Consider the following 144,179-nt stretch of genomic DNA (forward strand, 5'->3'; position numbering starts at 1 on the left):
CTTTGCTTGAAATAGAATCTTCCCCATTCTCATGAGGGCACATGTCCCAGTACCCTGTGCTTCTTTCTCCTTTGTAGTGCTTACCACAATTACAACGGAAAAACAATCATGTACTTCAGTGTTTAATATCTTCTCCTTCACTGGATTTAAAACTCCAATACAGCGACCATGTTGATTTCATCCTGTGCCATCACTACAGGCCCAAGCATGGTACCTGGCCCACAATAGTGTGGCGTTTAAGGAATACACGCAGAATCGGTGACTGACTGACACATTTAATTAGTGAATGTCTACACCTAGAGTGGCACATGCGTAATCAGGATGCAGTAAGAGTCTGTTAGGGGGTCACCTCATGGTAGTTTTCCAGCTATAACCTGTGTCTAAAAGAGGGTACGGACTCTAGTTTATGGAGCTGGTAGAAAGGCGAACCCCGTCTTTAGCCAAACCAAGGATGTGGCCTTTGCATTTAGATGGTCAGAATTTAAAGATTTGCAAATGACTGAAGCTGAAATTTGGAGACTCCTAGAAATGTAAATGCTGCTCAGATTACAAGAGCCAAGTTCAATTGTTGACTCAGATGAGGCAAATTATTTAGTTTATGACTATTTTTTCCTGTTTATGTGCACAACAAACTTGACATCGTACATTCCTTCCTTCTCGCTCCTTCTCCCCTTTCCTTTCTTCCTTTAAATAAATGGGCTTCTAATAGTTTTACCTCCTATTTTATGTGCCAATGAGATCTAGCTATCTCACATATGGAGAATATAGATGAATGTACATATGTGTGTGTATGTTTATCCCTGTCTGTCCATCTATCTGTATATATGTGCCAATGCTGTTTTCTCTAAAATACTTTATCAAATAAGTTTTCCAGATGGGTTGTTTGAATTTCGATGAGGATGAGATTACCTCATTTTTATCACACAACGTTTGGTTCTTTCCTCCTTTTTTGTTCTAAGAAACTGTTGCCCTGCTATCGTTCTTACAGCAGGCTCTGATGTTTTTCGAGTGGCCAAATCTATTCACATTAGTTCATGTCCCCAGAATTCTCATTTTGATTTCTCTGAAAAACAGCAGATTCTGTTGACCTCTGGGCTCTGGACTGAAAATGTACATTTCCTCAAACTATTAGAGTAATCTCTCCTGGGGCGCTGAAGCCACGTTAGGGAGATGGAAGTCAAAAATTCTTTTTTCGTTCTCAAGTTTTAAATAACTTCGCTCTGAAGCTAAAGTCTCCCTTGGCTGGTATATATAGAGCCCTTATAGAACTTAGAGGTTAGTAAAATGTGTCTGTAGGCCCTAATATCCTGTGTCAACTGTTCTCTAAGCTGAAATAGGTAAAGCTGGCAGGAGCATGGATTAATTTCTGCTTCAGCGTCAAATGACTTACATGTTCCTTAAGGGATTTCTCATACTGTCATTGGCTTTCCTGCATGCATTTCATATTATGAGGCCAAGATAATACAGCAAATGCCACATGTGTACTCGGAGGTTTATCTCAGAAATTTTGTGGGGAGGGATTTGTGGCAAACTTTTCTTCTTACTTTTTCAATTTTTATTTCAAGTCTTTCTCCTAGCCCAGACTTAATTTGACTCTCTCAGACAGACGTAATTAAATAGCCAGATTTTATACTTCTCTTGAAAAAAAGAGATGATGCTCTTTGACTTTTTTTATTCCTCTAAACTTTGTGTGCCCATGTGTGTTTCTGTGTGAGATTGTAAAAATAAAAATTATGAAAGGACAAGCCCAGAGGCAAAGTTTTTCCTCCTGGCTCTTCATGTAACTGTGGCTCTTCTTTTTCTCGTCTAGCTATGTAAGATGGGTACTGCCAAAATCTTCTAGATAGTGGCACAGAAGTCTCTAATGAGACTTTGATTACTGTGGTTTCTTTGAAGACACAAAAAGAACCTTTGACTTCTTAGAGCTAGAGCTGTCCAAAGAATATAATTTGACAATGGAAAAGTTATTGGAAAATGTAGATGAATATATATATTTTGATTTGTAAATATATTCACAATATACGATTGAGTGGAAAAGCGTGTTACAACATAGTGTCTAAGGTATGATCTTATTATTATCCAAAGAGAGAGGAGTTATGTGTGTGTGTGCCTGTGTCTGTGCATGTCTTGCTGAACATGCATTTCAGTACTAATACTGGTTATCCCTGGAGATGGTATTTTAGTTTTTGATGTTGTTTTTATTAAGTTTTATAGTAAAAATTGTTAGTAATGGCAGATAGTCTTTCTTGAGTGCTTACTGTGTGTCAGGCATTATGCCCTATCCATTAATTAGATAATTAATGCCATATCTAAACTATTTCACTTCTCACATTATGTAATATACACATTTTAATAAGAAACAAGTCACATTTAGTTAAAACAAAAAAATTAATGTTTCAAAAGAATGCTACCTTAGCCTTTTTCTCATTTGGTCAACTATACTAAAAGTGAAGTGTAAAGGTATCAAATACTTAATTTGAAAATCTGTGGCATTAACATTTCTCTTCATAAAGATTCAAAGTCTTCCTTTTCTATTTCCTTGTAGTTCAAGAAACCTTTTTGTAGATCTGATTTACAGAGGTAAAATAACATGGTTCTTGGTAAAAATGAAGGTGTGGCGTTTAGGATCCTGTCACTTTTTGTCATCTGTGCATCTACCCAAACTATGTCTTCCCCTGAGAGAGATCCCACAGATAATTTCTTCTCTCAAATTAAAGATCAGGTTCTAATATATGATTTTATGTGATCATGAGGATTTAGAATTCAGAAACCATCATGTTTGGCAATTGGCAGCTCTTTGGTATCTGGTGGTCTCCGTTTCATTGGTTCCTGAGGCTAATTAGAAAGCTTCTTAACTAGCTTACTATCCAACTAGAATTAGGAAAACTTTGCCCTCTTTACATATGCAACCTAAATTTTTAAATATTGAATCTAATTTTCTCCTTACAAGCTCATAGATCATTGATCTATTTACACTTGATCTCTTTCCCTAAAAATTTGACTTAACTTGTTGGCAAGAAACCTTGGGAGTTCCCCTGGTGAAATTTGAAACTGGCCCCATATATGGAGGGCAAGGAAAGACTGAACGAAAGAGACAGACCACCCAAGATTGACAGGTGGCAGTTTTAATAAGCAAAGGAACTTACATATGAGGCTTTTCTTGGGCAGTCTCAAGACAAATAGATGTCTGCACTCACTCGCCAGAATCTTCAGTTTATATGGAGGCCTTAACAGGGTTCAGTGACATGTTCAGCTCAGGTGTTCTCAATACCTTACCCTCTCAAGGCTATGTCCTTGAAATGGCTGCTAGCATGGGAATAGTAGACAGAATGTACATTCCAAGGACAGGGAGGGGATAAGGAGCTTCTCCAATTGCCCAGGTCTATCTGTGGGTCAACCAGCGGTCATGTCCTCTTGATGACCTTCTCCAACACAATGCATTCTGGTATGTCGGATAACCTTAATGAACACAGGAATCATCAGTTGAGTAAATGCCATCTCCAAGAAAAACAGCGTACAAATACATTTTCCAATATTCTGATTGTTACTGAGTGTGTGCTCTCAGTGCCAATGGAGAATACTATGCTCTTACTAGAAAAGTAAATGTTTGTACTTTGTGTATATGTCTGTCAGTCAAACCACATGGTAAACTAAGAACCAACTGATAGTTATGGAACATTGTCATTTTCTTCAGAAATTTTATAGTTTCCAGGTTTTTGAATATTAAAGTTATCACTATAAATTAACATTTTGAGTCCTTACTCATACCTTAAGCTACAGATCAAGTTTATAATGAGCAATCTAGTGTAGTATAATGAACAATATCATATGGTATTAATTTTCTAGGGATTATCATTACTAACAGCATGAAAATTAATGAAAGTTAGTTATGTATACTCCCCCCAATATCTAATTGACTATTAGATATATCTGTACCTCGATATTGCACAGCTACTACAAAGCCAACATTTCTAGATTTATCCTCATTAATTCTGCCATCTCAGCTCTTCTGAATGTATCTTCCTCCTGTATTCTCTATTTTAGGCAGTAGTCCACCACTCTTTTCCCTTTTTCCCCAACCAACCCAGAAATCTCAGAGTCATTCTTAGTTCCATTCTTTCACTTGTAACTTCTACATCCAATCAACCACCATTTCTTGTTGATTTTATGCCTACGTACTCTAAGAATCACTTAAAATAGCAGATAATCTGTGAATGCTAGTGGAGTGATTGGTATGTTTTTACTGTAGATAGGCTAGTCATTTAATGTGAATGAGTGTTATAGTCTGTAGTGCAATTGGGAATGGCAGGGATTGTGGCAAATGGACAGTAGCCATGTGGAAGTGCAGACTCCATATTTTCAGACAGTCCAGTATTTTAAGAGAAGCTGGAAATCTGAATCTTTGTGTCAGCTTCTGATTTTTAAATGTAAGCCTCTAATTCAAATAAAAAATATGCCAGGTCAATTAAAAGTCTATGAATCCAGTTTACCCTGTGGGTTGCCAGGTTTAGATCTGTGCCTGTAGATCATGCTGGGTACCATGTTTCATATACATTTAAATTAGTTTTTTTCTTAAGTAGTTATTAAAGAAGTAACTTATTTTTCAGAAATTGGTTTTCTAGATTGCTATTGTGAGAATACAGAAGAGACAAATGTGGAGATATTGTTCTGCCTCATCATATTCTGAAACCATTCTCTGGGACTTCAATAACAAACGTCTATAATCCACATTTAGGGCTCTCCATGTGCTGCTCAGAGCATTTGGATCTTTTCTTTGTCCTTTCCTTTATTAAGGAAGGAGTTTAGTTTCATTCCCAAAATGGAATGGAATATAACTGTGTCCCCATTGAGTTATCTCAGGAAACTCATCATTTTATAATTTCTTGATTACATTTTGCCAAATGGAATAGGCTTCAAAGTCTATTACATTAGGTAACTTTCTATTATTTGAAATATTTTCATTAACTGAAGAATTAGTGCTTTTTATGACTATGAATCCTTCTTAAATGACATTAGGAATCTTTAACTTTTGAATCTTGAGAGATCTTGAACAGTTTTAAGCCTCACTTATCATTCTATTAAAATATTCCTAATATTATGTTCATTGCACAGCATTTGTTGACTGAAATAAATTGTTATATTTAGATACAAGATACTACGAGTTATTTTGTTTGCTGTCTTTTGGACACTCCCAGAAAGCCCTAAGACTGCTAAAGCCTAGGAAAATCATGGCTGAAATTTCAGTGATATCTATGGGAGCATCAAGGAATAGAAAGGCTAGTGACTGGCAGTTTCCATGGCAACAACGGAATTTTCGGGCTAGAAAGATGTGTAGGTTACACCATCAAATGTGCCAGAGATTGGTCTCCATGACGACAGCAATGTGAATGGGGAAATGTATGCTGATGAGATTTTGTTTTAGAAGCCTATTGGGTTATTTTAGAAGAAAATCCTTGTCAAATCAATATCTTTTCTATTATGCTTTACTTTTTTAAAATGCATAGTCAAAATAAGGGATTCCATTTGTTCTAATATTTTTGAGAAAGTAACATTCTTGAATATCTGTGTTATATCAGGGATCATTGACTTACAAATAACTCCTTTGGCAGCATGTCTGAAATAAAGAGCCCAAAGAATGGAGATTTTTCAAATGTATTTTCTTTTAAATTTCAACATTGATTTCAGGGAGCATTTCCTCCAAATGTGAAGATAGCTACAGAGTTATTTAAATTTTCTGATGTTTCTGAACATAAATCAACCACCAGAATGCATAATCTATTAAAGCTTTACTCCTCTGGCATCACAAAAACAGGATTTCTTACAGCAGTCATAAAATAGAAAAATGGTCAAAAGTAATTCCTACTCAAGTTCTTCCTATGTTTTGATTTGAAATAACTTTTGGTGAGTTTCCCTTATTGCTGCTTTTTGACATCTCTAATTTATGTAAGTACTATAGAAATGGACCGTGCCTTAAGTGTGTCATGTGCATAATTAAGGGCGCATATACCAAGTGTTAGTGAAGCATCGATTCAAGCATAGACATAAACACTGGCCTTATGCCTAAGGTTGAAAACACTTCGTGAACACGTTTTGTTTTTGTTTCATGGGCAGATGCTTGTGTAATCAGTTTTTGAGACCTACTTGGTAAGATTGATTTGTTTGTTAGTGAGGAAATGTAAAATTTACAAAACTGAAAACAGGGTTTAGGAAAAGCCAAAAAGGGATGGCATCCTCAGGGCTGGTACTAACTGGGAGCAGGTAGGCTAAATGGGACAAGAGGAAGGAGGTAATCCCAGAACCTGGAGAGAGTGGCCATGGTCGAGAGCCACCTGACAGGAGCTTTGCCTTTTGTAGAGGGACAGAGATAACTAACTTGGAGCAGCCCAACACAACAGGAGCCAAGGGAGGAAACACCCCAACCACTCAACCCTTCTCAGTCTCCTGTTGGTGACTTTCATTGGCTGACCCCTTCAGAAGTCAGATGACAAAGAAGCAAATAGATGAAGCTCCTAAAGGTCAATTTACTAGGGCACAGAACAGGGGAAAAGAAGAGTGGAAAATGGATCTGAAGGGGTAAACACAAGGTATCCAGCAGCACCAGAAATGACACATATTTCAAAGTGTCAAGAATGAAAATTAGTCTGGTTTAAAAATATCATACACGTAGACATGTGTGTGTACATATACACATATACGTGTGTGTATATTAGTTTGGTTGATAGCGATGTAAATATTGATGTAAAATGTTAGAAATAATTCTTTTTATGCTCTATGAAAGAAAAACAATGTTGAATATTATTAATGTGGGATATTGACTAAAGTCTTTTTTTTGATGAGTTCCACTTAATTGTTATTGATAATCATTTATCTAGTATCTATCTACAGTATATAGTATTGTTTGGGGTTTATGAAAAGTATGCTAAGTAATATAGTCCCCTTTTCTAAAGATCAGTATCATAGAGCTAAAAAAATAATGTTTATTCCCTGCTTTCAGACGAGATATTACATAAACTATCTCAGTGAGTGTTTTCTGAGTAAAATGCATATGCTCATTTCTTTTTTTTTTTTAAAGATTGGCACCTGAGCTAACAACTGTTGCCAATCTTCCTTTTTTATTTTCTGCTTTTTCTCTCCAAATCCTCCCAATACACAGTTGTGTATTTTAGTTGTGCGTCCTTCTAGTTGTGGCATGTGGGACACCGCCTCAACATGGCCTGATGAGCGGTGCCATGTCTGCGCCCAGGATCCGAACCGGCGAAACCCTGGGCTGCCAGAGCAGAGTGCGCGAACTTAACCACTCAGCCACGGGCCGGCCCCTGCTCATTTCTGAATAAAGATGAACAAGGAAGTATAAAACATGTTCTGGCCTTTAAAACTAATCATTTAATTGAGAAAGAAGGCTGGATATTCGAGAAACTAAAGGACATTAAAAGCAATATGTGATAAACTGAAAAACCTATGGCTTTACAGATATAGAAGTTCTGTAGCTGTTTTGGGGTTTTGTTCTTGTTGTTGTTTTTTAAGATTTCCAAACAGGAAGAATCTGAATACAGTTGGCCCTCCATTCCGCATCCACGGATTCCACCAAGGCTGGATCGAAAGGCTGTGTCTGCGGTGAATGTGTACAGACTTATTTTTCTTGTCATTATTCCCTAAACAATACAGTATAACAACTATTTACATAGGTTTTACATTATATTAGATATTATAAGTAATCTAGAGATGATTTATAGTATATGGGAGGATGTGCATAGGTTACATGCAAATACTATGCCATTTTATATAACGGACTTCAGCATCCGTGGATTTTGGTGTCCTTTGGGGTCCAGGAACCAATCCCCTGTGGATACCAAGGATGACTGTATCACTCGTTTGACAGTTTGTCTGGTACTTTTGCTGGGTCGACACAAGGCAAGCATTTTCTGTTAGTTTTCTCTCACATAGCTTTGTGTGTGGACCTGTTTTTTGTTTTTGTTTTTTTCTGTTTAAATTCAATTGTAAATAACAGTGTACTTAGAGTCAAAAAATATGAATCAAAATCTTGGATTTACTATTTTCTAGTAGTGTGATTTTGATCTTAACATATTAGTGCCTCAGTTTCCTTATCTGTAAATTGTGAACTTAGAATAAAATAATGAATGGAAAGGTTTTTCACATGCAGTTGGCACACGGTAAATTCTATGAATGACGTGGATCCTGTTCTTTTATTTATCAATTAAACAGTCAGTTAGGTTTTTATGGGGAGTTAGAGAAGTAACCATTTTAAAAGGTTGATTAACTAAAATTCTCATTGAATTTTCCAGTCCGTAACTCATGTCCCCCTAGGTGCAACAAGGAGTTCGTTTCAAGGACTCAGTGTAATAGCTGAATTCTTAGATTGGCTCCATACTTAGCTTCTTGTCAATTGTACAAGGATTTCATGTTCCAAGTCTATAGAAACTCTGCATCGGTTTCCTTGAATTCACTGATTAATGTGCAATAGTACACATTTATGAACAATAAGAAAGGTAGACATTTGTTCCTGTTCAAACTTGTCCTTGTTCCTAGTGGCACAAGAGCACAGGTCTCTGTGTAGACTTTAGACTGCAGAAGACCATGACTTTTCCTACCACCAGCGATGACAACAATTTATTGAATGCTTACTCAATGTCAGACACGGCATTAAGTGTTTGACATACACGATTTCACTGAACTTGAATAGGAACCCAGTAACTCATAGATATTTACGGTTAAATAAACTGAAGTTTTGAGAAATTAAATTACTTGTATCACGCCATGCATCTAATAGATACAAGAAGTGAGATTCAAAATAAAATCAAACTCTAAAGCCATGTTCTTAACCACAACCACAATTTCAAATACTTGTGTTAAATTTCGTCCTTGCATTTATCTATTCCTCCATCCGTTCACTCGACCTTGGCATGTATCACAGAGTATTGTGGTGGTTTACCTTCTTCTTTCTCTCCTGTGAGTCTCTGAGCATTCTGAGGGCGGGACTGTGTAGAGAGGTGGTGCTCAAAAACTGCAGAATCACTCAACATTCACTGAACTGGGGCCCTTCTCCAGGTGCTGGGGACAAATAAGAAGGCTGAGGAACCTAGAGAGAATATTTAATAATTCCCTTGTCCAAAAACTAAAGCCATGCCAAATATTAGAGAAAGCTGTGTAGCATCATGAATTGTATGGGTTCTGAAATAGACATGCCTGTACTCACATCTTACTTTGCTTGTTTGTTGAGTGAATTTAACTTCTCAGAGCCTCCATTTCCTTGTGGTAAGTTGTGGTTAATAGTGTTTATGTATTTATGTTGTTATGGGCATTTGTTGTTATTTGCTGCCAAATATAAACATTCAGTACATGGTCGTTAGTAATAAGAATACACTTTAGTGCCTGGGCCAGCCTGGTGGTGTAGAGGTTACATTCATGTGCTCTGCTTTGGCAGCCTGGGGTTTGCAGATTCAGATCGTGGGTATGGACCTAGCACTGCTCGTCAAACCATGTGGTGGCAGCATCCCACATAAAATAGAGGAAGATTGGCACAGGTATCAGCTCAGGGTCAATCTTCCTCACACACACACACAAAAGATGAATACTTTAGTGCCATCTGTTTTTCAATCCAGCCACAGATTTTTTTTCAGCTTTGAACTTGGCGGTTGCCTGGAGTCCCGCTTAATCACAATTTGAAAGTCTTAATGACACATGGGCCTTACCAAGTCATTGAAATGGCCAGGTTCTGACTTACGCATACTTAGGGAGCCCTTATTTCCCCTGCTTTGTGATTTCCAGGGATGTATTCACCTGCTCTCTTCTACCTCTGTGGTTTTGATTATATTCACCCTATGTCTGGGAGGAATCCTCTTCTCTGTCCCCCTCCATCTGAATGTCACTAGCTCTTTAAGATTTAATTCCTATTTTGATTCTTCCACAAAGCCTTCCCTCTTCTCTAACAATTGTTGATGTCTGAGTGTTCTAGGCTCTACAGCACTGTTTTATATGAGGTCGTCTCATATCATTCCATGTGGGTGAAGCTTACAGCAGTGATTATGTCTTGTATTTCTTAAGTATACTGACGGTTGACCTGACTCTGCATATCTCGGCTTGTATGTATAATGTCCTTCTAGTGCATACGAAGTAGTTCCAGCTCTTCATTCTTTTATCCTCTCCTCCCTACTACATAAGGGCAAGCTGCATAACTTCTTCCCTAGAAAGTTTTAAACAGTTCTGAGTTAAGATACTGACTGCTTCAGGGGTAGTCTTGGCCAGAGATCAGGAAACTGCTTTCTCCCTGTCAGACCTTAAATTCATAAGTAGGTTTTATTTATGATGCAGTGAGTGAAAGATTTGGAGACTCAAGAGATAAAACTCAGAAAAAATGGACTCTTTTCGTAAAGTCACTTTTATTTTCCTTGCAACATAAAATTTAAAAATAATCAGCTATTGCCCATACTGGTTTCTTAGCTCTTTGCTGATGAAGCTTCTTTCCCTGGGAAGAGCCACCTCGCTTAGGACGAGTGCAATAGACAGATTGAACCTTAGTCCAGCCCTGTGGACTTAAGTTGGTTACTACTTCTCCAGGGTCATGATGACCTGCCTCCCTCCTTAGTCAATGAAATGATTGACAGAGATGAAATCAAGTTTAAATTTTTCTGTTCTTTTTTTTTTCCTGAGGAAGATTAACCCTGAGCTAACATCTGTGCCAATCTTCCTTTACTTTGTATGTAGGTGCTGCCACAGTGTGGCTGACAAGTGGTGTAGGTCTGCGCCCAGGATCCGAACCTGTGAACCTGGGCTGACGAAGCAGAGCTTGCCAAACTTAACCACTATGCCATGAGGCCAGCCTCTAGATTTTTCTGTTCTTAATTGTGGCCCTGAAAGTTGGGCTTTCTCATTCTCTCGTTGGTAATATTACAAAATTACAAGCATGTGTAATTTCTCATAACGTAGGGCAAGATTTAAAATGTTTACAGACCATTCCAAGTGTTTGTTCCTTCTTGTGCCTTTGTCTACTATCTTTTGGGATTGGAATGCCCTATGACCTGCTATATCAAGCTCAGGAACATCAATGACATTTTATCAGCCTATCTTCACCTAGAAGGAAGAATTTTCCCAGGCAAATAACCAAGAGCACCGCACATTGAGGAAAAACTAGAGTCCCTTCTAAGATTGGAAATGTTGAACACTAACATTTTAAATCAAGACTTGTACTTCTTGAATCTACACATATTCGTCAATTGGCTATGTTGAAGGATTGTGAAAGCAGTCAAAATTAATGTATGCTTTCACAAACCTGAATAACCATTATCGTGTTCTAGAAAAAGTATGATTTAAAGTATTGTTCCAAAGAGTAGTCTTTAATATTTTATATCCACGTACAACCTGCTGGAACAAGGCAGATCCACTCTGTCATGCATCATAAAGATGGGATTCACCGTTTGTATTTTGTTGTAAATATGCCACTTAATGTTTTACCTTTATCCAAAGTTGGGCACTGTTAAAGTTATATTCTAATGTTTTGATAACTAGAATAGTGACAACACAGAAACATCCCCCAAAGGTTCCAAAGGGCAGCAAGGGGCTGCACGTCAGTGTGCAAATGCAAGGGAGAATGAACTTGGAGGCTTATGTCCTCAGAACCTGGCACGGTGTCTGTGACTTATTAGGTATTCATTATTAGTGTTTGTTAACTGAATAGCACTTCTATTTTGTCAGAACCAGGAAAATGATGGCAAAGATCTTTACTGCCTTGGCATGACTCTAACTGTAGCATTATCAAGTGAGGAATATTACAGATGGCGCTGCTATGAATCTTTTGGCTAAACAGTTTTCTAAAGTGGCTGTGCCAATTTTCAAAGTGGTTATTAGCAATATGGCTGACTTCTAGTTGCTCCACTCTCTTGTCAACACTTGGTATTTTCAGTTTTTTCCACTTCAGCCATTTCACTGTGTGCATAGTGTTATCTTATTGTGTTTTAATTTGTATCACCCTGATGCCTAATGAATTAAGTCCTTTTTAAGATGTTTCACTATTTGCCTATCCTCTTTCTTGAAGTAACTGTTTCAAATGTTAATTTTTGTATACAGCTGTCTTTTTATTCTTGATTTATGAGTTATTTATATTGTTTGGATATGAGTCCTTTAGACATATATAGCAAATACCTTCTCCTGCTGTAGCTTGCTTTTTTATTTTTTGAATAGTGTTGAGTGGCAATCCAAGTGTCCATCAGTAGTACAATGGATAAATAATTTTTGTGATATATTTATGCAGTTAACTACTATATAGCAATGAGGGAAGTGGACTACAGCCACATGAACAACAGAGATGTATCTTACAAACATAATGTTGAATGAACGAAGCCAGATACAAAAAAGCATATATTCTATGAGTCCATTTGTATAACATTCATAAACAGGCAAAAGTAATCTATGGGAGACTAGTGAGGTCCTATTTTTGTATCTAGGTGCTGTTCTCGTGGATGTTGGTCACATTGGTGTGTGTACTTAGTAAAGACATCAAGTTATACACTTACGATTTGTGTACTTTTTTGTACATTTGTATCTTTTTCCGTGTATATGTTATACTTTAATAAAAACGATGTAGACCAACCACACTTATCAAAGACAGAAACTCTAACTGAGGATAAAGAGTAATGGGCTTGGGGATTTATCGTAGATCTCCCTTATGGTGAATTGGATCTGGTCAATGTCCAAAAGGGGTGATTAGGCTCCCATGTGAGGGGATGGGCTATAATTAGTTTTTGGGTGGTGAACATGATGTAATCTACACAGAATTCAAAATATGATGTACATCCGAAAATAAATTTAAAAAACAAAACAAAAAAACAACGTCCATATCAAAATTTTACCTATTGAATGCAAGCAATTTAATGGAGCCAATAATTATATTTCATATGAAGCTTAAACTTGAGATTTGGTTTAAAGAAACTTAGATAAGAACCTCCGTATGATTGATCTTTTCTTCTTGTTAAAAGAGTCAACTGATTGTCTTTGGATTTTGGTTAATTAACCCCATCTCTGAGGTTAGAGGATAATTTCTTAGAAGTTTTTTAATGCCCATAGATCCCAGGTTTATTAAAATAATGTTACCAAAATATCTTTGGTTAACAGGAATTGTTATTGAATGGCTATTATATTTAAATATTTTATCCATATGAGGCAGTATAGCATGGTGGAAAGAAAAAATGATTTGGCATCTCCAAAAAGAGGTTTGAAACTCATTTCTAGCATTGGTCAGTTGTTTGCATTTGTGTAAATTCCTTAATTTTTGAGCCATATTTTTCTTGTGTACTAAGATAGAAATATTCTAATGGCATATAGTAGGTACATGATAATTAGTAGCTATTATTATGCAATTTTTGTAGCCTGTCGAACTTTAAATTCTGTTCGTTGAGAAAATTTTAATTGCAGTAATATAGATGAAAATTAAATTTCATGTATAGCATATAAAATAGAAAATACTTTCAAGTTTAACTTAAATATTAAGCAGAAATATAAATATATTTTACTTTTAATCCATGCTTCACTGTGCCTAATAGAAACACAGAATTTCCAAATTTTCAGTTTTCTTAGTATGTTATTAAATTAGAATAGAATTGAATATAAATCATATTTCCTATTTTTGGTGACTAGAACCTAGAAGTATACATTTAATTTGGAGAAAATGAGTTATGATTCTAATGATCAAGATGATGATTACAATGATGATAGCTAGCAATTATCGAGGTCTTATTGCATGGCAGGCACTGTTTTATTAGTTTTATATGCATTTCCCTATTGAATCCAAATGAAATAGATAAAACAGAACACTTATATTCCTATTATACTGACTAGGAAAGAGAAAGGTTAAGACATCGTTTTAAGTATGCTACAAATATAAAACTCTTGGAAAATTACTTGAGTTATGTAGCCATTCACTGATAATTGTGAAACACGGCGTTGTAGATTTTAAAGCTTATTAAGGGGTTTCATGTAAATCACTTGCAGGGAAAAATTGGGTTTTTTCAAAGTTATAAGAGTTGGCCTTAAAATTCTCAAAGCTGTCTTATATTTCGTCTGATCTCCCTTAATCATAAATGAAAATAATGGGATATAAAAGTGATTTTTTTTTCTAGATTTCTTCTAGGTAACTCAGCAGAGTTTGGAATATCAGCCTCACTCCCTCACTGCCCAATATTAGAAATTACGATCTGGGAGCTCGGGGAAAGAGACTGTAGTCGTGTCAGGAAGTATCTAGGTACATAATTTTAATTTTTCAAAGAATGATTTATTGCAATATAATATACATGCAAATTATAAAATTATAAGTGTAGAAATTGATGAATATTCACAAAGAAACACACCTGTGTAACCATAACCCCAATCAAGGAATTGACCACCCCAACAAGTCAGTAATGCGCCCCTAGCCCCTCCCAGTCACTTTGCCCCTAGATATAGTGCTAGTAGATTGTCTGTCCTCTTTGTTCAGTTTCTCTCAGTTCTGATTTTTCTAGAAAGATGTCCTTTTATATATATTTTCAAGTGTATTGGCATAAAGTCATTGATAATATTTTTTGCATGTTCTCAGAGCAATACTCTAGGTGTATGAGAGTACAGTATATGGGATAGTTTTTAAGTTACCATTTGAGTAAATAAAACTCCTTATTTTAAAAAATGTGATTGGCGTTTATTTGTACTATAATACTGAACTGAAATTGTCTTTAGAATTTCTGATAATTATGCCTTTTTTCTTTTCCTCAGCTTCAAATTGTAAGTATGACTTTTTGTTACAAATTGTTGAAGGGACTTACTAATATGCCTATGCAGGCTGAGTAATAGGCCCAGCAGGGGTTTTTTGGAGGGGAGGAAATTTCTGGAAAAATTAGAGATTCCATTAAAATAATGGAAGGCTTTAGTGAAGTAAAGCGCCTCAGCCTGGACTTAGCGTGTACAAAGCGGAATGCGACCTTTTAACCCTTTTACTGGGTTACTTTTCCAAAACACTCCTTTGGGGTGACCGGCAACTGTGACTTTATTCTGTTGTGTTGTGGTGCATTGGTTTCCTTGTGATGAAATGGCTTCAGTTAGTTGAACTTATGATTTTTAAGCCTCTCTTACTTTTAGATTTTCTTTTAGCTTTAAATTTAAGATCCTGGGAATTAATGGGTTAAAAAAAATTCTGACTACCTTCTTTCTGCTTTTTAAAGGACAGTGGATTATTGGTCAACACTACCTAAGTCTAAAAATATGAAATAAAGAAAAACTTTATTTAGATGAGCTTATGGTTATAAATATGATTATGTCAATTACTGTTCTCTGGCTACTTCTAGATCATGTTCAGTGACTCCTGCAAGCAGGCATTATCTAGATGGTCAGTAAGTAAGCTAACAAATTAACTAGCAAATTTAGCTATTGAAGTCATTATTTTTTCCTTTCAAAAATAAAATCAAAGTGAAAGTGAATCAGAAAAGAAAGAAAAAGAGAGTGAGCCAGTGAAATCAAGAATGTGGGGGGCCAGCCTGTGGCATATAGGTTAAATTCCCATGCTCTGCTTCAGCGGCCTAGGGTATGCTCTGCTTCAGCGGCCTAGGGTTCGCCAGTTCAGATCCCGGGCGCGGACCTACGCACTGCATATCAAGCCATGTTGTGGCAGGCGTCCCACATATAAAGCACAGGAAGATGGGCACAGATGTTAGCTCAGGGCCAATCTTCCTAAAATAAAAAATGTAGTTTTAAGTACACAGGGCCACATGTATAAGTTATTATTTTGTGGCATCTCTTCATGAATATATGCTTATTAATAATGTGGATCATGTCTGTGCTATGCAGTGAAAACACTCACACTCCCCATTGTAGTAGGATATGACAATATGTAATTGATTAATGCTATTAAGCAGGAAACTCCAGGACACACAAAACTTATGGCATGTTGACAATTGTAGGAAACCCTATGATTTATGTCTCTAAACTTTATTGGAACAAGTCATGACATGAATAAACAAATTCATGTGTTGTATCTAAATTACCTTGGAGTAGATATGGGACTCCATAAAATTTCTCTCCCTTCTTTCCTTTTGTTGAATTTTGTTTCTCAGACTGAACTCACGGACTTTGAGGTGCTCTGCGTAGAGTAGAACCTCTCGTTTTTTTTGCAGGTCTATTCATTCATTCATTCATTCATTCAACAAACAATTTTCAGAGCACTCCATTCTATGCTAGCCCTTCTGTTCCCTGCTTGGCCAATGGGACTGAATAAGATAGACAAGGTCCCTGTTCTCAGGGGCTTTCCATCTATTGGGTGGGGCACTGCTCTACTCCTTTGGTACAAAGAAAAATCCAGTGGTGGAAATTTTATTTGTTTTATTCATTTATTTTTTTGGTGAGGAAGATTGTCACTGAGCTAACATCTGTGCCAATCTTCCTCTGTTTTGTATGTGGGATGCAACCAAAGCCTGGCTTGATGAGTGGTGTGTAGGTCTGTGCCTTGGATCTGAACGTGTGAACCCGGGGCTGCCAAAGTGGAGTGCACAGACTTAACCACTACGCCACCAGGTCAGCCCAGGTGGAATTTTTTTTCCCTACAGACCCTGGGATATAAGTTCCCTTGCTGTCACCAGGATTCATGAGGGAGTTCAGGCCTAGAGTTTGGTGAGGTGCTTGAGGATTTTCCAGGCACTCAGTTTAGCAGTAAAAGTTTTAGGGTAGCATAGCTGCCCTGAGCTAATGGATAAACTCTGCAGCTGTGAAACAAGTAATCAGAAGGTCCAAATCAGCTTTGACTATTGTTCTCCCAATCAGAGGGAATAGCGCTGTCGGGAGTCTCACCACGTTTTATCAGAGAAAAAAATTTATTTTAAGGTCACTGTACCACATCTAAAATCTTGGTCGTCTCTTTAACAATTGCAGGTCCGTCCCTGGTTACTGATACTTGTCCAGTGGGTGAACCTAACATACATATGTATATATATATAAAAAATATATGAAGATACTAAGATAGCAAGTTGAAAGACCAGCTATTAAAGACGTTTGAAGTAGGGGAAAATATCTATTAGGAGGATGGGCAGAAAGCAATGTCCGACGATCCTAAGAGTGATTAAACATTTTCTCAGGAGCTGGGCAGAATATGTGCATGAATGCCCATATTCCTCAAGAAAGGTGGTGACTTCCCCATGCGAATTCTGCCACTGCCTTAGCAACAGGGGGAAATTGCTAATTCCTCATGCCTTGCTCTCTTTAGTTTACCGAGCATTTATACCTTTGTCCTTTTATTTAATGGTTTTGATGAGCTTGGATCTGGGCTAGATGTGTGTGGATGAGAAAACAGGCTGGGAGAGAGGGGTGAAGCCATCGCTAGAGCTCGGTTCTTCTTTCTCCTCCTCTCACTGTTCTTTTTCTGTTAACATGATCTTATCCCTAATCAAAAGAACTTCACAGAATGTCAGACTTATAGATTTGTCTTTTACTGTGTAAACCGTAGACGGCTTGGTGAACTTCAGCAAATCTCCATTTCCCTATGTACAAAATGGAGATGTTGATAAAATCTCCCTCACCGAGTTCTCCTGAGGATTAATGGCCTTATCCCCGCCCGGCATCTGGGACAGAGGCAGACACTCCAGGAGGGTCAGCTGTTGTTATGCAAGGCTCTCTCAAATGCTTTCCTGTGCGTGGTGTTTTGATTGTTCAAATGCATTCTTTTCAAATTGCGCTCTTAGCCTGGGGTAAGGCATTGCTAATACCACTAGATTTTTCAAACTATTGTTTTAAGGAAGAAAATTTGATTCTGAGATTGTATTGAATATTTTTCTTAGGATCATTTCGTTTTGTTTATTGTCTTGTTAGAACAAGGCAGTTATAGAAAAATTTTGTAAGAAATTCCGTATTAATTCTATTCATCATATAAAAGTTAGTACCCTCTGTCTGCCTACCACTTTTGAACAGTCAATTAAATAGGCTCATTTGCCTTATGAAAGTCTTCGACTTCTTTCAATGGGGGAATCCCGTCTATAAGAAATCCGTTTGAATTTGTAATGAGCTTTTAAATTTCTGAATGTGCAGATTCATTACTGCCAAATTATTTTTATTGGAGAGTAATCTGCATTGAAGTTACTGAATTTTTTAAATTCATTTTTTTTTTTTTTAAATTGGCACGTGAGCTAATGTCTGCTTCCAATCTTCTTTTTCTCCCCAAAGCCCCCCGGTCCATAGTTGTATATTCTAGTTGTGAGTCCCTTTGGTTGTGCCATGTGGGGACACCACCTCGGCATGGCCCGATGAGCGGTGCCGTGTCCGCACCCAGGATCTGAACTGGGGAAACCCTGGGCTGCCGAAGCAGAGCATGTGAACTTAACCACTCACCCACTGGGCCAACCCCTTAAATTCATTTTTGATAGACATCTCACGTAATAATATGAAAGCATACTTTAAATATCCAAATAGAAAGAAACTCTTTCCATTCCACTGCTCTATGGAATAAATTACTAGTAGGAGAATGCACTCTTGGGGAGATAATATTTTAAGACAGCAACTGAGCATGCGTCCCTAAAATACAAAGATAATGATAGGGGCTCTACAAGGCCAGGTCCTAAGCAAACTGGTCGTGCAGGTTTGGAGACCCATGTTTCCTTCTCTCGTCCCCAGACTGCCTCAAAATTTCTTTACGCTCCTGCCGTGAGACTCCAGGCTGTCTGCTGGGCTGCTTAGAAGCTATCATGGCCCTTCCCTTCCTCAGCCAATGTGTGTCCCAAGCCTCATACATGCCCCCTGCTCCTCTCCCAGTTGCCACCACAAAGTGTCATTCATTTAGGCTCTCTAACTCCATGTCTCCTGTTTTCCAAGGAAACAGTAAGAGGATAAAGCTGTGCATGGTAAGGTGCTTGTGGATGCTGTTGTACGGGTACTAACACTTTTGTATTTTAATAAGTTAGGTCTTAAAGATAGAAAAGAAATGAACTCAAATTTTTAAGTTACGCTATCTGTGGTGTTTGAGTGCTTACTTGGTGCTAAGTGTCAACTATATTAGGTCTTTTATTTATAAGTTGTTAAGGATGGCCAGTTTTTGAAAAGCTCTTTTAACAGCCATCACCTCATTTTCTTTCTGTTTCGGCTCAAGTGTAACCTCTGAAAGGCCGTCCTGTCTCCCGTGGTACCCATCCCCATCGCTCCTTCTCCCTTTTACCATTTCATGTCATTTATCACATTGGCATTATATCCAATATTTAGTGGTATGTTTGTTTATATTCTGTCACATCACCTAAAATGGTAGCCCCGTGAAAGCATGACTTTTGTTGTGTTTGTCACTGTATCCCCCATATTTAGCACAATAGGTGCTACATACATAGTTGTTTAATGAAATTGGGCTTTCTTTCCATTTCCATAGTTGAGGAAACTGAGCTCAGAAAAACTGAGTAATGAGCTCAAAGTCACATTGATAGAAAGTGGTGGAAATGGGTCAGGACCCAGGCTCCAGATCCTTCATCTCTCATGGCATCATGGTGCAATTTTCCCCACCCCCATATAACAAAGAGGGATCCTAATTAAAGAGATGCCAGATGACAGAAGAGCTCTTCAAGAGAGAGTTCTTTGCTAAGTCACACCCTTCAGAATCCCTAAAGTCATAATCCATCGGTTGCCATCTGTTCTACCGTTGCAGCTAGCCTGGTTAATGTTTATTTCTGGGGAAGTTTCAGAATCTAAGGTAAAGTGATGCCCTGAATGAAATCAAGTGAAAAGGAACATTATTATAGGATGAGAGAAATAATATGAAGATCAGTCCAATATGCCACCTGAGGATTGGAAAATAGTAGGAAAAAAATGGAGAAATAATTCTTATGATTTTTAAATAGGGTCTGGGGTTGCTTAACAGGAACACAAAACTCAATAAAAACCATGCTATTATGTGAGTTCATGTAAAAAAGCAGTTCATTATGAACCAGTGGAATGTTTGTGGGTAGACTCTGTTTGCTCATTTATTCCAGAGACCCAGGGTCATGAAACAGAGGAGGAGGGGTCTTTACCTGTTGTCTACAATGACATGTCTACACTGCCTGTTGCCTACATTGACCTTAAGGAAAAATGAGCTCTACTGCTCTTAAGTCCTTTGTTAGTTAGCTTATTTTGTTCTGCACCTTCTCTTTCTTTCTTTTGTTTTTTCCTTTCTGACCTGGTGTCGCTAAAACCAGGTATTTCTTTCTGTTTGTAGTGCTACATTGTTAAAATGAGCAGATTCCAGTGGGAAACAAGATTGTATCTTATTTCCTTTCTGAAAAATAGGTTCTTTTCCCCCAGGTAAATGCTTATGAACTTTCATATGATTATTCAGTTAAAAAGAAAAGGGATGTATTCTTGTGTCTGAGTAAATCTTAAGTGATTCACAGTTCATGGTTTTCTTAATTGTAGAATTCTCTGTCGTCATTTTCAGTGCCCTGGGTCAGTAACTTCAGTCACCCGGGATGATAAAAGACCTTTTATTTAATGAGACACACTACTGTCAAGCTGAAGGTATAAATATTCTTTTATTGTTTCATCCATAGGATCCTTACCATCTCCCCTCTCTTAGGATTTGTAAAGATTTTAAAATCACTTCTTTGTTCCAATTTAGCTCTGAACCTCACGTTAAACTCTAAGAGGATTTATAATCCTTTACAGTCATTTGGAATAACCAGTTGGGTTCTGCGATAGGCAAATAAATTAGCCAGTCTTCCTCTTGACTCTCCCTTCCTCCCTGACACTGCTGAAGGCAGATGTGTTAAGGTAATCTGCCTGCCACATGTTTTATCCCGACCAATTAGTGGCTGAAAATGTCCAGAAGAATATCCCCTTTAATTAGGCATAGACAAACGATGACTGCATGTGTCTCCTATTATCTTTGACTGCTCAAGTTCCCTTAAATGGGGCAAGAATTAGTTTTCAATATCGTTTTGGAATTGATATATCTGAATAGTAGTGAATAAAAATATTAAGGCTGCCCCAGGAGTGACAGTGCTGTCTTTCTACATGGGGGCCCAACACTGGTATTTTTGGTCTTACTTCACATGCTCTGCTCCTTACTATTCTTTCTTTTTTTTGTTTGCATAGAAATGTCTCATCATCCTGTTGCAAGACAGCCCTAGATCTTTTTTTCAGTCTTATTTTTCCTGGTTGGCATTAACAAACAGCTTTTAAGATCCAAATGAACTTAAATACCACAAGTTTAGCATATTATTTTATCCATTTATTTCTTAAATATTTTTGTATGTTTATTATGTGCTGGGTCTGAGGTCACAGTGGGATCTAAGCCATGCTCAGGATCTGTCCTCATGGAACTTACAGACCAGTGGAGTGACAGCTTCAGCAAGAACTGAAATCGAGCACGATGCTTTGGTGGAGCACGGGAACTGTGGGAACACGAGTCAGGGGCCTCCTGTTCAGGGAGCAGGAAAGAATTCCTGGAGGAAGTGTGGTGTAAGCTGAGACGTGATGGGTGAGAATGAGCTAGCTTAGAAAAACATTTTACAAAGCATGTTTTTACTCTTTTTTGTGCTTATGAGCTTCTACTTCTGGAAAATGTATTTTATGTAGGTGACTAGGGCCAGAAGAGTTGTTTCAAACAAAAAGCAACTCATTCAGTTGAAAAAACTAAAACAATATATAATTACACCATATGAGGCAGCATAGAGAGATGAAAATGAATGACATGGAAATGATGGGGGCTTGGGTTCAGATCCCACCTCTGTTGTTTACTGATTGTGTGTCCCTGGGCACATTATATAACCATGCCAACCTTCGGTTTTCTCTACTCTACCTAGGTTTTGTTTAGATTAAATGAGGTATAACGTATCAGCATAGAGTAGCTCCTGTCTAAATGGCATCATTTTGTTATGGATTCAGGACTCTTGGACAGCATCTGAAAGCCATCTACCACAAGAAACGTTTGCAATAGGCTGAGCAAGTTAGCCTACTGATAGGCATTTGAATTGAGTGACGAATTTTGCTCCCTTTTTCATGACATGGTCTGGGTACCATTTTCAGAATCAAATTAGCCCATGCTAGGGAAGATGGTGATGATCATTGCCATTTTCTTGCAATTAGCAGTGAATCCAAATGAAGTCCGTTTTACAAACAAAGTGAATTCTCTATGTTCTTCATGGGCTCAGGATCCTATGCCAACATTTTGGAGTACTCCATTACGGTGCGGTTTTCTGGAGCAGAGCTTTGGAGTTCTATGTTTTATTCCTTTAATTTGAAATGATGAATTTGATGGAACTAAGAGTGTTTCTTTAACAACCTCTCAATCCAGATTCTGTGGAAAGCACTTCCATGGCACATCACGTGTACACAGCACATGTGGGCATCTGCATGGGAGGCAGTCACGGTAGAGGTTGTGGACTTAGATTTCAGAGTTACTCTGACCGTGTTCTAGTTCTGGCTCGCTACGTATTAGCCTGTACAAGTTAATATCACCAAGCCCCTATTTCCCCATCTCTACAATAATAATTGTAATTAGTACAATAATAATTAGCCACCTGACAGTGATTTCAGGGTCACTTAAGATAATGAATATAAAGCATATACTACATGCTTAGAATAGAGAAAGAGTTCACTTCATGGTAACTATAATCTCTCAATTTGATTTAGATCATTTAAAACACAATTCCAGGGCTGTTGCTAGGTAGACTACTTATTTGTCTAGGATAGGCAGGACTTAAGACAAAATTAGTAATTCCATGATCACACCAGGAAATGATGGTAGAAAAGTGTTATTAACCTGGGAGTAATAGCAGGTATCCTCTTATCTAGCTGGGTGTTTCTCTTAATATACTCTTAACTCTCCAATAGTAATTTCTTGGGTTCCAGTGGAGCCCACATGCAGAATCTTATCATATGAAAATTTTGTCAGAATGGTCCCTCAGGGGTAGTACAGGTGGTAAAATGACTAAAGTTAACATTCCTGATTCCTCAGTCTTACCTTTAGCTAGGGCTTCTTGTTTTCAAAGTATTGCTCTGAAGACGATTTGGCTTCTTTAGTTTGTTAGCTTAATTTAAATGAAAGAATCGCTGTTTATGTTCTCCAGCAATACCAATGAAATGCCAGTATGCTTTCCCAAACCCATGCCTCCTCAGCTTAATTTGTAAGATGGTTATTATTATTTTTATCTTTACAAGTTCTGGACTGAATTTCATGCAATCATTATCTAGAGCTGTAGTCTGTGTCCCAAGTCACTCAGCTTGAGTAGGAGCAGGTACTGTTTAATTTGAAACTTTAAATCTAATTCATTATGTTAGAAGAAAATGTATTTTTTTCTGAAACAATGATTAGATTTTATTAATTAAAAGATTAGAACTAAGATACATCTAAAGAAAATGGCACCAAAATACATAGACATATCTTACTGATTAAATATGAATCCTACACATGGACACTATATTCTGGTTCTTTTAACTCTTTCCTTTTTTAAAAAATTTTTAAAAAATTTTTTAAATTTTTAAATTTTTTTGGAATTTCTTCTTATTATTATTATTTATTTTCCGGATGTACATCATATTTCGAATTCTGTGTACATTACATCATGTTCACCACCCAGAAACTAATTATAGTCCGTCCCCTCACATGTGAGCCTAATCACCCCCTTTGCCCTCCCCCCTCCCCCCCGTCCCCAATGGTAACCACCAATCCAATCTCCAATGCTATGTGTTTGTTTGTCGTTGTTTTTATCTTCTACTTATGAGTGAGATCATATGGTATTTGACTTTCTCCCTCTGAATTATTTCACTCAGCATAAGACCCTCAAGGTCCATCCATGTTGTTACAAATGGCGGATTTCGTCATTTCTTATGGCTGAGTAGTAGTCCATCGTGTATAAATACCATATCTTCTTTATCAATTCGTCCTTTGATGGGCACCTAGGTTGCTTCCATGTCTTGGCTATTGTGTATAATGCTGCAATGAACATAGGGGTGCAAGTATCTTTAGGCCTTTGTGTTTTCAAGTTCTTTGGATAAATACCCAGTGGTGGAATAGCTGGATCATACAGTAGATCTATCCTTAATTTTCTGAGGATACTCCATATTGCTGGAAGAAAATGTATTTAATGACAAGTTATAAGAATTGTTATTATGTTCAGAAGGTTTACCTGTAGTCATAGAGACAGGCAGTAATATTAAACAGAAAGGATCATTCTGAATGTTGGTAGTTTGAAACTGTAATTTCAACTCATATTTTTAGAGTGTGTGAGTACGAGGCTACCCTTGCTGAAATTTGCTTTAACCAGATAAGAGTAACAGTGTACTGTCCTGCAGGGCCAGCCACAGGGGAAATAGTCAAGTAGGCAGTTTTTCTCTGATTCAGTCATAGCTTATGGTACCACAACTGTCCTCTCTGTTCTGAAGAAGGTCCTGAGGTGAGCATCTTTGACTTCCTATTCACTGGACCCTGCCCTCCCCAAGGTCAGTATCCTTTGTTCTGGGCCTTTAATGCTTCTCCTCGAGGGGAATTAGTTTTGTAATTAATTATTCCTGAGTAAGGAAATCTTAAGAAGTTTCTGCCATCTGGGATGGTCAGGTCATGTGAACAGACCTAGATGAGCGATAGAAGAATGCTGCCTGAAATTCCTCCACTCATCTGTGTAAACAGGTGGTGTGGCCTTATCTGTGGCCATGATTAATGCAACAGAGAGAGCGTTAGCTGGGAATCAGCAGCCTGAGGCCCCATCCCAACGTGGCATGAAGTAAGGTGTAATGATCTTAAGCAAATCACCCACTAGCTGAGCCTTGGATCTCTTGCCTGCAAAATGAGGAGGCTTCAACTCGAACATTCTGTGATTCTATAATCTCTTTCATCTCTTTTTGTACACTTGCTTCCAACGGATGGCAGATAAAAAGTGGCAAGGTTTTAGTTTTCAAATATATTTGAAACTGATCAGGGAGAAATGACTAGTTTTCCAACTCTGGAATAAATCCAGTTTAATTAGTGTCAACTTTTTGGTAGAAGTTGTTGTGTAGTCTAGACTTTGAAAAGTCTAGAAGAATTTCATACAGAATAATTCATAGGCACTAGAAACAATGAAAGTCATTTTTATGTGCCAAGAGTGTTTTTCCATTGCTATGGCAGTGCCATGGGGACACCACCCATAAATATGCAGTCTGGTCAAAACAGTGAGCTTGCATACAAACACAGAGGTAAGAGAAGAAAACTTGCTCTCTCTTCCAGCCAGCTTACCATCCCTGAGCCCCTCATATGTAAAACTCCTGTAGCTATCATGGTCTAATAGACAATTTTGGTTATGGACAGCCTCAAGGACTACACATGAACCAGTCTCTGCCATAAATACTTTTGCCTTAGGGAAGTAGCGTTTTTGGATAAATTATTCTAGTCCCTCTTGCTTCATCTGTCTCTACTTTGTCCCTTTCATTTTCATGGAGATCTTTGAAATTTATTATGCTGTGGTCTCTCAAAACATCATATGGGCATTTAGTGTCCTGATATATTTATTAGTTTTTGGAAATGCAGAGCCCATTTCAAAGTTAGATGATAGTTAAGATTTGTCAATGTCTAATTAAAAAATAACTATGAAAAATTTCCAATATATACAAAAAGAGAGAATGACATGATGAACCCCAACATATCTATCATCCAGCTTCCACAATTTTCAACATTTTAGCAATCTTTCTTCTTGATTATTTTTCTGGAGCATTTTTCTGCAAGTTCTATTGTTATAGTTAACAAAAATGATGATATGGTGCTGTCTTCTGGCTATTAAATCTTCTACATTAGAAATTCTTCTAAATTAGAAAAATTCAGTTGAATGTACAGAAAACTACAAATAGGCTGTCTTGTCTGATTCCAAAGAGAGTTGATGCTCCAGTGATGCTTTGCAATCAGAGACAGTCTCTCAGATTTGGTATATGATAGTGTCATCTACAAGTCGTCTGCCAGAATGCAAGCTTGTGCGAGCAGCTTTTTTAAAAAAGTGAGTTCGCTTAATATTTGGATTGTGGTTTTCAGTTTAGAGATTAGAATATTGGAAATTGAGTGAGTCTTTGTTACCCTTTTACGCCCAGCTATAACACCTAATCCAACACCTTATGGTGAAATGTCTGACTTATTTTTAAGCTGATTTCAGTGAAATTAATATATCCTTTTGAAATTCTTAACATTTTTATCCATTGTTTAGATCTCATGATCTTTGTGCTCGGAAATGTTAGTAACAAAACTATGTTATTTATCATACCATTCTATCAGTTCATTCATTATCAAATGGTGGAGACTTATCCAAGGTTAAATAATTGTATGTGGTTGACTTTGCACTGGACGCCAGGACATTTACCACATCTCATAGTGCTTTCTCAAATCCGCTGGAATATAAGAGATTAAATAACTACCTTACAGTCATGCAACTGGGAAGTAAAGATTAGGATAAATATGATAAGAACGTTGATGAAAATAATAACAGCTAACAATTACGGCAATTATGTGCCAGCCTCTTTTCTACTAGCATTCTTCATTCTTTCTCCTTTATTTAATGTTTATTGAATTCCTACTAAGTGCCCAGTACTGTCCTAGGTCCTGAGATGTGGTAATGAGCAAAACCCCAAATCCCTGTCTCATGCACTTATCTTGTCCTAGTGTTCTACATAGATCACCCTATTATTTGAATTTACACAACAGCTTTATGGATAGCTACTCTTCTTATCCCCATTTTATTGTTGATGAAGAGGAAATTGAGTCACAGAGAGTTGAAGTGCCTTAAAACCAAGGTCACACATGTAGGATGTGACACCTAGAATTTGAACAGATAGTCTGATTTCAGAAACCACATCATAAGCACCATGCTATGCTGTTTCCATATTGAACTCTAAAGTCTTTATTTATGACCACTCTGCTATGTTGCACTTCTTATTCTACATTTCTTACTGAGGTTCTTGGCTTTGTCGTTAAAAGTGAAGCCATGGATGGCAAAATAGGTTATAAGACAAAATGGGTTATAGATCCATATGATTGAGCCTGTTTCAGGGAACTTATGTTGGAGGCAAAGGGACAGTTTTATCCCCACACTCGTTTAGTCATTGGTGTGTTAGTTAAGACCCTCATATGTGATAAGGATTTTTCTAACGGCAGCACACAGAGTACCAGCTTGTGCCTTGGGATCATTCTTGGAGCTGCCCAGCTGAGATGCCCTATCATCAAAAGAAGTGTGACTGAATTCTTAAACAAAGTGTCAATAGTTATTTGAGTTTATTTTGATGCACAAAAGTCATATTATTTTTAGAAAAATTTAAAAAGCCTTGAAGTATGTGACCATTACTGGCAAAAAATTTGGGAATTATAGGCTAGACCTGTTCATCCCTTTGGCAATAGCATTTGTGTGGTTTTGCAAGGGCTGATAATCCAAAAATTTATGCAATTCCCATAAAGCTTAATATATAAATTATTCTCTTAAAGACTAATGCTTTGTGGGTCCATTTGAAGAAATCTTTCTGATCCTGAGGTCAGAAATATATTCTCCTACATTTTCTTCTAATAGTTTTACGATTTTTTCTTCCCTTCCATATTTATGTTTTTGATCTATTTGACTTAACTTTTGAATATGATATGTAGTATCAATCTACTTTTCTATTCTTCTGCATATAGAGCTAATTTTGCCAACTCTATTTATTAAATAATTCATTCTTTCCAAATTGACATATTGTAAATTCCCATGTATATGCTCCATTTCTATATTCTCTACCTTGTCTCTTTGTTCTCTTTATCTATTATTGTTCCAGAACTGTGCTGTTGTAAATTCTATGGATTTGTTATATGGCTTAGCCTATAATAGGAAAAGTCTTCCCTTTTTGCTTTTCTTTGAAAAATCATATTCTCTCTATATTAAACTTTGTTCTTCCATGAGGAAAAAAATTCTGGATCTTTCACTTTTACCTGCTTCCCTATGATCAGATACGTGGTAGAAGTGAGATGTCACATCCTAGCTTTAAACTTCTTCTGACTTCCCCTTTCACCTTGCCTTGTTGTCGGCCTTTCCTGGTCTTCTGGCTACACCCTGTTTTCTATTCTTTTTTTTCTTTCCAGCACTTTTATATTTAGAATTTGAAATGTGAAATGTCTTGTTATTAGAGGGATTGTCAATAGATCGTGAAGCATTTAAGCTCATGGTCCATTTAAGTAGAAGAGAACAGAATGCTTGAGCCAATGGATATGCTTACAACCCTTGATTTTGGAGATTATGTTCTAATCCACAACCACTAGGGTATATTTCTTTAGTTGTTTCTCCAGTATGGGTGATGGGTTGTGTTCATCTAGCCATATATCTTCCTTGGCCCTGCCCGACAAATATCGTGCATTTTCTAAAAGTTTGTCTAAGGCTTAAGAAAGTGATGTACAGTTAACGGATCCATGTGAGGATCGAGCCCATAACCTTGGCCTCCTTAAATCCTATCAATAAATGAATTGTTTACAGATAAAGCCAAGAGGAGAAAGAGAAAAACAACAACAACGAGATTGTTGGAAATAGTGATGTTTGATAACAAAGTAAGCTGACATTCTGGTAATTACTGAACTTTCAGACTACTTTATCAAAAGTGAGATTTCAACCTGAGCTTATCGAATTGATTGACGATAAAAAGCCTGTTTTCTTCTTGTCAGTAATTAGGTTCTGTTGAGGAAGTATTGTATTATTTTAAAATGCAATAAATATTTTATTTCCACCATATCATTCATTTATTTCTGCACTTTTCCTACTCCCAAGGCCCCTGTTGCATTAAGATCTGGGGCAGAAATGTACAATGAGTAATCTAGTCCATTTTGGCAAAGTGATAGTTGTTTGCAACATAGAATATCATCTTTCATGTTCCTCTCCAAGTGCTTCTGGGATCACTTTCCTTCATCACCGATTCGTAGGAAAAGCTTTACAACAGACTAGGTGTTTCACTCTGGATCTCTCTATGTAATGATTAAACAAGAAAAAAAGGTGCATTTCTTTCAAGGACAGCTTATCTCTTGAGTATGAAGCAGTTAGGCCTGCTTTGAGCCTGGTCTCAGTGAACTGAAGGCATAATCTGTATTTCAGAGAAGGCCAGTTAATTTTGGTGTGTGACATCACCACAGACAGTGTTCCTAATTCCAGCAAAACCTTTGGCAAATGCATGCTGTTGTTAATTAGAAACTAGACCAGTAAATGATGATGGATGCAAAAGCATGCCAAAGTGAGGGGACAGTAGTACAATCTTTGTATGCAATAGAATTGCTGTGAATTTCAGTACAGTAAAACATGTCTGCGTCTCCTTGTATTTGGAACTCCTGTGCTTTGGTTCATTGTCAGGTTACATGTCTCTCACTGTTTGAGCTGATGGCACTTGAAGAAAGTGAATATGCTTTTTATGAAATATTACCCCTTTGGTTTGAAGATAAATGACATGAAATTGTATCTTTACGTGTGCATTTGTGTCTTTAGAAATAACAGTCTACACTGAAAATATTTGTACTGCAGCAAGACGGAAAGTTTGCAGTGTTTGAAAATGTGTCAAAGAAGTCAATTTTAACTGAGTAGTATGTTCGTTTTTTAAAAATGATTTTCCCCCTAGCAAACCTAGTGTCGTGGAACCCTAAATGCAGTAGTTTGCTAGAGGGCAGGCTCTCTGTTCACATACATCCTGCTGTCCTTTTTCACTGTTTTGTTTTTCATGGTGCCATCAAGCCATCAAGCTCATGGTTTCTAAGAGCTGCTCTTGGAGAATTTTCTTGTCCCTATCTGGTCTAACCATGTTGTTCCTGCTCTTCCACTAGCCTCTCTCCTTGGGGCTCAGGGCTGCGATACAGAAGGGAGTAGGAAAGATTCAGAACTAAATAATGCATAATAAGCAGAAAATGGTAAAATGGAAAAGTCTCTGGCTTTTGTGCTACCATGTCAAAAAGGTACATTGTTCATAATAACAATTGCTGGCATTGAGAACTTACTATGTGCTAGACACTGACACAAGTGGTTCCCATGGATTATCTCATTTAATTTCCATAGCAACCTAATGAAATTAGTATCCCCATTTTATAGTTGTGAAATGAGACCTAGTCAAATGAAGTAACATGTTCATAAAGGTGGGAAGGAGCTGACATTTGAATTCAAGCCCATCCTAATGACTCCCTAGTCTACCATCCTGTAGTATAGAGACATTAACTTTTGAGTTTCCTGGGTCACAAACCTCACACAAAAAGTTTAGTTAAAAGTACACGGTATTCTAGGCCACAGTCAGTGTAGCTGTTTCCATTGGCTGAATGGTAGTCACCTACTTGGCCTGATTTCAAGTGTGGCAGAGAGACCCACCTGCTGGTTATTGCCTGAAATTTCACAATTAGGGATTTCCTCCAGGAATGAGAACACAGTGAAGCCTAATCAGCCACTAGCTAGCAGATTTTGTTTTTCCTACAGTGTGCTTTTTCTAAGTGTCATGATTTAGGTCATTTGGACTTTAATGTAAGATTTAGTTGTCTACTAAAAGTCTTAAAAAATCTTTTCAGTGTATTCTGTCCTTTCAAGGGATATAATAGTTATAGTTCCTGGAAAACCCAGGTATGGGTTATGCTATAGTAAAAATATCCTAAATTTCACTGGTTTGCAACAACAAAGCTTTTGTTCCAGCTCATGCTATGTGTCCATGTTTATTGTAAGTTATTAGGGACCCAGGCCAAGAGAGAAGGAGAGATTGTGGTGGGTCTCACATCAGCAGTGAATTGCTTTTGCCCTAAGTGATATATGTACTCTCTTATAGGGTATTGGACAGAAATAGTCACATAGCCCCAAATTGCCACAAGGGGACTGTATTAGTTTCCTAGGGCAGCCATAACAAATTGCCACAAACTGGGTGGCTTTAAAACAAAAATTTATTCTTTCACAGATTTGGGCTGGAAGTCTGAGATCCAGATGTTGGTAGGATTGATTTCTTCTGAAGGTCTGAGTGAGCATCTGTTTCACGCCTCTCTCCTAGCTTCCGGTGCTGGCCAACAATCCTTGGCATTTCTTGGCTTGTAGAAACAGCATTCCACTCACTCTGTCTTCACGTGGTGTTCTTCCCTGTGTGGGTCCATGTCTCTGTTCAAATTTCCTTTGTCTTATAAAGACACCAGTCATCTGATTAGTGCCTACCCTAATCCAGTATAGCCTCATCTTAATTGCATGTGCAGAGACCCTTTTTCCAAATAAAGTCACATTCACAGGTACTAGGGATTAAGATTTGAACCTATCTTTTGGGGGGACAAATTCAACCCACAACAGAGACCACGAAGTACAATTGGACCATGAGGTTGGAAAGGAAGAGACATGGAACTATATGGCAAAGGGCATCAGTGACAACTACATTCTCCTTTGAAATCTGAAACTGAGAAACTTCCTTTCAGAAGTTGCTAGGAGTTTAAGAAAGAGCAGCTCAAAGACCTAAGACAGACTTGGCCATGGATGTAAACCAAATAGCCTGACTAGCTAAGAATGTTTGAATAACGCAGAGATACCACCTGGGGAAGGAGCCACAAGGATATTTATAGTATCTGTGGTTTAAGGTCTCTGCATATCTTCTTATCTCTGCCACCTCATGGAAGGAAGTGAATCAGAGCTTTTGTGAACAAAGGGATGGAAATAAAACCAAGTCCTTTTACCTAACTGGAGCATTTTGTGTAGGATATGAGTATTCTTTTGCTGGTGATTATGACAGAAGATAACTTAGAGATGAGTAAGATAAGACATTTTGGTGCCAGGGCTGTCTCAAGGTTGAGGATCTGCTACAGAGAACCTAATTTGATTATAAACAATGATTTTGCAAAAATTGGTGGAAAAATTCAGGATTCATTGAAAAGTTGACAAGATGTATCTTTGGTTAATCATTACTCACGTATCTTTTAAAATAAAATTGCTTTGTGTTTAAATTCTGCAGTTTAAGGATGAATTATATTTGAACAAATAAACTGTGGGAAATCCATGGTAATAAATGTCTCTGGGGTTGAGAAGCAGTCTCCAACAGAAGTTTGTTTAAAGCATCCATGAGTCAAATCCATGGAGTTTGGGTCATGAGTCTAGCGTAAAGGATGATGCTGAATCCATAAATCAAAGTGGCAGCAACATCACAAGAATACCGTGTACCTAACTAATATGTGGGTGGTTGGGATGTGGGCAGCATGCTTGACATCTGCCGAGTGGCAAAATAGAGTCATTAAGATCAGGGTCTCTGAAAACAACCTTTATCTTGGGCCATCTCCTGTTACAGGATGAATCTTCTTGTGGGTGGACCCTTGTCTATGGCCTTCTGCAGCTTGATTGCATATCTCCCTATTGCCTATCTCTCACAGTTTTAGGGGGTTGGGGTTGGTGGTGATGAGACCTTTTATCATCAGAATCTCAAATGTCAGCAGAAAATGACAATGTAGTATTTCAGGAGTGGGGAGGATGGAGCATGTGGAAATAATGGAAAAGAGCTACAGCTATGGCATATGGTGAGTGGCCTAGATCTTAAGGAGTCAGCAGATCATCAAAATAAGAGGCTACGAGATGGAGTACAATGACTGGGAGACAGAAGAGCTAGATTCTAGGCCAAGCTTTATCGCCAACCACTTATGGCTTAGGCAAGTTGTTTATCTTTTTTAAAATTGAAACAGAAATTTCCTAAGCTCCTTTCTAGCTGGAAACTATTACGATTAAGGACATTTGAAACTTTCTGTTCATCAATATATGTGGTTGAATATGTGTGGTCATGGAGAATAGGTAGTCCCCAACATCAGGGGACAGCTTTATTTCGTAAAACTACCAAATGTTTATAAAGGAGGGATATCTCAGGTTTGGCATTAGAACTGCATAGAGAGAACAAAAGAAAAAAATAATAAATATGTATTGAGTATAATAATAAATACTTATTGACAGACACCGTTCTAAGTGTTTTCTCTGCAATCAATCTTTATACAATCCTAAAGCAGGAAATGGAACCACAGAAGGTTGAAATAACTTGCCCAAAGTAACACAACTAGTGTAAGGTGGCCTGACTATTGAGCCTTTGTCCTAACCCCTTCCTCATACTGCTTGCCATGGATAAATACATGGACATTAGCTGGTGAAAAAAAGTCAGGACTCCATAATGGCCTTGGAACTCACTTAAATTTATGTGTTCACTCATTTACTCAGCATTGCTTCACTGTGCACTTACTGAGTGCCAGTCACTGTTCTAGACTCTAAGGATATAATTGTGCTCAAGAGAAGCCCAATTCCTGCCTTCACGGTGTTTTCAGTGTAATTGAGGAAAATAGGGAATTAGACAGCACTTAGAATACAGTGTGAGAAATGCTGATACAGGTGGATACAATTAATGATGTGTGTGTGTGTGTGTGTGTGTGTAGGGAGGTCATCCTAGAAGAAGTAACATTCAAGCTGTAACTTAAAGGATGTATACCAAGTGAAGGGAGAAGGGAGTTGGTGAAGAAAGAAGAATATTTCTAGCAGAGAGAACGAGTGTGAAGAATCTAGAGCTAGCTCTTAAACTTGGACCGGTGCTGGCCTGGCTACTTCAGCATCACTCGAGATTCTGATTCGGTAGGTGCAGGATGGGGCCTGAGCATTTATATTGTGAACAAAGTGGTTTGAATGCCAGGCTGGTTTGTGAAGCCTAAATTTTATACTGTTTTGCATCCAGGAGTCACACATGTAGGCAGGGTGGGTCAGAGGCCCCAATTGGAGGTTCAGAATCATTTTGGAAGAGGGCAGGAAAAGAACCTGAGAAGATATGAAAGATTGCAGCCTCTGAGGGAGCTTCCTGCTCTGGGTGAATTTGAGTGGTATCTGAGACAGACAAAAGCTGGACTTCCTGAGAACAGTCTGAGAGTGGCTTGGGCCAGCCGGGGGGTCATAAGTTGGAGGAGATGCTGAAGTGACATAACAGGACCTCTTTCCTTCTTGTTTGAAAAACTGTATTTTGGGAAGTGTCTAATTCTCAAAGACACATGACAGAGTTACGTCATGGGATGAGTAATGTTCATTTAGATGCCTCTTTCTCATGTGAACCACGTGACAAGTGTCTGTTAGTATTGTGACAACAACTGTAGATATTTTGCGTTGACTTCATAGGCCAAGTGCTGCGAGAGCATATCCCATTTTTACCAATAAATAACCCTAAAGGGGGTGTAAATGAGATAATCATTTTTGATGGTCTCAGTGACATCTCTGTGCTATTCTTTCTAGAAATCAAGAAAGTTCGTTGTTTAATCTAGTGAAAAATATATCTGAAGTTGTATTTGAGTTACTTTCAGAGCACTCATGGGAAAAATTCATTTAAAAATTTATCAGTTTGTTTCTTTTGCATTATGGAACTTTTTTAATATATAAAAGAGTGGAAAGTATAATGAACATCTATATGTACTCTACTTACTTTAAAAATGTTTCACTTCCATTTCCTTCTCTCTTCTTTTTATCACCAAACCCCCTCCCGTAACACTTTTTATTGAACCTGGCATTCAATTTCCTTTGTGTTCCATTTAAATAATGTTTTAAAATATCCAAATTACTGTATCTTTTAGGGTTATACACTTACAAGAAAAGAATAACATTTAGGGCATTTAAAATATTTTTCTATGTAAGTGAATGACCCTAAAAATATATAGTAATTTGGACATTTAAAAATATTGTTTAGGGGCCTGCCCGGTGGCACATAGGTTACCTGCGCATGTTCCGCTTCTCGGCAGCCCAGGGTTTGCAGGTCCTGGGTGGGGACATGGCACCGCTTGGCACGCCATGCTGTGGTAGGTGTCCCACATATAAAGTAGAGGAAGATGGCCATGGATGTTAGCTCAGGGCCAGGCTTCCTCAGCAAAAAGAGGAGGACTGGCAGTAGTTACCTCAGGGCTAATCTTCCTCAAAAAAAAAAAAAGATTATTTAAATCATAGCTTCCTGTGCATATCTTTCTGCAACATTTTTTTTGCCCAACGTTATATTTTGAAGATCTATCACTGTTGATATATATTGCTACTTCACTCATTTTCATTGGTTTATAGTATTTCTCTGTCTAAAAAGACCATGATTTACGTATTCATTGTCCAATTGATAGGCATTTAAATTGGAAACAATCTAAATGTCAAGTTTGTTGACTGATCATACAAATCATTTATTCAATCTTTACCATTTATAGGTGCCTCTTTCCTCCATTTTCAATCATCATCTAAGGTATACAACCATTATTTCGGCAAGAAGATTAAAGAAAACCAGAGACAGCATTGCAATAACAACTAAGTTTGTGTGAATCCAATTACAGCTTGAACACTGTGTGCCTAAGCTTACAATTGGAACTAATGATGACTTTCTAAGTGGAGAGTAGCCAGTGAGCCATAATAAAGCTGCAGCTTGGGTCATATTCCATAACCCAATATTTTCTAGCTCCAGGGAGTTTCTTAAAGGGGCCAAATAAATTGGTAGCTATCTACAGGAAAATATTTTCATATCAACTTCTTCAGGACAGCCCAGCAGGTTCACATTTAAAAGAATTAGTGTAAGAACAGGTCACCCAATCAGATTCTGTCACACTCTTGGCCTTTTCCGTCTCAAATTCTGAATTTATGAAAGCTCTTGTTTTCAGTCATTCCTAATTTCCAAAAGGTTTTGGAAATATGTATTTCATGAGCGTGGAGGTAGATATCAATATGGCCTGATCTCCAGGGTGGATGTGGGATTATCATCCTCTCCCCAAAATATCTTCCATGTCAGTTATCGCTGAAGTTTCAAATGTTTTTACCAAAAGGCACCCCCTTTCTGCCATATGACTAAAGATAATGCTTGTTTAATGTAGGTGCCATAAAGCTTGGCAGATAACTTGTGAGTTAGATGACAGATCTGGGAACTTCAAATATTTAAAGGAGAAACTCAAATCCACAAAATAGAATTGAACTGGAATGAATGGAAAAATTCAAAGAATCAATGAAAAAGCATTAGACTGGGCCAAGTATATTTGGCAATGCTTCATGTGAAAAACATCTGAGGATTTTAGGTGACGATAATCTTAATGTGAGTCAACAGTTCAATTATTCTTGAAACTGAGAATGCAAACTGAAGGCTCTATTAATAAAAGTATAATTCCACAATCAAGAGAGGTAATCAGCCTATTCTACTCAGGGATTAGTCAGACAACATCTGGTGACATGTTTGAAGTTCTAGAATGGGCATTTTCATTGACAAATTGATAAAGTAGAAGTCTGGAAACTGACCAGAGTAGTGAAAGTTTTTGAAATAGTGGCATTGAAGAAGGGTTTTTGTGGAAACTAGTTTCTTTGTAATTACTCACAGATCTAGTGTCATGGTCAACCTGTTGTTGACATAGAATACATTTGACAAATTGAACTGGAACAGTGTATAAATGGTGACTTTTTAAATACAATATATAAGCTATTTGGTCGTTTATTTGGGGGTATATCTCATCATGACTTCTCTAGAAAGGATAAATTATAGATAGGAAGATGAAAAATGGATAAATTTCATATAATCTCCAGCCTGTTGATAGGGAGGAAGTATTTATTAATATCTGGAGGAAAACTGCAATTCAGGTACATACACTTTGAAAACTGAAAAATCCCTTCCACGAAGTTTATTTTTGAGGGTCATATATAAGACTACAATGTGAAAACAATGTTAGGACGGAGTGATGGACCCCAGGTTTCTACCCTATCGCTTTTCTTCTCTCCTCTCAGTGATAAACAGCAGAGTGGAGATGAATGTGTCCTCGTTCTGCAGCAGAGTGTAAGAATCGTGTTGGGGAAAAAATTCCACAACACAGGTGAAATTACTTTTGAGGCTCCCCTTCAAATACGTTTTAACAAAGAAAATTGATCACAAGAAAAACATTTAAATAATTGTTGATCGTAATCATATGTTCAAATGCACATATGAAAGAGCATTCATTAACTTTAAAAGTAGAATTTGGGGGGCAAACTTACAAAGGCAATATATTATAGTGAAGTATAATGTCTTGAGATTTGAAAAACCTAAAGTCAGTCTCTATTTAAGGAAACCATTCACTGAATGTTATGCTGAAGTCTCTTTAATAGGATTTTTCTTCACTGGTTTTCTGGAACGGGAACTGCTCTCTGAGCCCTAATCTATTCAATTTGGTGAGGCCTCTAAAAACGTACATTTTGTTGTGCTTCCAGATGGGGGTACCCTCCCTTTATGCCAGACAACCTCTATTCTATTGAGCTTTCAAAAGAGTACAAGGTCCTGATATTGAAAACAAATAGTTTTATAATTTTCCTCAATTGGAAATGTTGGTATGAATTTTATTTTCTAGGACAGTAGAGAGAGGTAATTTCAAAGCTATCGTAATACGTAAGATACATTTCTGGATTTATATTATTTCCGCCTCTCTTTCTAATCTGAAGCCCTGTTGGAGCAGGTGATCTTCAGAAGAATGAAAGCCTTTTCTGGCCCTAATATAAAGCCAGTTCATACTTTCAAAATATTTTGTACCTGAAGCCCAGGAAGGTAGATTTAAAGCACATGATGTTTTATTTACTTTTGATTTCACTTGTCGGCTGACCTAACTGACCTTCAATAGCTTTATTTAGGAAATAGCATGAAAACTGATTCAGTGGCCACTTCAGGAATAACATATTCCTTATTCAATCAGAAATAATAAAAATTGTTTTCAGAAAGGTCAACCATCAAACTGTCAAAATGACTAGATGAACTGAAGAATTTTTGAAGCAGTTTCTCTATCTGCAAAAAATGGGAAAGGTAATGCTTTTCTTCCTGGATTATTTTGAGGATTAAATGGTCTATAATGTTTGTGAAAGTGCTGAGCATAGTCACTAGTACCCAGGAGAAAGTAGCGAAGTAAGAATTTTGCTGCTCTAAGACATTCAATCACAAATAACAGAACTTGTCTGTCTAATGGATGTAGAAACTGTTAATAAAATGTGGTAATGATTTATAAATAAGCCACAAAACGTTTTCTGGGTAATTACTGAAGAATCATTAACATTTATTTAAGTTATTACCGCTGTTACTCTTTGAAGTATGTGTGTTTGTAACTTTAAATTTTTACCATTAGGGCAAAAACAAGCAAAAAGTAATTTTTCTTTTCTGGGGCTTTAAACTTTAAACTCCTTGTCAGGAATCAGAACAAATGATTTTTTTAATTTTATCTTTCTCTCAGTCACTTGACATTTTTGTAGAAAATAAAATATTTCTTAAGTTTATGAGAGTTGTTCATTTTGACTTTTTCCTCAACAAAAAGGAAGCAAAGCATTTTTTAGTAAAAATGCAAATAAATGAGCTCTGTTTCCAGGGACTACATAATATCTTTTCAACTTTTCAAGAAATGAGCAATCAACAGCATGATCGTTAAATATAAACTGCTAAAAACTAATACATTTAATTTTTAATTTAAAATTCTTTTAATCTTATTAATTTCTTTTAAATTTCATGTTAAACTATAGATAATGAATATATTGTCTGGTGGGCAAAATACTAAGCTATTTAATCAAAAATGTATATTTTGTGAATTTAAAACTATATAACCACAGTATCCATATAAAAGTTTTTATTTTAAAATCAACCATTCTCTCCCAAGCATGATAATAGTGCATATCAATATAGTTAAGTAAATTAACTGGAAAATTGAACAGACCTAAGTAAAATCTATGAACAAAGACCCTCTATGCCTACACAGAAAATGCCTACGCAGAAAACAAAATAAGAAAACCTCAACTCCCTGGGGGAAAAAATGCAAGTGCCTCTGAGGGATTTAATGAGGAAAAAGAGAGTTCCAGAGACAGTAACAGGAACGGACACTAACTAAATACCTACTATGTATCTGGTACTTCTGCATTTGTTATCGTGGTTAATCTTCCTCACAACATTATTCTTGGATGACCATATAATTTATTGTCCAAACAGGATACCTTTCAAATAAAATGCTAAAACAGGCTTGATATTGGAAGAAAAGGAGTGAATCGGAACTGTTTCACAGAAGGCGGAGCGTACAGTCACTGCATAGTGTCCACCTGTTTCATGACAGGGAATCCTTTCTTTAGGGATTTCCTTAATGACCAGTCTTCCCAACATGCTGGAAGCATCAGAGTTTCTATTATTAGAGTTCACTCATGGTTTGTGCCACGTTTCTTTGCCAAATGAGGTGAAATATGTTATATTCTAGCCACTCAGGCCCGGAAAACAAAAATAGAAAACAGATTCTATATCTTGACCTCCCCACTCCATCAATGCAGTTTTTCCTAAAGCCAACAGGTATTTCCACCCCATTTTTCCCTCTTCTGTACACAACTGGTGATTGTCTCTGCTTTTTTTGTTTCAACCCAAGCAATGAGATGGAGATGTGTTTGTCAACTCATCTTAATTTTTATATCTTCTATCACTACTTCATCTGAAGCCAACCCCTCTTTCATATCATCTCCTCTCTGCTTCCTATGGTTCATGGACCAATGGCTTTTCTCTTTCTCAGAAGGCACTCTTCCTAATTTCTTAAACGAATTATGTTTCTTATTTTTCTGGTTTGCAATAACTGATAGTGACCCTGGCTCCCTTTGCAAAGAGTTTGGACTCCCTGTAGATGAGGTCTCAGAAATGAGTTTACCATGAAGCTAAGGGAGCTTAATTAGGTCCTGTGCCTAATTTTGCACTTGTAATATTGTATTCCTTTTCTTAAAGTAACCCCCTAAAACTGTAGAAGCAACAGACAAACCCTTAAAACCTGGACCTGCCCTTGGTAAAAATTTATAGATCAGGGGAGACAGAGATGCAAGGAGTAAAAGTAAAAAAGCTCATAATAGGAAGAGGGCAGGGTTTGCTGTAAATTGTTTTTAATTGAGGTTTAATTTGCATGCAATAAAATGCACAGATTTTAAGTGTACAGTATGGTAAATTTTGATAACTGCAGGCATCTGTGTACCACCACCCCAATCAAGATAGCTAAGATTTCCATCACCCGGCAAGTTCCCTTCTCCCTTCACAGACAACCGTTGTTCTAATTTGCATCCCTTTAGCTTAATTTTGCCTCTTCTCAAACTTCATATGAATGGAATCATACAGTAAGTACTCTTTTGTGTCAGTTTTCTTTCATTTAGCCTGATGCTTTGGAGATTTGTCTTTGTTTTACGTATCAGTAATTCATTCCTTTTTATTGCTGACTAGTATTTCATCATATGAATATATCATATAATTTGTGTATCCATTCACCTCTTAAAAGCCATTGTTGTCTCTAATTTTGGGATACTATGAGTAAAACTGCTATGAATATTCCTGCACAGCTCTTTTTAGGGCTATGACTTCATTTATGTTGGGAAAATACTAAGTGTGCAATTGTTAAGTCTTTTGATAAATGAGTGTGTAACTTTTAAAGAAAAATGTGTTGAACAATTTTCTAAAGTGTAACATACAACTGGCAAAGTTAAGAGTTCCAGTTGTTCCACATTCTTGTCAATATTTTGTTTTATCAGTCTTTTCAATGTGGGTCATTCCACTGTGTATATGGTGCTATTTGTGACTTTAATTTGCATTTCCCTGATGGCTAATAATGTTCAGCATATTCTTATATGATTATTAAAGATTCATATCTTTTGTGTTGTGTCTATGCAAATCTTTGGCCATTTATTAATTTGAGTGCTTGTCTGCTTGTTATTGAACTGTAGGATTTCTTTATATATTCTGGTTGTAAGTCATTCATCAGATATGTTTATGGTGAATATTCTTTTCCGTCTGTGGCTTGCCTTTTCGTTTTCTTAACAGTGTCTTATGATGAGCAGCAGTTCTTAATTTTGATGAAATCCAGTTTACAATTTTTTTAAGTTAGTGAATTTTGGGTCCTATAAAAGAAATCTGTCAACCTCAGTGGTTTGAGATGTCACCTTTATCATCTGCTAAATTTCCATAGGTTGTTAGGTCTATTTTAGGGCTTTCTCTTCTATCCCATTGGTTTGTCTTTCTGTTCACACACCAGTACTCACACTGCTGTATTAAGGAAGCTTTGTAGAATGTTTAAATATCAGGTAGAGTTTCCTTCTAGCTCTTCTTCATCACTGTTTTCCTAGCTATTTTTGCATATCTATTTTTCTATTTGAAGTGTAGTATCAAACTTGTCTAGCTCCAGGAAAAAGGATTTTTATTATGATCACATTAAATTTATCAATCAACCGAGAGAACTTACATATTGATGATATTAAGACTTTAAAATTAATGAAAAGGGATGTTTTCCATTTACACAGGTCTCCATTTATATCTCTTATGGGTGTTTTTATAATTTACTTCATAAAAGTTTTGAGGTTAACTGGCTAAATTAATTTCTGAATATTTATCTTTACTGTTGCTATTGTGAATTGAGTTTTCTCTTCCATTTTATCTTCTAACTTGTTATTAGTTATATAAAGAATACCGATTTTACATGCTAATTTTAAATCTGCTACCTTGTCTAATTCTTTTATCATTTGAATTAGTTTTATCGTTGATTCTCTAGTTTCTTGGTATAGTGTCATGTTCTCTACAAAGAGTTTTATTTCTTCCTTTTTCATTTCTGTACCTCCAGTACAATGTTAAATAGTATTGGAGATAGAGAGTATTAGAGTTCTAGAGTTCTTGCCTTGTTCTTGACCTTAATAGAAATGTTTATACTGTTTCCCCATTAAGCCAGATGCTGACTCTAAGACTGAGGTAGGAGTGTGAGTGTGTATAAGGAAGTATCCATCCATTCCTCTTTATCAAGAGTTTTATTAAAAATAGCTGTTAAATTTTGGCTAAGGCTTTTTCACAACAAATTAAATACTTTATTTCAGAGATGGATTTTTTCCATTCTAGAATTTCCATTGGTTTCTTTGATAGTTTGCATATTTCCCCTGAAATCTCCATCTCTTTATTCAGAAATTCATCCTTTCTTATTGTTTAAGATTGATGATAGCTTCTATTTGGCTTTTTTAAAATCTTGTATGCCAATTCCAAAATCTGTCTTGTCAGTGGGTCTGTTTTTATTGATTTTTCTCTTGACTGAGTCACATTTTCATGTTTCTCATTATGTATGACACACTGAGGGCACTTCGGAGTCTGTCATGTTCCTCTGAAGAGGGTTGAGTGTTGTTCTCGTGGACACTTTAATCTCTGGCAGATCACCTTGATCTTCTGGGGGCTTGGTTTCAGGTTTTGATGGAGTTGTCCTATATCTGGTTTGCCCTTAATCTAAGGAACGTCTCCTGGTCATGGAATGTTAGTTTTACTCCTCAAGTGACTGAGGGCTTCAGTGGAATGACTGAGGTGTTTGCCAGGCCCCTCTGATGTGGTGTGGCGGGCAGCTGCGAAGTTTCTGGTCAGCCCCTTCAGCCTTCTATGTGTTGTTTTTCCCCTGGGCTGTTTGGAGTCTTGCCGTGAACACGTGCAGCTAGGAGGCATCCAAACATCTTGAGAAAATTTTATGCCGATTTTGGGACTCCCTCCTGTGTGGCGTCTCCTTTCAAGGAGTTTCCTCCCGGATTTACAGCTTTTCTGAAACCCCAGACTCTGATATCTGATTCCTCAGTTGTTGAGATGACCATTTTCTGCTTGAGTTTGAGCCCTTGCTCTGGAAAGAATGGACGGAGCTCTTAGAGGAATAGCTGTATACATGTGGCTCTCATTCAGTGTTGTTTCCTTCTTCCCAGTTCCTGTCTACTTTTGCTCACACTCCGATACTTCCAAACACACTTAAAAAAATATTTTGCCTAGGATTTTTTTGTTATTATTAGCAGGAGACCATATAGTCTGATACAAACGACAGTACCATTACTTGAACCCAGGAGTCTAGAACCAAGACTAATCCCAGCGGAATTAATTCCAAAGTATGTGCTAGTTCCTTTTTACCACATTACCTTAGCTACTTGATTGGTACTTCCTAGGTGTGAGAAATGAGTTTTATCTTCTGGTCGTTTTCCAAAGCTAGATTGCCAGAAGATACATGGTAGTCCTCTTGGAGTGTGGTAATAAGCTAATAGTTTGACTGATTTTAATGAATTGATTGGTTTTGGATAGAATAGTTTGGAGGTGCAACCACTTTGAATATTTTCTCCCGGACTGATCAGTCTCACTTACCCCATGGTGGTTTTCCTTACTTTGGTAAACTTGCTTGCTGCTTTTATGCTGTTTATGTACAGAATCTGAAGCCAAAGAATACCATATCTTCCCACGTCTAAAAGGGTTTAAGATACTTACTATTGAAGCCCCAAGCTAGTTTCTAAATATTCGATTCTAATGGATTCTACTTGATACTAGACCTTGCCGAGATATTCCTCATGTTTATAAATTAATTTGAAGGTTTGGAAAGTATATGATAAATCTATAAGAGAAAAACTTACTTACAAAAAGATTATTTGCTTATTCTTTCAAATAACCCAGTTTATGGGTCCCAGGGGCATAATATCAGACTAATTTATGATTTCTTTCTCATATTATTTCGAATGGAATAATGGTGTATTCAATTTTGGCAATTGTCTTCAGAGTTGTCTCATATCAGTGATGAGGAGGCAGTTTTATCTGCAGCTTCATCAAGTTATAAACTGTTTGGTATGAGTCATATAATGGGAAGATTGCAAAGGTGTGTTCTATTTTAAGAGTACCCAGTACACGAGAATTTAACTACTAGTTGTTAACGCTTAAGAACGGCTACTCAATTTATGAAGCATTATCTTAATATTGATTTTATCAAAGTGGTGTTCTGATATATTGAAATAAAAGGTAATCTAAAAGAGTTTGATTTGCCAAACTTCTATCCCAGGTTTCAGGGGAGGGCCTGGGTTTACTGCATCTGTGATCACCAATCCATGCTAAATAGCAAATCTTGCCAAGGAGGAGAGCTGACCCCAGGTTCCCAGTGAGCCATAACCATGTCTCATGTCTGCAAACTTATTAATATACTTTTAGGTCATTAAAATTTATTAAAGTTGCTTTTATCCATAATTTTTGAGCATCCATAATCTCTTTCCTAATATCTCCTATAGTTCACTTCATTCCTAATGGCAGTTAAAAGTTCATGGTGATTGTGTTTTGTATTGTGGGGCAAAATTCTATCATATTATCACCAACAATTGATTTTTTATTCAGTAATATTTTAAGGAGCTCAGTATTGGTATGGATGTAGAGTATAAATTAATAGTGGGTGAATGGTTGGAAAGAAAAAGATGCATAGAAAAAATATAGTAATTAGGGTGTTAGTTGGTGAGAGCTTGAACCAATGTTATTCTTGTAGAAATATAAAGGAAGTAACATTTAAGATAATTAAGTTAAATTAGAGAAATAACATTAAATAATATCTAATCAGATTTGGTAACTGAATGAAAATTGCTATGGTGGAGTGGCGCAGGGGGAGTCAATTTGGGGAGAAAGATGACTGTTGAATAAGAAGAGGATAGCAAAGAGAAAATTCAATTTGAGATAAAGGAATGTAGTTTAGGGATGTGGCCGGGGATAGAAATGCATATTTGGGATTCATTTTCAGAGAAGTGACAGATGAAATGTTGAGAGTGTATAAAATGGGATTAACCGTCATCTGTAATAGAGCAAATGAGGTTATGGTAATTCTGTGGCACAAATTTATAGAAACATTTTGTCTTAAAATATTTTAGTATGACTTATATCCCGGGTATATTTCTGTATTAGAAATTGGCCTCTTTTTTCCAGAAGTTAGCAACTCATGTATATTAACCACAGTATAGTTTTCAAATTTAAAAAGGAAAAAATAATCCCTTGGGTTCACTCTGCTCCTTGCTTATTACCATTCGGTGGAGACACATGAGGAAAATGTTAAGCAGATTTAATATTAGAGCTTTGATTGATTCAAGGTCTCTCTTCAGTGAATTGCTCAGTTATGACTTTTTTCCTTTAATTTTATTACTGATTGTCATGCGTACTTGCAACAGTAACTTTTTACCTTTCAAGATACCATTTCTGTTGTCACAGTATGCTCTATGACTACAAAAAAAATAGTTTTGTTTTGTTTTATTTTATTTTAGAGGACTTTTTCCTCATTCCACATGTTTATGAATGCATGTTCCCTTTGGATCACATTCTCTGTCATTTCCTTGGTTAGTGTATCAGTGAGAAACTGGAAATTTGTAACCTCTTTTAGCCGTCAGATGTGTTATTTCCCTCTATGCTATGTATTTATGTATTGAATGAATTGGTTTTCAACTTTAAAAAGTTAGGAGATTTAACACACATAAATTTGGATTTCTAGCTGCTTTGAAAAAAATGGAAAATCTAATGATGCTCTGCATTTGCCATCTACTCCTTAAAACAGTGATATTTGTTATCTCAATTTCTGTGGGCCAGGAATCCAGGTGCAGCTTAACCAGAGGTCCTCTGACTCGGGGTCTGTCCCAAAGCTGCACTTGAGGTGTCTGTGGGGATGCTGTCATCAACTGGTAGAGGATCATCCAAGCTCGCTGCTGGGTTGTTGGAAGGATTCACTTCCTCTGGGGGATGGGAACTAAGGGGAAAGGCTTCTATTGGTTCCTTCGCACGTGGGCCTCTCCATAGGGCAGCTCATCACATGGCAATTTGCTTCACCAGAGAGAAAATGAGAAGAGCCAGAGAAAGTGCTAGCAGGACCAAAGTCACAATCTTCTGTAACCTAATCTTGGAAATGCCATCCTGACTTCTATTGTGTTTTTTGTCATTGGAAGTCTCGCTAGTCCAGCCCACACTCCTGGGGAGATTACCCAAGGACGTGAATGCTACGGGGAGGCATTTTCATCTGTTGCTCATGGTTCCTGAGTTTTCACTGCGCGGCCGCCGTATGAGTTCTGACTGGCTCCCAAAAGTAGGTCAGGAACTTTCTGGTCTAAAGCCGACCTCCTTCAATCCCTTAACCTGTTTATGTTCTCTCCTGAGATTCTACATGCGATCGAGTTTGTGATCCCAGTTATGTCGTTGTCACTATCTGTTTTGTAGAGATGTTTGTTCCACATTCTTCCCTTCTCTGCCCTGTGGAGACAAAAGAACCACATGGAGTCAGAATAGTAGATTTAAAAAAGACCAGATTTAATATTGACTAGTTGGTTAACATATACTGCTTAGTTTTTCAGAAGTTCTTTAGGAATTCTCCAAATTTTGGTTCAAAACTTTATTAACATAGACGTTTCAATTATTTAGAAACTGTTGAAGAAAAACTACTAGAATGTGTTCTGTAAAAGTTGTCACGCTTAGAAACCAGCAAAGCTTAATTTTTGTATTTCTGGGTAAAGCTTCCACTTTGCACATGCATTTTAAGTTCTTCTAAATGTGTTATTAATTAGAAGCTTGTGGCACTGTGTTGGTCTTTTAAAAAATTCTATAAGATTCTACATGAATGCTCAATGGTATGAAGCAAATTTATGAAATTTTGCAACAAAAATGAAATATATGATTAAATTGATAATGAAGTAGACATAACACCTTAACTTTTCTTTATATCCCCTGATTTCACATTTTTTGGTTCATCAGAACAGAACGCATTCTCATTGACTGACTTTATAATAAGTAAATTTTTAAAAGCATGCACTTATTTATGTTAATAAAAGGCCACTTTTAGCTCAATTGCAGCATTGTGTAAGAATTCACTTGAGCAGAGGGTTTCAGCGCTACAAGACAAACAAATAACATTGAAAATCACTGAGAAAAACTAGTTTTCCTTTGGGTTAGATAAAGAGACTTTAGCAAGAGCTATTTCCAATAAAAGCTTTATTATTCCTAACCCAAATGATAAAATAGCCAGTTAGAATAAAAGCTTGCTTTTCTGTAATAGCTAGAAATATTATTTAAAATACAAACTCTGAGGTACAGCAATATTTGGAAGTCTCTTTTTTAATCACTCAAGATTTGAATATACCTAGTGTAGTTTTCATGGTAAAGAGACTATCAGTTATCCAGGTGTATTGGTTGCTATTTAACAACTATATTCAATTAAGCAGAGTTTTTTATTCCCTGACCATACCATGTTACAGAGAATTTACTTTATAAAAACTATGTCTGCACAATAACCCATGTAAATGTTTACCATGATTAATTGTCACTATTTTTAGGATATAACTTCAGTGATAAATGGTAAAAAGCATCCTTTGTATCCACAGGGATTCCTTTTGTTTTAGCCATTTTTCCCTCTATGTAGAATTTAGTAGAGAATTGTGGCAGCTATGGGTAGTAACAATGTTAGCTAGTCAAATATTACTCATATTTCTTATAAGTCTCCATTATAACCTGGATTAAAGATTTTTATCACTTATGATGCAAAATAAATATCTGGCTAGTTTATCTTATCTGACCATTAATGAAAAGATTCTTATTTTAAGAGCTCACAATCTAACTTTTTTGATGTGAATTTCAGTTGTGCAATATTTGTTTTGAAAAGAAATTTCATAAATTTATCTGAAATTTTACCTAATCTAGAATTATTTTTATTGAAGTATAATTGACAGTCATTTAGGATTATTTTTGAAATAATCTTCCAAACAATTTATTAACATTCCGTAAAATCAAGTTACATGACCTTATACCCGCTACTTGGAGTTCTAATTTGTCCTCTTAATTTTATAGGAGAAAAACTGAGGTCCCGGGCATCTAAGCAATTTGCCCAAGGTCTCATAGCTGTTTAAAGATAGACACATTTTTTCCTGATTCTCAGACATGTCCTTTAAGAAAAATGGAGACTTATTTAGGCCAAGTCTACACCTCTTGTCAGCTCCTGCCACACCTGAGGCTATAGGGTCCCTTCCAGGAAAGACTGTCTCCCTTCTGACTATAGAAATTCTTGTAGGCTCTGTGCCCCCATCATCTGCTTGAATCCTCCTCACTGTCATCTGGTATCCTTGTATCTTATCCTGCTGCTGCTTCATACTCAAATTCCAACTGTCTCATTCAGGACAGACACTTAGGCCTTACAGGCTATGTTCTGCATCCTTCCAGGGGGTGCCATTCACAAAGACTACCACATGAATGGTGTCCTCCGACAGTGTGCGGAGTTCAGCCTGCACGGCGGATCATCCTTTAGCCTGCTTGGGTGGACCAGTTGTTTGGATGATTTTCCTTCCTCTCATGCTTCTCCTTCACATCCTTGTCTCCACTGCAACCTTTAGCACATGGCTAGTGTTAGCCTTTGAGATGCCCATCACCTTTGTTCCTGCTTCTCTGAGATGGAGATGTCAGAAATGTATTCTGTGCTCTTTCTAATTCACCATCCTGAGAATTTATTTCCTCAGTACTAGAAAAATATTGGCAAAATAAATTCTAACCTTTCAGGGAGATTGTGATCATTAGTAGTATAATACCTAGGAAGTGGTTGGTATTCAATAAATAATGCTCATTATCCTTCTTTTAGTACAACTAATTAGTATAAAACTCTGAATTGTGGCAATGCCATTTATGTATGAATTAATACAATGATTATAAAAATGTTTATCTCTCCTTAAAGCAGGTCCACACTGAACTGAAAATGTTTTGTTAGCCTAATTGAGTTACTGTGTGTTCTTAAAAGTAATTAAAGTACATAACATAAAAAAAATCTGTAATTTAGTTTTTCAAATTCAGACTGCAATTACTGCTTTAATTAGCCAACATTGAGATGTTCCTATGTGTGCCTGATAGACATGAGAATTGCCTGCGTGAAGGGTGGACCAGGATTGTTCATAAAGAAAATATTTTTTTGGTTCTATGTTGAGAACTATACTACAGCTGCTACCAGGCTCTGTTTTCTTGGGAATTGGCTTTCTTCTATTGTCTTTCTAAATTTGGGTCCTTTTCTCCTCGCTCATTATTTCTGGTCTGCCAACTTACATCCCACAACTCCTTCAAATTAAAACTCAGAATATGATGCTTCCAAGAAATTTTCTATATTTATTTGTACCCAGGTTCATGAGTACTTGTGTCTGAGTTATTGGATGCTCAACACACAGAAGTGCTCAGGAATGCTCCTTTAATAGAATTCAGGAACCATAAAAACATGTTTTCACCTTCTTATAGGGAGATGGGACCCACCAAATTCTGGGGTCATGCACATGTCTCTTTTCCTCAGCATAACCAATGCAGGAAGAGTATAGAGGAAGACCACTTTAGAATTTATAGACAATAAGTGGTTTGATGCAAGGCACATGCTGATTTGTCTTCATAGTTGCATACCATTTTGATTATCCATAGCAATGGTTTCTAACCCCTCTTTTATCCTCTCCCCTTTTTTCCTAACTTCAATTTCATTCAGATCTCCAATTTATAAAACATATAAGGTAGAGCTCCTGTAGTTGAATCTTCATTTTCTTGGCTGCTTTGAGCCCTTTGCTGCATCCCTGAGGCTCAGCTCACCTGTATGGCTTTGGGATACTCCATACCCAACTCTCTTGATCAACTGAAATATTGAAGAATCATCAGATAATTAAAACTGTATTTTATTCTGTCCACTGTATGCTCAGAATCACATTAGATACTGTACAAAATACAGAAAATTCTAAGACCTAGTCACTTCTCTCCAGGTGCTAATTTAAGAGACAAGATAAACACACATGAAATGAGAGTGAACCATCAAGGCAGTAGATAATTAAGTATAACTACATTGCTGTTCTAGGGGTTGTTCCTATTGATACGCCTCATGTTTGCTGCAAAAGCCAAGTTAACAAGGTGCAGCTAACATTTATTCAGTGGTATCAGGCACTTTTCTTGCCCTATCCTATTTCATCTGGACAACAGCGCTGTTGTTACGTCTCTTTTACAGATAAGGAAACTGCAGCTCAGAAAGGTTAAGTGCCTTGTCCATATGCACCAGAGCTGGGTTTCAAAACCTGCTCGGTCCATACTCTTGATTGCTGCTTTGCTACCATTCACGATTGTCCACATGTGAGTGTGGAAGGTCTTAGCCTCTGGGGTATGATGATAGGGATGCATTTCTTCATATGACAGTAGCAGTTAAAATACGAATGAGATCTGTGCTGTAATGTAACGCATTAGATATAATAAAAATAGTAGATCAACTGAATAACCTTTTGTATTTTGAAAGTAGCTTCATATACATTATCATAGATAATGATGGAATAGAATTTATCATGACAGGCTATAGTGTTGTAACAGCTATTGCTATGCTCATTGGAATGATGAAGAAATCTGCCAGAAAACTTGAATGACTGGTCATAGGCTACAGGGCTAGGGATAGAGCTTGGAATGGAAGTCAGTATCCCAGACTCCTTTCTACCAAGTTATTCTTCAGAATTGGGAGACCGAGTAAAAAATAGACATTTTTGTGGGCTGCCCCAGTATTTTTATTAATAGCAATTTTTAAATCTATCACAATGATCCATGCTTGTCAAAGAAGTATTGGATGACAATTTAACATTGATTACTTAGACATAGAGACTTGATTGATATTTATTTTTTATTTTTTAGTAATCTTTCAAATGTCCCTGAATTACACTGGAACTCCTTAGTTGTTTGATTATATTCTGCTCCAAATAGCAATTGTGGGGGAATTCAAACCTGCTTGCATGAAACCTAGTGGCAGTCAACTAGACAGTTGTAGTAACAGGCAGTCTTTAGACTGCAGTCAATTAGTTCTTGGGTGTTAGTAAGTTAGTTAAAATAATTTTCCCCATTGGCTTAAAATTTCAAAGAGAGCCCACCTCAATCACGTGTTGAGCTCTTGGTCATTCACCCATGGCCTGATGGAAGGGAGAGGATGAGGGAATGATAAGGACAGAAATAGGAGGTATCCTAGCAGGGCATCCTAATGACAAACCCAGGGCAGATTGACCTTCTGGGGAGGGAGCAAAGATGAAAGAGAAGTCAGAGAATATAGACAGCGGACTTGGGGACATTTTGGCTTCTTTACTCTGGTCACTTTGGTATTTTTTTTCTCAGAAAATTGCTGTATCTTTTCTTTGGCTGATGCCATCTGTAGTCATCCCACTCTTTTAAATATCCAGAGACTCTCCATCATTTCCCAAATGAATCCAGCACAGCTTCAGGACAGGAAAACTGGCCGCTTGAAGTGTTGCATTCCTGTTGTGCTACTTAATGTGAAACACCACACATAGCTGACACTCATGAAACTATTCCCCTTACATCCTTTTTGGAAGCAGGCAAGGCTTATGATTAATACATTACAACATTTTTAAAACATTGATAGAACCTCTCAGGAAGATGCTAGTATGTGTACATTGTTTCAGAAGCAAAGCTAACTTTTGAAGGGAATTCAGAGGTGTTGGAGACATGAAAGAAGGGTTGAGGGAAAATAAGAACAGTGTGTGTTTTCTTCCAAAACACAGCGTTAAAAACCAAGCTATGTTATTTAAGCCTTTTGAAACGTTAGTTCATTCATTGTATAGTTTTCGGTTTGAAAATCAGTAGGTGATATGTTCTCTGCTGTTCCATCTGCTTGTAGCATTAGTCTCATATTTTGTATTTACCTAGTGAATTTTGTCTCAAAATCCATCATTGTGACTCATATTGTAGATAAAATCCTTCTGTATTCCTGGGAAGTCTCTGCTGGAGGGGACATTAGCTGGGGAGGCAAAGAGCGTGTGGTGTGGCCGATCAATCAGCCTGTTCCAGCGTGCTGGGTTCTTAGGCAGCCCAGCAGTACTAGCAGTGGATGGTGGTCCATTGCTCTCCACAGCTCACCTCTTTTCAGTAATCTTTGGCCCTTATAACGTTTGAGCAAAATCCTAACTTGATATCAAATCTTCAGTATCTCTTTAACAAAAGCTAAGACATTCAGCCTCAATTCCATAAGAAAGCAGATGCTGTGGTCCAAGGAAAATGGCAAAGCAGCATAATTCCAAACAGCAGGTCCTAACAACCAGTCCAAGGGTAAACTCCTGAATCTGTACCTGAAGGGAGTTTTCTGTAGGAATAGAGGCTCTGCAAAAGCCTATGCGGTTGGTCAGTCCATGTAGGCTTGTCTAGAGACGCAGCCCTGATGTCATCATGCTGGGTGAATTCATAACAAGTGTGTTGTGCGCCTGGAGTGAGAGAGTGTGGGACCAGGGCTTGGGAGCTGCACCAGGAACACGGGCTGTTTCTTGTCTGCTGAGTCAGAGGAGGACGTGAGAAGGGACCTTCATCCATCACCAGGGTTGCTAAGGATGGAAAGATATTTCTGGGCCTGGGGAAGCTCCAGCTGTCTCCTATCTCTTCTGTTTATTTTCCCTGTCACAAGAGTGTTCTTGGGCTGCTTTAATCAGGAACACTCAATGGCAGTATCAATCATGGTAAAGATTGCATTAAAACAGCAACATATACTTCTTTGCTTTTGTTATAAATCATGCTTGGGAGTCAGAGTTGCATTTTATGAATTCTTTACTCATTCAAACAACACTTACAGCATACACATGCTGAACTATGTAAGTTGTTGGGTGCTGTGGATACAAAGACGAGTGAAATCCATATTCCCTGCCCTCCAAGAGCTCATAGTCCTCTAAAGAAATAGTTGTGATACAAAGAGCACCTGATAAGGATTGCTAATCTGCTGGTCACATGGGAAAGGTTTAGTTTCCTCATCTGTAAAATGGAAATATTGTATGAAATGGTTTCTTGGCTCTTTTCCCAGTCTTAAGTTCCAGGATTTCTTCTGACTTATTATCAATAAGTGTCATGGTTCTTAGAAATGTAGAATATTTTCTTTGATATGAGATAACATCATTTTGTCGGTTCAAACCCTACGTATGCCCACAGTTATCAATCACTTGATCAGCAGGCTTATGGTAAGTATGCTCAATGCCTGTGTTTTAAGGCTTTTAAACCTAAGAAGTTGCCCAAGCTTGCCACAAATGTGTAAAACCTCTAGGTGAATCTACTGATGATTAGCAATTAAAAATATGTTGTTATAAGCAGAGTGAGAAAAATAAAGTCCCAATGGAAAATCATCATCAAATTACCATTCCCATTTAATGAAGTATGTGGCAGTTCCTGCATCACTCTGGGGTGTGTGTGTGTGTGTGTGTGTGTGAGAGAGAGAGAGAGAGAGAGAGAGAGAGAGACAAAGAGAGAGAGAGAGACAGAGAGACAGAGAAAGAAGCAGAGAGAGGGAGAAGAGAGAAAATATCTAGCCCCTATAAGAGTAAAGGAAAGGAAATTGTATCTTTATTGATTTGGTTGTTGCTCTGATTCTTTGTCTCTGCCTAAGCAATTCTTTCATTCATTAACAAATTTACTTACCTGTCATGTGAAAGGCTGTTCTGTAAAATGCATCTTGTCTGCTCTCATGGGCAAAAGTCGATTTGAAGTTACCTGACAATCCCTTCAATTCCTACTTTTAAAACTTACAATCTCTGTGACTCTAGACTTGGCATTTGGTCTCTCAGAGCCTCAATGTCCTCACCTATGAAATGGGGGGAACACTTCCCCCACAAGCTTGTTGTGAGGATTTAACAAGCATATATGTGAAAAAAGGTCACAGCAGACTTCAAAGATGACAGGTGATGATACATTGATGCTTGAAGACATGTCAGCACCTTTTCTTGCTTATTAACATTGGCTCCAAGTGTAGAACTGGCTTTTGTTGACTTTAGTCCTGTTTCACAGTCATGTGGAAGCCTGTTTTAAAAATTTGTGCTAGAGAAGCTCTGCTTTTTTGGTTTGGGTTGCAGAAAATACTGATAATTTTGGATCACATGTTCAAGAGAACTATGATTTCCAAGACTCTTTCCATTTATAAATTTTCCCTAATTATTGTTATTTTCCTAATTATTTATATACAACAATTCTATTATATTTATAAATAAAACGACAATAAATCTATATCTCTCTCTAAATAGAGAGAATAGAAAGTTCTACCAGTGAGCTCATTCTGATACTCACTCTATTTAAAGTATCAAATGAAAGGATTCTGTAAGGAAGAGAAAATTCATGTTTTGTGCACGACAAAGAGCATTGGGAGTAAAGTCCGGAGCATGATGATGAAGTCAGATCGCTACCTCTGTGTTTTAGTCAAGGCAGTTTTGGTTGTGACAGAGCCCAGTCAGGCTGGCTTAAGCAAAGGGATTTATTATAAGTCTGCAGTAGTCAATTTCATTGTCATCTAAGATCAGGAAGTAAAGTACAGCCAGACCTGGTGAGGATCAGAATTGGAAAGCCAGGTATGAGATCCCTTTCTTTCTTTCTTCTAGGCTGAATGGTTCCCTTCATGTCATCTTCTCTCTGGTCTTAGTGTGTCAACTTCATTTTATTTTCTTAACCACTTTCTTTTGCTTGCCCATATTGGTCATGGCTTAACAAAGTCATTTCTTGGTCCCACAGACTACAGTGTAGCCTTTCATTTCCAATGCCTACATCCAACTGACAACAGTTCCATTGGTTCAAATTCTCAAGACAGTCTCATGGGTTGTTGGTTGATTTGGGGTCAAATATCCATGCCTGATCCATTTAGTAGTTTTTGCTTGGAAGGGTACAGACAACAAACCAAATCTAGTCAAACCCTTGCTTGTTTGGTAAGCTTGTATAAGATTCAGATACATTTTGTCATCTGAAGAAAATGTAGATAACACTACTTTTTTCAAATTATAACATAAGAATCAAATAAAATAACGTGATATTGTTAGGTAAAGTATAAAGAGTTTTGTAGCAAGAAAGACTACTCTTGGGGTTAGTGGTTAACCACTAGGCAAGTTGGAGTGTTTGGCAGATGCTATTCCTGAGACTACAAGTATTCCTCTTTAAATTCATTCCAACTCATTTTAAGGACTTAGCCCCAATCATGCTCTAAGATATGACGGCTGATGAAATGGTTTCTCTGAAGAATGAACAGAGACTACACTGTATTTAAATTGTTAGGTTATGAAAACAGAACAAATTAGTTTGAACTGTATAGGAGAAAAAAGATAAAGCTGTTTGTGTTCCCTACTGTTGAAACATGTAATGTGCCATCCAATCTTGACATTCAGAACGTATTACTTTTTTACTACAAAGGGCAAAAAAACTTAGAAATATCTCAAAAAGGTGAATGAAAGTGACTGATCTTTTTGTCAGTAAACACTTTATTAGCTGAACTATTACCTTTAACTTGAACTAAGCACTTCTTTTTATCAAGTCAGTGTACTTAATTTATAGTTTGCCTTAAAAAAAAACTACTCTAATTTTTACATTGGAAATGATGGGATCTGGGGAGAATTGCTTAACTATGCAATTCGTCATTTTGAAAATATATAAGAACTTAGACATCAGCCAAAAAAATAATTTAACTAGTTGTTATGTTGCTTTTACATGAAATCCTGGGCTAAATGTCTCTCAAATGTAGTTTATTTCTTTAATGATCTCTATTGACCCCATAAAATATAAATTGGAATAAGCTGAGTCATCACTGCTCTCAGAGTGTTGTTCATGAGATGGGAGTTGACATTTTTCTTGTAACTGCCTCATTCACACAGAACATGCTGGCATAGTCTAACTCTGCTGTAACCTGAGGCAATATGACTGGCTGAGATGTCATTTCTGGAATGATATAGCAGGTTGGATAGCTAGTTATATGTGAAGATGCTTAATGAATTTTCATTTCAGAAAATGTACTGCAATCTTGCAAGAAATATTTTAAATAACAATATTTTATCCCAACAACTATAAAATCATCATCTAATTGGATGAATCATTTGGATAGTTTGTCTATATGTAAATGATCTGTGCAAAATTCCCCCATCAAAGTTCATTTAGCACACCACTGGGGTCTCTCCCTACCCTCTCATATGGCTTATAGTCAGATAAAAGACAACTGATTTTAATGATCTAAAATATTTAGAGAGTTAAGACCACTGCTAACATATAATGGAATCTCAAACAGGTGAAATATTATGGCATACCACTATTCCTCACCTTCACAAAAAACCCAAGTTGTCTATACAACCAAAAATTATTTGAGAAAAGCTTCCGTAAGTCAAAGTTCCTGCCCCAGCACATAGGCTACTTTATCTACAACTTTTTATTAAACGTTTAGTTCTACTTCTGCTTTTTTCCTACAAAGCGTTTATGTACCTATTAATCTCTATTTCCTCACCTCATTTTTCTTCCTTCTGTGATATCTTCCAGTTGCCTGCTTTTAAACTTCTTCTCATATATGAGTGACATCTCCTCAAGTATGTTATGGGCACCTGAGAGTAAGGACCACTTTGTACACGTCTGTATGTGCTAAAAGTTGCTTACCAAATTAAGGTGCATGTACTAGCTGCTTAATAAACATTTTCTAAAAATAATTAAGAACATTTCTCTTTGTAGACAATAGCTGCAGCTTGGACCCCTCAGCAGCTTGTAGGAACTTTTAATCTCCCACGTCTAATAGATTGTATTTACCAGGAAGTTCTTTCACAGTAACTATTGTCATTTAGTTGATGAAACCTATATGTAATACACTTTGCATCTTGTTAGCAAATGCATAAAATTTTGACTCTGTTTATTTTTGTGTTCCTTGTGTCTTACGACCTATTCTAGGACTGGAAAGTTTCATATATAAATGCTTTATATAAGATGAAAGTGATATGTATATTCGTAGTTTCATGTTACTGATTTTTCTATTTGTATGATTTCAACTAAGTAGTTTAACAAGAGAGAGAGATAATCCTTTGCTTCAGGACAATCAATTTAACTGCACTTGTAAAGGAGGTTAGAGAGGCAAAGACTGAAGGTGGAGAGACCAGTTTCAAAGTAGTTGGTATAATCTAGGCAAGAGATATGATAGGTCCAGGTCTAGTTTAGTGACGTTGGGTTGGAGAAAGGTGGATAGAGTCAAGAGATATTTAGTAGGGAGAATAAAAAATGGTGGTGGTTATATTTCAGATATGCTGAGGAGAAAGGGGGAATGGTTTGTGTTTTGAAAGGTCTTTTTGGCTGCATTGCAGAGAATGAATAGAGGAGGCTGGAAGAGGTGTGGATTGACTTGCTAGGGAGTTATTGCAGTTCTCAATGAAGGCAACTTGGACTCAGACAAAATCAGTGGAAATGGGTAGAAGCAGACTAATTTGAGAGAGATACTGTGTTTAGAAGGTAAAAAAATGAGAATTGATGATGGCTTAGATAGGGAGAGGTGTCAACAAGGGGCCCTATGTGTGGGTAGCTGGATGAATCACTCACTGAGATAGGGAATTATGGAAGAAGATTTTGTTTGGGAAGAAGATTAAAAGTTTATTTTTTGCCTGTCGATTTTGAGATGGCTTTGGAACAGGCAAGAGGATTTTTCAAGTAGGTGAGTCGATATGTCCGTCTAGAGCTCTGAGGGGAGGTCTGGGCTGGAGATACACAATGTGAGTCCTTGTGTATAGGTGGCAATTAAAGGCGTAGGAGTGGATGAAATTGTCAGAGAGAAAGAAGGCTGACTGTTGAGCTGAGAAAAACTTCAGCATTTATACACTGGGTCTAGGAAGTTAAACCTGCAAAGGAGACAGAGGAGGAGTAGCCAGTGTTGGATACTACGGGGCAGGAGCAAAGAAAAGACAAGTGAGTGATGAAAAGTATGCAGGATATTGATAAAAGAGAATCCTCTCTTGTCTCTGACCAACATTGCTATTTCCTTATTTGCACCCTAATCTATGTTGGGCTGATGCATTCTTGGAGACTTTCCTGATGAGCAGGGAACTGTTTCATGAGCAGTTGTTCACTGCTTAGACTGTAGAAAAATATTTGCTTTTCTTTTAAATCAATATTTCAAGTACGTTTGCAATACCGGAATCGCAGAAAATATAACTCTAGGATTAGCTTTGCTGTATCCTGCTGCTCTTTTTAATAGACCTTTCGCACCTTAGAGGAGACAAAGAGTATCTTCTGGGATGACTGTGGCTTGGAAGACACACCACCTCTTACTCAGATCCCTATCCTTCTACTAGAAGCCTTATTGGAAGTTGTGTTTTAATGCTCCTTGCTCATATGTTCAGATCATAACAGTACAATCCTTAAAATAACAAAGTACCAAAATATAAAGTCTTCTCATATTTGGGATTTTGTAACTCCTCCATTTCAGGCATCTCGGGGATCAGCAATGATGGCACAAGGAAGTTTGTTTTCCTCCCCTCTCAAAATTTCTTTCCCATTTTATGCAGTAATAGCCCCAGCCTAACTGACCCCTAAGGGCCATTTGCTTGTTGCCAAAGTAGTGGAATGTCTGAGGCTGATGTTAAAATTTTTTACTAGTAATATTATATTAACTTAGTAAGAATATTATCTTGTAAACTGCATGTATCATTTTCCATAGAAATAACTAGGAATCCCAACTCTTATTTTACCCACTGAGAGTTCATCATGTGGACAAAAAATGTAAAATAAAATAACTGTAGGAATACTGCTCAGAAATAAAAAGGGAAAACAAAGCAATTCAGTGGTTGTTGGAGTTGGGGGTTTGGGAGTGGGGGTGGAGTGGCTAGGATGGGTGACCATGGGACAGGAGGAAACTTTAGAAGGTAATGTTCGTTATCTTAATTGTGGTGATGATTTCAAATGTCAAAACTAATCAAATTGTAGATTTTAGATAAGTAAAGCTTACTCTGCTTCAATTATACTTCAATAAATTGTTTTAAAAAAACCTAAGTAACTCAAGAAGAAAAAAAATCTATTTTAACGTTCCGTCCGATTCTTGCTTTCTATGATTCTCTTATTTTAGAGATAAGAGGACTGAAGGCAAAGGATAGTGTGTCTTATAAAAGTTATTTTTGTGCTTAGCACTAGGACTAGTTGGTTATGATTACCAATTGCTAGTTCTCAGCAACTGCCGTTCTAACGGAGCATCTCCTCCTTCTCTTATCGGGTGGGAGAAAGATGCTCTGAAGTATTAACATACTTGTTGGTTGAAGGAGAGCTGTATATGTTGTGAATGCAGTATTGAAATATAAAGCTCTTTACTTACCATTCAGATGTCCTTCAATTATATGCAACAAACCTCATTATTAATGTGGAGTTGTGGAAGTCCTGTCCAAATTTGTAACAAGTCAAAATTTTAGATTTTTAAAGAACATCATTTTAGATGTCAAAGATAGTGATGTATTACTGGAATATGACTATATTTTGAGTTAAGCCTCTGTTACATAATGTCTCATATTTTAAAGACCCTGATTTTGACTGCTTTTCAATAACTTGGAATTCAATAATGATCAAACACATTTCTGAATTATCACAAAATCTGTATTAACAGACATTGCTGACAAAGCATCACCTTGTCCCAGTCCATTTTGAGTGTTGAAGCCCAACATTCTGCCTGCAGTTTTTCCAGGTTGTATGTACAAGATACTCTTTTATTTGTGTTTCAAGCATTTGGTCAGAGATGGGCTAAAATTTAATGAACATGATTAATGCTGTTTTTGAGAAGTTTTGAATATTTTCTTAAAAAGTATTTTGTTAGGTGAAAGAATGAATGAGAAGAACAGCAGTTCAAAGTCCTGTAAATGAGTGGTTTGAAGGACCAAAGATGTAAGTAGAATTAAAATGAAAGGGGTTTTTGCTGTTCTATATTTTGAATAATTTATCTTCTTGACCCTAAGAAAACACGAAGTTGTTTTTATTTATCAATCTTAACTTTTTACTTCACAGGACATTGTTAACATTCTGGCCCAAATATTTATGATTTCTTTTCCACTAGAAAGATTTGATTAATCTTTTTTTCATGCATTCATTGTGGGAGGCTTTAATCTCGGCATTCACATGAGTGCTGCAATGCAGATGTAATATGACAGGTGAGAATTATGTCCTGGTTGTAACAGTGCATCGTTGACATCTTCTGGGGGAGAGAGCAAAATAGAATGATAGAAACCAAACAGTAGCACAGGGAATATGGTTTATGTAAAAACCTCAAAATCTTCTGTGCCTCAAAAAGTTGATTCATTTGTATAAATTATCTTTTATAGAAAAAATACTTTAGAAGTGATATTGTAGAGTTGTGAATGATGTTGCTTATCTGAAAAGCATAGTAGTCAGTTGGCTCACAAGATATTTTTTTCTTTACAGTGTGATTCATTCTTGTGGGTTGTATCAGTTTTCTGTTGGTTCTGTAAGAAATACCCACAACTTAGTGGCTTAGAACAATGAAAATTTACTATCTTAGGATTCTGTAGGTCAGAAGTCTGACATGGGTCTCACTGGGCTAAAATCAAGATGTGAGCAGCAGGGCTGTATTCCCTTCTGGAGGTTCTGGGGGAGGATCCATGTCCTTGCCATTTCCATCTTCTAGAGGGCTGCCCTGCATTCTTTGGCTCATGCTCTCCTTCTTCCATCTTCAAAGATGGTAAGGTTGCATCTCTCTGTGACCTCTTTCTGACTCTTACCTCAGCCAGAAAGTTTCCCTTAAGGACTCATGTGATTAAGTTGGGCCCACCTGCATAATTCAGACTAATCTCCCTTTCTCAAGATTCTCAGCTTTGATCACATCTGCAAAGTCCCCTTTGTAATGAAGGGTAACACACTCACATCTTCCAAGGATTAGGGCGTAGACATCTCTGGAAGGCCATTATTCTGCCTTCCTTATGGATGAAATACTAGAATAGCTAGAAACTAAATCAAACATTTATGTGAATTACTTGAAAACTATTAAGGAAAAATAGAACTAGGTTAATAGACAGTTTTTAAACCTCTAGCTTCTTGCTTAGGGTATGTTTAGAATCTGCAGGAAAATGACAATAACTATAGACCAAATAACTAGAGACCAAACATCTTCTCAGCAAGATGTTTTTGACTTGAAGAGATGAAGCTGTGATATGTGAACATCAATAGAAAGGCAAGATTTAGTTCTAGCTTTTAAATTAGCAAAATAAAAAATTCCACCTTTCACAAAGCTTAGTTGATAAGGAAAGGCAGATCTTTGAAAAACATTGCTGGATAATATCCTCTTTGTTTTAGTTAATTAAAAGCCTTTAATTCCTTATAGAATCTTTTTAAACTGTATTTTTCTCACTTAAATTGATTTTAATGAGCTAGATAAAGTTAATACTCAGGCGAACCTAATACACAGCTGCAAGTACAGCTGGAATTGATTGTCTTAAAATTAATTGTAGTTTGAAATTCGGAGCTCAAGCTAGAAAATCAGTGACAGGTGAATAAAGCAGAGATCCAGACAGAGTGGGAATATATTCACATGTCCTGGGGAATTCCTCAGCTTCATATGTATGGAAAGTTTGCAAAATGCCTTCCTCCCTACGCTGATCCTTATAAAGGCAATAGCCGGTTTTACATACAATGAATAGCTGAATTATGCAATGGAATTGTTTGGTCTATTTCTAAAAGTTAACTCATATGTGATTGTAATTAACATCAGATTTGTATAATTCTCTTATTCCGCCACCTGGAGTGGTTGGACAAGCTAGAAAGAATCCAGAGTCCCATTGATCTCACTCTTCCTGGAATGTATGGAGAAAAGGGAAGGATCACGGGAAGCAGAGGTGGTCTGGTGGCAAGGAAGAGAATGAATGCTTATTAAACACCTACCCTGTCCCAGGTACGCTGCTTCATGCTTTGCACACATTGCCACAACTTTTTGAGTCAGTTACTATCCAGGAGAGATCATTGAGACTTGGAGTGGCTAAGAACTTTGTGCAAGGTCAAACACCCCCTCAGCAGTATAGCCTGACTTCAACTCACATAGACTTGACTCCAAAGCTTTGTCTTTCTCATCACCTCCATGCTGCTTCCTGAACCTTGCGACCCATTTTTCTGCTGCCTCTCCTTAAATAGAAGTTACTGTGTGCCTTAAAAAAAAACAAGTTGAGTCCCTCAAAACCTCTGACACTGACAGGTTTACAGGATTCCCCAAAGCATCCCAGGGCCCCCAAATCAGAAAAGCCTTCAAATCATGGAGGTTTCCTTCTTCTAGTTGTGTGATTCGTTCACTCCCGTAACCTAAGGCCTCACTCCCAGTTAGGAATCTCCTCTGGGAACAGATGGACTGTGAAGTCTGGCAGGCCCTCTGCACATGATGGGGCGTAGTTGTACTTCAGATCTTCCCCTTCTTATCAACCCGCTCTTGGAGCGCTCCTGCTTCTGTATCTATTTCTCCCTTCCTTATACCCATCAGGGGTTATTGGGGTAGAATGTGGGGCCAGAATCATTTTTCCTGATATTAAGAGAACTTCTTCAATAATGTGGACTTTGCTGAAACTAGAGGGTGAAAGGAATTATCATACAGCCTACTGAAAGGAGAAGAAAACGCTTACTTATTGAGGAGCAAGGAAGATAGGAATATGTGGAAAATATGTTTGATGAAAACAATAGAGATCTATGTGATAAAGAATAATAGGATAATTGTATTCGTGGTATGTTTATCATAGGTTATACTTGAATTATCCTTAAGGCCAATATGGTATGATTTAGAAACCACCTATGGGGGTACTGAAGATGCAGGCAGGCTTTACTTGAAAAGTTGTTCTTTGCAACTGCATAATGCCCAACAACAGGAATATGGTTAAACAAATTGTTGTATCTCAATGTGATGTCCTCAGTCTTTAACAGTTTATAAAGAATTTATAACGATATGACAAAAAACTTCACAAAAATATTTTAAAAACAAAATGTGAAGTTAGGGATATGATATTTTTTTAAATTATGAAAGTGCATGAAAATTCTAAACAAAACTGCTAAAATGTTGATAGCGGTTGCCTAGGGAGTTCTGGTTTCTTGCTGATATTTTTTTCTGCTTCATTATCTTCTCCCAATATTTACAACTGGAAAAACAAATAAGGTTCTGTGACGAAAAAGAAAAGCAGAAGATTTTATGAGTGTTTTCAAGTGACCAGGGAGGAAACAAGAGATCCTTCTGGCCAGATGGGACTTACCATTGTTGCAAGTTAATTGATGTGGTAATCCTTCTGTTTAAAGCCAGTGAAGATCACATAGTGACTGTAGAACTCAATATCATGTTATCTTAGCAACAGGAAAAATAATTAGAGAAGTTATGCAACAGAAATTTATTAACTGTGATAAATCAAGAAAAGGAATGTCAAGAATCATATAAAGCATATGTTTTAGGCATTAAAAATGTTATATATTTGTCAAAACAATCATAAGTTAATGTCATAATTTTAAGTAAAATATGAATAGCATCTTAATGAATTTGCTATGTTCTACTTTTGTAATTTCTTTGCTATAAAATTACCTGTTTGAAGAACCACACAGGTCATCCAGAAATTTAGAAACCAGCTATCAAGTATCAGTTCATCCTTTTTAAAGCTATTAAAGTAGTAGATTTGCGTATTCATATCAGTAAGCAATGACTGAGATTATGTACATTCATAAAGATATTACTTTTTAAATTTTTAGTGTTTAATTTCTTTTAAACAGATTTTTAAAGAGCAGTTTTAGGTTTACAGCAAAACTGAACAGAATGTGCTGAAAGTTCCCCTATTTCTGTGTACCTCCTGTCCGCACACATGCCCTGCCTCCCCACTATCAACATCCCCCACCAGAGTGGTACATTTGTTACAATGAACAAACGTTGATACATTATTATCACCCAAAGTGCATAGCTTATGTTTGAGTTCAGTCTTGGTGTTGTATATTCTATGCGGTTGGGTAGTTATACAATAATATATATCTACCATAATAGTATCATGCAGAATAGTTTCGCTGCCCTAAAAATATCTCTGTTCTGCCAATTTCTCTCTCTCTTTCTCTTCCTCCTGGCAACCACTGATCCTTTTGTTGTATCCATAGTTTTGCCTTCTTCAGAATGTCATATAGTTGGAATCATATGGTATCTAGCCTTTTAAATTGGCTTCTTTCATTTAATAACATGCATTTTAGTTTCCTCCATGTCTTTTCATGGCTTGATAGTTCATTTCTTTTCGGCACTGAGTAGTATTCCATTGTCTGGCTATACCACAATTTATTTATCCATTCACCTACTGAAAGTGATCTTGGTTGCTTCCAGGTTTTGGCAATTACGACTAAGTCTGCTTCAAATGTTTGCAGGCTTTTGTGTGGACATAAATTTTCAAATTCTTTGGGTAAATACTGAGAAACATGATTGCTGGATTGTATGGAAAGAGTATATTTGGTTTTATAAGAAACCGCCAAACTGTCTTCCAAAGAGGGTGCACCATTTTGCATTCCCACCAGCAATGAATGAGAGTTCCTGTTGCTCCACACCCTCACCAACATTTGATGTTGTCTGTTTTTTGGATTTTGACCTTTCTAATAGGTGTATATCTCATTGTTTTAATTAAGTTAAGCTAAATTGTTTTACCTTCCCTATTGTCATGTGAACCGTAACATCTTTTCAGACACTTATTTGTCATCTAGATATCTTCTTTGACAAAGTATCTGTTTAGGTCTTTGGCCCATTTTTAAATCAGGTTGTTTGTTTTCTTGTTGAATTTTAAAAGTTCTTATATTTTGCACAATAGTTGTTTATCAGATGTGTCTTTTGCTAATATTTTCTCCAGGCCTGTGGCTTGTCTTCTCATTATCTTGACAGTGACCTTTACATAACAGAAGTTTTTAATTTCAATGAAGCCTGGTTCATCAATTTTTTTTTCTGTGGATCATGCCTTTGATATTCTATCTAAAAGGTGATCGCCATACTCAAGGTCATCTACATTCCCTTCTATGTTATTTTCTAGGAATTTTATAGTTTTGCATTTTACATTTAGGTCTGTGATCACATTGAGTTGACTTTTGCGTAAAGTATAAGGTCTGTGTCTAGATTCATTTTATTGTGTACGGATGTCTGGTTGTTCTGGCGCCATTTGTTGAAAAGACTATTTTCTCCATTGTGTTGCTGGTTCTCTTTTGTCAAAGATCAGTTGATTATATTTATGCAAGTCTATTTCCGTGCTCTCTATTCTGTTCCATTGATTTCTTTATCTATTTTTTCACCAGTACTACAGTGTCTTGAAGAAATATTACTTTCGAAACTGATAGGAGGTAGAGTTCTTTCTACCTGTGATACATATTTTCTACAAAATAATTGTTTTCTTGTGGAGTATGTCTCTCTAATGTTGAATTTAGCCCTCATATCCTAAAGAGCTTAAAGTGTTGAAAAAGAAGATGAATTTACAAAAAAATATACTTTCTTAGTGACAATTTGATTTCACTATATCTATTTGTGTACAAGTTTTAAACTATTCATTTTTGCAAGAATAGACATAAAATAAATTATTAGAATGATATTAGATTACATTTTCTTTTTTATGTGTTTTGTCTTTACAGTCACTCTGAAAAAATATGTAAGGAAAAAGAGAAAGAAAAATGTAACGTTATGATTTCTGTTCACTACAATTCTAGAGTAATCCAACAATTTTTAGTAGGAAGTCTATTCAAGAATAAAACTCAGTTGAGGAACAGATCGAGAAACTAGCAAATCAGTATCAGATTAGAAACTATTTTAATTCTTATAATTTTTTTAATTATGTCTCTTATTTCATCTCTTCTTTGACTAGCTCCGTGGTAAAGATAAATACGTCAAGCTCTTTCAGGTTGATCCTTCTTTGTGCCTCCAATCTGGGTAAAAGGTGTTCTTCAGCATGTTGTCCTATGCTTGAAATCTCAAAACATGTCTGGTCAACTGGAAGTGATACAGCTTGAAAGACTGATTCATATTAGCCAAAATCATGAGAGACTGATTTGTAAGTCTTAATGCCCACTCATTAGTTTACAGTGGGACCTACACTTAGTATGATAACTGGATCAGTTAACTGAACAAGACACTCCCTTTGGGTGAGTAGAAGTACTCTGGTGGCCAAATTATAGATAGGAAGTTTGCTTAGAGTCTATGAAATTAGAGCAATGGGAATTGAATATTAACAGATATTTCTTTCCAGCTAGGGGAGCCTAATAATTTACCCTTTGTCCCTCCAGGGATTTTTCTGTTATAACTAGAGATGTTGCCCAGATCTACCCTGAAATTTTTTTGCCCTACCACTCCTTTCTCTAGATTGTTTAAGGTTGTTGTGACATACTATCATTAAATCATCCTTTATGAAATGTTGGTTTCCAGTTCAGATTTGTTTCATTTTACTATGGGTTTGTTCTGCAGACTCTTAGTTTATTTTTAGAGCAAGATCTCTCTCTGGAAATAATAATGTAAGACAGGTTAAAATGAATTCCAGCTATTGTGTGTTGATTCTTACCTCATTTAATTTCATAGATTGTCACACTTTGACTTAGGGTTCTGTCCTATTCCTTTGGTTTGTTGTTTTCTTTCCCTATAGCATATTGAATGATAGGCTACCTAAAATCTGAATTTTAATTTTATGTTTTATTTTGACAGTTTACAAATATCAGTAGTTTAGCATTTTTGCTATCCACCTTAGCATGTTACACTCTTTCTTTTATGAAAGATAAGTTCTTTCTAACGGTTTGTTTTCCACTATAAAGTTCTTTCATAATTTGGTATATGGGCTGAATGGTAACGATAAAAAGCCTTCATTCAATTTTGAATCCCACAAATCACTTTTAGAAAGAAAGAAAGAAAAAAGCATGTTAGGGGAATCGTTTTGGTGTCATTTTTATCAATTCTGCCATGATATTTTGATGAAAATGAATGTGTGTGCATTTCGTTTGTAAATTAGCATGTCGACATTTAGGTCATAGGGAGTATGTCATTCTGAGAAAATGGAAATAATGAATTAAATATTTAAGTTGTGTTTTTCCCTGAAGTGTTTATCAAATACAGTGTGTGATTCATGTGTGCATTATTTCAGAATTTCACCAAAATTGTAAGATCAAGAAAATAAGTGAAGATCCAGCATTGGACAAAAGCAGTTGTGCTGGATCTTGCCAAGTGGCTTTGAGTGATATGAGGTTATAGTGATGGCTGGGATCTTCTGCTTATATCTACTAAGTAATTAAAATGAGTTTGCCTTTCCTAGTCTGTATTAGGACATGTCCACTTTGCATGCATTAAAAATGAAACTATAGGGCCAGCCTGGTGGCGTAGTGGTTAAGTTTGCGTGCTCTGCTTCAGTAGCCCAGGGTTCACAGGGTCGGATCCGGGGTGCCATGTAGCACTGCTTGTGAAGCCATGCTGTGGTGCAATCCCAAATAAAGTAGAGGAAGATTGGCACAGATGCTAGCTCAGGGCCAAGCTTCCTCTCAAGAAAAAAAAAAAAAAAAAGGAAACTACTACATTGTATCTTTCTGGAAAAAAATATGAGAAATGTGTGTTTTTTATATTACTCTGAGCCTATTTTTATTAAGAATATCCGTGAAACAAATGAAAATTTTTCTATAAATAGAACACAAAATCAGAATATTTATGAAACACAGCAGAAAGTTTGTGTCCAAAACACTATAGCTGTAAGGAAATGGGCAATAGACAAGACTGTTGTGAGTCAGTTTGAAAAGGAATAAATAATCTGGAGAAGCTACACTGTTTAATGCACATTAAAAGATTAAAAGTAAGTTTCAAATGGTAATATGTTTATATCTCTCACACTAAGGCCTGTTTCTGTGGGTACCTCCCATGATGCTTTGGAACACATGGCAGCACCTTTAAATATTGATCAGATGAGGGCAGGGTCCTACCCAGTGGAAAACTCTGATAGCCGATGAAAGTCCCAGTCAATCCCATGTGATGATGTGCCTGGTGCAAGAACCATATGATCTCTGATAACCTTGAAGAGTGACTTTAAGGGAAGAGTACAATTTAAGGCCAGTGCAAGATCCCGACGCATTAGAACTGGCTTCCCAATCTTATGTTTCTAAAGACTGGGAATCAGTCAGAAGCACCATTGGTCTATATTTTCTTTCATTGAAAGTTTACCTTGGTTTCCTGTTTCTGTGGTTTCATGGTCTGTCTTTGAGCTTCAATTACAGAGCACAGCAGTACTGTTTATGTCAAAGGCCCCCATTACTTTGTTTGCTGAAGTGTAAAATAATTTTCACTTCGAGCCAGGACAAGTCCTACCTAATCTCCAACTAGTCCGGAAAAGAAGACACTTCGATCCTTTAATTTAAGGGTGTTAAATACTACCTTTGGGATAGGCATTTTAATGAAGTGATAACTGATCATTAAATGGTTATGACAACTACGTTCTGCCTGACTTGCTAATAAGATGAGATAAATGCAGTAATCACAAACTGATGTTTAAATTAGATGTATAAACAACCTTATCAATCTTCCCCTTAGTTCTCCTGGATTCGTGCTGAGAAAATCTGAAATAACCCTCTATCCTTAGGCAGTGACAATGTGTGAAAACAAGTGGAGTAATTTTTTTTAAAAAAGATAAGCATTTCTCAATTATCATAAATACCTTCATATAGACTGTAAATATAATTTATTTTTATTGATTTTGGGGGGCAAGGATATTAGAATATATTGAAACTTACATAAACCTTAAACACTTAATTATTGAAATATGAGTAAAAGTCTTAGATAAAAAATATTTTCAAGGGGAAATCACACAAAGCATATAAAACTCTAACCGTAAAGCATGATAACTATTGCCACTTTGGGAGACATAAAAATCTCAAGTAGGAAAGTTAGATTAAACAACATGGTAAAATTCATTAATGGAAGAGGCCCAAATTGAAAATTAGTGGAAACCAATAGATTTGTGTTAATAGATGAGGAAAAGGCATCTAATAAACATTAACACAGATTTATAAAGCACTCAAAATATAAATATAAAGATACTTCCATAGTTAACATATGTATTCCAAAGCAATATGTAATTCTGCCTAGTTAAAAATATTTCTATCTATATAAAATGCAAAACATGTTTGCCATGATTATTTTAGCATATTATTATTTTTCATGTTTTGAGTGGTTTGACAAATGCAATATAATATTGGCCTCTAAGTATCAGTATTATAACCAGGAAAATTCATAGTAATTAATTAAAAATAACATCTAATGAAAGGCTCCAGTAAAGTAGATGAATACAAGGTAAATAATTAAACAACAAAAAAATGCCTTATTGGAAATAGTCATTTAGAAACGATAATGAAAAAAATCAATTCATAATAGCAGCAGTTATTGAAATTATATGAAATATCTAAAAAATAGTCTGGAAAGGGAATTTGCGTTTCTTATGAAACTTTACTGAGATAATAAAAAATAAATGTGACTAGACATACTTTTAGAGGGAAAACTAAAGTTCACAAATATTTCAGTGCATCCAAAATTGATCTTTAAAATGGTGCTTTTATCCAAGAAAAGATGTAAGTTCTTAGAAAAGAATAGGTAACTACTGAATAAATCTAGTTATAATACATATATACTGCCCCCACAAAAAAAGGGGAGAAAGATGAACTATTTAAAATAAATTGCTTTAAATAAATGGCTGGCAGTTTGGGGGACAAATTTAGTTAGATGCACATTTTATACAATTTACAACAATTTCCAAAGAATTAAATTACAATAAATAAATATGTAAATAAATATGTAAACATACAAGAAAATAAAAGTTAATATTTATCAGCTCTTAGATGAAAAAATAATCTAAATTTAAAAGTACCAGAAGTCTAAAAGGAAAAAGATCAACAAATTTAATTATCTAAAAATTTTTTTGAAAGGTAGGCACTCAAAGAACCAAAATAATTAGGTAACTAAGTACAATACTTGAAAAACATTAAGAGCAAATATAATTTTTCTAAACACAATATATTTACATTAATAATATATTTACTGTATAATATTAAATATATAATATAATATAGAATAAAAATTATTTGTATAGGACATATTGATAAATATATTTATTATGTGCATATGTAATTTGATAAGAAAAGCATTTGCTTAAGTAGATAAAAGGCCAAGTCAAACATAAAATTCACAAAAGAGGAGCCATATTGGTAAATAAACATAAAATAGAGAAAGATCAAAGTACGTGTTGTACTAGGAAAAAATTAAAAGAAAGAACAAAGGAAACAGAAATAAAAATAAAAAGTAAGAGAGAAGAAAATGGCTTATCCGGTGAGGTTGCCATGAAACCCCTAGTCACGCCTGTCCACAGACAGTCCACAGAAAGCGAACTTCAAAGACTATCAGAATTCACACAGGTGTTCATAGCCTTTGACCCAGTAATCCTACTCTGGCATTCCAGACTAATCCAAATGGAGAAAAGCTAAAATCATTAGGCTTATAGAAGCATAAAATGTTTAGCACAGCAGTATTTCTAGTAAAAGACTGGAAGCAAACTAAAGGGGGAACAATATACGCTGTGTTCAATTCTGTTTCAAAGTAATGTCAAAGGAATATTTTATAGGCAGTAACAATGATACAATAAGGAGAATATAGAAATAACCTTGAACGGAGACTTCAAGTTTTTTAACTATATATTTAAAAAGGAATATACAGAAGGTTTATAGATATTAGAATGGTGGATTTAATATATAACCTACTCTGTTTTCCAAACTTATTTGATTTTTTAATATAAAAAGGATAAACTTAAACTGAGAAATAAAGGGAAACTTTCTATATTGACTAAGTCTGTCTATTACTTATGAAAATATGAAACCGAGAGAAGGAAATGAAAAGATAAAACGTCTGTGGGGATGCTCCTCACACAAGGCAAGCAGGATTTCTCTGCTGAGGGTGCTGGTTACAAAAGGAGGATCTGGAAGCCAATCTAAGTCGCTTGCTCTGTGGCTTGCAAGAACTAGTGTAAGAGGGGAGGGAAGATCCAGTCCTATTATAGAAAGTTAACAAATCTGCAGGGGTTTCCTCTTCGGTCCAGGATTTAGACTGTGGGATTATGATTTGATCTCAGTAGCCAAAATGTTTCTTTCCCACCTTCTAAATTGTAACCAACCAAATAAGCCTATGGTAACAGTTAGCAAGTACCAGAGCAAGGCCTTCTAACCCTCTGCATTTCTGCTTGAGGCTACACTTAAAACAACACGTGTATGTGTGACAATCAAACATCCTTTTTATTCACGGAAACCATCAAACCCTACAAGAGGATTAAACTATCAACTTGAAATGCAGAGTGGGAAAATTTAGTGTACATGAGCCACCTTTTTTAGATCTTCTCTTTGCAATTAGAGAAAATTGCATAAAAGCACCCTGATCAGGAATAAGCTATGATTGCGTAAGGAAATTTCTGAAAGAAAGAATTCTGGCACACGTGCAAGGTAAATCCTGGTTATAAGAAGATGTAACTGTGAAGAACAGGCGCCGTGACCTAAAGAAAGAAAATCGGGCAACGCTAGCTCTTTTCCCTCTTCTGAGGCTCATATTTTGCATGCATCCTTCTCAGAGGAATCCTGTAGAATGATTCTCAACCCTGGCGGCACATTAGCATCACCTTAGAGTACTTGCAAATGCCTGACATCTGGCCCTGACAGAAAACAATTAAAATAGAATCTGGGGGTGGGCCCAGGCGTCAGTATTTTTAGGTCTCCCTAAGAGGTACCAATATGCAGCCCATGTTGAGAACCAATGCCTTAGCGAAGTATCTATGGCTTAAGAGAGTTGTTTCATAAAATACGGGTTGCAAATAAAGATATTTATGGGTCCTGAGAGGTAGTACAGATGAGTGGCCAGATTTTTTCATAATAATGTTCTCAGTGGCATTCAGTCAAAGCAAAAACTTTGCTTACACATTAAACGTGTAGGAATAGTTTGTACTTCTACGAAAGAATACATTTACTTGCATTTTTCTTAAAACATGTGCCCATTTGGGCTTATCTTTTGTTTGCACAGTTTTGACAGAGATGCGGGCACGAGAAATATTTCACTTTCTGCTTTACTGTATGAAAGCGTAGCACTAGGGTGACAATTCCTGTTAGCGGGCTACACCCATTGGCAGCTGCTCTTCAGCCTTGTCCTATGGTTATCATGCAGGAATGCAGACTGAATCATTGACAAATTTTCTGATATTTCAGATGAAGGCAGAGATTCAGATTTGCATGTGAGGTCACTAATATTTAAATATTGATAATTAATTTGATATTTTTAAAATCTCAGTGTATATGAATATTGCAGCCAAAGAACATATGTGTGGGCTTTTTGTGCTCACAGACTAAATCTGGCTGGCAGGGTGGCAGTTCATATTCTTTGGTCTAAGGTAAATTTATTGAGGCCCCGTAATGACCTTACTACATCATTTGAGACAGAATCAGTCATTGCCTGAAAAGAAACATGATGGAGATTCACTGACGAAAGATACCTGGTCTCAAAAATAAGGTCAATGTACATGGTCAGTGGTAGACTATTGGCCAAAGAGACCTGATAATGAGTGACCCTAAATAGTAACATGAAATTGTCTCTTCCCAAGGGTGGAGTAGGTTCTATAGACTCTGGCGGGGCTTAAAGAATACATGAGCCACCATCAGCCAAGTCTGAGGCCTTGAAACAGATCTTTACATTGTTGACTCCTGCATGGCTTGTTGGTGTGGAAACGACATCTGCCTCTTGTTAGCAACATGACCTAAGCAGCTCACTTAATCTATGATATGACTTTTCAACAGATTGGTTCTTGGGGAGAAAAAAATGTTCTTTGGCTGGCTAGACAAAAGATAGAATGTCACATCTACAGAAGTGGTTCTCAAACTTCAGTGCACATTAGAATCACCTGGCAGATTTGTTAAAGCAGAGATTGCTGCCCACACCCTCCACTCCCACCGCAGCCTCTGATCCATCGATGTGGAATGGGACCTGAGAATTTGCATTTCTAACAAGTTCCTGGGTGGTGCTGATTGCTGGGAACCACATTTTGAATGCTCAAGTATTGGATCTTTAATTGTCATTTCCCTCCTGACCTGTTTTTGTACCCTTTGTCTCTGAATTACTGGGAAATGGTATTTCAGTGTGTTTGTTAGTGTTCCTCTTAGAATAAAATAAAATATAAATGCTGCATAGAAATTATAAGGTTTTTCTTTATAGGACCAGCACTGATCTTTGGGTTCTATTAATTAGCAATTTTAGGAACCACTTGGAATCCTTTTCCTTGAGATCTAAGTTTTCCATGGCCATCAAAGGAAGCTGTTTGTGCACTTCTGAATTTCTTGGCACGTTGGCAGGGATGACGACTGGTGAACCCCAGAGCCCACACCTCATGCAGTCCAAACGGGTGTGGTTGGATTGTTTGGTTGCAAGTTTGGTGTCTGTCTTTTCTTTATGTCTTTCTATATCCGATGCTATTTTCTGAGGTCATTGAATCATGAGGCGAATCCTGGATGCTATTTATGATTTCCTTGTGATTTTGATGTTTGTTACCGGAGTTGCCATTTGTCAAGGATTGACCTCATTGTTGAACTCTCTGCAGAGTTACTGAGAGACAGAAAGCATTATTATATTCAATTCAGCCGGATATTTTTTCTGTATTGTTTTCTGGAAGGGATACTATGTATATTAGTATCATTTGGAACAAATCCTAAAACAAATAGGCTAGTGGTTCTGAACTCTGGCTGAGACATTTGAATCTCCTAGGCAACTTGGTGGGGCAGGGGACAATGCCTGGATGCCACCCTAGACTAATAAAATCTGTTGTTCCAGGGGTGGAGCCTGGCACAGTTATAATTTAAAATCTCCCTAGATCAGTGTTTCTCAAAATTTGGCCTGTGTCAGAACCAGCTGGAAAGCTTTTGGAGATGGCCGGGTCCCACCCCTAGAGTTCATGATTGAGTAGGACTGCATTGGGGACATAAGAATTGGCATTTCTAGTAAGCTCCCGGGTGATGTTGATGTTGCTGGTCCTGGGACCACACTTTGAAGACCAGTGCTTTTGATGATTACAGTATGCAACTCCAGATAGCATGGCTTCTGTAGGCAGAGGTTGCCTTTTCTCTGAGCTCAACTGTTCATCACTTCATTAACCCTGGCTTCCCTAGCAGGCCAAATAATAAGCCTTAAATCCACCGTGAACCTTTCTTTACAGACTAGAGTATTTTCGAGAGTTGTGCTCTTGGTTACATAGGAGTCCATTAAATTATATTGCAATTTAATTTTGTATAAATAAAACTATAATATCTGTATCAAAATTTGTCACTTTAGCCACTTCTAGCTGTGTCAATCAGCTTCGAAGAGCTCCAACTTTGCTATTTTTCACTACGTTTTCCTGTAATTTTATTTACCAGACCCTTAAATTGGAGAAAAATAGCAACCACAGCATCAGCAGGCCTAAAATAAATTAGATCTTTGTGGGCAGTTTTCTGCATTATGCTCCCCTGGTATGATAAATTCAGTCATCATTTTATGTGGCTTCCCGTTCCTGGAAGGATTATTTTTACCAAAATGTCTACAGATCATCCTCCAGCTCAGTGAATCCTTGCAGTTTCCAAGTTTTGGTTCTTGGGCTTCCTCTGATCTGGCAGAATTCTAAAGGTATTTTAATTATAATTAAAGCTTTTAAAATATATATGTAGATTGCTTTCTCGCTGTACCAAGTGTCTGTGCCTCTCTTGCTAGTGTCATGAGAAGTGTAAGGCCATCGCAACTACAGCCATATCTGTATTCTCATCACTAGCTGAGTAGATTTGGGCAAATTTCTTGGTCTCTCCCAGCCTCAGTTTTCTTATCTGTAAAAAGGGAGAATAATCCCTGTCTCACAAGGATATTGCAAGGATCAAATGAGGTAAGGAAGGCCAAGTCCCCAGCATAGTGCCTCATGGAAGGTGGGAGCAATTTTCATGGTGATGATGGCGTCTAAGAAGTTTTTGGAATCCTATTTGTGGGGAGAGGAAACAGATCAAAACAAGAGATTCTCGCAAGCCACAGAACCAAACCAAACAAATCATGTGTAACTCCGTTCTGTCCCCACACGGATTTACTACACGTCTACCTTACTTTTGTTCTTCATTCTGAAGTATTAAGTATGCCTCAAAAGAGAACATCGCAGGCTAGATCCCTGCTCTAGAAAGTAACTATTGCAAATACAATTGCTGACCTAATTTTTAGTACTATATTTCATATTTCCATGGTGGCATGACATATCTATTAGGTACCGTTTTTTTGGTGTGTTTTTTTTTTAAAGATTTTATTTTTTTCCTTTTTCTCCCCAAAGCCCCCTGGTACATAGTTATATATTCTTTGTTGTGGGTCCTTCTAGTTGTGGCATGTAGGACGCTGCCTCAATGTGGTTTGATGAGCAGTGCCATGTCCGCGCCCAGGATCCGAACCAACGAAACACTGGGCAGCCTGCAGCGGAACGTGCGAACTTAACCACTCGGCCACTGGGCCAGCCCCTAGGTACCGTTTTTAATATGGAGTCTTGGGAAAAATTTAGGTTTAACTACAAATGGAACTTGATTTAATTAAAGGATTACCTCCACAATAAAAACTGGGTTGAATTTCTTTGAAGTTTGTAAATCTTTATTCTAATAATGCTGCTGATGCCCTGTGAGATTATGCTTATTTACAGCTGAAGTCAGTCCTTGCAATACAGACTTCTCATCTCACTGACCTGGTTTTGGAACTTTACCCTCCATGGAATGAGCTGGCCACATGCAGGAGGCTATGCAGCTTGTCAAGCCTGGCACTAGTTTGGTAGAAATAAAGTCCATGTGGAAAAAAAAAAAAATTAAAACCATACCTGGAGAACTCTAATTAGTCTTATCTTGGTGTAATTTAACAAAGTTACCATATTACTGTATAACTATATAATATCATTATGCAACTATATGTATGTCTGTGCAGACAATTTATTCTTAGTACATTAAGCTCGATTTGTTGCATCAATTATGTATGCAGTTTCTTCAAGTTAGGAATTTTCTACCGTGGTCCCCAAGATATGTGTGTCTCAGTGTTCACAGCTGTGTTTGTACATGTGTTTTTGTATAGGTCTGAAAGCATTTTTGGTTTTTATAATTCACAGAAACAAACCTTGAATAATCATTACAATATAATGAACATAGAGCATAGCTTTATTTTCCTTAAGTATTTCTGTTAAAACTCCATTTAAAATAACATAAAAACCATTATCATCTACCTTTTCTCTTGAGGTCTTAATAATAGAATTTAATTTTCTGTGTCTTTATATTTTAATAAGCTAGTGAAACAAACTAGGCTCTTCGATTTCATTTTGCTCAACTCGAGGTAAGGGCTGAATTTTCTTCTCTAGGATTGCTGGTTCCCCTTCTCTCCCCCTCACAGAGCTCATCTCTTCTTGCCAGTGAGCTAAAAACTTAAAAGCAGTGACAGGCCAAGCAGTGCATGGGATTATGACTGTCCATATGAGGATGGCCCACATATCTTTTATCTAGGTCCACTCTGATTTCTTGCCAGTTCTCTACTTCTCTGTCTTAAGATTCCTATTGAGTATTTCTGCTTCTCTTTTTTCTCAGTGTTCAAAAGCTAACATCTAGAAAAATACTGTAATATATTAGAATTTACACCGTAGGATGCAGACATACAGAAATTTGACTTTGTTTTCTTTAATCGCACACAATTTGGTCATGGGTTTCCATTTCTATTGATGGTGAGGGAAAATAAGCTTTATCTTACTTTTCCAAAGTAATTTGTTTTCTTCCTTTATACAGTTTAGTCTTATATAAGGCGATGAGTCCAGGATCACTTTGTACCATCCTCCTTCCCTTTCTTTCTTTTGGGAAAGAGGCTGCTGAGGTGGAATGGGATAGAATGTTCAGGATATGGTCTAGGCTCCCTCTGGCCCAGATGGGTGAGGAAACTAGATTTACTCAAAGTTCAGGCACTCTGTACACATTATTTCCACTTCACTGTGGCCGCCAGGTATCCTCTTCTCAGAGTTCGGGATATGAGCTAGGGCACAGGCCCCTCAAGGAGTATAGACTAAGGGTTAGCAAGAAATAAAAAATAAAACTATATCAAACATTTCAGAATCGTTTGATGTTATAACTTCAAATAAGCTTATGTGTTGCAGATCTTGCGTAATGCATTTGTCCAGTATTGTTCCATGGAATACTTTGGTGGTATTTGGGCTTTCATATCAACTAGATAGCCCTACTTACTCAAGTAATCTGTTGGCCTTTGAATTTGTTTATAAAATAGTAAATATTTTATTCATTCTCATTACCTACTAATATTTGTGGGTAAATTTCTCTGATCTCAGACATATGAAAGAGTATCTGCAATGACCTTTATTCTAACTGTGTGATTTAAATAACTACAGTTTATTTTTTAACCGTGTAGATTTCTAAAACGATAGTTACATAGAAAGCAGTTTAAAAAACTACCATGTAGGAGTTGATTTGTGACACTAAATTGTACATTTTTGTTTGTTTTATATAGACATTTGGAGTTTATTATTCTCAAAGGTATGGCAGTTATCTAAAGGCTCAGAAAGCGGGGCATAAACACAAAAGCTATTTCAATAAAGTTCATTCAATGCAGCATTGGTAGGGAAAATAATTCATCAGATTTCCTAACTATTGAGAAAACACCCTGAGGGCAAATCCATGTTTCCACAGAAACATACAGGAGATTAGTGTTTATGAAGCATCTATTGTATGCCACGTCCTACACGACTAGCTCATATGTATAGGATTCATTTAGTCCCTATGAGGTAGTTCTTATTATAATGAAGCGCTTTATAGTGAAGCAGTTGGCATGTGGCCAAGCTGGCATTAAAAACTAGATCTCTGCTCTACACCCCAATGCCAAACACAAAACTCACCTTTTTATAATCTTTCCCTCCATCCGATGAACAGCAGGTGACACTTGAATAAGGTAATATTTTTAAAAGCTAGTCATTCATAGAAAAAATTTAACCATATAATCAGAAGGTGATTAAGAGAATATTTTTATAGCATATTTTTCCATAAAATGTAAACATTTAGTCTGACTCTTCTTATATATTGGCTCAGTATATAACTTTGAAACTGACTATAAATAAGTGATTTTGAGGACAATTGAACACAATAGTTTGGCACAAATTCAGTGACTCTTGGGAGTTGGGAATAACAGTAATCCACATATAATCCACATTAGTTTTCCCTCCTAGGAATTATTTTAGAAATAGAAAGATTTCCTTTCTTATGCTTCGTCCTATCCATAAGGTGAAAAGTTACTCATCGTACCATTCAGGTCCCCAGACATTACTTGGGTGCCTATGGGCGGGGCGCAACACCACTTGCTCAGGAGACAAAGATGAATCAGACCTGATCTTTTACATGTCATCAGATGTCAACCCTAAACTAAAACGTTTCTTGGCACATGTTGCCCTGAGACAGTTCCCCGAGGGCAGGTGTGCTGTTGTCCTATATTTCTTTTAATACTTTAAGTGTTGTATATGTAGGAAGTGCCCTTTACATATTCATTTGATGATGATGGAATGAAAGCTTGGTAAAATGGAGCCTCCCAGTGTAGTGGCGTAGAATTTAGTACATATTAGCTATTGACTATGTATTAATCATGTAAAGTTGAATTTTAAGTTGCTATTTAACACTTTATGGAGGGTCCCATCTGGTCGTGAGAACACGAGGCAGTAGCAGGTATCCTTCGAAGCTCTGATATCCCACATATCTTTTGGGGACATCATTGACTTTAGCTTCTTTTCTGTTTTTTTCCATTTCATAAGAAAAAGATGATCCTTGAACTATATCACCTAGGAATTAATTATGCAATTTGGAAAAAACTGTCAGGGCTTTTCTTATTAATAAACTTCTATATTGTAAAGACTGATCTTGAGTTAAGGATTATAAATTGGGAACTGTGAGAAAATTCCTGACTTAGAATTCTATTTAAGCTTTTAAACCAGTATCATCTTTAAAAACAAACGTATATATTAAAAAAAAAAGACTTGCTATGTTCATCATTCAAGCAGTCCTTGTGACAAGTGTCCTGAGTTGAAAAGGTCGAATATCATTAAGTTGTGGTTAAGGATGTAAGTCTTATACTTACATCCTCACACTACATTTTGAGGAAATAGAATCTTAGGAAGGCACTAAGAGACCTACGAAATGCATAGACTTTACAACTAAATGGAGAAAGGATCCAATTAAATAATTTTCTAGCCTGTCAACAGGCAGGCATCCAAGTTCTGGGCTTCCATGCCAATGTGTGAAAACCAGCTTGCAGCTTCATGCACTTTGAAAGTGTGTTTTGACCACCAGTGAGAATATACTTAAATTTTTATAAAGTTTACATTTAAATCACTGTTCCTTTGGTTGCCTATGTTTAATAATATTTCACCATTATGAAGTTCCTTTTATCTTTAAGAGCCATGAAATGAAAGACAGTGCCCACGATGGCCTGCTTGTTTATAGTTCCAAGCACAGAGAGAGATAATTTTCAATTAGAAATTCCATTTCCTCTGTACATATGGGAAATAGCACATGGAGGCAGATGAGACAGCTGCCTCGCTGATTTTATTAGACTTTCCTAGAAAGACTTCTCCTAGTGAACGTCTCCCGTATAAACGTGCCCTTCTTGTGGATTTTTATCCCAGTTTCCCTCTCTGTTACATTGCAATCTGATACATCTATTTAAATTCAGATAATCTTTGCCCCCTTATCTAGAATTTGCTCCCCCTCCCCAAAAGGGATCATTTTATGTTCTATAATTTGCTTTTTTAAAAAATTTCACAATTTACTGAGTACATTTTCCAGATCAGTATATATAAAGTTATCAAATTCTTTTTTAACTTCTGCATATATAGTATGGATTTCCCATATTAATTAAACCTATACCCTATAGATGCATATTCAGCTTATTTTAACTTTTAGATACTTTAAAAATGCTGTAGTGAACAATCTTGCATATTCATCTTTATAAATGTCCTATTATCTCTTTAGTAGATGCCTTGCAATGTTATTGCCGAATCAACAGCCGTTCTTGTTTAATATTTTGATCTGTGTAGTTCACTGTCCTGCAGTTCCGTTCCCCTTCAGGCCTGTACAAGCTGCTGCTACTTGTATTTTTATACTGTCTAACCTTCTGGGTGGAGACTTGTATGTCCTTGTTGTTTTTATTTGGATTTCTTTTTTTAAAAAATTATTTTATTGAGGTCATATTGGCTTACAGTTTGCTTCTTGATAGTTATGTTTTTTTCACAAATTTCTTTTCAGTTTCTATGTTGATAAATATGTGCAAGACCGTTTTAGGGGAAGGTACGCAGTCTTAGTCACCCAATAGAAAAGAACATATGGATGAGGTTTGTTTGCCAACTGCAACAACTTTCTAGATGGAAAGTGTTTTTGATTTTTTTCTGAGAACTGGGAGGCAAAAATTTCACACTAAAACTCATAGTTGAACAATGATATAGTTGCAAATTGAAACAGTATCTCCATTATTCTAATCCAGCCATCTTTCCTTCCTTCCTTCCTTTTTCTTTCTTTTTATCTTTTCTCTCCCTTCTCCTACCTTTCTACTTCTTCTCTTTCCTTCCCCTTCCCTTCCTCTTTATTTTTATATCATTTAAAATTCTTTTTTTAAGTTTTGTTTATTTTTTTTGAGGAAGATTAGCCCCGAGCTAACATCTGCTGCCAATCTTCCTCTTTCTGCTGAAGAAGCCTGGCCCTGAGCTAACGTCCGTGCCCATCTTCGTCTACTTTATATGTGGGACACCTACCACAGTATGGCTTACCAAGTGGTGCCACGTCCGCACCCGGGATCCGAACTGGCGAACCCCGGGCTGCCGAAGCGGAACGTGCGCACTTAACCATTGCGTCACTGGGCTGGCCCCTATATCATTTTTACTATTGTACTTTTTACATTTTTATTTCAATATAATTTTAGATTTATAGGTGAGTTGTAAAGATAGTGTAAAGAATTTCTATATACCCTTCTTCTAGCTTCTCCCAGAATTAACATCTTACATAACAATGGTGCATTTATCAAAACTCTTGCTTTTGTATTTCTCATCTACCCCAACCCTCTGTTCCAACAACTGTTAAGCACTACTAGGTAACAGGAATGGTTTATATCAAAGGAAAAAATGCATATTTCACAAGGATACAATGCAATTACCTCAGACCACATCCTCTTTTTACCCTCCACCCACCCTTATTTACATTCTGATGGTATATTTTTGTGAGGGACTTTTTTCTTAAAATTTTTCTTATTAAAGGTAACAATCTCATTAAAGAAGCTGTTTTCAGAGCATTACAGTGGCTTAATATCACACAAAATTTACTCCTGGAACATTGATGCCATTTCTAAACTGTTCCCATTGTCCTCAGTCTTGGCACCTCCATCCTTTCTTCTGCCAGCTGCCAGCGTGATCTTTTTAGAATGTACATCTGAATCATGTCATTCTCCTCTTTCAAATTTTTCCATGATTTCTCATTGGCTAGAGCTGTGGTCCCCAAGCTGTGCGCTAAGATGCCCAGGCACTGCAGTGAACTCACATGGGTACCACAGGATATTTTAAACGTTTGGTGGAAAAAAAACAATACGTTTGTTGAGCATCCTGTGTACCAGCTCAAAGTAGTTCAATTTCAACATTAGATTGGCTACATTTCTTTCCATGATGTCTTATTTTGAGAAGCTAGGTTTTCAGTGGTCGCCATGATAAAAAGCAAGTATTGCATGAAAAACATTGTAAAACAGGAAAAGCATGTGAAAGTGTCCAAGATGACTCCAAAGTCTGTGAGGATATATAGGGCCCAAGCAAGCATATCCCGTTGGTAAGTAAGGTGGCTACCTAAGGATGAAATTAAAATGTTAGCTTTTCTTTCAATTTATATATATTTTTCAAATGATTACTAAGGTTTTTAGGACATAAATATTTTTTGAGTTTTTAAAGACATAACTACTTAAAGAGAACTGTTATTTAGGTATTTCTTTTGTCCTGAAGTCTCAGTGAAAAAATTGATGAGACCTTGAGTACTGCAAACAAAGAAAGTTTGTGGATATCTGCTCTATGGAATAAAATTCAAATTCCATGGCAAGGTATGGCTTGCAAAGTCCTTCAAAATCAGTTTTCTCATCTCAAAATGTGGAAATCATACCATTCATGTAATATTTCTGGGTGTCAATTTCCTTACCTACAAGATTGAGATAATATTAATACATAATATATTAAGAGAGTTGTTGAAATGAAATTAGCAAATGGTTCTTAGCATAGTCCTGGGCATGTAGGGAACTGTTCAGTCAATTTTTGGTGATTAAATTAAACACATGATTTTTGCTCTTAAAATTAACATAATGTTGGGACCGGCCCCACCGCCAAGTGGTGAAGTTTGCACACTCCACTTTGGCGGCCCAGGGTTTCGTCAGTTTGGATCCTGGGCGCAGACCTAGCACTGCTCATCAAGCCATGCTTGGGCGGTGTCCCACATAGCAGAACTAGAAGGACCTACAGCTAGAATATACAACTATTTACTGGGGGGCTTTGGGGAGAAGAAGAAAAAAAGATTGACAGCAGATGTTAGCTCAGGGCCAGTCTTTAAAAAAAAATATTAACCCAACCTCAGTCAGAATGCACGCAGACTTAGAATCTGAGTGCCCTCATAGAGTTAAGCATCCTGGTGTTTGTTGACTTGCTTAGGTATTTCAGGTAGGTAATGGCAACATGAGAACTCAGAGTTGGACTTCTTGGCTCTGTCTCAGGAGCCTTTCCTCTACTCTGCAAGCAGCATCAGTGGTTTTCATCCCTCAGAAGTTGGGCATTAGGAAATATGAGTCTCGAGCAGAAAAAACTTTTCTGGTTCAAGGAGGACATTAAGAAATCAAATGCAGTAATTTATTTCTTATTTTTTATTTTCCTTTGGACAAACATTTGTCTGGTATCACAATTGTGGAAATGGGAAGAATAAAATACTGAGTTGTTTGCTTTACCTGGAGAAGTAGGACAATGTGGCTATAATTTGAGTTGGTTCTTATTCCCATATTGCTTTTTTGATTCTGTGTCTTCTTTTTCCTTAAAAGAGAGGGTTCTATAAAAATACTCAGATTTATTCTGCCACTGAAAGCACATTTGCCTAGTGACGCAAGTACTCTGAAGGAGGCCTGTTTTGAGCTCGGGAGAGGTAGAGAGAGATGGTAGAGGTGACATTAGAATGTCTTCCCTGTGTTGCTACCTGCAGTTTGGTCTTGGGCCCTGGCCAAGCAGTGATGGGGCATCTGTTTAGGCTCTGAATTCCTAACGTTGAGAGAAACAGAGCTAAAAAGATGGAGTAGATGATGGTCTCAGGATTAGTGAAGTGCCACGTTAAGCATATATTGCTGCTGAACCAACTGTGCCCCCTGATTTCCTCATCCATGTAAGAGAAAAGCTCAGGTTATTTCTGAAGTTCTTTCTTGTCCATGGTACTTTGGGGGATCAAATTTTACTGTCAGTAGGACCATAAACTCATATTCTAGCCCTGGGGCTTAGACAAGTCACTTATCTCAGTGCATCAGCTTCCTGATTACTTGGATTGATCCAGCTGGGTCTATAGATTATGGTTCCTGATGTCAACTAAGCAACAAAAGCAAACTCGAAGGATTTCTAGATCAAATAAGTTCAGCATATAATACACCCTGTATTCCTTTTAGAGATTCATAATACACATTATTATATTAAAGACTCAAGATATTCTTCAGTAAAGATAGATTTACTTGACTCAGTTTCCTAAAGGAACTTTTTTTTGGTAACACAGTTCATTGGCCTATCATGGACCAACCACTCTGAACTAGAGTGGCTCTAAATTCCAACTGTAGACATTTCGATGCTATGTTTCCAAAAAATCATTTAAGAGACCAGAGGAGTTGGTAGTCAGCTCTCTAAGTCTGCTGAGCTATACCACTCACCTTTTGTTATATACGAGGGTCAATTGCATTTTGGGTGTGCTAAGTAAACCATGAAATTGAGCAGTCAAGTGGTCAAGGGTAAAGATAATGGAACCAGACTGCCTGGATTCAAAAGTCAAACCTTGCTTCTGCCACTTACTAGCCTTGCAACCTAGGGGAAGTTAAGCACTTCGTTTTCTCTCATCAGTTAAATGGACATGATGATAGTACCTATATCTTAGGGTTCAGATCAGGAACAGGGCCTGGTACATAATAAGTTCTCAACAGATGTTACTAGTATGACAATGATGATGATGATGATGATGACGATGACTACAGGAAGCTGCACACTTCTCTCCTGGAGATATTGAGAAGAAACGGAAAGATTCTCATCCCGTGTTCATGCATTGTTCAATTTTCATCTCCTTAAAGCTTCTCTCTCCACAGTGTTTCCCATCTCAGTAAATGGCATTACCCTTCAGCCAGTAGTTTAGGCCCAAAACTTAGAGGACAAAAAACTTCCTCATTGGGCTCCTATCTTCAAAATATCCTTCAAAACCAGTTCTTTTGAGATATTTATTGCTACTATCCCAGTACAGGCCACCACCATCTCTTCCCTGGGATCCTGCAGTAACCATCCAATGGTTTATGGTCCCCCACAGTCCTTTCATCAGGACAGCTAGAGGGCTAATTTAAAACATACATCAGATCGTTTATCTAGGACCCCAGTGCATTAGAATAAATTCCGAACGCCTAACCATGACCTTCAAAGTCCTCGCCTGCCTCCCGTATATCATTCTCTTCATTCATGGTGCTTTGATCAGCTTAGCCAAACACACAAATTTGTTCTCTCCTTGGATTTTTTTATTTGATCTTCCTTTTGCCTGTGATATTCCTTCCCCAGATTTTTATAAGCCTGGTTCCTTATCTTTCTTCTGGTCTGAATCAAATGTTACCCTCTCAAAAAGACAATTCTCCATCACCTTAGGTAAAAGTAGCCCTCAACATACACTATCTGAATTTTTTACTTATTTAGATGTCTATTTTTCCATCCTCCAACAAGAATTGAAAGCTTCATGGGGGTAGGGACCATGCAAGTCTTGTTTACAGGCATATCGCATAACTATTATTATTTCCATTTCAATATATATTTAGTGACTCATTGCAGTTTTGCTTAAGGGCGTAATAGTACACATCTCACAGGCTTGTTTTAAATGTTAAATAAGAAACTATATGTAAAGCAGCCAAGTCCAGGGCATAGCACATGGAAGCTGCTGAGAATCTGTCCTTAGCGTTTCTTAGTATTTTTATGCCATGTCCACATTCTTTGGTTTTAACATCTGAAAGGTCCTGAGAAAGTGGCTCAAGAGACTCCCCTAATATCTGGAGGATACAAAGAAGCTGAGTCAAGACTGGAGCCTGGGTCTTAGGGCCTTTGGTCCAGGATTTCTCTCACTATATCACTCCCCTTCTATGGTAGAAATATATCAGCATTTAAGTTTTCAGAGACATTAGATGTGTTTTCAAACTCCATAAGAAAAAATTACAATCCTTTTAAAAAAATAGGGAAACCACAGCAACAGATTTTGAACCCATGGTGGAGTTAATTCACTCTCCTATAATCATTTAAAATAAATCTTTTTTTATAGCTGATCATCTATATTTTTTTCACCTCTAAGATTCAACATTTCATATGAGTTCTCATTCTATAGTAGTGTACTCAATCTACTTCACTTCCTAATATAATTAAAAATTTTAATTTTCAGGGGCTAGCCCCGTGGCAGAGTGGTTAAGTTCATGCACTCTGCTTCGGTGGCCCAGGGTTTTGCCGGTTTGGATCCTGGGCTCGGACATAGCACCGCTCATCAGGCCACGGTGAGGCAGCGTCCCACATAGCACAACCAGAAGGACCACAACTACAATATACAACTATGTACTGGGGGGCTTCAGGGAGAAGAAGAAGAAAAAAAGAAAAGATTGGCAACAGATGTTAGCTCAGGTGTCAATCTTTGGGGGAAAAAAAATTTTTTTTCATTTCCAAACTTTGAAAGTACTGACCATCATTATTTCTCATTTTCCATGTTTAACCCCCGTTCCTCCCTTCTGAGCTTCATGTCATTTGCCTAATGAATTAGCAAGATTCGCATTCAGGTACTTTTATTTCTGATACAATTGTGTATATTGAAAAGTATTTTGAGATATATCATGAACAAAAGTGTGTGTAAAATGAGTATATATATATATAGTTTAAGGAATAAAAATTAAATGAGCATCTGTATTTTCACCATCCAGGTTATAAAAATAGCACATGATCAGTACCAATGATATTCCCTGTGTGCCCCCCTCCCCTTACAGAGAGGATTGCATCTGAATTTGGTAATAATCATTCCCTTGCTTTTCTTTATATCTCTAAACAATGTAAGTTTAGTTTTGTCTACTTTTGTTCATTTCATTCAAATGGAATCATACTATAAATATATATATACATATATCTCGCTTGGTGACTTGCTTTTGCACTTTGTTATATGTTTGAGATTCATCCATGTCAATGAATATAACTGTGATTCAGTCACGCTCACTTCAGAATTCCATTGCATGAATAAATCACGATTTATTTCTTTATCATCTTTTGATGTTCGAACTGTTTACAGGTTTTTGCTATAATGAGTGATGTTGCTGTGGACGATTTCTTATGCCTGCTGGTGCACATATGCAAGAATTTTTCTAAGGTTTATGCCTAGAATTGGTATTAGTCAGTCATAGGATGCTCTGATATTCAACTCCAATATGCAATGCCAACTTGTTCTCCAAAGTGATTATTTCAAATTACATTTCCCTCCAGTGGTACATGAAAATTCATGGGGCTGTATATCCTCCTGAACATTGTCAAGAAGATTGTCAGGCTTTTTAAGTTTTCCCAGTCTGGCAGTTGTGAAATGGTATCTCCTTGAGATCCAAATTTGCATTTCCTTGCTTACTAAAAAGACTGAGCGTGTTTTCATGTATTTATTTGACATTCCCATATTCTCTTCTGGGAAATGTTTGTGTTTTTTCTTATTGGGTTGTTTGAGTTTGTCTTATTGATTTATAGGAGTTCTTTTTACATATTCTAGATACTATTTTGTCTGTCATGTGTGCAGCAAACGATTTTCCCCAGGTTTTGGATTGTAATTCTGTGGTTCCTCTTGATGAACATAAGTTTTAAATTTTAACATTGTTGACTTTATCAATATTTTCCTCCTTTTTGAATTGTTACATGAAACATTCTCCATCTTGATAGCATAGAGATATTCTCCTGCATACTCTCAAATGCCCTAAATATTTAACTCTTCACATTAAAGTCCTTGAATAGATTTTTGTATATATTCCAAGGAAGGAATCAATTTGTATTACTTTCTATGTGAGTTTGTGATTATCTAACGTCATTTGTTGAAAATGTATCCATTCCCTACAGATGTGCAATACCAGATATCAAGTCTCCATATGTGCACGAGTCTGTTTCTGAGCTCTCATTCTCTTGCTTCAGTAGCCTATTGTCTACCCCTGGAACAATACCATAATTTTTAAACTGCTCTAGTTTTATAATAAGTCGTAATAACTGGCAGGGAAAATGTTTTCATGATTTTATTAGCCTTTTACTCCTATATAAAATATTTAGAATCATTCTGTCAAGTTTATGAAAAATTGCATTGAAAGTTTAGATCAATTTGGGGGAGGAGATTGATATCTTTACAATATCGGGTGTTTATATCCATGAACATACTATATCTCTCAGTTTATTTAGCTATCCTTTAGGGTCTTTCGATTAAATTTTGTACTTTCTACATCAAGGATTTACCCATCTTTACATTAGAATTTTTCCTAAGTACCTTTTCTTTGGGATTTGTAAATGGTACATTTTAAAATTGCATTTTCTAATTTGTTCTGTTGAAAAGCAATGCACTTTTATTAATTTTAATATTTTGGAAATGTTTAAGTTTTCTACACGTACAATAATGGTATCCATGAGTAGTGGAAGTTTTATTTCTTCACTTACAACCATTTTTCTTTTTTCCTGACTTAGTGCTCTGATTCAAAGATCAAAGGTAATGTTGAATAGAGGCAATAGTGGGCATTTTTTTGGTGTAAATTCAAAGGGAATAATTTTAACATTTCATCATTGAATAAGATGTTTGTTTTAAGTTTTCTGTAGATAACCTCTTCAAGATAAAAATAAAGTTGTCTTTGATTCCTGGTGATGCTGAATTTTGTAGAATGCTTTTACCAAATAAATTGAGATGAGCTTGTATGTTTTTTCCCTTTGAACTGTTAATACGATGAATTACATCTCTGATTTCTAATGTTCAACCAACTTTACATTCTAAAGATAAACTCAATGTGGTCATAATATACTTAGTTCTTCTACACATTACTGTGTTTGGTGTGCTATTTTAGTTGACTAATTTTACATATTTTTTTTGAATAGGATTGGCCTGTTATTTTTCTTTCCTGCTGTGCGGAATTAATGTCAAAGGTTAGACTTACAAAATTATTTGGAGTGTGTTTGCTCCCTTTCTATTCCCAAAGATTGATAGTAATATATTGAGGTTATTGATTCTTGCAGATTTGTAGAACTTGCTTGTAAAATGCTCTGGGTATTTAAAATTATTAGGATTATTCAAATTTTCTATCTCTTCTTAAGTCAGTGTTAATAATTCATACATTTCTGTGACTGTCCATTCCATCTTGTTTTCATATTAATTGTATTTTGAATATTCTCTTTTAAGTTGTTACTTTTATCCTTAATATTGTTTGTGCCTTTTTTCTTTTTCTTTTACTGAGGAAGATTCACCCTGAGCTAACATCTGTTGCCAATCACCCTCTTTTTGTATGTGAGCCACCACCACAGCATGGCCACTGACAGATGAGCAGTATAGGTCCACACCTGGGAACCAAACCCAGGCCGCCTAAGCAGAGCGAGCCAAATGCCCAATTTGTGCCTTTTAAAAAAAAATTCTTCTTTTTTTTCTGGAGATGACTCAATTTTCTTAGCCATTAAAACAATGATTTTTACTTCATTAATCCTCTCTACTATATCCTTGTTTTCTATTTTCCATTTTTTGTCTGCTATTTCTGCTTTTAATTATTCTGTTTTCCTCTACCAGATTTTTTAAAACTGACATTCTTTTTTTCACCTCTTTAAACTGATTCCTTAGTCTGTGTGTGTGTATGCATTCTACACTTTTCCTTCTAAGTGTACTTTTGCTGTTAGTTTTGATATATTGTATTTTTATCATCATTCTTTGAATTTTAAGCATTTTTCTTTCTTTTGTTATGCTGTATTTTATACATGTACTGTTTAGAAGCGTGTTTCTTTAATTTCTATTTTTTCCATCTTCCTCCTCCTTATTCTGCCTGCTCTTCTTGTCTCCTCCTCTTTTTATCTCTTTTATTTCTTGTTTCTAACTTGTTTGTAGTAAGAGAATATGATCCATATGACTTTCTGATTCTCTGAAATATGGTGAGATTTGCTTTATGTCCTAAATTGTGATCACTGGTCCTAAATGCCCCTTGTAAAGTTGAGAAAAATAGGTATTCTTCAATTATTGAGTGCAGGATTCTGTTTGTTCATCAGATCAAACTTCTAATTATGTTATTCAAATCTTTGCTATTTCACCAATTTGCAATCTTTCACCAAAGTTTTTATTGCTTTGTACTTATCAGTTATTGAGTGAAGTATGTCAGAACCTCCCACTATCATGGCAGATTTGTCACTTTTTCTTATAGTTGCACAAATTTTTCCTTTGTGTATTTTTGAGGTTATGCTATTAGGAGCATAGAAATTTGGAATTGTTAAATATTCTTGGTAAATTAAACAATTTATCCATAGATAGTGACATACTTTTACTTCTGCTAAGATTTTGCCTTAGAGTCTATTTTGATTTACTTTAGCTTGGTTCAGGTAGTATGTGACTAATATATCGTTTATTACCCTTTTTCTCTTAATTTTTTGTAAATAGTATATATTTGGATTTTATCTTTTTTGGATCAAATCTGATGATCTTTATTCTTAATTGGAGAGTTTAGTCCGCTTACATTGAATATTTCTGACGTATTTGTCTTCATTTCTGACATATTGTGTTTTCTGTTTTGTTTCCTTTTCTTGCCTTTTTAGAAGAAATGTTCCTCATTCCATTGTTCTCCTCTATGAGTTTACAATTTATAATGCTATATCTATTCTTTTAGGCAAAGTGCATTTTAAAATGCATATTTTAACTTATCAAAGTCTAATCTTAATCCATATTTTACCATTCTCTCAAATTATATAAGGATTTTAGAATGACTTAACATGTATTACTTTCTTCCTGACTTGAATAATTGTCCTGGATTTTAGCTGTATCTTGATTCTTTTAACTCCAGAAATAAGACATGTATTATGGTTCTGTACAGTTTCACTCATATATTTGTGAATTTCCCTTGAATCTATATATTTCTTTTGAGATAATTTTTTGAAAATATATATCCCTTAAAAGGACCTTTAGAGAGAATCTCTTGATTCTAAACTCTGTTTCTATTGATTGATCTAAAAATATGTTTGTTCTACCCTCATTCCATTGGACATAGAATTCTTGATTGACTTTTTCTTTCTCAGTATTTTGAAAGTGTTATTCCAACTAGTGGTTTCCACTACTGCAGGTAAAAATCATCATTCAATATAGTTCTCTTTCATTTTAAATCATTTTTGCCATTTTCAGTATCTTTTCTTTGTTTGGAGTATTCTGAAGTTTCACCATGATACATTTAAGTATGGGTTTCTCTTTATTTATTCACGGGATATGTTGAACTACTTAGCTGTATAAGTCAGTGATTTATCAGTTCTGAGAAACACTATGTCATCATATCTTCAAATGTTGCCTCTGCCCCATTTTGTCTTTCCTCTCTTTTGTGAACTAGGAATAGGTCTGAGCTGCACTTTCTCGCTGTTTTCTGGCCTTTTAGCCACTCTCTTATATTTTGCCTCTCAGTGCTACATTAGAGTAATTTCTTCAGATATATCTTTTAAGGGCAAAACTTTTTCTTCAGTGTGCCTAGTATCCTGTTAAACTCATTCCTTAACGTTCTTATTTCTATTACAGGTTTTATCTCTAGAGGTTTTATTCCTTTCTTTGTCAGAACTTTGTGGTCAATTTTTGATGTTCTCTTTTCATTGGTATCATCAGTGTCATCTTTTATTTATTGCATTAAAGCATTTCTAGATACTGAACATTTGTGAGTTTTGCAGCACTGCTCCTGTAGTTTGCCTTTTAGTCTGACTCAACTTACTGTTTCCTTACATACTTGTGCGTTTTTTTCTTAAGAGTTTCTGTTCCTTGGAACTTGACTGTGGAAGTTCTTTCAGGTCTGGTTTTACAGTGTCCAGACAGGATTTGAGTTTGTGTTTTGTATGTGGTGCTGGAGATAGAACTCACCCTTTAGCTCTCTAAAATAAATTTGTGCATTAGGGAATTTTGAGCCACTCAGGCTGTGCAAATTGTGCTCTCCTAAAACACAGTTGGGCTTGGGGTTTGAAATCTCTGGGGAAAGTTTCTCCCCATTCCCACCTAGAGTCCAGATCAAGAAGGCATGATGCCCACTGTCGCCCTCTGCAGGAAGTTTTATTTTTCTGGCTCAAATACTTGAGGGATTCCAGGTTCATTTATGCAGGTCTTCTGTCTGATAGCCCATCTACTTGGACACTAAGCTTTGTCCCCCTGTTTTTTGCCCATGAAACCTTCAACAAAGCACCCTCTGGGTAACGATGGACTGGCCAATGCTCTCAGAGTAAATGCTGGCTTTGGCACTGTTCACCTCTTTGGAGTCATCCTTTCTTGTCATTTCTGTCCTCAGGGAATTCTCTTCATTTCTCCACTAGCTCAGCCCTGCATTAAAATTATTTTTTTTTAAATCCATCATTTTTAGTTCTGTATTACAGAATTGTATGTGCGTGTGAGCTTAAAACCAGTCTGCCACACTATTGGAAGCCAAATGTGCATATTTTTCACTACAGAATTCTGTTATATTCAGATGAGCCTTATTTTTATGGCCTGTGTGTTTATTTTTCTCTCTGTGTATATGTGAACGTGTGTATGTATATATGTACATATATACAAATATACGTGAAACGTAATTTAATGCCATGGATAAATAGTATCATTAAATTTTAATTTTGCTAACAATTGAGCAATTTCAGCTCTACATATAGAAAACAGCATATACTGTGGACCACGTTAATGATTTAGAACTTATTCCTGCACTAACATGTCTTCTTCTATTCCCAAGATACCTCTTTTTTTAATGTCATAATTTAAATAAAATACAAGGGATTTAGAATGAGGAATAATAGGAAAAAAAGACTCCTTCACTTTAAGGAAGCAGCAAATGTTATAAAATTTCCATGCAGCCAACAAAGAAAAAGCCACCTTAGCACAAACACTTAGGATTGAAGTCAGTCACAGAAAAGAGACAGTTAATGTAGGCTTCCATCTTCTAGGAAGTTCCAGTTCAGGGCAGTCGTTACCTGTCTTTGGCAGTATGTGTAAATGTCTGGGCAAACTGGCCGAGGGTTTCTCAGAAATGTGACCTTGCCTGCAGTGTCCACTTCTGGAGTTCACATCCCAGCTCTTATTACATATGCAACGTCGGGCACCTTGCTTAATCTTTCCAACCAGGCTTTTCCCATTTATTAAATGGGTTTAATGAAAGTAATAAATGTATCTATCTCATATAACCAGTGTGAGAAATAAGAGCTTATTCAGTTGTCTACACAATGCATGGCTAGAATAAAGCATTAATCGGCCAGGTCTTATTTTTCTGGACAAATGACAACATGTTCTATGATTTTGAAATCTTAGTCTTTTGCACACTGAAGTCCAGCAGCTGAATTTTGAAGGCCATCCTCCCTACCCTCCAAATTGGGAAGCTGCACTGCTCATGTTTCCGCTTTTCTGAAGGTGCTCAGCATTCATAAAACCTCTTGTCTATTACCAAAGGCACATGTAGATTTTTGCACCTAGATTAAGGTTTTTTCTATACCCCACATAAGGTGGAATTTGTGTGCCAACCCTCTAGTGATTGCCAGCATAAAAATCTATTTGATATGCAGCCACAAATGCACTTTGGTATATATTCTGAGATCCCTGAGACTCAGGAAGAAAAACCAAGTGATTGCTTCTTCCCTGAATGCCTGTAATTCTTCCTTTGGGCATTTGTGCAATGCATCCAAGTATTGTTTTTCTTACACACTGTATTTCTCAAATTAGATGGTAAATACGCAGGAGATGGGTATCCTGATAGAGTTTTCTTGTGTTAATTATTCAATATATATTACTAAGTTTTTGAGAATAATCATATCCCTCATTCATTCATTCATTTATTTAACAAGTGTTCACCGAGTACCTAAAAGAAAAGTTCTAGGCTCTAGGGTGTGCATATCTTGTAGGCAGTGGTGTGCCATGAACCAGAGATACCAGAGATGCCCTGCTCTCACGAAATTTACATCGGCTTAAGGGAGACAGGAAAATAAACAAGAAAATAAGAAGGCTCATAAATGGTGGTGAGTGCTATGGAGCCATCAGGGATGTGGAATGGGGAGAACCCCTTTGGCTACGGTGGTCAGAGAAGGCCTCTGTGAGAGGTGATATTTGAGCTTTGAATTAAACAAGGAAGAGAAGCCAGGCATGTGAGGACACGAGCGATGAGTGTGGGCAGGGGAAAGAGGTTGGCATTTTGAAAAACAGGCAGAAGGCCAGTATAGCTGGAACAAAACAAACAAGGCATAGAGTAGTGGTACGAGGTGAAATCTGAGAAGCAGACCAGGACTAGGTCATTTCCTAGGTGAATTTATGAACAGCATTCTGGGTGAAACTGAATAGGATTTACCATTTTGACTTCTCTTTCCTTTTGTCTCTTCCCCCTGTAAACTTGTTCCTATTCCCTTTGCTTAAACTATTCATGCCAGTGAAAGCCTCTTTTCTTATTCCACACTCATCATAGCTCTTTTGAGCTCAAATGACTGACAATACTAGTTTGATTAGTGTTAAAGAATAAATGTATTAATGGTCTGGACTCTCTGGGAAGAGATTTTCCCTCTACGGAAGACAGATTCTGCAGTGAGCTTTGCACATGAAGGGCACATCACAGCAAGATTCTGGCTCCTTGCAATAAACAGCTTGCAAATCTGAATAAATTACATGCCCTCCCCTGGCTTAGCTTAATTTGAATTACTATTGTCTAATATGAGTTTCCTGAACTGTTAATCATGATTTATCAACAAGTTGATTGGGAAGCTATAAAATGACTGTCTCTGATCTGCTGACACAGAATTTCATTACAGAATTTCAGTGGTTACTACACCTTTCTACCCCCTAGGAGGGGCTTGTGAAAGGAAATTCTTGTGATCTTAGGGGACGTTGTTAAGCCTTCTCGTAACCTGCTCATGGATGTGGGGCCCTTGATCTTGTGGCTTATAGGGCTCTGGAAATGTTGACACAGGGCCACACTTTTCTAAAAATTACGTGGATTTTTGCGTTGGAGGAAATAAGCATTAGAAGAAATAAGGATTTGGAGGACAGTGACAAGCAAATGTGAATAATTTTGTGCTGGGGCATTATAAATCATCAGCTTTTGTAAAAATGGATGTGTTGCTGTTTTGAAGTTAGGGGGCGTAATGGGTTAATTTGCACCTGCAGGGTGATTGTCAAAGGGAGTCTAGGTGGCAGTCCTCTGAGGCCTGATTTTGAAATTTGGTACAAACCCCAGCTGAGAAGTTAGACTACAGAGAGCAGGGAGAGCAAGCCAAATGTGTGTAGAAAATGGTGGTGTTGGCACTTGTTCTCAGCAAAGAAAGCCTTGTATGATGTCTGAGGACTTGAGTGGCTTGGACCAAACAGCTTAGGCATCATTGGATTTTGACTAAGTAGCCCTGGGACGAAATGTCCTTTCATTCAACTTTGTTAACCGTAAGGGCATGCTGGGCCTTGCTTCACTCTGAGTTTGCCAAGTGAAGGGTTGGCAGCTGTGGAACAGAGCAAGACATTTCTGCCACATCAGTCTCTTGATGGCAGCAGTTTGAGCTAGTAGGCAGCTTTTCAACTCGGGGAGTAATACTGTTTGCTCAGTATTTCCTTGCTTGTCTGCGTACACAAAAACAAATAGACTAAGGGTCGGAGCGTCTCTTACGCAATGTAGCTAGGGCCCTCTAGTGGACGATGGTAAGTATGCAGGTAATTTGAACAGAAAATCTGGAAAAATTGGATTCTTTCTAAACCTCAGATAAATGATGCATTCCCAGGCAGGATGGGATATGGGTTTAGTGGGGCCTAAAGCTTATACAATAAGAGGGGCCCCTTTTAGAACAACAATACAAAACATCTTACTGAAGTTTAACAAAAATGTGCAAATTTGTAAACACAACTAGGGTGCCTCCCTTTTCACCTAGGCCTCATGAACTCCATGGTATGTTCACCTCTGGATTTACCAATGCTGTTTGCTGATTTTCAATAAAATTGAAATTATGGAGAATGTATTTTTAAGAAGAGTTTGGGTATTTCAGCTATTTAGTCTATAAAATGTATTTTGGGCAAAATTATACTTTTAAAGTGCAATGCAAAATTTAGAATTAATTTGCAATTCTTCATTTCTTGGGAGTAGTTAATCTATCTTTCATAGTATTTCCCAGGGTGAATATTCTGTTTTATTCTCCAACTGAGTTCAGAACTGTATGCACTAAGTAATGTATAGCACATTAGTCTTCAACCTATAAAATCTTACTAGAGTATGTTAAACTACAAAGTTAGTAAAGGTTAGTAAATAACTTTGCTCTCATCACCCTGAAGAGAGTATTGGAGTGATCTGCATGTTTGGTTTTACTTATTTATTGGTAACTATAGAAATAGATGAGACTCATAATGAGAAATGTTGGAATTTACAAATTGGCCTGCAGATCTGCAAAATGGGAGACAGCCTGCCGAGTAGAATAAGATTGCTTCAGCCTCGAAGTGTAAAAGCATTAACTGGAAGACATTGTTCTCTCAAAACTAGGGCATGAAAAAGTCAACTTTTGAAACAAAATAAGCAATCAATTTTTAACTGTTTCCTTGTATTAAAGGGGATGTGATTTTGTTCTCAATTACAAGCTTTTTCTCAAAAATTAGAGTTCTAAGTAAAGTTACTTAACTCACAGAATTTTCTATACTAAAAAGATCCTAAATAATGATTTATAGGTGTTTCCTTTTTCAAATAGTTTAATTTGTAAATGGGTTTTTAACATGTGTTTCTTTATTACTTATTTTATTGAGGTTATATTGGTTTATAACATGTAAATTTCAGGTGTACTTCATTGTATTTCAGTTTCTGTATAGACTACATCGTGTTCACCACCAATAGTCTAGTTTTTATCCATCACCATACATATGTGTCCCTTTACCCCTTTCACCCTCCCCTCACCCCCTTCCCCTCTGGTAACCACTGATCTGTTCTCTTTATCCATGTGTTTGTTTATCTTCCACGTATGAGTGAAATCATAGGTGTTTGTCTTTCTCTGCCTGGCTTATTTCGCTTAGCATAATACCCTCAAGGTCCATCCATGTCATTGCGAATGGCATGATTTTGTCTTTTTTATGGCTGAGTGATATTCCATTGTATGTATATACTATATCTTCTTTATCCATTCATCTGTCAATGGGTGCTTGGGTTGCTTCCATGTCTTTGCTATTGTGAATAATGCTGTAATGAACATAGGGGTGCAGATATCTCTTTGAATTGTTGATTTCACGTTCTTTGGATAAATACCCAGTAGTGGGATAGCTGGATCATATGTATTTCTATTTTTAATTTTTGAGAAGTTTCCGTACTGTTTTCCATAGTGGCTGCACTAGTTTGTATTCCCACCAGCTGTATATGAGGGTTCCTTTTTTTTCATGTGCTCTCCAACATTTGTTATTTCTTGTCTTGTTAATTATAGCCATTCTGATAGGTATAAGGTGATATCTCTTTGTAGTTTTGATTTGCATTTCCCTAATAGTTAGTGGTATTAAATGTCTTTTCATGTGCCTGTTGGCCATCTGTATATCTGCTTTGGAAAAATGTCCATTCATACCCTCTGCCCATTTTTTGATTGAGTTTTTTTGTTGTTGTTGAGTTGTATAAGTTCTTTGTATATTTTGGAAATTGACCCCTTGTTGGATATATGATTTGCAAATATTTTCTCCTAGTTAGTAGGTCATCTTTTCATTTTGTTCATGGTTTCCTTTGCCTCTCGGAAGCCTTTTAGTGTGATGTAGTCCCATTTGTTTATTTTTTCTTTTGTTTCCCTTGCCTGAGTAGACATGGTGTTTGAAAAGATGCTGCTAAGACCAATGTCAGAGTATATTTTCTTCTAGGAGTTTTATGGTTTCAGGTATCACTTCAAGTCTTTAATCCATTTTGAGTTAATTTGTAAGATAATGGTCTACTTTCATTCTTTTGCATGTGGCTGTCCAGTTTTCCCAGCACTGCTTATTGAAGAGTCTTTCGTTTCTCCATTGTATGTTCTTGGCTCCTTTGTCAAAGATTAGCTGTCCACAGATAAGTGGTTTTATTTCTGGGCTCTCAGTTCTGTTCCATTGATCTGTGTGTCTGTTTTTCTGCCAGTAGATGTTTTGATTACTATAGCTTTGTAGTATATTTTGAATTCAGGGACTGTGATACCTCCAGCTTTGTTCTTTTTTCTCAGGATTGCTTTGGCTATTCGAAGTCTTTCATTGGTTCAAGGGGTTGATTTCCAAACTATAATGGATTTCTTTTTAATTTTTGATTGCAGTAACATTGGATTATAACATTATATAGCTTTCAGATGTACATCATAATATATTTCAAATTCTGTGTAGATTACATCATGTTCACCACCCAAAAACTAGTTATAGTGCATCCCCTCACATGTGAGCCTAATCACCCCTTTTGCCCTCCCCCCTCCTGCCTTTCCCTATGGTAACCACCAATCCAATCTCTGTTGCTATGTGTTTGTTTGTCGTTGTTTTTGCCTTCTACTTATGAGTGAGATCATACGGTATTTGACTTTCTCCCTCTGACTTATTTCACTTAGCATAATACCCTCAAGGTTCATCCATGTTGTCACAAATGGCCATATTTCATCATTTCTTATGGCTGAATAGTATTCCATTATGCATATATACCACATCTTCTTTATCCTATAATGGATTTCTTTATCATCAGAAATGTGCAGTCTCATCAAGTCTTCTAGACTCAAAGGAATCATAAACTAATATAATAGTACAGAGTTTATTAGAATCAGTTTTGGAGAGACAAAAGCCAAAAGACAACTTGTAAGGCCGCCTGGGTCTAGTTTCCTCTGTCATTAGACAGGCCAAGAGCTGTGTTCTCCATGTTTCCTTCACATATAAGGATGGCTGATTTTAAAGAAAAGCTTACATTGGAGTTCTTGATTTCCGTGAACATTGAGTCAAGCTACCTGAAGTATTAAAAGCCCTAGACTATTAACCTGAATCACTAGCTATTTTTATACAGAAATATAAGTTGACTTTATTTTTGAAAAGATACTTTATTTTGATTTAAACTTTAAGGTAATAATAGCTAGCTTTTTTGTTTGGTTTTACAGTATATTAGGCATTGGTCCATGCATCATCACAGTGCTTATACTTCTTGTGTATTATTTTCTTTTATCCTTAAAACAACCCATTAAGGCTGGTACTGCAGATGAGAATAAGGGTCACAAAGGTTAAATAAATTGCCTGAAGTCATCTAGCTAGCAAGCACAGCACAGGTTCATACCCGGGTGGTCTGGCTCCCTGGTATATTGCCTACCTATGAGAAGGCCACTGGGGATTGGGCATGTGACAGGTTAATATGCTAAGAAAGAAGGAAGGTAGATTCAATTATAAAACACAAACATCCGAAGACAATAAATGTGCTCACATAGATGTTGGTGTACTAAAAGTACACTCAGCTTGGAATCTTAGACTTCTGAATAGTGGTAGGGGTTAAAAATATGGGAGTAGATACAATTTCCAAGAAAGGAATTATAGCTAAAAGAGGAGGAGTCAGAATATGGGAGCTTGGGGAACACCAGAGGAGAAAAAGATGGGCTGAAATGAGACGGAGAAAGGAGGTCAGTGAGGTGGGACAGCTACCGTCAGCAGGACCCTGAGAGTAGGAAAAGATATTCTTATGAGATGCGGGTAGCTGGCAGTGCTGCTGGTCCAACATGCTCACACACACAGACTCCTTAAATAAGAACACCTGATATTGACCTACAGGTATCTGGTCACATCAGCCACATTTAGAGTCTGGTTATATTCCAAAAAGCAAGTAAATGAGTTACTTCACAAGGGATGGGGAATGGGGGTGGTAATATTCCTAAAGAACACTGATCCAATGGTTTTAAGTTCTCCTGCTGTTGGATCTCAAACAAGAAAGAGCATGCCGTTAATTTTGATTCTGAATTCTTGTACAGATGGTGCTAACAGATGTTTCCAAACAAGAGACTTCTGAAAATCACTCTCTACTTGAAGTTTCAATAACAAATATGCAGACTTAGTGGCACTTTGGCGTACCTCTTGTGTTAAAAATAGAACCACACTCTCAACCACTTGGGGGGAGTGAACCTCTATAATTACCATTTTCACATTTAGAGGTACCCTACTGTTGTTGCGAATGTTCATGTACACTTGAATGTGGCTTTCTCCCATCTTTTTAATGACTTTAATAAGAAATAAATAATATGATGGCTCAGAGATCCAGCAAATTCTAAAATCATATGAAAATCGCACTCCCCCAGTTTAGAAAAGTATAACCAAAGAGATGTAGATAATAATAAAAGTGACAATTAAAAAAGATTTTTCTCTAAGCCCTGACTAGCATAATCATTTAATTATTAAATATTTGAGTGCGTACTATATACCAGACTCTATATGTGGGGTGACAGCAATAGAAGAATACTTTCCCATGGCGCCTTATTCTAGAAAATAAAACAGGTGCGTAAAATGGATAGTATGTTAGATAGAGGAATGTGTTTTGGAGATATAAGGTGACTTGAGTTTGTCCCTGATTCCTTACGTGTCTCGGGGTACTTATATGCTCTTTTTAAAGGTCACTCAGATTCTGTCGCTGTCCCTGCTGAAGTTTCCCTCTTTTCTATCCCTCGTATCCTGAGTCGCTGCTGCTCCATGATGTAGGTTAACCTTACAAGGTTCCAACAAGCCAGGATAGGTCTTTATCACATGGATACGCCTTTCAACTTCACTTTTGGGGTCCTGTTTTAGTGTATGGCGGTGCCTCTTGCTCCAGTGTATTCATTGGTCATTTCAACAAATATTTATTGAGAATGTATGTGTCGGGCACTGTGCCAGGTGTGGGGGACAGAGTGGTGAATAAGGCAGACATGGTCCTTGCCTGCATGGAGGTTGGTGTCTACATAGGGAAAAAAGCAATAAAAACACGTAAACTTTCAAGTGAATCTGATAAGTGCTATGAAGGAAGCAAACAGGATGCTTAAACAGAAAATAATAAGGGGACAACTTTAAATGGTCGAGAAATTCCTCCTTGAAATGTACCATTTAAGCTGAGATCAGAAGAAAGAAAGGAATCGGCCTTTTTAATTACATATTTGTCTATGTAAGTATTTGTGTGAGGGGACGGTTGCCTTTCAGGCCATGAGAACACCATGTGCAAAGACCCTTAGCCAAGGGGAATGAAGATCTGGCACCTTCAAGGGTGTGCGCAGAGGCTTTTGGGGCACTGAGGTGGAATTGGAATAGTGGGTGGCCTGAATCTGTTTCTTAAAGCTGGTGTTAAAGCCTTATTTGACTCCCTTGTTCAATTTTTTTCCCCACACGTCTCTCTCTCTCAAGAACCTGGGGATCATTTCCATCCGTGACAAGTGTTGGTGCATTTGACAAATGATGAGTCAGCATTGTTCCCCAATTCATCTCTCCCTGTCGACATCGAGTCCCACCACCTAGACTCCTTTCTCAGAGATTGTTCTCAGAATATCCAGGAGGACCAGTTCTTTCAAGAGTTCCCACCGCTGTTCTCCCTAGGATGCCATACTCTTCCCTGTCAGGCCCCCATGTCATAGCAGACCTCTTCAACGGCTTGACACCCTTCTGAGACCCTTATCACCAACACACAAGCTTGGCAAAAAAGACACAATTTCAATTTTTTTCCACTTAGATAAAAATGTTTTTCTTTTAAGTCTAGATTTAGTTTCTCTTTTAAAAATACTTTATTTTTTGAAAGTGCCAGATGGACAAATATTTAACTACACTCTCTATTGTCTTGATGAATCTCAGTCAGCCAACATACCCTTGAGCTCTGTTGTGTAACTATCCATATTTGGGAGTTTTTTTTATAGTATATTTTTTACCCAGTGGGTATCACTCCAGCTGTAGATACTTTCACAGGAAGGGGTTACCCTCCTCTGCCTGTGTGAACATTTTGGGCTCAGTATCTGGGCCAAAGGAAATATTTGTGTGTAAAGGACAAGCTGTTAAAGAAACCAAGTTACTTCCTTTCATTTCCACTATGGGGTATTCTTCAGCAATTTGACTGGAAGAAAATATATAAGCAAAATGGTCATTGGGTTGTTTTTTTGTGCCTAAGCTGGATAAGTTTGGTGAGGAGAGAACTTGAGAAATAAATGTAATCTTTGCCAATCTGATGACCAAAAATAGTATCTTATTATTGCTTTAACTTGCATTTCTTTGATTACCATTGGGATGGGCTATTTCTGGTTATGCTCGTGGACCATTGGCATTTCCTTTGTGCCTTCTTCTTCTTGTCTCTTATCTGTTTTTCCTTCAAGATTTGACTTTTCTCATTGATAGGTAAGATTTCTATGTATGTTGCAAATGGATATATTAATATATAATTATTAACCCTCTGTCACCTATGTTTCCAGGTTCTTATTTCTGGTCAAATTATTCTACATTTACATTTTTGCCAACCTTGTGGGCCTGAATTGTATCTCATTATGATTTTAATTTATACTTCTTTGATTACTAAAAAGACTAATATCTTTTAATATGCTTTGAAGTCATTTGTTTCTTCTCTTTGATGAAATTTGTGTTCATTCCTTTTTTTCCGTTTTTCAGTGGTGTCGTCTACTGATCCATAGAATTCTTTATATATACTGCATAGTGACCCTTTGATTGTGTTGTATCTTACCCACATTTATAGCTTGTATTTTTACTCCATCATGGCTTTTGAAGATAGAAGTTCTTATTTTTTATGTAATTGCTCTCACCACTTTTTCCCTTCATTATTTGTCCATTTTGTATCTTGTTTAAGAAAGAATTTTTTACTCCTTAAAGTAAAAAAGTTTCCCTAAATTGCTTCAAAAATCTTGTCTTTCACAGTTAAGTGCTTATTAATTCATCAGTAACTGATTTATATATATTGTTGAGAAAGGGTTTTTCCCCCACATATGTAGTCAGTTGCCCCAGTACAATTTATTTTGAAATGTTCATCCTTTCTCCACGGATCTGCATTATAAACTCAGTAATATATTGTGTCTATACAGTCATCATTCTATTTCTGGGCTCTTTATTTTGTGAATTGCTCTATTTGTCACCGTCTGCTCCAATACCTCACTATCTTTATCAATATGGCTTTATAATAAGGTTCAGTAATCAAGTCCCATGATGCTATTCCTCTTCATCATCAGCATATTGGCAGTTATTGGAAATTTTAAATTCTCTCTATATTTTAGAATCAGTTTGTCAAGCATCACATATAAAATACAGACATACATACACACAGAGTTGGAATTTTGGTTGAAATTGAATTTATAGATCAATTTGTGATCAAATAGCATTTTTGCACTATTGAGTATTCTAATCCATTAGTTAGTATTTCCACTGATTAAATTATTCTTTCATGTCTGTCAGTAAAGTAATATAGTTTTGCCATAGAGATTTGTATATGACTTTTTTTTGGTGAGGAAGATTGTCACTGAGCTAACATCTGTGCCAATCTTCCTCTGTTTTGTATGTGGGAAGCCACCACAGCATGGCTTGATGAGCAGTATGTAGACCCACACCAGGGATCGGATCCGGACCTGTCAACTCCAGGCCACCAAAGCAGAGTGCACAAACTTGACTACTGGGCTGGCCCTGCCTGCATACGATTTTTTATATTACTCTAACGTGTCTTTTTATGTAAGTTTTCATTTTAAAAAAAATGATTTTTGTGTGCTGATTTTTATACCGAATAGCTTTGCTAATTGTATTAATAGTCATAATAACATGTTGGCAGGTTCTTTTTTTATTATCTACAAACATAATCATATCCTGGTAAATGAAGATAATTTTGTCTTTCTTTTCCAGTCCTTATACTTTTATTTTTTTTCTTGCCTTACTGTATTGCCTAGGAACTCCAAAACAAGGATGAATAGAAGGGCACAAATAGTTTGCCTTTCTCTGCAAACTCAGAAGAGGTACTTTCAATATTTCAGTATTGAGAATCAGATGGGATGCCCCATCTGCTAGGTCTTAATATTATGCAAGCCCCTAAGAGCTGAGATAAATCACTGAGAGAAAAGAGAGGATGCCAACTTAAGGTTATGTTTCTATCACAAAGCATATTAGGAGCTTAAAGTAAAAATTAATTTCCAGTATAGAAAAAAAAATGATGTTTCTTATATAGCTAAGTTTGTAAACTAAGGCACATGCCCACTACATAGTGAATAGATTCAAGAAAATGATACCTATTCCAGTGCAGAAAACTGTGGCAGATTTTCACATGAACGTTTTCTGGCTCTCTCTGTAGTCCATCTCTGAAGGAATTCTTTTGTAAAAAATGCTCCCTGTTAAAGTGCAATGCATTGGCTGACAGATTATCTAGTCTTTGCAGCATTTCCTGGAGGAAGGGAAGGTGGCAGGGTGTCTGCAGGGCCCCTTAACTGTCCCTGTAGGTGTATGAGGAACATGATGTTCTCTTTCACCAGTACCTTACTGGGTAAGTGCAATGATGGGGGAAAAAAAAACAGGACAATAGTACTGTCCAGCCATCCCATTCTAAAAGAAATCAGCACCTTAAGTCTCAGTAAAACTACTCAGTTTCATTACAAATAAAAACAGAGGGGCCGGCCCAGTGGCACAGCGGTTAAGTGCGCACATTCCGCTTCTCGGTGGCCCGGGGTTCGCTGGTTTGGATCCTAGATGCAGACATGGCACCACTTGGCAAAAAGCCATGCTGTGGTAGGCATCCCACATATAAAGTAGAGGAAGACGGGCATGGATTTAGCTCAGGGCCAGTCTTCCCCAGCAAAAAGAGGAGGATTGACAGTAGTTAGCTCAGGGCTGATCTTCCTCAAAAATAAATAAATAAATAAAAATTTAAAAAAAAATTAAGAAAACAGAATTCTCAGGCACTGGCACAGTGGCATAGTGGTTGAGTTCGCACGCTCTGCTTCAGTGGCCCAGGTTCACGGGTTCGGATCCCAGTCACAGACCTAGCACTGCTTGTCAGGCCGTGCTGTGATGGCATCATCCCACATAAAGTAGAAGAAGATTGGCACGGATTTTAGCTCAGTGACAATCTTCCTCAAGCAAAAAGAGGAAGATTGTAGACAGGTGTTAGCTCAGGGCCAATCCTCCTCACACACACAAAACAAAATTCTCATTGCTGCCCTGGCATAAAGAAGGCTTTCTGTGTAGTAGATGTTTGTCCTCCTGAAATCTATTTGGAGACTTTAGAAGTCAAACCCCAGGCATAATAAATCTAGGAGCGCCCCTGGCTGGCACACCCCTATTGCAAGGAAGGTGGGTTGAGTCCCTGGAGCAGCCTGGAATGTGGGTGAACTAACGGACAAGGGAGATGGTTTATTTACAGCTCTAGGGGAGGAGGGAATGAACGTTATATAGACATTGATAACAGAAGAAGAAATGCATGAATTTTATGCATGGATGTATGTTATTCATAAATGATTGCTCAGAGACAAGAGATGGCGTATCCTGTATTATTGTCAGGAAATGGAGTTGAGAGACATAGGTTAACTCAGGGAGGGGAGTCTTGAGGAACAGCGTGGAGGATATAACTGGGCTGTTGTGAAGCTACTAACATGGAGATCATGGTTGGCCTAGAAAACACATTTCATCATGCCTAGCGGACGTGTGTCTGGGGGAGAGTAAGCCAGGTTTTGCCCCAGGTGCAAACATTAAAAATGTGCAGACACTTGAGATGATTTTGAGAGATTCATTGTCTCCCGCAAGAGTTCCGAAGTCTTTATGGGGTCCACATGCTTAATTGGCACTTTGGAGAGTGGATTAGTATATATTGTAAAGTTCCCAGAATCACATAAAGCCTTCCTTTTGATATTATAATCTTAATGTATAACCTTACTGACACTTTAACAGGGAAAAATACAGGGCATAATGACACTTTATCACGTTGTCACTTATTGGTATCAACTTGGACTGCCAATGCTATCTCCCTGTTCCTATGTCAAGAGATGAAAGAGAATAGAAAACAGGAAAACAAGATTGGCCGTGAGATGTCAGGTGTCAGGCTCATCTGTTTCTTTCTTCAAACATTGTCATGTTTCTTGTCAGTACCACAATGCAGAAATTATGGCTTTGCTGTAGTAATCACTGTTGAAAAATTATGTAGATGGAACTGAACATGTGAAGGGGGACATAGAACAAGTCAAATTTTGATTTCCGTTTTTAACTTCAGGATTCTGGTCATGTAAAATTATTGTTAGAGAATTGACTATACTTCAATATAACTTCTGTATTATAATTTCATGTGCATTTTTAGATCCTGGCTCCTGATCTGCCTTACTAGAATCATACATCTGAGCTCTTTACATAAAGCATAATTATGCATAAATAATGTAACACTACAATAAGTATATTAACATATAAAATGACAAAATATATAATATGGAAATTTATAAATAATTTCCATGGTTTCTATCACAAGAAAGCTAATTTCACAGCATCAGACTCCAGGAATAAACTATGTACTGGCTTGTGAGCCTGTTCTAGTGGATACAGCTGCGTTTCACCTTTTCATCTTAGATTATAAACCTCTGAGTCTGTTTCATCTTTGTATCTCCCAAGCTCCTTAAGTACTTATGAAATGAATAAATATATGGATGAGTGAATAAATTAATAAAGAGCCAATGCATTAGTGCAAAAATGTATACATGCCTGGTATGTCTCCAGGAAAAGTGGTTGGTACATATTGGCTTATTGGGGCTTTGTGAAATATATTGCCAAATAGACTATCACTTTTTAAATATCCTTTACATGAATGTACAAGTTTCTGTATTTTTAACTTTTTAAAACTTATTTTTGTTATTGTTTAGAATCTAGCTTGTGAAACTGTAATCACCTGTTAAAACTATCAGTTTTTTCCTATGCCACTTCTATTTTTTTGATGTCTTAATCATTGCAAATGAAAAAAAGATGAGAAAAAAATCAAACGCTTTCCTTCCATACCCAGGCACTGTGTGAATACGATGCTCTCTCACTTCGCTTTACTACCTGCCGGGTTCATTTGCCAAGACTCCTTTGAAGCACAGCACATACGTTTCTAGGTTTTGAATTAAAAAGTATCTTCTCTCTTACCCAGAATTATGTCTCAGACTATCCAGCTGGCCAAATAAGGCTGGAGTAAGTGGTTCTGATCTGCTCTTCACAAGAGTGAGGATGAGAGCCACTAGTCTGGCCTCCCAGGGGTAGAGAATGAATAGATCTTTATCCTTTTCTCCTCCCATCACACTCCTGTCCACCCTTTCCTTTATGTCTTTTGATTCAATGAGACAGCTTCTGTTACTGTTCATCAAGTGGAAAAATGACCGGGCTCCATTGTTTGGGACTTTGTCTCCAGGGCTGCTGGGGGCGACAGTGACACCTTCCACTGAGCAGTCTGTGGAGGTGTGTTGGCCAGTCTGGTCATTATCCAAATCAAACCAAGCCCCTCTGGGAGCCGTTTGTGGCTCTTTTATTATTATTTTTCCTTCAACCGGACACTCTTGTTCCATAAGAAGAATTTATGTTCCTCACTTAGCATGATCTTTCAGAAGCACGCTCATCTCTTTTCCATATTGTAAGAGCAATCTCCATCTCCTTTATTGATGGACCTGGTGAGCTGGTGCTGAATTTGCATCCACAGTGGAAAAATCCAGAAAATACACTAAAAGATATGAGACCCTTTCCAAACGTGATTCTCTGAATTAAGTTTTGGAACTAAAATAGGCTTAACACTTTTGAAAGTAGGGAAATTATTTGTCAGTTTTGATTTCAGGGTAGGAAAAAATATTCTCTTTCATGTTTGTCAACTGGGACTCATTTTATTATTAGTACTCATTGAAAATTACAGGGTCGATATGCTTATTCAAACCTCTGATAGCTCAATTCCATACAAAATTTATCTTTTAACTGCATGGAAAATATTCCCCACGTCAAATTTAGGAGAGCTGTATTTTATTTCCTTTAATAATTTTGATTGGAAGTCAACACATGGAATGGTTTGTGTTTCTGTAGACGTGTGGAAACCAGTGTGCTTCCCATTGAAGGTGTGTGGAAAGTCACACACACAGGAACGCACTACAAGTATGTGAGTGTGTGGGGGCATAATGTTGCTTCCTTATTGAGAGTTGTGATTAAACAGACACTTTCTGCAGCTGTGACTTTGTATAGATGGCAGGACCTAAGCCAGTGGGGCTGAAAGGGATTTCTGAAATGAAGCCAAGAAACAAATACATTTTTCCACACCAAATCTTTGGAAGAAATCACATGAAAATACACACCGGATGTGTGTAGATCTTTTGTCCCTCTTTGTGGTCATGGAATTGTATATGCTATACCTGCTATATGCTTGTGAAATCTGAAACCTTGTACCTCTGTAGAACTTTAAAAAACATATGTTTCATTTAACAGAGAAAATGGCTGGATTTAGAACAGTTTTCCCTCTCTTGGCTCTTAAAACTACTTTGTACAACTCAGGTGCAAATCTTTTAAATGGTCTGAAGATAATTGGAATATTGCCTCTAATAGATTTGTTTGAATTGTTTTTCCATCTCATTATAATATTTTTTCCTCCTATTTTTCTGGTGATTCTCTCTTCTACTGTAACTCTGATCCTCTAATATTTCCCCAATTTGTTCTTGCTAAAAAAATTCTTCTCTACAGCATGTACATTTCTACGAGATGGCCATATTCTCTGCCCTACAGTCCTCCCTAAGCAGTGGTTATCACTCAGACAAAAACAAAACAAAACAAAACTTTACTCCTTCTGCTGTTCAGAACATGGAGTTTGGCTGAGGGTTAACTGAGACCCCTGGTTCCTCTTCTTTGCTGGGTACAAATCCGTCCTTACTCTTGCATGGACTCTGAGGCTGGTGAGCCAACATACAGGCTGGGAGAGGGGTTCAACTAATCAACCTCCAGTACACCTTGGAGAAATAAGTGAAATGGAATCTTCACAGAGTGTTAAGTTATTCTTTCAACAGGTATTTATTGCTCATCTACTCCAGATGAGCCAATTCTGGGCATAAATATTAATGAATCAAGCAGACAAAGTTTCTGCCTTCAAGGAGCTTTCATTCTAGTAGGGGGAGGCAGGCAATAAACAAAAAATGAAAAATAATGAACAAGATAACAAGCTATGGATAAATATGAGAAAGAAAATAAAATGGAATAATTTTATAAAATGTGACAGGCGTAGGGCCTTCTAAGATTGGGTGTCAAAGGAGACCTATATGGGGAGGTATAATAGTTATTATTGCCATGTAACAAATTGCCGCAAACCTAAGAGCTTAAAAAAGCCCAGACATTTATTCTGTCACACGATTTATATCAGAAAAGAATTCAGTAATAACTTAGCTGTGTTGTTCCATCTCAGGGTCTCTTAGGAGACTGCAGCCATCTGAAAGCTTGACTGGGGCTGGAAAACCTGCTTCCAAGATGTCTCATGCCCACGACAAATGGGCAGGATACCTCAGTTCCTTCCCACACGGATCTTTCCATAAGGGCCGTACATGAGTCCCCATGACATGTTGACCATTTTCCCCCAACAATCAAAATAAATGATTCAAGAGAACAAAGCAGAGGAGCAATATATTTTATTTCTTAGCCTTGGAACTCACCTGATGTCACTTGCTATTCTATTCTGCTGGTCACACAGATTAATTCTGATGCCCTGTGGGAGGGGACTGCTTACAAGGGTGTGAATGCCAGAAGGCGAGAATCCTCAGGGGATATCTTGGTGCCAGCTATCACAGGAAGGAATAGTTGAACTGGGGCTGGAATGATTAGAAGAATCTGTTAAGGGAATACCTAGAGCATTCTAGTTGGAGGTGGAACAGCCGCTCCTATGACGCTGAGGTGGGGAAAACTTGGTGATTTCACGGAATAGACAACAGGCTAGGTTGAGTAAGTGGGAGAGTTATTATACAAGATGAGTCCAATGAGCAAGGGCCAGACTGCATAGGACCTTATCAGGATTTGGAATATATTCTGAGTATGAGGAGAAATTGGTGGAAGGTTTTAGCAGAGGAGTAACGAAAACTGCATGACTACATGTTGAACAGAAGTTCACTTCTAAGAACTGACTTGGACCTGAAAAATTGTAATACTAAAGAAAATGAGTTAAACTAAGAATCTGGGTGTTTGCCCTTGATGGTTATACTGTGCAAACTCATATAAAGATGAGGTGCACAAATATTTATTCTACTCTGTTGAGTAATAGAACAAAAGTGACCCAGGGATTTAAATATGAAGTGTGAGCTTCTCTGAATCAGCCCTAATGTCCTGTTCTCCCATCATAAAAGAGGCTCCACTTTTGACCCTATTTATGGGAACTAAAATCCGTAGGGAATTTCAAGCCAGCATATACGTCTGAGGTATTTTATAAATATTTCAAGGGCCAAGTTGCATTTCTGCTCCCGCAGTTAGTTGCTCTCCCTGTTATTTGCCATATAAAGCATCACTCACTCCAGTTTCTCCAGTTCCTTTTCATGCAATTAAAGGCAGGCTTTAATTTGTTTTTTAAAAATTCCCTTCAGATCTAAAAGAATAGCTCTTTCTTCTTTTGACCCCATGTCCCACCCTCCCAGCTCACTGGCCAATGACGAGTCTTGCCCTTCATAAGGTGATTCCAACCTCCAGAGAAAATGCAGCCTTTTGTTTCAAATGAGATTATTCTGCTCTGTTGCTCTGTGCAGATGCTGTGCTTCTAGCCATGGTTCACTGACTTGGAGGAGGAATGTATTCAGCTTTTCTCTTAAATACCTGCCATGCCCCTCAAAACATTTCAACGATAATAGAATGTAGCACATAAAAATGTTCACAGTCCCTGATCCCAATCGTGTACGCAGAATTAACCTTTTCTCCAGGTCTAATGGTTTGATATGACATTCTTATCTCTTCACTGCTTACATTTCTTTCTTTTCACTTAGGAACAGGAATACTTGTGCTTTTTAGAGCCTTGCGTATAAATGTATTAGCTCTTTGAAAATGTGTCTTTATTATTCAAGGTATTTCTAATAGTTGGAATGTACCTCCATTGTAGAATTCAAAACCTATGTCTTAGTTGACTCTCCACCTGTGCTCACATCCTCCACCTCTGCTGCTATTCACCGATAAATATTCCATGTACTCTCCTGTCTTCATTCCTTTGCACATGTGCTGTGCTCTGCCTAAGATGTCTTCTAACCTTCTCTCATGAATTTATATTTCTCTTTCAAAGCTCAATGCAAATATCACTTCCCCTAAGAAGGCTTCTCTGATCCCTATGAGCACATCTAGCTGCTAGTCCCACCGCAAACTCATGCTAGGACATTCAGGCCTCCAGAGAGCACTTAGATCTAAGGACCGTAATTGCTTGATGACATAAGTTGATTCATAGTCTCTGATATATCATAAATTCAATAAATGTTTATCTTAACCAGTCAACCAAAAACCAGATTAAATAATCAATGTAAAGTATTTCAATGTTTCCCAGCAAATTTGCTCCTGTGTCGTTTGCTCATCAGAAGCTTGTAGCATCTTCAAGGACAGGAACAACTCCATTGATCTTAAGGCATTGTAAATGCCTTGAGATGGAAGGTGATTCTCATCTTCTCTTATATGCCCTAGAAGCTGTGGTAACAACAGTCAGGAAGATCTGAGGTTCATTTTATTTATGTAATGATTGTTCTCATCACTTACCGCCTGCTGAGAGTATTAGCAAAAATAATACTCACAAATCTATCTATTGTCATGTCTGTTTAGAGTATGTGGCACCAAAATATCCATTGCATCTCTGGGCATTCTAAAAAGCAAATATAACTAATAATCAGACCAAAAGAGTGAGTCTTGGCACTTAACATGAGGCAGGCTGTGGAGTTTTTGGTCCTCTGACTGGGGCGAATCACAGAGATGATGAATACAGTCTGAGTAAAGAGCCTCCCTGGGACTTCCAAATCTCTCTGTGGCCTAGGGGGTGGCAGGGTGGAGCTGCAGTACAAAATACTTAGGAAAATTATCATTCATCTATTTATCGGTGCGTTTGTTTATTCATTCATTCATCAGCCGCCTACTGAGTTCTCCCTGTAGGCAGCCACTGTGCTGGGTGTCAGAGGTTCAGTGATGAATAAAACAGAAACAGATCTTGCCCTCATGGCGCTTCCAGTCTAGAAGGGAAGACAAACATGATTACATGAATAATTTTTTTACTATATTTTTGATAAGTGCCATAAAACAATATTCTGGGGTGTTGGAGCATATAATTATGGATGAGAGTGTTGACTTAGTTGGGGCTTTTAGAAGGCTTTTCTGAGGAGGTGACATTTGAGTCTTAAAGAATAAGGTGGTCAGGCAAAGAGGATGGGACATGAGGAAGAGAAAGAGGGAGGAGATGGCAAAGGGAGATCAAATGCTCCAGGTGGATAGAGTAACTCCTATGGCCCTCTCCATGAATTTGCCATAAGTGACTAACAGGGTTACCTTTCTTGCTTTTTACTTTTTATTTTTTAAGTTTGAGTTGTGTGAAATAAAAATTAACCTTTGCCATTTGGCACGACTCTTTTGGGGGAGAGGAGAAGGGTATGGCGTTCAAAGGATTAAAATTTTGTTCCTTAATACACACAGAACACACTAAAACTATTTTTATTTATGCTTCTGTGCTCATTTCGCCACTTATGGAGAGAGTTAGGACGGGAGAAAAAGACAGACAGGGAGATAAAAGGAAGGAGAGGATTCCCAGAAGGAATTACTAGAGGGACAAAGGCACAGAAAGAGAAAATAGAATAATTGTAAATATAGTGATGCCCTGTATGTACCAACTATTAAAAATATGGTTTTGTCCTTTCTTGCTGGAGCATCAAGGTTCAGACTGTTATGTTTTATCATTCCCTCATGATATAAAAATTACTAGGTTAGTCCATGCCCATAGCTCTCAACTTTTCATTATTTTGACATCTTTAAATAAATTATTCTCCAGGTTTCAGTGCCCAGAATTATATAATCCTGGATAAAATGAAGACAAGGGCCCAGACAAGCTTCGGTTCACTAGTACTGTGCACTAGATTATCCAGGGGTGAGCTAGAATATGAAAATAGCCAGGAAATAGCAAACATCTTAGGATTCTGGGTTTGGCTGCAGTGGAATCCTCAGGTTTGAGAGGTCTGACAGGCCTCAGTCACTCATGGTGTTGGAACTGGTAGTGGGCATCAATTCCCTTTCTCTAGCCAGAGAGGGGACAAGGAGAGCAAGTTGGTTCACACTCAATGGGAAGATTGAGTTACTTATCCTCAGAGGGAAATCAGGGTGCAACATCAGTTGATAATAGCCATGAGAGTTTTGGATTTCAATTGAGTGGGTCACTTGAATTTAGAATATGGGAGAAAAAGAGGTAAGAGAGAGAGAGAGAATAGTCACTAGCTAGGCAAGATAACAGTGTGAGGAAAGAGCTACAACAATTAACCTGGCCAGTCCATCAATTAACCCAGCCAGCTGTTGGATGTTAGAAAGGGGAATGTGAATACACAAAAGTTGTTGCTGTTGTTAATATCAAGGGGATTTGTCCATGATGCTGGAGCATTATTATGAGGTAAATCATAACAGACTTATGAATAGTCTTAGGCTACTTATCATGGAGGAGTGAAAACAATTAAAAGAGGCTTGAGCATCTTTTGGAAACAGATGTTTGAAAACAAATGATGTAGGTAAAGAAGCATTGGAAATAAAGTTGGTGAGACTGTAATCACAGATGTCTTGAAGTTTGGTTAACTTGATGTATAGAATCAGATGGGACAATAAAGCAATAGCTATTTAGCACATGCGTTCGCTTACACATCCCCAAATGTCTCCCTTTTCAAAGAAGCTTTTCAAAAATCAGTCTAATTTATGGTTCCATTTCTTATCCAAATGATTCTCTCTTCTAAAGGATGTGGTGAAAACAAATTTAATAAGCTGCATGAGGAATTTAAGTTATGTCAGAAAGATAACCTAGATGGATAGTCCATGTGACTACTGTAGGACGTCTTGGTATTTTTATGTTCAAAGAAAATTTAAAATCACAAAATAATAATTTTTGTATTTGAAAAATGTATATTTTGAAAATAATATGAGTGGCCTTATTAATCTTTATATCTTTTCTTTGTGTCATAAAAGTTCTAATTCATCTTTTCCCTTAATTCATATTAAAATATTAAAGATCCCACACTTGGATTTAAGAGAACTAAGTGTTTCAGATTTATAAAAATATCTTTCTTTGCTATCATCCAAGTTAAATGTATTTCTTTGTTAAGACACCTTGTGGTAAGATTTAAACATTCTTTCTTAAGTATTAATGAGAAGTGATATGCCCACATGCGACCAACATGCTTCTAAGAATTTTTTAAATTTGGCATTAAGTAGGTTTTCAAAATCTGTCTTTGCTTTGGGACATAGAGGATGGGAGATGGACTGCTTTTGTAATGTGGGAAGAAAGGAAGGCAGAAATGAAGCTTAGACCTCTTAGGGTGTGTGGGCAGCTCTGGAGTAAGCTTGTCTGCATTCTTACTCAGGCTCTGTTCAAGGGCAGCCTTGAGCAACTCACCCAAACTTTCCTTGCCTCGGTTTCCTCATATACAAAGTGAGTGATAGTGGTTCCCACCTCACAGGGGTTTTGTAGGGTTCGGATAAGTGAATATATGTAAAGCTCATAGAGACTGCACATGGTGCAGCCTCATCTCTTATTAGCCTCGTCTTTTATATTCTTCTAAGAGGAGGCTATGCCTATTCTGATGTGGGGACTTTTCTTTGGATCACTTAATGTGATGCATGAAAAATCATTCACGTTTGTTGCCTGGATATATCAGGCAGTAGAGAAGGTAAGGGGGGTGGAACCCACTTCTGTCAGTACAAACTCTGCTCTCCACCTTCCAAAGAGGCACACCATCCCACCATGTGGTTTTCTTCCTCTCTTCTTGACATTTTTCTTTGTTACTTTTGCTTCCTTTCCCTTCTCCTGCTACTTCAGAATCAACAGTTGGATCAAAGATAATGGCATTACTTGTGTGGGCTAGACCAAGGGTAAGTGTTAGTTCTCGTTAGAACAGGTGAGAGGGTTGCATATTTGAGATCTGGGGTAGTTATTTCCTTGGTTGGTTCTGTGGCCTTGTACACATTCATGGGCATGGTATTTGTGGACTCACTGTGATTATGCCAAAAGCAACACACAGCTTTGCTTTTCTCTTCAATGCAGAACAATCTAAGTGCTGTAGAGTGTGGAGAAGGTAAACAATACAAGATCACTTGTGTTGTTGCAAACATGTACAGTGTTAGCTGACACTTCATGGAGATCTGAGATGAATGCCATGAGGACTATGGCTCCAAGAATTGAAAGATGAAACATATTGTTGTAGGCCCAGAAGTCTTCATGAGACTTATCTTTGGGGACTTTTCTTTCTCATCATCTTGGAAGTAAATTTCAAACAAAACAAACAACCTTTTGACTACACTGTCTCCTTCTCATTTTTAAAATTTATTTTATAAAATTAACCCAAAGGAAGGAAAAAATATTTGTACAAATTTGGTCACTTTAACTTTTAAAAAATATTTTTTAATTGTGAACACACTAATTGTGGATCATTGGACAAAAGTTAACTGAGTTGAAATGTCAACTAAGTGAAATAAGATGTAGCCATTAAAAATGGTAACTATGAAAACACTTATGATATATTGTTAAATACAATGAGGATTATAATAGTTTTAGAAAGAAGAGAAGAACGTCCTAATGTTACTCAATGTGGATTGTGGGATTATAGTGATGTTTAGTTTTTTCTGGTTTCCCTTAAGGCCATTGAAGTTCTTATAAATGTAGTTTTAAATAAAATTGAAGAGATCAAGTACTCAACTACAGTTATTACCACCAAGAAATTGTTTACAAATCCATCATGATCATCCAAATAGCAAGTAGTCTGTAATTTTTAAGAGGATACCATTCAGGATGCTGAGACCAGGGAAAATTTCTTTACTCTGTTGGATCGCAGATTGTTCATCTGTAAAATATTCTGTGGATGTTGGGATGATTAAATATGATGATGCATGTAAAGCAATTACCAGGGTACCTGGCGATCAGCAATCACAAAGGAAGATGTTAATTTAATGTGTTGGTATATTTTGACGTATTGAAATTAACTAAAAATGAAAACATTACTTCAAGGGATAGAAATTCAAATGAAAATTCCACAAAGCAAATACTAATTTATCATTATCATATACGTCATTTATTTATTTTTGAATGGGAAAATAATAAGAGATAGGAAACATTTTCAATAATGTACTAAATCCAGATGATGGATAGATTGTAAATAATAATAAATAGAACTATAATAAATATATAATAAATAGAACTATAATAAATAGAACTATAATAAATAGAACTCACAAGGACAGGAGGTGCATGAGTTTGAAAGGTCACTGCTGGACAAGTACAAATAAAGTATGGCCAGGGGTCAAGAGCCAGGCTGCCTGGGTTCAAGTCTCAGCTTTGCTGCATGAACTTGGACATCCTACTTAACTTCAATCTCTCCATCTATAAAGTGGGGTTAATAACAGCACCACTTCATATTGTTATGGTAAAAATTAAATGAATCAATAAGTGCAAACAGCTGAGAGCAGCACTTGGTATATTAATAGTGCTATGTAATTTACCTAGAAAATGAAGCTTTATGAAGCTTTGTGCCCTGTATCTTCATTTCTCTAATGTTAGTCATCCATCTATTTTTGATTTGATGAGCAATACCACTTATGGTGTTAATAAAATAAAATACCAGTTTTGGAAAATGTTAGCCCTAATGCTTTTAAAGACAGTGAAAATCTTCAGATGTGTGTTCTTGAGGTGTAAATACTTATTGAATGAGTACAAGCAAATCATCTCACAGAGCAATTTAATACACAGTAACCAAATTACCTTATCCCTGATTTTATATATCTTATATAGAAACATCACTTCATTCTTAGGAAGTGAAACAGTCAGACCCCTGGACGAAAATTAAAACAGTTTGCCCAGTTATCAGGGTGTTAGCTGTTATGGAGGAGTATTAACAGTCAAATGACGTTATCAGAAGACCCACCATAGGTCTGCTTGTCACATCTTTAAAAGTCCTTATGAATGCAAGTTCAGACTTAGGACAAAGATACATTCATTTGTGATTACAGGTTTTATGAAAGTATTTCTCTTAGGATTGCAATAAATGCACAATTTCCCTTGGCATAAATCAGTTCCATTTATGAGTTTGTATATGTAAATATGTAAGAAAATATCTTAATTCATTCAGACCCATCCCTTTATTATTATATTGAGAAATATTTATATGTAATATTTTAGTCATCACTATCACATAGTTTTTGTTGACTAGCCATTGAGCCATGGCATGAAGGTTTTCATTGCACCAGCACTGAAATCATTATTTTACTCCCTTCCTGCTGCCCCTCCTGTTTCCCTCTTCTGACAAATGATCCCACTACCCACTCAATTACCCTGTTTGACAACCTGGGATCCACCTTCTCCTTCCTCTTCCTTATACTGTACCCACTTTCCATCCACTCAGTTGCCATATTCTCCAAAGTCTCTCTCCTGAATGTTCTTTATCTAAGAGCCCATCTCTTTTGTTATCCTTTTAGTTTAAGGCCTCATCGTCTTCACCTGTTCTATGACAGCACTTACCTACCTGTTTCCCCCTCTGTTCCTTCTGCTAGATTCCTTTGGAAGATGACCTTAAAGCAACTCTTATAAAATACAAATCTAATTACCTTACTAGACATTTCCCATATTGCTTTGCAAACACTCATTCTGCAGGATATTAATGATGTTACATTAGCAAAATTCTGGATTAAATTGCGTTAAACAGGATTCTTCACTGAAAAATTTATCAGCGCTTTGGGAATTTTATATAATATGGTTATCCAAGAGGGTGTTATAATACATAACCTTTCCTAAACTTTACTGACCGAAAACTTAAGTTCTTTGAAAGAGTGCAAGGAGGATTGGTGTTCTGTAGAATGCACTTTGTGAAATACTATTTTATTTACTTCTTTGAACCCTCAAAATTCACATTAACCTAGAAAATAAAGCACAAATTCTTTAACATGCTTTACAGGAGCCAGCCTCTCTGGTCAGCCCCTACTGCTGTCATCCTAACTCCATACACTGTGTCTGTTCCTGCACACACACTGTTCTGGCCCCATCAAACTATATCTAGGTCCCATGTCACGTATACTGTTGTGCCTTGCATGCACGGTTGTCTCTACCTGAAATGCTTTCCCTTACCTTGTCTACTTGGTGACTTCCTCTTCATCCTTGAAGATGGGGTACAAATAGCACCTCCTTTGTGAAACTTTCCCTGACCCACCCAAGCCATCAATCTCTTTCTCCTCCGTACCCCTAGTACTTATCTCCCTTGTAGTTCTCACCATATTTTATTAAAACTATTTGTATATAGTCCCCCTTCTGCCAGACGGGGTCCCTTAATGGTCAGTGTTCTTTAATCATGAGTCCCGGCACCTGGCACAGGTTGATGCTCCATAAGGAAAGGAATAGTGCTTCTGCAGAGGTGAGTGGACATCCTGTTGTCAGCGGAGACAGCTGCACTGCAATTAAGTTGGGGATATAATGAAATCACAGATCAAGACTAGGTTCACTAATTAATACGTGGTAACTTCAGACGTTATCAGCAGAAAGAACATCTGAATTCCAACTCCGTTGCCCCCTAAAAAAGGTGTCCTCATATCAGATGGTGAGCATTTGTAACTTTGAAGGTTACTTCCTACCTTCTCTCTTTTCTGCTTTCACAGTCACTGTACCTCTGAATAAAAGAGAAAAGGAACAGAATGTCCCTTCAGAGGGGCTGAAATGATTATTGAATATGTCACATCTCAGATCTTGGAAGGAGATCAAAGGAGAAACAATAAATAGGCTTTTTTTTTTCCTCCTTTTGATTTAACCACTCACTCTTGGTTGGCTATAGATCATTCATTTTTTAAAACAAGGTAATTGTAGCAACAGCTGTCTATAAGAAGCAAACAGCAGAGTCGGCTTTATCCCAGGAGAAAAGATACTCAGAGAATGAATTTACTCAGAATAGTAACATCATAGAGGTTTTACAATTAAAAGGGGCATACAGAACCCATAATATTACACACAAGAAAATAGTGCTGGAACAGGGTAAAAGACTTTCTAAAGGTCACCAGAACCAGAAATTTACATTGTATACTTTGCAAAGGTATGTTTTTACCCACGTTTAAAAACACAACTCGAATAAGACTAGAGAAATAAACCAGAGTAGATTTTAAGATCATTAGGCAACATAGTATTGTCAAGCTGTCGTCTCTTATTTTTACCTTCAATTCATGTATAGCATATGTCTTTTAACTTATTTTTGGATTAACTGATGTTTCATGTTAGCAGGTTGTTTTAGCAGAGATACATGGAGAGAATGTCAAGGAACGATTTAGGAAGAGATGGGTGGTGTTTGCAGATACGGGCAGGATGGGTGGATGTTTGGCCAGCCAGTGGGTGTGATGGTGGATCACTGTCTTGTAAAAGTTTTGCAAGATGAATCTAAAGCATTCTTCTTTAATTTTCTTTTGTTTTTTTAGTACAAGAGACCCAGAATTATTGACTTACCACTCAGCATTTTCTTTCAAGTGAGGCTTTAAAAATGTAGTTAAAAACAAACAGAAAACCTTACCATTTATGGGAGCAGGATAGTTTAGACATGAGGCAATGGGAAGACTGACATGAACAGAGATGGTCACAGAAGTAGCTTCTGGTCGGTGGTGTCTGCTTAGTGTAGACCAGCAGTGGACTGGTAGTAGCGGTGGGGACTTTGATGCAATTCTTTTGTGGGCTAAGTTGGGCTGGCTAAGGAAAGGCTGCAGTTCCATGGCTACAGATGTCAGCTGATTCCAACACTGGGTGTGGCTGTGCTGGAATGAGGGCGGTCTGTGAAAGAGGTAGGAGCTTTCATGTGATATTAGGGAAACTTCAGCCAACCTTATCTGGACGAGAGATGAGGAGAGACAGGTCGTCGTCTCTCCTTGCCCTTTCCTCCTCTGCATGTTAGGGGCTGCATGAGATTTGATCTTACCATTGTCAAAAATCCAGAAACAAGTAAAAATGAAAACCAGATCAGTAGAACAGTATTTAGTAAGAGTTATTATGCACGTAGAAGCAGTTCATAACCTGGGAGTTCTCAAACCGAAAACTTATATGAAGCTCAGAGGCATGATGTACAGAATGGCTCATAAAGTGAAAATGAGGGAGTTGTTTAACTTTTAAAATGATTGGTTATTATGAATGATTGATCGTTATGACAGGGGTCTCCAGGAGAAAGGAGATTGGTTAAAAGTGATTATCTTGTACCATTTTAGGAAGATAACTTAAGTTTCTTTCATGATTATCAGAGGCATCTACAAGAAATAACCTAAGTTAAGTTTTGCTTATGTTCATAAAATAAACTAGATTTAGTTTTACTGACGTGGCTTAAATGGCTTTGTCTGGTCAGGGAATTTTCAAGTTTGGTCTCCATTCTGTGTTTTACTTTAACACCATATGCATATAAACCTTTTACATACTGTCTAAAGATACACAAGGCCAGAATGCTAAAGTGCTTTTGCATTCAACCTCTTAACAATATTGTTTCGGTAGATCATGAGATTTGGCTGAAATGAAAGCAGTTTCCAGCAGAATAAATTTGGGGTCTGCTGTTCTGTTTTAATGGTGTGGAGAGTCATTGAAATATTAACCTAAAGGCAAGTGTCTCCACCTGGGCACTGTTGACATTTGGGACCACGTAATGCTTTGTTGTAGTTGGCTGTCGTGTGCATTGCATGATGTTTAGCAACATTTCTGGCACGTGACAACCACGTGACAGTAGCATGCCCCTCCCAGTTGTGACAAACAAAAATGTCTCCAAATATTGGCAAATGTCCCCTGGGGGACTAAATTGCCCTGGGTGAGAATTACTGACACATTGTGTAGTTTCTCATTTACTATGAGGTAAACACTTGCCTTTGAGTCAGAAAAACTTTTCAAATAGTGCTGAAATCCCTTTTTCTTTATCTATCACACATGTGTTGAACATTTTACAATGAATCAGATGCTGAGGATGCAAAAATAAATAAGTAACTGCCCTCACAGACTTACATTTTAATAAGGAAGACAGATGGATGCAATAAGTTATTACTCTGTAGGGTCCGAGTATAATTCTGCAGAGGTAATTCCATGGTGCCATGGGAGCCAAAGGATGCAGAATCGAATTTGGAGTGAAGAACTCGGGGGAGCTGGGTAACAAAAGAGATCTCTGCATTATTTCAAAACTGTTTTTTCTCTGTTAGATCTACTCCCTGGGAGATAAGGCCCCTCCCTCCTAGCCCCAGGGATGCAGGAAAGTCACTAATTTTAGTTACTAAGCCTGCTCCCAATAAAAATTGCATAATTTTATGCTGAACGAAGTTGGTCCTGGTGAGTGACTTTCATTCTGCATTGATGTGGGGAATCGTTGAGACAGATGGTTAATATCACACATTTTTACCGTTTTCAGAAACATGAAGAAAGCAAAGTCAACATCAGGTGAACAGTGTCATAGCTTTAAAAAAAGATGAACAGAACTCAGAATGTCACATAAATGCCCAAGAGAAACTATTTAATTACCCTAATATGCTGTATTCCCCTTGTCTGAAGAGCTGAGCAGCAGTTTTCTTTTGTTTTTTTCTTTTTGAGGAAGATTAGTCCTGAGCTAACGTCCGCCACCGATCCTTCTCTTTCTGCTGAGGAAGATTGGCCCTGAGCTAACGTCTGTGCCCATCTTCCTCTGTGTTATATGTGGGATGCTTGCCACAGCATGGCTTGATAAGCAGTGCGTAGGTCCACAGTGGGATCCGAACTGGCGAATTCTGGGCCGCTGAAGCAGGGCACACACACTTAATCACTGTGCCACCCAGCCAGCCCTGAGCAGCAGTTTTTGAGGAACCATGTATTGTACCTCAATTGGCCATAATTAGAAAGCTTAGAGGAATAAACAAACTCAAAATGAATTAGCTTGGATCTAAATTTTTCTTTGAGAAAGTGAAGATTCTAATTTTAAAAATTAAATTCGTAGGTGTTAAATGAATTAATATTTCAATTTTTATTTCATTAAATAAATATTTATTTTAATGCTCCCAAGTATAAAGGACAGTATGCAGGATTAAAAAAAATGAAAAAGACTCTGTTTGCTCAAAAGCGTTTATTGTCTCTTGGGGAGGATGAGCACAAAATAACCAGGCTAATTCATCAGAAGATAAGATAGTGCTGTACTAGGGGAGTTCAGATGAGGAAGTGAAGAATTGTAACTGGCAAATGAGGCAAAATGAGCATCAATTCTTGCTCCTTCTGATTTCCTGAGCACAAGAATATATATCAAGAATATTTGCAGGTCAAAAAGGGACATCCTCTAGTATTAATGAAGCTGGTAGAAAGCTGTGAGATGGCTTCAGTAGATTGTTCTCCAATTCATTTTTCTCTTTAAAAAAGCAGTAGAAAGAAACTTTCTTTAAAAATGTGAGAATACCCTCTTTTGTCCTCCTATTCTTCAAATCTTCCATTCAGCCAGCCAGCCAGCCATCCATCTGCCAAACAGCAGTTGTACTGATCTTTTTAAAACAAATCAAATCATTTTACTCCTGTGACTAAATCCCTTCGACGGCTTCCCACTGCTCATAAACTAAAAGTCAGACTTTTGTCCATGACTTACCAGCTGCTGCAATGAGCTGGCCCCTCCTCTCTCTCCAACCTCAGGTCATATCTCTGTCGCCATTGTTCATTGCACTCCAGCTATTCTGCCTTTCCCCCCATTTTAGGACCTTTGCAAATGCACCTGCAGTTCTGTTCCCTCTGTTCTTGGCTCCTGCCCTCCCCTCTGCTGGCTCCTTCTCATGTTTCACCTCACACCTGAAATGGCACTTCCCTAGAAAAAGTCCCTGTTATAAGCTTGGTTCACTTCCTTCTTTATACTTCAAAGCACTCCTTGAGAGTAGGAATTCTTGTCTGTTTTTTTCACTAATGTATCCCTGAACAAAGCATAAGAAATAGTGTATGCTCAAAACGTATATTTTGAATGAATAAGCAAATACATCTCTTCAATTATTTATTATAAGCTTCTTAAGGGCAGGGTGTATGTCACCATTGTGTAACCAGTGCCTAGATCAGTGCCTAGTTCAAGGAAGATTGTCAAGAAATATGTTTTTGAAGATGGAAATGAAGGAATGAATGAATCGATATTTATTTTAGGTAAAAATAAAAAAAACAAAAGGAGAGCAATAATAACAAAAACTTGTGATCCTACCATTAGGCTGCCAACGGGTATAGGAGGGAAAAGTAAAAATATGGTGAGCTAAATTTCAAAAAATTATAGCTTCAAGGTTAAATACAATTGAAAATGTCTGATAAGTTTGAATTTATTATGGAAAAATTTCCCCCAAATCAGTTATTAAACCAGATGTAATGATTTTAAAGAGTCCCCCACCCGCATAGAATTGTGGCTGATATTCCGTTATTAATGTTCCTTATGAATCTCTCATTCTTCTAAGTGGCATAATAAAGGTTGTTAATGGGGTTTACTCCCTTAATGGCAATGGTGAGTTATCAAGCCTTACATTACGGACCCTGTGAAAGACCAATATTCACATTGTATAGTTTTATCGTTCTAAAATGATTCTCAACATTGGCCACCAGATGGCAATACCTGGGAAGACCATTCCCCACTTCAAGAAGAATTCTTTCTTCAGCCACTTGATGGCATCTCTCCATTGTTTTCAAGAACTCTTGACATACTCATCTTGATTCCTTTTGCGTCCCTTTCTCCAGTGCTTTCCTTCTGCGGTTCTTCCCTGTCACATAGACAGACTCCCACCTGCAATACCAGTGCTGTGCAAGATTTCCTAAAGAGAGGCCTTTAGGACATTTCTTTGAAGGATATGCATGGTGAAAATTTTTTATTCTAGCTGTTTAAACTGTTCTTTAGAAGAATTTTTGTCTTCTATTTTAAAGGAAATGGAAAGCTACATAAGATTCTTTAAAATTTATGAGAAAATTATTTATGTATATATATATATAGGACAAATATATGTAAGTGTGTGATGGTTTTGTTTAAAGGTCTTATGGCTAGCTTACACAGTAGCATCATATTGTTGAACTATGATATTATGATTTCACAGAGGGAGGTTCAAGGTATACTCATTATAGTAAAATAGACAATATTTACACCTTTTTTGCTTATTAAAAATTCTTCTAATTTTTTTAATATTTAGGGTAAAATGTACAAGCACATCAAAACTCCGATATCATTTAGACTTTGGTTTTATGCTATTTACAGGCAAATGAACATTTTAAAATATATTTTTTTCTTAAGGACTGGTAATTTTTCCTCAAAGTTTGGAGATTTTCTCATTAACTGATTTGGTTTGGCTTTAAAATAGAATTTTTTTTGACATTTTATAAAATGAAGCTTTGGGGCATCATACTTTCAAAGATTACTCTTTCAGAGCATTTTTAAAGATGCTCTGGATGAGTTTTGCTATTAACAGTTTACAAATGAAATGAGGGAGGTTTGCCAGTGCTGTTTTTAAGTCAGAGAGTATATTCCACATAAAACATTGTTTCCATTGCCTACTGTTTAAAAACAAATCATAGATATCTTAAAACTCATTACAGATGATCTGCTTTGAAATGAATCTGTTTTCATAATCTTCCTTCATGAAGATTTTTATCTGTATATCCTCAAATGGCTTTTCTTTGTACCTTGTATTGGAAGACTGTCTCCTGGGGCTGGCCCGGTGGCGCAGCGGTTTAGTTCGCATGTTCCGCTTCTCAGCAGCCCAGGGTTCACCGGTTCGGATCCCTGGTGTGGACATGACACCACTTGGCAAAAGCCATGCTGTGGTAGGTATCCCACGTATAAAGTAGAGGAGGATAGGCATGGATGTTAGCTCAGGGCCAGTCTTCCTCAGCAAAAAGAGGAGGATTGGCAGTAGTTAGCTCAGGGCTAATCTTCCTCCAAAAAAAAAAAAAAGGAAGACTGTCTTCTGTCCACAATACACAGACCTTATATTTATGACCTTGATAGCTCTTCCAAAATGTTAGAGTTCAGGGAAGTTGACAACCATAGGGGCCTATGTAAGTGTATAAAAATAATTGGACATGCATTATGACGTTGACACCAGGGCTCTGTTAAATGTGCCTTGGCTGAATGGGAGGGTCAATCAGACAATGAGAAAAATTGGTAATTAGCTGGGGAATTAGGGACTTATCTCTCTTATTTGCCGCTTTAGTCATTTAAGATGGGATTTGCTCCACGTAACAAAAACCAAACAAACAAAAACTCAACTAAAGTAAAATATAAGAAAAATGTGTTCTCTCCTATAGAAGGACTGAGTTGTGAGGGTTCCAGGATTGGTTAATATGAAGTCTGATGGATATCCTTTCTGTCTTCCCCTTCTGCCATCACCAGCCTCTTAGCTTCATCTTCTGGCTTGTCCCCTCATGGTCACTGATGATTGTGTATTTCCAGGAGTCATATTCAAACACTAGAATGTCCAGAGAAAGAAGACACCATCTATCCAAACCCAGAGGTTCTGCAGCAACTCCCTCAGGTCTCATTTGCCAGAATTGGTTCTATACTCTTTTCTAAAACAATCCATGCAAAGCAATTTGATTTCCGTCATTACTTAGACTGTTTAGTTTACCACTGAGTCACATAATGGAAAGGAGAATTTCCCAATGAAAAACACCCAAGAAGGGTGAAGGGGCTTTGGGTAGACAAACAATAATTTCTGCATGCTCTCAATTTCTGTGCTCTCAATTGTTAGAAATGTGAGAGAGCTTGAACAGATTCAGTAATCAGCTAAGAATGAGAGTTTGCTTAAAATCTCTGTCGTTTTAATGTTTTAAATCATGGACCCTTTGGGAATGATGGTCCATCAGCCTTTGAGGCTGTGCTGTCAGCTTGGGAAAAGCTGGTCTCCTTTTTTGTTCCCTCAAATATTTCGCTATTGCTCCTCCTTTGAAAGCTTCACTCTAGCTAGTGAAATAGAGTGTTTGTTACAAAATAAAGATTTGGGGTTCTGGGACTCCTTGTTTTAAACCTTAGTTCATAATTGTTGGCTCTTGTATTTCTGCCAGGAATGGTAATTCTAGGCCATCATTAATGACTAGGCAGAAGAAAGGAGTCTATTCTGGTATTCCACTAGCCCATTTTCCACAGCGCTGTTCCTTCCCTTTGAGCTGATTACCTTGTATCACTGAGAAAATAAAGATCAGCTCATATGAATCCCATCAGCTGATCGTCCCTTCGTCATCTCTGAGTCTCTCCTTCTTCCTTCCCATTTTTGAGTATGGAATACTCTCCCCCCTTCCAATGCTATTTCCTCCACCAGTGTTTTTGATTTCTTTCTCTCTTGACTCCTTGAGCCTTGTCATCTCAGTTTTTCTCCAGGCCACCTGTGCTTAGACACTTTGGATTTATTTTTGACCCTTCCCTTGACCCCCACATTCAATGACTTGCCGATTTCTACTGATTCTTCCCCTCAGGTATTGGTCTTATCCCTCCCTGTGGCCACTGTTATCTCTTGCTGAAGTAATTTTAGGTTCTTGGAGCTCATAGACTGTGTTCTTGAATCTAGTTGTGCAATAGTCTGGCATTTGAAATAGAGTTTCTGTTTTGCTATCTTTTAGCTTTATTAAGTATATTTAGAGGTAACCTTTTGGTAATCTGTATTTGCTTTGCAGTACACTAGAATTACAGAGTGCACAGAAAACCTGAAGAGGCTAAAGTGGTACTAACTACCAAGCACAGAGAGAGCATTAATTAAAGTGTCTTACAACTAAATCTTCCTGATATTAGGGTAGATAAGTTAGAACTGTGTGAATTTACAGAGGCCAATTTTGAGGTGGGGGATAAATCCCATTATTATTCACACCCTGAAAGTAGCTTGATAAAATTGTAGGCGAACGTCAGTTAATTTTGTGAAACTAGTTATTTGTATAAATGTCTATTAAATAGGGCCAATTACATTCTGGGTGCTCTTCGTTAAACCCATTGTTTACCTTTCTTTTCTTTTTTTTTAGTTAAAATCTCAATTAATCCTTCTTATATTGTGACTAAAACTGAAGGGCTTGGTGAAACATCTCGTTTTCCAGATCATGTACTGAAAAGTCTGAAGGGGCAGCAACTTTAAGTAATTTCGTTTAGTTTATTTGCAGTGCTCTGTTGACTGCTTTGCTCTTGTGTTCATTGATTTTATCCATTCACAAATCCAAAATATGATCAGTCTTGTTTGTGCACTCGACAAACATTTCTAATTGTTTTCTAAAATATAAATACTTTGAAAATTTTGAAAAAATCTACAAACTGTGGAGAAGAACAATAAAACATTCTTGTAAAACCATTATAGTGTTAGAACTTTCATTGAATTATTTTTCCACCTATCAGTGGATCAAGTAAAGTGTCCATTAGGCAAGCAAATAAAGATCCAAATTATCCAGCAATCCATTTCCTAAACCCTCATACAAGTCTCATTAGATAATTTTAAAAGATTTAAGACATTGTTTAAAATTTCAACGATACTCCAATCTCTTCTTTCTCAACTCCTGATCTTGGATTCTGCTTCACTGAGAAAATACAAGCCATTCTTTGTTAACTTCAACACATATCCTTACTGCTTCTTCTCTTCTGTAAATTTCGCTTCCATTCCTCCCCTCTCTGGGGCAGTTGAGCCCTCCTCTTTTCCACTATAAATGCCAAACCTTGTGATATTGATAACATCTGTTTCTGTCCCCTGAGCCTTTAGCCACTATTGTTCTAGTTGCCCAGGCTAGACACTTGCAAATCATCGTCAGCCTCTTCCAGAAGCCCATTATCAAGTGATTACTCATTCCTGTTCATTCAACTTCTTCATAATTCTTCTCTCCAATTCTTCATATTTCCATCACTACTGCTCTATTTAAAGCCTACCTCACCTGTATGTCTTTCTCACTACTAATTTATCCTCCTTATGAATTCCTTCAGCTATGCTCTTAAGACAACTGGAATTATGTTACTCCTTGCCTCAAAAACATTCATTCAGTGCCTCCCTGTGGTCGAAGGATAAAATTCAGTTGCCTTCACATTTCATTCATATTCTTTCTTAGTCTGACACAAAACAATCATTCCAAATTCTTCTCCCAGAGGATTCTTCAATCTACCCACTTAGGACTTGCCGATGCTGTACCAGGAACTATAATTGTCCTGCCTCCGCTCATGTTTTTCTGTCAACCCAGAATGTCCTCCCCAACAACCTGAACTATTAAAGTTCTACTTACCTTTCAAGATCCACTTTAATGCTGTCTGGATTCACATAAACTCCTTCTCCTGATCTTTTAGTCAGAATGAACCAAACATTCCCTGTACTCCTAACCTAAATTCCTTATAGTGCCATCAAATCACTTCACTTATCCTGTTTTTATTGTATTCAGTGCTTCATTTGTATTTCCCCCATTGGATGACACACCTTTTGAAGATGGTGACTGTATCATATTTACAGTCTTGTGCTACATAATGACGTTTTGGTCAAGCACAGACCGCATATACGATAGTGGCCCCATAAAATTAGTACCCTATAGCCTAAGTGTATAGTAGGCTATACCATCTAGGTTTGTGTAACTACTGTGGGGGAGGAAGAAATTTTCTTCTATCCTTCTAGGTTCTTCTGCCTGGTCTAAGAATTAAATTGACATGAGACAGGTTAACAGGAGAAAAACAGGTTTAAAAACATGTGCATGGGGGAGAAACCCAGGAAAACTGAATAACTTACCCAAATGGCCAAAGCCCTCACCTTAAATACCATCGTCAGCTAAAGGCAAAAGAAGATGTGGGGGTGGGGAGAGTCAGGGACTTCGAAGGGAAGGAAGGCAGTCCACAGGTAGATGAAAAGGAGCAAACTTTCTGCAAACAAGTGTTTGGCCACAGAAACAGAAGAACACAGAAGGGAGCCCAACAAACAGGCTTTTCTAGGTTCCTCCCTGCCTACCACCTAGCTCATGTTATGCTAAGGTGATAGCTCACTTCCTGAAACCATTTTTTCAATCTGGGAGGTAATAAAAACTTTGTCTTTTGTTGCTTAAAAATTATCTGCCTAAAAATATCCTCACATAAAGGGACAAACTTTGAGGTGGCAAGTTTTGTTCCCTTTCAGTACGCTCTTTGATGTTTGCACAGTGATGAAATCACCTAGTGCATTTCTCAGAACACATCCCCATTAAGTGACATGTGACTGTACCTTTGTAGCCATTCCCACTTCCTTGCCCCAAGCACTTAGCAAAGTGCTTTACACACAGCAGGAATTCAGTAACACTTGCTGGAGTGAAGTTACTGGCTCTTCCAATAGTCTGGCTTATGTTTTTTGTTTTGTTTTTTTTTATTAAGGTTATGAAAGTTAACATCCTTGTGAAATTACAGTTGTACATCATTATTAGCCATGTTGTAGGTACACCACTTCACCCCTAGTGCCCTCCCCCCACCCCCCTTTCCCCTGGCAGCCACCGATCAGTTCTCTTTGTCCATGTGTTAACTACCACCTATGAGTGGAGTCATACAGAGTTTGTCTTTCTCTGTCTGGCTTATTTCACTCCACATAATACCCTCAAGGTCTATCCATGTTGTTGTGAATGGGACGACTTTGTCCTTTTTTATGGCTGAGTAGTATTCCGTTGTATATATATATACCACATCTTCTTTATCCAATCATCAGTCGCTGGGCACTTAGGTTGGTTCCATGACTTGGCTATTGTGAATGCTGCGATGAACATAGGGGTGCATGGAACTTTTGGAATTGCTGATTTCAGGTTCTTAGGGTAGATGCTCAGTAATGGGATGGCTGGGTCATAAGGTATTTCTGTTCTTAACTTTTTGAGGAATCTCCATACTGTTTTCCATAGTGGCTGCACCAGTTTGCATTCCCACCAACAGTGTATGAGGGTTCCTTTTTCTCCACAGCCTCTCCAACATTTGTCACTCTTGGTTTTGGATATTTTTGCCGTTCTAACAGGTGTAAGGTGATATCTTAGTGTAGTTTTGATTTGCATTTCCCTGATGATTAGTGATGATGAGCATCTTTTCATGTGTCTATTGGCCATCCATATATCTTCTTTGGAGAAATGTCTGTTCATGTCCCCTGCCCATTTTGTAATTGGGTTGTTTGATTTTTTATTGTTGAGCTGCGTGAGTTCTTTGTATATTATGGAGATTAACCCTTTGTCGGATAAATAACTTGTGAATATTTTTTCCCAATTAGTGGGCTGTTTTTTTTGTTTCAATCCTGTTTTCCCTTGCCTTGAAGAAGCTCTTTAGTCTGATGAAGTCCCATTTGTTTATTCTTTCTATTGTTTCCCTCATGTGAGGGGTTATGGTGTCTGAAAAGATTCTTTTGAAGCTTATGTCAAAGAGTGCACTGCCAATATTGTCTTCTAGAAGACTTATTGTTTCAGGCCTAATCTTTAGGTCTTTGATCCATTTTGAGTTTATTTTAACAAATGGTGAAAAAGAATGGTTGATTTTCATTCTTTTACATGTGGCTGTCCAGTTTTCCCAGCACCATTTGTTGAAGAGACTTTCTTTCCTCCATTGTAGGCCCTCAGCTCCTTTGTCAAAGACTAGCTGTCCATAGATGTGTGGTTTTATTTCTGGGCTTTCAATTCCGTTCCACTGATCTGTGCACCTATTTTTGTACCAGTACCATGCTGTTTTGATTACTGTAGCTTTGTAGTATGTTTTGAAGTCAGGGATTGTGATGCCTCCAGCTTTGTTCTTCTTTCTCAGGATTGCTTTGGCAATTCGGGGTCTTTTGTTGCCCCATATGAATTTTAGGATTCTTTGTTCAATTTCTGTAAAGAATGACATTGGAATTCTGATTGGGATAACATTGAATCTGTAGATTGCTTTAGGTAGTATGGACATTTTAACTATGTGTATTCTTCCAATCTATGTGCATGGAATGTCTTTCCATCTCTTTATGTCATTGTCGATTTCTTTCAAGAAGGTCTTGTAGTTTTCATTGTATAGATCTTTCACTTCCTTGGTTAAATTTATCCCAAGGTGTTTTATTCTTTTTGTTGGGATCATGAATGGGATTGAGTTCTTGAGATCTTTTTCTGTTAGTTCATTTTTAGCATATAGAAATGCTACTGATTTATGTATGTTGATTTTATACCCTGCAACTTTGCTTAGTTGTTGATTGTTTCTAATAGTTTTTCTATGGATTCTTTGGGGTTTTCTATATATAAGATCATGTCGTCTGCAAACAGCGAGAGTTTTACTTCTTCGTTGCCTATTTGGATTCCTTTTATTTCTTTTTCCTGGCGAATTGCTCTGGCCAAAACCTCCAGTACTATGTTCAATAAGAGTGGTGAAAGTGGGCACCCTTGTCTTGTTTCTGTTCTGAGAGGGATGGGTTTCAGTTTTTGTCCGTTGAGTATGATGTTGGCTGTGGGTTTGTCATATATGGCCTTTATTATGTTGAGGTACTTTCCTTCTATACCTATTTTATTGAGGGTTTTTATCATAAATGGATGTTGGATCTTGTCAAATGCTTTCTCTGCATCTATTGAGATGATCATGTGGTTTTTGTTTCTCATTTTGTTAATGTAGTGAATCACGTTGATTGACTTGCGGATGTTGAACCATCCCTGTGTCCCTGGTATAAATCCCACTTGATCATGGTGTACAATCTTTTTGATATATTGCTGTATTCAGTTTGCCAAAATTTTGTTGAGGATTTTTGCATCTATGTTCATCAGTGATATTGGCCTGTAGTTTTCCTTCTTTGTGTTGTCCTTGCCAGGTTTGGGGATCAGGGTGATGTTGGCTTCATAGAATGTATTAGGGAATGCTCCATCTTCCTCTATTTTCTGGAACAGTTTGAGAAAGATAGGTATTAAATCTTCTTTGAATGTTTGGTAGAATTCTCCAAAGAAGCCATCTGGTCCTGGACTCTTATTTTTGGGGAGGTTTTTGATTACTGTTTCTATTTCTTTACTTGTGATTGGTCTATTCAGATTCTCTATTTCTTCCTGATTCAGTTTGGGTAGGTTGTATGAGTCTAGGAATTTATCCATTTCTTCTAGGTTGTTCAATTTGTTGGCATATAGTTTTTCATAGTATTCTCTTATGATCCTTTGTATTTCTTTGGTATCTGTTGTGATTTCTCCTCTCTTGTTTCTAATTTTATTTATTTGAGACTTCTCTCTGTTTTTTTTTTTAGTGAGTCTGGCTAAGGGTTTGTTGATTTTGTTAATTTTTTCGAAGAACCAACTCTTTGTTTCATTGATCCTTTCTACTGTCTTTTTTGTTTCAATATCATTTATTTCTGCTCTAATTTTTATTATTTCCCTCCTTCTACGGACTTTGGGCTTCATTTGTTCTTCTTTTTCTAATTCCGTTAGGTGTTGTTTGAGGTTCTTTATGTAAAATTTTTCTTGCTTATTGAGGTGAGCCTGTATTGCAATGAATTTCCCTCTTAGGACTGCCTTTGCTGCATCCCAAATCATTTGGTATGGTGTGTTTTCATTTTCATTTGTCTCCAGATAATGTTTGATTTCTTCTTTAATTTCTTCAATAATACATTGTTTGTTCAGTAGCATGTTGTTTGGTCTCCACATTTTTGGCCCTTTCCCAGCTTTATTCTTGTAGTTGATTTCTAGTTTCATAGCATTATGATCAGAAAAGATGCTTGGTATTTTTTCAACCCTCTTGAACTTATTGATGCTTGCTTTGTTTCCCAAGATATGGTCTATCCTTGAGAATGTTCCATGTGCACTTGAAAAGAATGTGTAACCTGCTGTTTTTGGATGAAGTATCCTATATATATCTATTAGGTCCATCTGATCTAATTTTTCATTTAATTATATAATTTCCTTGTTGATTTTCTGTCTGGATGATCTGTCCATTGGTGTTAATGGGGTGTTGAGGTCCCCTACTATTATTGTATTGCTGTTGATGTCTCCTTTTAGTTTTCTTAATAGTTTCTTTACAAATTTTGGTGCTCCTGTGTTAGATGTGTATATATTTATAAGTGTTATGCCATCTTGGTGGATTGTCCCTTTTATCATTATATACTGCCCCTCTTTGTCTTTCTTTATCTGTTTTGCTTTGAAGTCTTTGTCTGATATAAGTATGGTAACACCTGCTTTCTTTTGTTCATTATTAGCTTGGAGTATTGTCTTCCATCCCTTCACTTTGAGTCTGTGTTTGTCTTTGGGGCTGAGGTGTGTTTCCTGGAGGCAGCATATTGTTGGATCTTGTTCTTTGATCCATCCTGCCACTCTGTGCCTTTTGATTGGAGAGTTCAATCCATTCACATTTAGAGTGATTATTGAAACTTGGGGGCCTACTGTTGCCATTTTATCACTTGTTTTCCAGTTCTTTTGCATTTTGTCCTGATGGAGAGCTGTTACTTTGTGTTATTGTCCTTCTGCTTATTTCCTTTGTTCTGGATTTTGTAACCCCTTTCCTTTTCTTGATTTTTCAGGAATGAGGTTCTTCCTGAGCATTTCTTAAAGAGGAGGTTTTGTGGCAATGAACTCCCTTAACTTTTGTTTATCTGGGAAAGTTTTTATTTCTCCATCATATTTGAAGGATATTTTCGCTGGGTAGAGTATTCTTGGCTGCAGGTTTTTGTCCTTCAGAGTTTTGAGTATTTCATTCCAATCTCTTCTAGCCTGTAAGGTCTCTCCTGAGAAATCTGCTGATAGCCTTATGGGGTTTCCTTTGTAAGTTATTTTCTTCTGCCTGGCTGCCCTTAGTATTTTCTCTTTATCGTTGACTTTTGTTAGTTTCACTACTGTATGCCTTGGGGTTGGTCTTCTTGCGTTAATAAAGTTTGGAGATCTATAGGCTTCTGTCACATGAAGTTCCATCTCTCTTTCCAAGTTTGGACAGTTCTCAGCTATTATTTCTTTGAACAGGCCTTCTGCCCCCTTCTCCTTCTCTTCTCCCTCTGGTATACCTATAATCCTTATGTTGCATCTCCTAATCGAGTCAGATAATTCTCAGAGAGTTTCTTCATTTCTTTTCCATCTTAGTTCTCTCTCCTCCTCTGTCTGCAGCATTTCTATATTCCTATCCTCCAAATTGCTAATTCTGTCCTCCATATTATCGACCCTACTGTTCAGAGCATCCAGATTTTTCTTAATCTCCTCCATTGTGTTCTTCATCTCCAGTATTTCTAATTGGTTCTTCTTTATAGTGTCAAGCTCTTTTGTGACATAGCTCCTGAACTCATTGAGTTGTCTATCTGAATTCTCTTTAACTCTTTGAGTTTTTTAATAATGGCAGTTTTGAAATCATCATCATTTAGGTTGTAGATTTCATTGTCTTTGGGATTGTTTTCTGGGTGCTTATCATTTTCCTTCTGTTCTGGAGATTTAATATATTTTTTCATACTGCTTGATGGCGTGTATTTGTGCTTCCGCATAGGGATAGAGTGTAGTCGCTGCTTCCACTTGTTGCGACTGGTGTTGGCGGGGGGGGGGTGGGGAGTGCAGCTGTTTAGACTGCACCAACCAGGAACCCTGTCAGCTGTTACTGACTGGACCTGGACCCCTCCTCATAGTCACAGTGGTCCTGTGGGTTCCCTTGTCGGTTGTGGGTGCAATCGCAAGGGGGCAGCAGGCTGCTGGTGCCTACTGTTGCAACCCACTTAGACGCACTCCCTCCTTGTGGTCTGCAGCAATGTTGTGGGCTTTCCCAGCAGCCAGGAGCAGGATCACCTATAATTGCCGTTTTGTCCCTGACAGAGCCCACAAGTTCACACTTGTCCACTATAGGTCCCAGCAGTGCTATGGGTATCTTCTGCAGTCTGTCGTTAGCTCACCTAGCTGTGCTACTTTTGCCCCAGGGCCTTCCCGCCTTGCAATTGCCAGTCAGCACCTCTCCACTAGTGCTGTGTAGAGGCTTTCACTGAGGCTGCTGTGGAACCTGGAGTTCCCCCCTGGGCTACGTAGCCGTTTCACCGGAGCTCCACTCTGCCCCACTCCACTCTCACGGGATCTCTGGGAGCCCTTTGCCTCATCTGGGACACAGCCAGAGTCCGTGGGCCTGGCTGTGGCTTATAAGCTGCTGCCTTGTGGAGAATTCTGCTCTAGGGAGCTTCCTGGTGTTCCGACTGCTGGGTAGGGCCTCCCTGCCAATGGTGAGCAGAAGCCCTGCTGGGGGCATGCGGGACCCTGGAGCATCCCCGTGGGCCGCAGAGCTGGGTGTTGGAGCTCCACCCAGTCCCCAAGCATGTCCACAGGAAATCTCGGCACCCCCTGCACCGACCCATGCTCCGGAGACTGTGGGCCAAGCAGCAGCTGGTGGTCCGGTGCAGTGCCAGGGAATCTGCCCACCGGGAGCTTCCCTTTGTCCTGGATTCTGGGCATGGCCTCCCTGCTAATGGCGAGCAGAGGCTTTCCCAGCCAGGGAGGTGTGGGACCCTGGAGCCTCCCCCCGGGCCGCAGAGCCGGGCACTGAAGCTCCAACCGTGTCCCCAAGCACGTCTACAGGAAGTCTGGGCGCCCCCTGCACCGACCTGTGCACCGGAGACTGTGGGCCCAGCAGCAGCTTGCGGTCTGGTGCCTTACTGGGGAATCCACCCGCCAGGAGCTTCCCTTTGTTCTGGATTCTGGGAAGGGCCTCCTGCTAATGGTGAGTGGAGGCCTTCCCTGCTGGTGGATGTGGGACCCTGGGGATTCCCCCGGGCTTAGATGTAATCGCGAGGGGCTTGAGTAGGGCTGTTGTCACCTGTTTCCACAGTCGCTCCACTGGTGAGTACACACTCCCGCCCTTGGTGTGTGGCGATGCTATGGGGGAGTCTGCTGGAAGAGAGCCTCCTGCAGGAACTAGGCTGTCCGGGGGTCGGGGATCGGGGTCAGGCTCAGAGAGTTTTCACCTATTTCCACCTCCTCCCGGGGGGAAGTCCGTCCACCTTCCAATGTATAGTAGTATGAGACTCTTAGGTGTCTTGAGATGCTATCTGGATATCCTTTGTTAATCGGTGAATGTCCAATTAGTTGTAGATTCGACGGGGGAGAGACAAAGAAGACCACTCACTCCACCGTCTTGGTCCTGCCTATTAGCACACTCTTATTTCAATTGTCCTCTTAATTGGGTTGGTACCCAGTGTAGCTGGTTGCTAGGCTCAGGGGCATACAGTTGTGATAGGCCTGAGGCCAACAAGGCTGTTGTCAGTTCTCTTAGGAGTGCAGCTGAGTAGGGCTAGCCCTTGGCATGGAGGCACTCAGTTGTTTCAGGCTTTGTGAAGTGGGGCTGATCCTTTTTATGGCTATTTTTGAAACACAAGTCTTCTGCTGCTGATAAGCCTCAGCCCCCTCTGGACCACATACACTGTCAACACAGTCCTGGTCCGTGCACACTTCTCAAGCCCCTGGAGCGTATCCCACTGCCACACTGCAGAGGCCCCCACCTCTGCTCCAATGCCTCCCACAGTTCACCTGGCCCTCACACAGGCCCTGCCCCACAGAGGCAGACACCTTTGCCTTCCGGTAGAGGATCAAGGCATTCAGTCAATGCAGGCTGAAAAGTAGCCTGAGGGCTTGCTGTTAGGTGGGGCCAGTCCCTAGGGCGGGTTGCCTGCCCTGGCTGAACTGGATTAAATCTGTGCTCTAGTGGGTGTGGCAGACCCCTGGGCTAACAGTCCAAGGGACGCACCTCAATGGCCCTCATCTGTGTCTGTATCAGCTCGCCTGGACCAGCTCAGAACAACAGCCCCCACCAATGTCTCAGTCTCCGGAGAGGATCCTCCTCTCACCATGATGCCCCCAGAGCCCACCAGGTGAGTCTTGTTTCACCAAAGGACTATCAGCCTTCTCTCTGGTGATTTTAGGTTGCTGTAATGAGTGAGTTTGTGCATGGGCCCTTTACGACCCGGATCTTTTCGGCTTTCGGCCAATAGCTTTTCTGGGGTGTCCTCGCTGCTGTTAATAGCCAGCAAAGCCAGATAGTAAGACCCCCCCCCCTCAGTTGGGCTGAGTCCGAAGGATGGTTATAGCAGTATTGCCCCCGCTCCGGACCTCACTCCTCCAGGGAGGGCTGCGTACCTTAGGTTGGCTCCCGCCTGGCCAGCTGAGAAGCTCCGCTGCTCCCAAAGGTGGCTTTTTTCCTCTCTGGCCGGAGTTACTGCCTCTTCTGCTTTTGTCAGGACTGTCCCTTGTTGTGGGGGTTCTTTTTATCCAGTTTTCAGTTTTCAATCCAGGGTGATTCTTCCTAAAATTGTTGTAACCTGGTTGTGTTTGTGGGAGGAGGCGAGTTCAGCGTCTGCTCACAGTGCCATCTTGGTGAGAACTCTGGCTTATGTTTTGATGTGATCTTTATGATTGTATGGCATTTACAATGAAAAGTAAAACACAGTGCTCAGCTTTCTAGTGTTCAAGGCGCTGTTTTGCCTCATATGGATTTTCAGTGTGTCTAAATATTAATCCTCTTCGCACTCAAAACAGTGTGACAGAGCTTGGGGTGGCTTGAATGGTTTACCCCAGTATGCATCACAAATATTATCATTTTCTATGTTTCCTGTGACGTGAACAAGGTTGGCAGGGTGGGTGCTGGAATCAGAATGGCTGGATTAGAAATCAGACTCTGCCACTCACTCTTTTGAGGCTCAAACTTTGGAGTCTTAGTTTTCTTTTTAGACTCAGGTAAAAGGGGCACCTGCTTTGGAAAGCTCTGTGCTGGCCTTTCTCTGCCCATACCTTTCTTCTCAAGATGAAGAGCTCATGCTACTAAGGGGACGTGCTTACCTGGAGCTGTATCTCCCCTTTTAGAATGTGCTCTGGATTCCTGGGGCCTTCTGCCCAGAGGACCTTGTACCCACTTCCAGGACCTGCATGAGTCTCTTTCCTCAGCCTGCCTTCCTGGGGGTAGGCCACAAGCACAAACTGCCCTCCACGGGTAGCTGTTTGGGGGGGTGTGGACTGAGCTTAGACATATGAACTGAGACATCCAAACTGTGCATGATGCCCCTCGCAGTGTGGGATACCGCATGGGGTGGGAGATAAGGCAAGTAGGCTAGGAGGTGGGGATCCAGAATGATCCTTTCCCATGTCTCTGTGTCCCTGTGTGGAATCTGAGGAATTCAACAATTCAAGCCTAATCTTACATGTTTTTATGAAGGTATATTGCCAATATAAGAGTAGAGAACATATGTAATGTGACAGTTTATTAGCTTGGTTTATAACTTTTGAGTATTTAGACTCAAGGTGTGTGGGTCTCCATTTGTCTTCTTCCCTAAGCTTTGCATATGTTATAGACTATAAAATTGAGATAATTGACACTTCTCTCCCTTACAGGCCGACAGTATAGATTAATTATGATAAGGTAATCACAGCACATTGTCTGGTTCTTAGCAAGTGATCAGTAAATATGTGCTCCCATTAATAATAATTAATTCCTTCATTTATTTGTTCAAAATATTTTTATCAAGTACTCACAATGCATCGTTTGATTTTATGTGAAAACAGGATTCCTGCCCTCATAAAGTTTACATCTTAGAGGGACAGACAGTAAAAACTTAAAGAAAAAAAAGAGGAAAATTACAAGTTTTGCCCAAGGCAGTAAAAAAGATGAAATGATTACTAGAGAGTGATAGGGCAGCACTGTGCAGCCAGGACAGCACTCTCTCAGGAGGTCACAGTTGAACAGTGGAGATGGCAGTAGCTGGAAGGAACTTCCACACAAAGGCTGGAGAATGAGAATTCCAGATGGTGGGAACAGCAGGTGCAAAGGCTCTGGGGTCTCAATGAGTTCAATGAGATTGGGATTAATGAGGGTCATTGCACAGTGGGCATTGCCTTTCACTGTACCCCAGCTACACTAGGGCAGTAGGAAATCAGTAAACAGAGGCAAGATTATTATGTTTAAGAGGATAAGCAGCTTGCATTTTACTTGGAACAAATGGGCAATCATTGGAGGACTTTAATAAAGTAGAGGAGTGATAAGATCTAATTCATACTTTTGAAAGCTCAATCTGGTTGCAATATGGAGCATGGATGATGAAAATGGATAAAGGCAATGATGGATGATAAAAGCGCGAGAGTAGAAGTAGAGAAATTAGTGAGAAGGCAATTACAGAAGGCCCAGGCAAGAAGTGATCATGGTGGTGATAGCAACAGTCAGAGTAATAAGAGTAGTACTACTAATAATTATAAAAGTAACATCAGTATTAGTGTCAGTAATAATAACAATAATAATATAGAATTATCTTTGTCAAGTTCTGAAATAAACATTGTAGAAATCAATTTTTAGATAGCCAACTTAAATTGAATTTTTGCATCAAAATCTAAATTCTTTCACTGACATGTCATTCTGTTAACAAAATTCAAGCTTAAATAAATAAGGCGTTTTCCCTATTTAACCCGGTAAAGACCTAGACTTTTCAGAACAATGCTATGTGGTTATAGTGGGTGTTGGGCTATGAGGAATTAGGCATTTCCTCAGTGAACCGATCATTTCACAGAATCAGCCTTTTAGAGCTGAAAGTCAGCCTATGGATCATGCCATCATCTCCAGTGAAGAAACTGCATCTGAGGACTTAGTGATCTTAGCTGGAGGTGCCTTGGTTTCTTTGTGGCTTCCAGTCTATATCATAGCCAGCACAGAGCACAGCCCAGTACTTTGTGCTGCTGAAGGACAATGGAAACCTGGGCCCAAAATATTGCTTTCCACATGTGTCTGCCCTGAAAAATTATTTAAAGCTATTGAGAGACAGTGATCTCCCAAGTGGACACATATGCATATGTGAGAGATATTTTTGTCTTAAAGTCTCCTTCCAAAAGCAATAATGGGTCTGAGTCATTCTGATTTGATGTGCCTGCTAGTGCAACGAACATTGCTGCTGGATGTCTGATGAAATGAATGCCCTGAATAAAATCACGTGAGAGAGATTTTCGTCTAAGAGTATTTTAAATCAACACTAATTTCCACAAAGTCCCGAGTGTATCTCTTAAACCTTTAATTTTAAAGTGAGTCTGCATGTATCATGTTTATTTCTATGATTTCTGTTGTTTTGCGCGATGAGTTTACATTTCATAGCATATCAAACAGTAAGTTTATAAAGCGTTAATACATTACATAATAGAATGCTAATATATTCTGTAAAAACTATTAAATGAATGAGAGAATTATTTTTTGAGCGTTGAACCAGTTGAACAAAGGAGCTATGACCAGCATGAGCGGGAAAGGCTCTGGCAGCTTTGCCATCTTTACTACTGAAGAAGATTTTAAATTTAAAGGTGTGAACTTAGAGAACTGGTTGGTGTGTGATTGCCTGAGGGTCAAGGTCCATTTGAAGGACTTCAAATTTGGGTGAAGGAATGTATTTTGCTGTTAACTTTAAACCCCACAAGGAAATGATAATTTTGAGATATCCTCCTCCATTTGCATTTCTCTTCGAAGCCAAGTAACTCAGAGCATTTGAAAGCTTTTTATGTCTTTAGAAAGAAAAGAAATAGTTTTAAAAGGACACAATGTTCATAAAAATTCTGATGATCAAGTAATAATATAAAGCACAACCCACATTATAGGAAATTTTCATCATAGAAAATTTGGTATCCTTCTAGAAGACAAAAGAGTTCAATTAAAATTTTATTCCTGGCATGACCTAGATACCACTCTATGAATTCCTTTTGGCACACTGATCCTACAATGAGTAGACTACAGACTTCTGTTTTGTTTTATTTTGGTTTTTCCCAAAAATGTTGGTTTTATTCTTTCCCTCTCTCACTCTCTTGTTCTCTGTCTTTTTAATTTCCTCTTCTCCCTCTCCAAATCAACCTTAAACACTAAAAATGTTTTTGTAAAAGTCTTAAGCACAAAAAAATTGTTTTTTTCAATTTTTTCTCTTGATTTTGAACAAGAAAAAACACATTTGTTGTTGTTGTTTAGTTCTGGGTGTTTATTGCAAACATTTAGAGTTATATTCACACTTCCACCAGCTATCTTTATTAGAGTCAATATAGACTTAGCTAAAAGATGTTAAACTAATGAATAAAGCCAGATGGTAATGATGTGGATCAGGGTTGCCCCCGGGAGAGACGCCCAAGGCATCTTGGCCTACATACCAATCTGTATGACCCAATTCATATCTAAAGTTATATCACCACACAGTAACCAGACCCTACCTTCACTGATACCATTTTAATGACTTTTTACATCACCTTTCCTTTGTCTGGTAAAAATAAGTCACGTACCCATGCCTTATAAATTTAGCCCTAACCCTCAACACATTGCAGCTCTTCACTGCCTATGGGTCCTGTCCCCATGCCCGCAGCCCTTCACTGCCCATGGGTCCTGTCCCCATGCTATTCTCTGAATAAAGGAACACTTCTACCAGACCTTGAGAGTCCAAGAAATCTTTCTTTTGACTCTGGCTCACCGAGCCCACATCAGTAATAATAATGTCTCTGTTGACTAAAAGTCATGGCTAGATTTACAATGCATTTATTCTTTCACTCATTCAAGGCAATACTTGTTTCTTGCTTACTCTGGTAAATGGGACACCAGGGATAAAAAGATGAACATGACGTAATTCCTGCCCTCCAGGAATTTGTAATCTGGCCAGTTTCTCTCCTCTTGATGATCATTTTGAAGATGATAACAATAACTTAAAACTTCTCTAAAAGAATCAAAATATTTATTCAGTATCTGTAAAGATTATTTTTAAACTTATGAAACAAATTTTCAATAAAGAATCTAGAACAGGTGCAAAAAGTGGTACATGTAAGGCTCATCCAGTTCCCGCGGGAAAAAAACTTTATGTAATGAATTTCAAGGTGCACTAAATTATTCCTCTGAGCTATATTTAGATGCTACAAAGGTCTCTTCAGTTAATCCTTGACAAAAGAATGAAACCTTTCAAGCCAATAAATTCTTATGTGGCAAATGTTGTGAATAAATTTCACAGGCTGCCCTAATTAATTCCATTTTCTAAATACAATGAAATCCCTCTTTTAACAAAGATCTAAATAGGCAAAGCAGTCTTCGAAAACTCCGGTCCACGGTGATACAATACTTTCAGTGCATAGCTTTTATATTTATTATACTTAAGGACTCAGAGTGGATAAATTCCATGAAAATATGTTTTCCTCTTCCCTATTTAACTAAAAAGAAAAAAAAAAGAGACCATCAATTACTTGCTTATTCTAGGAAATGCATAGTATTTTATCTTTGTAAGGAATGAATAAGTGTCTTACATTTCCTGTTGAATTACATTTTGCATTTGTATCAAAGGAATCAGGCAAATATTTCCTGTGACTAATGTAATCCCTGTTTTGATTCATAACTTTTGATGTAGAAAGGTGATTTAGCTTTACATTTTTGCTACATTTTAGTGAAGCTTATTTTCTTCAAAATATTCATGTGATTTTTGAATGATAAATGTATGGATCAATGTGGTTGTATATTTTCCTATAGAACATTGAATGTAATTTAGTATTTCAGTGATTTAGAAGTACCCTAAAGATATTTGAATTGCAAGAGCTATTCCGGTAGGGGAAATGCTATCAATAAAAATATATTAGCGCTGCTAAATTTTACTGCATGAAATGTTAAAAATTCCACATTGTATTTGTAGCCCCAGGTTTTAAAAATTCTGTCTTTTTTTCCATCTTCAAGGGAAGGGGGTTGGGAAGCCCGTCTCAAGAAGAGAGGTGCATTTGATTCAACACAATCATATGCACTTTTGGAATATTCTAGTTTGAGATCTTTATACCATATTGTATTTTGGTGATCACAGGTAGAGTTGGTAGAGGGCCATGTCAAAGAGAGTATTAATACCTCTTAGGACAAGGGTTGGCACTTTTTCAAAAGTGTTCTTCAAAAATAACATTAATACTCTTTAAGCGTACTGGGGAGAGAGAAAGCCCTTCCACACTGAAGAGTAGGTGATTGTGTGATGTGATTTAAGTAGCACACGAAGCTCCCCCTTCCCTAAGTTTTCTTGACAATATTCACATAGTCTCATTGCCTAGAGTTCTACCGACTCGAGATACATTGAGTTTATGAGTAAATAGCCCTTGAGGAATAAAGATGTGTAATACCAAATTTCATATTTATGGTACCTTCATTTCATCACAACTCCAGAAAGAGGGCTTCCTTACTTGGCAGATATTGGAGCAGGAGAACCTGAGAAGAACTGAGACCTGAGAGATAAGGGAGTGAGATGGCCAAAATTAACCGAGGGCTCCACAAAATAAAGGAGGACTCCAGAGCCTGGTTTTACTTTGTTTTTCCTGTGGTTGAGTTGATAACTTAATTTACATCATTGTGTAATACTTGGATAGGGAGAGAGAGTTATCATTTCCTCTGAGTTAGGGAAGCCATGCTTACTCCCTGAAATATCAAGGCATCATCTCTGGCAGACATTGTTTATGATCCATGTGAGATGGAATAAAAGTATTTACTGGGGAGAAAATGGATATTCTAATAATTTCATGCTACTACTGCTTTTATTCTTTAGAGAAATGCATTATGGAAATGCAGAGAAGGTATTAACTTTGAAAAATATGTTGAATTTCTGTTAATCTTTCAATTGTGAGGAGCCATCAGAAATTTGGTAGCTATTACCTACACCCTCCAAGGGGGAATATGAAGATGAAAAATCTACCAATCTCTTTTTGGGAGACTTCTTAGCTTTTACTTGGAAGATTCATGTTTATATTGAAAATGGTGTCAAAAGTAAAAAATAAATTAAATCCTATCAGAAATCACTAAAGACTTTAATTCATCTTCCAGACCAACTAATAAATAAAAATATAAAATTTGGGCTTTCTATTGCTCTCACAACTCCTCCCTCCACCCTCCACCCCCTAGCAACTTTGTAAGAAAGCAGGTTTCTGAAACAATATGCCTGGATAAAGAAAAACTACTTAAAATCCCAAGAGGGAAATATTTTGAAAGGATATGATGTGGGAAAAGGTTGAAGTCATATGGGACATGTTCTAGAGCTATGGTCGTACTATCATCACCTCATTCAGACAAAAGCAAAGAATATTTGCTTCAAGAGTATACTAAGGAGACTAAATGTGTCAAGCTGATAAATTGGGAAGTTTCAAAACCACGCAGCCTATTTGTATCCATTTCTTGTACAGCTCAGAACCAAGCTGCCTCACCATTTAGCCACTTTTATGCATAGATTTTTTTTTTTTGCTCAGAATGTACAAAAAAAGATTTACGCAAAACTTGCTATAGTGAGAAACACACTGGCATGTTGTGAACAATTTTTGAGCATTCTAGTTAGATAATTGCTTTAAGACATAAGATGTATTATCCTGCCTCTGTCTTGAGGGAACTTAATGTTTGTGACTACTGTCTTGCATGTGGAGAGTTCAAATTATGAAAGTCATCAGAGTTAATTGAATTCCACCTGCCTTTATTTTAACAAATATTAGCAGAGTGGTATATAATTTCTTCCCGTTTGAACGATAAACAGAGGTGTGTATCTTGTGACCTCTTATGACCTGAAGTGTAATAACTTAATTCATCCCCAGGAAATTCTCTGGAGGTCGGGGAACAGCAAGTGAGGAGGAATGAATAATAAAGTACCTTTCTTTTTATTCTTCTAAAGTGAAAAAAGATTATTTACTTATATACCACTGCTCTTCCTAAGCTTTTTCAGCTGTTTCTTTTTATTTCCATTTGCAAATCTGGGGGAAAGGTGGGGACGGAATGAGAAGAAGTAAACAATAAGACTGCAGAATCAAAAGAAACAATACAGATTGAACAAGCGCTCCTCAATTTTTAGGTAAGAAAACTAGTGTGCAGAGAATTTAAATGCCTCACCACAATCCATGCATAATTGTGGATCTAACACTAGAAATTAGGTGCTCTAAATCCCAGGCAAGAGGTACACAATACATAGCACATTTGAGAATGGAAACAGATAATTTACGTGTCTCTGGAAGTGGTTTTCTTTAGGTTATGCCTATTAATTTACTATGTGGCATCTATAGATAGACCATACAGAGTAACTGAGCTATTTGAACTTATGTCAGACCATGATAGGTAAAAAATTATTTCATAGGCCCACAATTTGATTTTCAGGTAAGAAATCAATGTACAACAAAAAAAAAGAAGTCATGAAGCATTTTGTAAACCTGGTGTATATCTCGTTAAAGAATTGTTTTCTACTTTTCTAGTTTAGTTTTAGATAATGTACAAAGCAGTATGCATCAACAGAAAGCCTTTTGC

The sequence above is a fragment of the Equus quagga genome, chromosome 6 (genome assembly GCF_021613505.1).
Source record: "Equus quagga isolate Etosha38 chromosome 6, UCLA_HA_Equagga_1.0, whole genome shotgun sequence".
Taxonomy (NCBI): domain Eukaryota; kingdom Metazoa; phylum Chordata; class Mammalia; order Perissodactyla; family Equidae; genus Equus; species Equus quagga.